Source organism: Dysidea avara, chromosome 7, assembly GCF_963678975.1.
Source record: "Dysidea avara chromosome 7, odDysAvar1.4, whole genome shotgun sequence".
Lineage (NCBI taxonomy): Eukaryota > Metazoa > Porifera > Demospongiae > Dictyoceratida > Dysideidae > Dysidea > Dysidea avara.
This window is the reverse complement of record NC_089278.1, coordinates 33,872,364-33,990,062: the sequence shown is the minus strand read 5'-3', so window position 1 is coordinate 33,990,062 and position 117,699 is coordinate 33,872,364. Positions and strand designations below refer to the sequence as shown.

General features: G+C 37.7%; 6 protein-coding genes across 8 annotated transcripts; 4 read left to right on the top strand and 2 right to left on the bottom strand.

Annotated features, from left to right (window-relative positions):
* Positions 1-6,044: 6,044 nt before the first annotated feature.
* On the bottom strand, positions 6,045-15,556 carry LOC136259539 (kinesin-1 heavy chain-like). Its single transcript, XM_066053003.1, has 10 exons — positions 14,760-15,556; positions 14,209-14,423; positions 13,193-13,578; positions 12,535-12,652; positions 9,759-9,870; positions 9,566-9,668; positions 8,008-8,728; positions 7,649-7,781; positions 7,438-7,569; positions 6,045-7,012 (listed from the first exon to the last, which is right to left on the bottom strand). The coding sequence occupies exons 1-10, from the start codon at positions 15,258-15,260 to the stop codon at positions 6,203-6,205; spliced, it is 3,231 nt and encodes a 1,076-aa protein (XP_065909075.1). The 5' UTR covers positions 15,261-15,556; the 3' UTR covers positions 6,045-6,202.
* LOC136259538 (tetratricopeptide repeat protein 17-like) lies at positions 15,521-35,559 on the top strand. The gene is made up of 20 exons (XM_066053002.1): positions 15,521-15,670; positions 15,778-16,025; positions 16,922-17,144; positions 17,234-17,343; positions 17,682-17,829; positions 22,891-23,128; positions 23,303-24,056; positions 25,780-25,969; positions 26,180-26,263; positions 26,464-26,685; positions 27,451-27,630; positions 30,954-31,260; positions 31,321-31,621; positions 31,791-31,899; positions 32,647-32,700; positions 32,915-32,992; positions 33,390-33,509; positions 33,605-33,691; positions 34,343-34,399; positions 35,213-35,559. Exons 1-20 carry the CDS (start codon positions 15,572-15,574, stop codon positions 35,360-35,362), a joined length of 3,759 nt encoding a protein of 1,252 aa, XP_065909074.1. The 5' UTR covers positions 15,521-15,571; the 3' UTR covers positions 35,363-35,559.
* Positions 35,560-35,847: 288 nt separating this feature from the next.
* On the top strand, positions 35,848-50,099 carry LOC136259540 (TBC1 domain family member whacked-like). Of its 2 annotated transcripts, none has more exons than XM_066053005.1 (17): positions 35,848-36,035; positions 36,713-36,794; positions 37,364-37,477; positions 37,783-37,876; positions 38,138-38,203; positions 38,250-38,363; positions 39,625-39,671; positions 39,722-39,798; positions 40,505-40,574; positions 41,586-41,700; positions 45,197-45,247; positions 45,508-45,574; positions 45,734-45,921; positions 46,064-46,194; positions 47,245-47,282; positions 48,281-48,344; positions 49,922-50,099. In XM_066053005.1, exons 1-17 carry the CDS (start codon positions 35,890-35,892, stop codon positions 50,045-50,047), a joined length of 1,590 nt encoding a protein of 529 aa, XP_065909077.1. In that variant the 5' UTR covers positions 35,848-35,889; the 3' UTR covers positions 50,048-50,099. The 2 variants fall into 2 exon arrangements, with proteins under 2 accessions (XP_065909077.1, XP_065909076.1); XM_066053004.1 differs by having other exon boundaries at positions 46,064-46,440.
* Positions 50,100-64,884: 14,785 nt separating this feature from the next.
* LOC136260589 (uncharacterized) lies at positions 64,885-73,942 on the bottom strand. Of its 2 annotated transcripts, none has more exons than XM_066054383.1 (3): positions 73,836-73,942; positions 66,435-69,099; positions 64,885-65,020 (listed from the first exon to the last, which is right to left on the bottom strand). In XM_066054383.1, the coding sequence occupies exons 2-3, from the start codon at positions 68,903-68,905 to the stop codon at positions 64,990-64,992; spliced, it is 2,502 nt and encodes an 833-aa protein (XP_065910455.1). In that variant the 5' UTR covers positions 68,906-69,099; positions 73,836-73,942; the 3' UTR covers positions 64,885-64,989. The 2 variants fall into 2 exon arrangements, with proteins under 2 accessions (XP_065910455.1, XP_065910454.1); XM_066054382.1 differs by having other exon boundaries at positions 66,435-69,152; positions 73,836-73,939.
* Positions 73,574-91,500, top strand: LOC136260588 (uncharacterized). The gene is made up of 3 exons (XM_066054381.1): positions 73,574-73,716; positions 79,912-83,273; positions 91,357-91,500. The coding sequence occupies exon 2, from the start codon at positions 79,944-79,946 to the stop codon at positions 83,268-83,270; it is 3,327 nt and encodes a 1,108-aa protein (XP_065910453.1). The 5' UTR covers positions 73,574-73,716; positions 79,912-79,943; the 3' UTR covers positions 83,271-83,273; positions 91,357-91,500.
* Positions 91,501-106,815: 15,315 nt separating this feature from the next.
* Positions 106,816-116,826, top strand: LOC136261558 (uncharacterized). Its single transcript, XM_066055573.1, has 3 exons — positions 106,816-107,016; positions 112,461-116,343; positions 116,460-116,826. The coding sequence occupies exons 1-3, from the start codon at positions 106,980-106,982 to the stop codon at positions 116,530-116,532; spliced, it is 3,993 nt and encodes a 1,330-aa protein (XP_065911645.1). The 5' UTR covers positions 106,816-106,979; the 3' UTR covers positions 116,533-116,826.
* The last annotated feature ends 873 nt before the right edge of the window (positions 116,827-117,699 follow it).

Genomic DNA, 117,699 nt, shown 5'->3' with positions numbered 1-117,699 from the left:
AACCAGTAGGCCAGACATTATTATTTATTTATTTAAAACTTTACAGTGTAAACAACAAACAGGGGAATTTGACATGTTGACGTAGATAACTTAAGAGTTTGTTACACTGATGGAATACTGGCATCCTGTGCCAGTACCCAAACTACAGTACCTATAATTACACTTTAAGTAAAATTATAATTACTTAACTTACAAATTACACCGAACATAAATTATAAATTACATAATTTGCAGTTACAGGTTGAAAATTACTTGACTGTAGTGATCAGGACTAGAGATGTTCAAAGTTCATGAAGGAGTTGTTTATACAGGAGCCACAGGGGCATAGATAATGTAGTTTGTGAGAATCAGTGGGATTGAAGTTGGCAGAGTAGTGTTTCCAAAAGAAACGATTTTATTTGATTTTTGATGGTAAAAGTTGATAAATTCATGTTAACGATTGGTAAAGAGTTCCATAGTCTGCATATACGATTAAAATAAAAGTGACGTTGTTTGTTGTATTGTGCCTAAGTTTTAGACCAGAGGATCTTGTTCCGCTGTTTGAAAATGATACATAGGAATTGATATTAAAACTTGAGGTGGGGTTCTTGATGCTGTTAATAAAAAACATGATGTCGGATATTTCTAATATATACATTAAAGGAAGTAGTTGGAGTTTTGTTAAACGTGTTTTGTAATCAGAGATGTAGTCTTGCAGGATGTATTTAGTGGCTCTATGTTGTAGTTGTTCGATCTTAGTAATGTCCTTCATAAGGTGAGGATGCCAGACTGGTGAGCAATACATGATTTGAGATCTTACTAGTGAGATGTACAGTTTGACTTTCACTGAGGATGAAATTGATTGGCTAAAAGTTCTTCGGATAAGACCTAGTGTTTTGTAGGCTTTAGTGAGGACAAAGTCTTGATGGAACCTCCATTCTAGATTATTGCTAATTAAAACTCCAAGATCCTTGTGCGTTGGAAGTGAATTGATAGTGGTTCCATTTATTGTGTAAGATGTTGGAAATTTTTCTGGTTGAATGACAGGTGGCAACTTTTGGAAGGATGAAATGACAGGTGGGTTGTTGAGCTCCAATTGAACAGAGAGTTGATATCACTTTGCAAGAGATCCGTACTATTATACGTTTGAAACATTTGGTGTCATCAGCAAACAAATAGATATTATTGTAGAACACTGAATCTGGAATGATATTCATGTATATGATAAATAAAAGGGAGCCCAATATACTGCCTTGCGGTACTCCAGATTCCACTGGAAGTAAACAGGAATTACTGTTGTTAATAGATACATATTGTCTTCTATTGGTAATGTAAGCTTGAAACCACAGCCAAACTTCACCTCCTATGTTAAAGGACGAACATTTGGTGAGAAGATGTGGGTGGGAGACTGTGTCAAAGGCCTTGCTAATGTCTAAGTAAATGACATCAAGCTGATTGCGATCATTAAAAGCATTTGATAGAAAAGATAAAAGTTGCTGAGCTGTTGATCTGTTTTGTAAGAAACCAAACTGAGCTGGATTAATCTGACATACAATATGATTAGTAATTTTGTTATAGATTATTCTTTCTAGTACTTTTGATGTGTTGCTCAGTAAACAGATTGGACGGTAGTTCTAGACTTGAGTGCAATCTCCAGATTTAAAAACAGGAATTATCTTATGGAGTTTCCATTCACAAGGTAGATATCTATACTTCAGAGTCAAGCAAAAAAGATGATGAAGTGGTTTACATAGTACTGAGGCACATTTGGACAATACAATTTTTGGGGGTATCCCATCTGGACCCATTGCCTTAGATGTGTCAAGATTGATTAAAGTATCGTAGACGTCTTCTTCAGAAATGATAATATTTGAGAGAACTGTGGGATAGACACTGTATTATGCATGGCCTTTGTAAAAATGGAGTAAATATAGTTTAAAATATTAGCTTTCTCATTGTCACAGGTTACAGGGGAAGAGTCATGAAACATAGATGGAATAGATGCTGACTTTGTGACGTTCCTAATGCATTGTAGATTTTGGAATTGTTGTTATTAGCAAATTCGGATACAAGATTACATTCATATACATTTTTGGGTACTTATTTTGAACTGAAGTTAAAAATGGTTTTCGCAAATGTGGCGTAAAAAGTGAATGATGAATTGAACATAATTGTACATTGTATTACTGTCGCAGCAAAGTATTATTATGCAGAATCAAATTACATTGTGTGTGTACTCAGTACGTGATCTGGCTGCAGTTCTCTAGCTGTAAATGGTGCTAAGTAACTGTTGCTCAAAGCATCGTAGTAAATGTGAACGCATGTTGCTTTGCACAAACTGTATGTTGATGGGTTATGATTATGCACTAGGGCTGTGGCGAAAGCAATACTGAACACACCACAGCCATCTCCACCTTCCTGCTTTTGGATTGGTTCATAAGTCAACTTTGCAATTGGCTTTTTAGAAATGTCATACAAAGAGATTCAATCAAACTGTTCTCATCTCACAGTCTGGGGAAGAAAACACAGAATTATACACTTTCACCTCATTCTTGGCACAAGAGACGGTAGATGCAACACACCAATGGAGCCAATTGTTTAAGTAGACAATCTGTATGCCACTTTTAATTTTGATTTGCTGTTTCTTGCCTTGTAACAGTGTTAGCAGCAATCCTGAAATGGTTACAAATTGTTTTCTCAGCAAACACTGTGCAAAATTTATATGGTGGTCATTAAGCCATTTTCCTGATACAAGTAAACTCTGGTCTAATGGGGGTAAGAATGCACTTCTATATCTGTAGCCACCGCCCTTCCAAAAATCTAGAACTTGTTCACCATCTACATGAGCTTTCTTTTTAGGATTACTGGTACCTTCTTCTTCTTCATCGCCAGATTCGTCACTACTTGATGAACCAGTATCATCAATTTCGATGGTGGGAGTGCTAAACACATGGGCACTTGATACCTTAGAAATTGGTACATTCACTTGTGCTGCACTACTACTACAGCTTGTACCTTCATTTGTGCTGCACTACTACTACTTGTACCTTTGGTGTCATTCTGCTCTGATTTCTGCTCACTTGGTGTGGTAACTGTAATTGCAAGGCTAGCAAACGTTCAAGTTTGGGCGCCTTCTGCAATAAGCTTTGCACTTTCCGTTTGAAATCTTCTTTCACAGGGCCACTGAATACCAGCTTGCAAGGGACATCTAGCCCACCTTGATCCAGATCTCTTGAATATTGACAAGGACCAGTTACAATACATGATATTGTGCCTCCTTTCTTTAAAAACAAATCGCAAGATACTGAAATAGTTCAAGGCACGTGCCCAATGATAGTTATTATAGCCACAGCATAACTATCATAATCATTGTCAGTTTCCCTTCAGCTCTGAAGTGTCTTTCCAATTGTAGGCACAAAAATATCTTTGTAAATGTGATGCCCTCAGATCACCGACGAGTACTCAAACAAAGCACACATCTCGAAAATGTCGTCACCACGTGCTACGTGTGTTAAATTTTTGCTGATTGCTTTTAACTTCGAAATTTTTTCCACAAAAAATTTTCTTTACAGCAAAATTTTGAGAATCTACGAAATTTATATCCTCGAAAATAAATAGCCCTACGGTAGCAGAAATGTCAATTTTGTGATGTCATGACAACAAGTTACCACACAAAAACATGTGTATACAACTATATTTTACACAAAAACTGTAGTCTCAGGAGAAATCAAACCATCAATACTGGAATAATGAGAACGTTGTACGAATATAATCGTCCTCGGACACATGCGACTACAAGCATGACCTAAAAAGTGTAGCAGCATACACAGAGGCCACTATGTAGCTGCACAAACATGTTAACTCATCATGCATGTACACATTTTATCATATATGTAGCTATTTTTAGTAGTTCACCTTTTTCGTTTTGTAAAAGGTATTCATGCTCTTGTAATTGCTGTGTAACCTTTTTTAAAGTGTCTTTGTCCTATTGTATTCTCTTGTGTATTTGTATGCTGTACTTCACTAACATGGTTACTTATCAACTTGTGAAGTGGAGGGAACTCTCTTGGCTTTAGCTTTGCAACCTACACCGGTTTGTGTAGCTAATGATTTTAAAATTATCCTGGGGGGAATGCCATCAGACCCCCTAGAACATACGTGCTTTGCATGCATGTCAACCTTATGGCTACACTTGAAACTTCATTTACCTACGAGATCAATGATCTGCCACTGAGGTGACTATGGAAGAATGCCCGGCGTTTCCGAGTGACATTCGGCAGTTTATACACACATTTTTTGGTCTGCCATATTATTGTTGTGCAGATTGTACACACCATGCCTATGGGAACTATATCGAGTCAGAGACTAAACGTAGCTAGCCACAGTAGTACGTGAGGCTCCGAGTCAGTACGAGTGTTCCACACACATTAAATTGTGACAAATAGACACGAAAACCATAATGCATCATGCAACAGAGATTATATTACATATGTAATAGACAGGCTGACCTGTAGTGTAAAGCGGTTTAGAAATATCGCTGTAGCTACAAAGCTCCTTAGAATATAGCCATACGAAATAATAATCGAGATATTACGGTGTCGATTTATGGATTCCGGCAGTCACGTGAATAAAATATGCTTAGTGTTGTTCTTTGGATGGCTAAATATAGAGCTTGAACAAAAAGGGTAAAACGCAAAAGTCTCATGAATCCCATGATCGAAGTGTACATTGTAAACTAGTTTGCGCCCGCCCAAATGTATTCATAGTAAACCCGCTTTACAAAGAACTTCAAGTTAGAACCGAGACCAAAGCTTAACCTGACCCAAGAGATTTGCCTGCATATTGAGCATTTAATTCACTGTCTGTATGAAGGTAACTAAGTTTGACTCCCTGCAGAACGGTTATGAAATTGAGTTTAGCATGTGTGGCCGGTGTTTCTCATTTCATATTAAAGGGGTAGATCCTATTGTAATGTGCATGGACCTACCACACGGTGCACTCCATCAACCACAATCCAACATGTAGTGGTTAGATGAGTTCTGGAAACAATCCAGATATGGGAACACTCAAAGGCCTGCGGCCTAGTCCTGGCAAATAGATTTTGTTGTAGGGCATTCCAGCCCATCCAATATATAATAATAATGCAGGCATGCAGGACCTTGTAGATCCATTTTGAGCAAATTAAAGCTGCTCAAAACGTAATCAAATCCTCTCAATGCATGATCTCTAACATGAGCTATAATAATAATAATATATCTTGCTCAGAGCAAGAGCTGGGGCAAGCTTCCCTCTTACTCTTTTTACAAAGTCATCTTCCCACAAACTTGTAATACAGCCGGCTGCACAAACTTTACATGTAGAAGTCACATGCAAAATTTTTTGATCAACCAAATCATTCCTTTTTGAATTTCAACTTCCACTTCAATTTTATGCGCAAGAACTGTTAGAAACTCTGTATTTTTTAAACTGAATCATGTCACGTGATCAACTATAATATTCCTGGTATGATAGTAAATTTCATCCCTCAGCATCTCAACAAAGACAAGACAACCGACAACCAGGAGGATTGTTGACAGTAAACTACATGTGGAAACTTTCAATCCAAACAGCAAAACAATTGTTGCTTACTTAGAGCAAGTGGAACTATTTCTTCAAGCCAATATTGTCTGTCATGGATGATGAGAAGAAAGTGGTCATATTCCTAAGTGTGATCAAACTCATTCACTTTTACCTAAGTTAATGTCTCCTACTTTGCATAAGGATAGTACTTTCAAAACATTGACTGAGAAGCTTTTGAAACACTTTAAACCCATTCCAAGAGATTCTATCATTGGAATTAAGACCCTATAGTGAAACCTGTGGCATAGCTCCTGTGCAGTTTCAATAATTTTGTACCTGCTGTCTTGGGAGATGTGGTTTGCAAAGTAAGTCAATTATTATCACCAAGAAGGAATTAGATTTCAACAAGGCTGCTAACTCAGCAGTTGTAATATTAAGTGCATGGGAATTGTACTAAATTGACACTGTCACCCTAGTTTGTTTCTACTGACAACAATTAAGCGACTTGAGATTAATCTGATATAAAAGTGATAATTATGGTGGTGCTTTCAAAAACCAAGAATAGTTGGGCCAACCTAATCTGTACAATTACAGTGCTGTATAATTATGATTATCACAATAGTGTTACGTACAATATTCTACATTATACACATAATTAATTTTCCTATGAATGAATTTGCTTGTATCTTCTCCAAGCCTTCTGTATTACTTCAGCAGCATGAATTGCTCTTCTAATCTTTGACACTCGAGCTTTTTGTTTATTTAAGGCTGACATATATTCTGTTTCCTTGACCATATCAGGAACAGCAAGTTTGTGTTTCACAACTGGCTTGTCACATGATGTAGCAGTAGCAGTTGTATTTGTGTTAGTAGTAGCAATTACTAGCGTGTCTGCATCATTCTTAATGTTTTCATTACTAGATTTAGGCTTGTCTATTTGTGTAGGAGTTTCATGCTTACAGGGAGAAGTTGCTGGTTTTGTATCATCCAAGAAAATTGCTGGTTTGCGTTCAGTTGTAAATGACTTGTCATCAGCAGAAGTTGGCTTGAAGGTATTGGGCAGCAAAGAACTAAACATAGAAGTTTGGTATTTCAGTCGTTTGTCTTGTTTTATGGTAGTGGTATTTGTGTTATTCTCCTTCATTGTGGTAAGTTGGTGTGGTTTTATTTTCTCATATTTTGTGGTACTAGGCCACTTTCCATCCATTGACATACTCAAATGAACACTGCTATCATCAGTCTTAGTGATTTCACTCTGTGCTGTCTTTGGTGTGACCGGTAAGTTAACAGTCCTATTTCCTGTTGCATCACTTGCACATATATTTTCGCCGGTTAATAGCTGCATGGTCTGCATCCTTGTGTCTGATTTAAGTTGCTGTTTTAGTGCTAGAAGTTTTTGTCTGGTAGCAGCCTCTTTCAATTGTAACTGCTTCTCCATCTGAACTTGCTTGAGTTCTTCAAGTTCTTGCTGCATCTAAAATAGATTAAACACATGTAGTTACAAGTAGGTATACGGACCTGGGCAAGTTGGCATTTACGAGAAAGCACATGCACAACTAACATTACTCATATAGTTGCTGGTTGATAGCTACTCTGTGAATGATTGCATAGTACTGGTGCTATTACATCATATATACTGTAATCATAGCAGACCCTCAGTTATCCAACCCTTGTACCCTCGTTTATCAGAAATTGGAAATGACTGCTTCTATTAGAGTATTTTGAGTACAAGTGTATGTTCTATCTTTTATTTATGATTTAAGATTCTATGGTGTATGTTCTATTAAATTATTTCAACATAGGAATGTATGGGCTTCAGTTATCCAAGCAATTCATACGTTTACCATTTCCTGAGATTATTGGGGTTTGGATAATCAAGGGTCCACTGTAGCCACTAACTTTGTCTTGCTTTTCCGAGTAACTTTGCAGTTCTTCGTTAAACTGTTTTGAGAGCTGTACACTTTTACTTCCTGAGTTTCCTTGTGGGTTTAGTTGCTGGCTGACTTGTAGCAGCTTCTGTTGCCACTTAGCCTAAACACAATCACAATTTAAGAGCAATATTAATTTTAGCATTTAAGTATGTAAAACTTGAATAGCATAGCATATGTACCTCCTTGATTCTCAGATGATATTCTGCCAGCTTTTCTTGATGAATTTCTTCATTGCTAGCATGACTTCGTTCCATCCACAAAATCCTTGCATGTTGGCCTGCAATCTGCTCTCTTAATATAGCAATCTGACCCCTATAAGTAAGATTGTAGAACCAGTGTGCAAACAAATTCTGCAGAATTTAACTGCACTATGTGTAAAGTATACATACAATCGTACAGTATACACTAGAACTCTTTTCCCCAAAAGATGTTTACATTTTGAGACAAACTGTCCTCAGTTTATGACAAGTTTTTCCTAATTCTCAACATTTTGTCCTACTAACTAATCTAGGCATTTTAAGAACTTCACAGTACATACTTTATTTCTTCTTCTTCTACACTGAGTGCTAACTGCTGCACTTCACTTTTAAGTAGACGATGTTCACTCTTTGACTGCTGTATCTTAGCAATATCTCTATCTCCTTGAGTCAACAAGTTACGATCAGAATTAGTCCTTTGGTGTCTACGTCTATGTCTCTTGCTATCATGTGTAGGAGGCAAGGTGGTTTCATGATGATGATTGATGGAGTTGGGCTTCATAGGGAATACAGTAATGCTGTGCTGCATGGTAGGTTTAAAAGAGTGAGCCATCATTGTCTCGTCCTCAGCCAGACTGCCAATTCCACTACTAGCTAAAGAACTGGGGGTGGGTGTGTGTTGCTGAATAATTCTATTTAGTGGTACTTTAGAAGCAGAAATATTGGAATGCTCTCCATTTCTATGGTATTGTTTATGATTACTTTCTTGTATTATATTGGTAGCATTGTGGACTTGAGTGGTTGAAGTTTTGCTGCTACTACATGCTGCAGGCGCTGTTCTGGGATTAGATAATTTCAACTGATTGTGGGTTGATTCTTTGGATGATGTTTTTATTGGTAATGACTGTTGTAAGAGTTGTTCTTGCTGTTGCTGCTGTTGCCGTTTGTTGTCCTCTTCTGGTGATGAAGTTGACTGTCCTTTACTGCCCACTCCCAGCGTATGTAGTACTATTTGTTTGAGCACATTCAAACATTCAGCAAACTTCCTTGAATCATCAATCCCTAATGGTACAAAATACAAAATTTCTGAATGCTCTGTTAGAGAGTTTATTCATCAGTACACCTGTGATTGTTATGTTAGGGTATTCTCAGGTATTATATAACAAAGTAAAGGTATACATATAGGTACATATTTGAAATAGAAATCAAATGAATTAATGAATGAAGTTTTGTTAATAAAATATATTTTTTAATCAAAGTGCTAAGTTATATAGCTTACAAAACAATTTCTGTAAGATACAGTACACCGCACAAAAAAGCACTGTAACGAAGTAGTCGTGATGGTGTAGGGTTCATGAGTTGGTCGCATAGACTTTACAAATATTGTGGAACCTAATCATGTTGTGTTGCATTTACTAATTGAATCAGACTGAAAATTGTAAGCTGTTGACATTAGGTTGTGCCTTGCTCCTAAAGATGTCGTAGCAACAGAAAAACAGCCTGCATTAAATGACCACTAATTGATCCTGCTTCTATTTAGAGGTTTTACATGTGTGGCTTCATGAACCCCACAATCTACATGCAAGCACTTTGTAAGCTTTTCATGATCATTTCATATACCAATTGCAAGCCTTAAAAGATTTGTTGGGGACCTAACAAACTTCACGAACATTCACAAATCTTCAAGACTTTTGAGCCTGAAATCACAACACAGAACATGTCTGCATACCAGAGGAGGCTTTCATCACAAGCTTGTCCAGGCATGCCCATCAGGCTATCAGGTTCCATTTCTAATCTGTTTCCCTGTTTTTGTGCACTGTATCATACACGAAGGCAGTATTCTAATATTTTTGTGCTTTTAACTACATTTGACATCTCAGCACTGACTATTATACATACCTGCTTCAACAGGATTATGTAGTTTCCCATGTAAGAAGTCATATAGTACACGATGACAATCCTTTGTTTCAGTTTCAGTGAGAGTAGCATCTTTAACAGTATCCTATATAATACACATGTGTGCTGTTAAACAATAGTTTTCTGTACCATGTGCTGTGTATGCAGTAGATATCATTGACTCTGAATTACATACATTTTGTTCCAAAGAGTATCTTCTCTTTAGTATTGCAATTTCATTCTCTAACTGAGCAACTCTACACTTCAGTTGTCTAATAACAGCTTTGTCATCCAGCTCCTCATTACGCCTATGAGATAAATATTAATACAGCACCATACACTTAAAATTACACTCTACAGTGTAGTACTATTTTTTGAGGATACAACACTCTAATAAAAGAAACCATATTGCAACAGTTAAAGTTTATTGAAGAATTTTTGTTTGGATTCACAATACAGTACATACATCAGCAATGCTGTCTAAAGGTACTGAATTGCTTACCCAGGGCTACAGCAAGGGGGACTGAGGGGTTTGGATGATCAGTTTTGAAGACAAGAGCACACTCATTGGTGGAAAAGAGAAGGACTATGTGACCAGTTCTGCAAAAATCAGTCCTGTAGCCTTTGTAACAAACCATCATAATGAAATTACTCATCAGCTTGATACTAACAGACAAAGTGCTGTTATACATTCAATCTGACTAAATACCTCATTAATAGACCATACAGAAAGGAAAATGTGAATTGTAAAAGTCTGATTTCTGGAAAGTATATATATAAAACTGGTTTTCGTAGAGCCAGTTATAAATGGGTGCTAAACCCCACTATTAAAGGAGCTGGCCAAGTTATAGGCTCGTGCCTATTATGCCGGCATAATTTTGAGAATAAAAGGTCGCCAATTTCGTGAGAATAATTCTGGAATAATAGAGGCAAAGGCATAATTTTAGAATTATCGGATGTCCACGGGAATACTCGGTGGAATTAAGGGGTGTGTCTATTCTTGATTAGCTAGGAGAAAGAGTTAATCTAATAAGAGTGATGTATGGCTGACATTATTGTATGAGTGCTAGCTGAAAAGGAACTGAAAACCTTTAGAAGATCGATATACTCTAATAGAACGCTCAAATACTTTAATAGAGCAGTCAGATTGTTTCATGTCAAAAATCTGTACCCAACATCAGGGATTCAACTGCATTATTATCTACAATTCTGAAACTTGTACATCTAATACCAGTGTATCTTCTTAAAGTCTTTGATCATTGTCTTTGTATGTAGCTACAACCATAGCTTTAATATACCAATAATTTAAAAATACTTGAATCAATACTGCAGTCTTCAAATAGCTATTCCAAGTCTGTTGTAACTACTTACGGCTAGAAAAATTAAAGATGCAAAAGGAGGAGCACTTCATTTGTGGCCATTAATTAATTCTGGCAAAACTACGTACACCAGTATCTTGAAACCAACTACAGAAACTAAATGAGAATTAGTTGGGAATAATAGGCTAGACACAAGAATAAAAAAAAGAATGGGTGAAAATTTTGGGAAATTCTGGAAGGAATAATAGGTAAAACTTTGACCACAATAGGCTCAAGCCTACTAAGTTAAGTGGAACTAAGTCTCATGTGTATGTCTAAGATCTGAGTAGAGCTGAAAATGTCTGAAAGATCAATATACATGTACAGTACTCTAACAGTAAGATCACTGAAATTCCATTTTGGATTAAATCCTTTCAACTGTTTAGTTTATAAGGTGTTTAGTTTATAAGATGTTTATAAACACACTTCGCTGCCTCTTCCATTTTGCTTCACAGTTACTATTCTAGATTTTTTGTGATCTTGTCTGAAAACTATTAGAGTATTGCATACGTAGGGATAGCCCTTATGAAACATAACATCTAAAGTGTCTAGTTACAGATTCTAGGAGAAACTCCTGCATGAGTATCCACAGAATCTTCTTCCTTGTGACCTATGCATGCACAATTAGTTACTGGCATGGGCATCAGCATTGAAACTGGGTTGGGTCAATCGGGTCACATTTTGTCCGGGAAGGATCACGTGTGAAGCAAACTAATTAATTGAATGATACGGAAGTGTATAAATGCATCATAGTCAAGTCCCGGTGCAATCTGTGAGCCACACCCACTTATCGAGATGACTGTCTACAACAATACGTGTAGCCCTACCCATTTATTGGTGTATTGCAATCTGTAAGTATGCATGAATCCAGCTTTGCAGAGTCATGCCCACCAATTGATTGTACAGGACATGGTCAGGTGAGATTTTCATGAGCCATGCCCACTTTACTTGCAGGAAATGTATCTTGTTTTCTGTAAATTTACGTAGAATATTTAGCTATCCTTATATTCAACGCGCTAGTTTGAGCACTCAAAACGTAGCTCTTGGCACGCCTCAGTTTTAACTAATCCTGGTCAGCAGTAGTGACCTGGTTTCAATGCTGATGGGCATTGTGTATATACAAGACTTAATTAGTTCCTAGCCTAAGAAACTGCTATACCATATTTAAGATCACAACCACAACTTTATATATCAGTATGGCCACTATCACCTGACCAAATAGCTGGAAGTCACATGTGACCTAACTATAGTCTAACTTAATAGCATGTCAGTGAAGTGTGACAATGAGTTATAATAGCTTTTTATTGGGCACCAGAGCTGAGCAGCATATTGCCAAGCATATAATATAAACTGCTGTCAGTGTCAGAGGGCTGCAAACCCAGACTTTCTCTGTAGTGATCACCTATCATACAAAAAAGTTGAACCCCCTTAGGACCTGGCTTTGGGTCTGTTACCTAACTATTGGACTTTCAAGCAAGTATTATATTCATACATGATCTAACAATCTTCTAATGAAGATGGGCCATTCTCTGTAGCTTTGCCTTCAGCCATAATTTATTTTTTTATAAACTTTGTTGCCACATACAGGACAATGATTAACATATGTTACCATACCTAACAGTGTTAGCAATACAGGCAACTCGTTGGGAAAACCTGCAAGTGGAGATAGACTCCCCAAGATTGGACTCTTCCACTGATAGTGTAGCTATCATTGCAGTCAAGCAGTTACCACCTGTATATAAGTATGGGACTATTATTATACAGTACAGAATACTGCAATATGCAAATCACAATTACATTGTCTATTGTATTGCATTAACATGTACACATAATACACATGTTTGTTTATAATTATACAGGTAGACAGGTATGAATGCATACGTGCACATACATATGTACATACCCAACAAGACACACACTTGAGATACTCTAATAGAACGACCAATATATTGTTATTATAGCTTTGCACTGAAGGGCACTACAGTCTGCTGTATTTTGATAAACAATAGGGCTTTGTGTTTCCAATAACAATTCGGTTGCTAGCCCATATGACAAGAGTGACTAAGGAAAAGCAAGGCTCGGGTGAATACAAAATACAATGGTGTAGCCAAACCAGAGGTAACCAAAGGATTAGCTCTGGTAATCACAGCCTAAGCAACTAGAGCTCAATCCATCAGTCTATAGCACAGATAGCCCTGGCACCATGAAAGGAAGGCAATGCCATCGATGAGAAGAGACTATACATTACACATCTGTTGGGATATAAACTTACCTAAGCTATCCTTGAGTACCATAGTTAGCAGTGAATTCCTATAAGGGATAAATCCATCATGGTGCAGTGATTGAGAGCTATGCAATCTCTTCCTGTTACTACCACTGTATGTCCGTCTACCACTAACATTAGGACTACTAGCAGTGTGGTGTACTGGACTACCACTGGTGTGGAGTTTTGATCTGTCATAAGAAGAGTGAGATCTCCTGGTGGAGCCACCAACAGAATTTGGTCTCCCTGCTGCTTGCCGTTGGAGTAGTACAATAACATGTTCCAGATAGTGTAGGGACAGGTTGATGTACTTTGCTTCCAGTAGCACCTTACCATCTGCGCCAGTCTTTGACACTCTCTCAGAGCCAGCAAGATCTACCAAGTGTAGTTTTGACCTGCAGTACATTAAGGACACAGTAAACTATTGAAGCCACACATAAAAGTCGTCTGTCTTATACATTTACTGTTAGATAACACAGCAGCCAGATGCTATTAATTTCATATTGGTAACTTTCAATTCATCATAGTGTTCAACTATCCATGCAATGATGTAAATTTAATAATGTACGCAACTGGATTTTTTATAGCACAGAATTCTGCCTTTTTTTATAATTTACATACCCCAAAGCCAGCCATAAACTGGCTTTGTGGTTTGTCTTACTAACGTATCTACAGTACATTGGAAGGCAGAAGTTATAATTGCATTGTATTTGCAGATTTTATTTGACTTTTTGTGATACTCTAATAAAGCGCACATTTTTTGAGAACACACAGAGAAGATGTTCCATTGCCAGATATGTAGAATACATGGTGTGGTGTGCCAACTTACTTGGCCACACAACACACTATCATGTGTCCAACAGTTTGGTTCATATATTCAATACGAGAAAATTTTCTAACACTGCACAACATGCAAGTGCATAAAATTTGGTTAAACCACTGCTTTGTAGTTGTGTACAACATTCACAATTAACACAATATAACTGCCTCATACACAGCTAGTATAATACACTGACTGACAAGACCTTGTAATTATATCTGATCCAGGATTGGTGGCAGTTAACATTATGGTGAAGATGGCATGTGATCTAGAGGACTTCAGGTTCATGCTGGTCTCTGCAACTTTCCGGTTCATCCTTCCCTGAAACAGCAAGTTCTGGGCTACCTCTTCGTTGGCTGCCAAATGTAGCGACAAGTTCTTCACCTTAATGTTACCATCACCTCCCTCCACAACACTGATCTGTTGTGAATGATAAAAACATAGACACGTGATCATGTGCATAGCTTACTACTCTACAACGTGTCATGGACAGTTTATTGTTTACATAGGAATGACTTTTATGCATCTGTAAACTCACTAAACCAACAAAGTGAATTATCACAAAGTACAGTAAATTTTCACAAGGTACTGTTAGCACAAGGACTAATGCCAGCAGCTACAGTATACAATAATTTTCACCCAATAAAAGACTGACAAGGTTATATTAATGCTTAGTGAATTAGCATGTCAAGCAATTTAGTGGAGAAGTTTCAGTACCAAACTTTTTGCTGTTCATAGCAAAATATATTCCAATACCTTGGGTAACTTGGTCATCATGGAATCACTCATATTGCCTGGATTAAGCAGGTCATATCCGGTATCCTGATAAATTTCCATGTACGATACGTGCACAGTAATTTCTTCATTGTCACTTCTTCTTTCCAGTTCACTGTAGACAAATGATAGCAGTCTAGGAATGAGACCTCGTTCAGAAAATCTTCTAGCGCTTCCTTCCATCGTGTAAGTCTTTCCAGACCCAGTCTGTCCATAAGCAAATATGGTACCATTATAGCCATCAAGAAAGTTGACTGCAATTTCTTTGCCCGCTGTCTCAAATACGTCCTCTTGATTAGTGTTGGCGTTAAACACGTGAGTGAATATGAATTCGTGTTGGAGCTTCGGAGTTGTGGAGTGCTTCGGTGTGGCTTCCCCTGTTTGCGTTCCCGTCACAGCTGTAATCTGTCCTTCAGAGACGTTAACCCGGTCAGTTGGCCTCTTGCATGGTCTAACTCTTGCGTAGACCTTAATAGCCGCCATGACATTCTGTAAACAACTCGGTAAACAAAGCAAAAATCCTCGCAAAAATCAAACCCACATCGTGATGTCTGCACTATGACAACATGTAAACAAATGCGTAGCTACGGAAATAGATTACCACGCCCATAGTCAATTCATACTCAAATGCCCGACTAAAGCTAACTTTACACAAACCCAACCTGCAAAATAAATACTGAAAGGCTAAGGTCACTATTCAGAAGACCTTTGTGATCGCTCGTTTAGTTCTCAACAACGCCCACATTTCTTTAATGAATGCTAGGGAGGCGGGTCAGCAGTGAGCTTTAATTGGGATGGGATCAAGATGCGCATTTCTGCTGCTGCTCCTTTACGGCCACTGTCACTGCTACATCCACTGGATGGTCACTGAAAATGGGAAAATCGAATATCAGGTGATTTGTCACCATTTGTCCGTATGGTGTAAAACAGTTTGTTTTGTCCTTGTTTTGTGAAAATTCCAAATTTTTTTTTGTTCTGCAAAAAATCATGTGTTTTTTAGGATGACACGCCGTATGATCTCCGCAAGCCGTTTGACCTGGTGGGTTTCATGCAGCAAGAAGCGCGTTACAACAAGCTGAAAGATCTGGAGCCTTTCATGGCCGACTATGGTCAGTTGCTGAAGCAATATGACAATGGAAGCCCGGAGAAAACGATCCGCAACACGGACCGGAATTGTCTTTCCTCAATGCCAATAGCTGGCTATGATTTTTACATCAGCTCTCACATACCCACTGGAATACAACAAATGTAAGTGTCAAACAGCATGTCTAGAGTAATAATTACCAAATGCACCATATTATCATGCAAGGAAAAACTCGTGTTGTCACAAACGTGGATCACCACCTCATTATTAGTGACATTGTCAAGCAAGTACAGTAGGTCTCATGTGTTGCTATGGTGCACTTCATGACCTTATTAATATGGCCGTCTCGTTATGAGACCATAAGTTTTGGGCCCATAATAGGTGGCCGTATTAATGAAGTAGTATTGTTCAACTTTTTTACTAGATAGGTGCAGATAGTCCGTACGAAACACTGCATAAGAGTTTGTGTTGGCTAGAGACTACTTATGCAGTCAAGTGATCTTTGTTATGTAATTATGTTGTTTTGTAACAGTAGATTAATAATGTTAAGTCTTTATGTATACAGTTGTAGTAACACAATGTAATTTTATTCAGATATTTGCACCTGTGAAAATGTAGTTTGTATACCTGTTACCATGAAACCTGTCTTAACAGCCACAAATGCCACCTCTCATAAGTGCTTAAAGTTATGTAGTAATCTGCTGTGTAACACACGACTATCTGATCTGTTTTGTAATACTTTACTAGTCAATGATGACGTGTAGGCAGTGCAAGACCTCAAATATATGTACCAAGTTTCCCGTAGCAACGTACCCACATTCATGGATTCTAAGCCAGTCACCTAATGCTTAAATTCATAATTTACGTAGGTTTTGGTATTTAAATACTGGAGCCTATATTTGTTACTCTATAATTTTCTCAAACCAATTCTACCCATGCAAAGAACAGCAATTACTAAAGGATAGTTTGATTCACAATTGTTATGTATAAAAGTATTTACTAGTCTTGATAATACGTGTGGCTTACACAATAGTATTGCTGCTATTTTCCTTTACTACAGATATGAGAGTTATCTTTCACATTATATCAACTTCTCACCGGGCAAGCTGCAGCCATACTGTGACTCCTTCCCACTTCCCTTCAGTATGTTGACCATGGAACACTTGGATGGTATACAGAGGAGCAAGGAGTTGGGTATGTACAAGGCTGAGGTGAATATAGAGGATGACGTATATCACTCCATGGAGAACTATGGTCACTTTGTTAACCAAGCTATGAAAAAGGTTTGTGTGTGTGTGTGTGTGTGTGTGTGTGTGTGCATGCGTGCGTGTAGTGTACTAAATATGTTTGTATATATGTCATGTCCTTATAGAACTCCACATCATGGGTGCTGTTCAACTTTGCTGCAATCTACTGGCGGTACAAAGGGAATGCCAACAATGTCCTGGAGTGTGCTAAGAGGGCAGTGTACTACTCCCCAATGTGAGTGATTAGTATAGGTCATGTAAATATAATGTATACCCTTGTTTGTAAGTTTATGCATGCCCAAACACTGGCACTGCACACTCACTCTCACACACACACACACACCCGCGCGCGCACGCACACACACACATACAAACACGCACACACATGTCTGGTGTGAACACACTACACATACTACTGCAACTTAAGCACTGTGGGATATTCTTATTGTGGTTTCTTACTTAATTTGTTTACTTACTCCCATAGCATTCACACAGTTTGCCTTGTGTGTAGCATGTGTGTATGTAACACAATGATTGTCATTAGACACTATTCACTGTGGTATACTTGTTTAGTGATCAAATGGATGTAGCACTGTTACACATGGCTAGTGTATTGCAGAGGTCCAAGTTGTTGTCTGATGCAGCCACCATATTAGAAGTAGCTGTCTCTCTGAATAGCAGTAACTTGTTGTACCGTTATGTGTTGGCTGGCATATATGTGGTGAGTGTGTGTGTGTGTGTGTGTGTGTGTGTGTGTGTGTGTGTGTGTGTGTGTGTGTGTGTGTGTGTGTGTGTGTGTGTGTGTGTGTGTGTGTGTGTGTGTGTGTTCATGCGTGAGGCAGCATAGCTAGAACATCAGTCTGGTAATCGAATGGTTCCAGGTTTGATGCTTGGTTATGTCCATTAGGTGTTGTTGTTTCCTTGAGCAAGACACTTTACTCACATTACTCCAGTCTACTTAGCTGTACATTGGGGACCTGATGGCACAGTGTCAATAGATACCTAGTGTTTAATGGGGAAGCAAATGCCCAACTGTTCTTATCTCATTTAGTGGTGTTGAGGTTGTTATGGAATTTCTGGTTCCATGGCCTCTTTCCATGAGACCTGGACAGTCCTCCTGCGGTCTTCCCCAGGAGCATTTCCCTACACAAGGCTCAAAGCGCCTGAGAGGTGCACAGGCATCTCAGTGCTGGTCCACTGGATGGAAATAGTTGTATGTCGTACAGCTACCATAGGCTTTTGGGCTTTTAGGCTTTGTGTGTTCGTACTGTAGTGTGTTAAAGATAAAATTACACTATTTGGATACACACTCCTATATAATATGGGAGTGGCAGCATTTATATTGCGTACCCCTACGCTATGGCGTTCTCCCATAATATATAGGAGTAATTTTGCGTACCCTGACACAAAATCACTCCTATATATTATGGGAGTAATTTTGCGTACCCCACGCAAAATCACTCCTATATAATATAGGAGTAATTTTGCGTACCCAACGCAAAAATTACACATATCATACACTAAAGTACTGTATATTGGGGATCATGGAGGTTTGCACCAATTCACAATACATACCTCCAAATGCTATTCTTCACTGTAACTAATGCTGTGTGATGGGCTGAACATGAACACAAGAATATGATCTATTGACTTTTCACAAGTGGATAAAGCCACTCACCCATGCAATTAATTATATCCCAAAAACCAGCCTTAATTTTCCATCACGAAGACTTGGCACTATTGGTTGCGTAAAATGAAACTCAATCATGCCCTGAAAACAACCCGAAACGCTTCCGACAAATTGCTACGGAATTTTATATATTTTTTTATTTAAGCGAATTTTCTACTGCCTGCCTGCCTGATTTCCACTTTGACAGTTGCAGCCAGGAGCTGTGATATTCTGCCTGCTGGTGCAATCCAAATCATACATATCCGATCAAATCACTGGGTGTGCATTAACGTGAATGAAGATAAGTCATCTGTTTGCCTATACGATAGCAAATGCTCAACCATATCATCCCCAGTTGTAGATCTAATTCTCAAAATCATTCAGTTTAAAGGAGATGTAGCTACCATCAAAAGTATGTTTATGCAAGAGCAAAAGGGAGACGATTCCTGTGGGCTGTTTCCTTTAGCAGTGGCTACTGCATTATGCAATAAGCAAAATCCGTCAACAATTCATTGGAATCAGGCTTGGATGTGGCAACACTTGGTACATTGTTTTGAAGAAGAAAAGATGATATTATTTCCAGTCGCTAATCATCTTCCAAACAAGAAGGAAGCAGTTAAAACAATCATCATTGAGAATTTGCACTGTATCTGGCGACGATACAAGAACAAGGAGAAAATGAAGCAGTGTAGTAAATGTGTAGTACATGTGTAGTAAATGCTGCAGATGGTATCATGTTGACTGTTTGTGCATTCCAACTAATGTTTTAGTAAAAGGAAGAAGCTGGACTTGTTCAATTTGTACTTAGCCAAGTAGCTTAATGTCCCTGCAGTTTAGTATGCAGTTATAAGTGCTAATGATACAAGTGTAAGAGAGGAATTTCCATATGAGTAGGGACTGCAGCAATAAAAAGCACTGAAACAAGCCGCAGAGACAAAACGCAACTGAAATATTCCCTACTTTAACCATACATGAATGAAGATAAGTCATTAACATGAATGAAGATAAAGAGGGGATTAAAATGCAATCATTCAGTGGTGTTTTGTCTCAGCAGCTTGTTTCAGTGCTTTTTATTGCTGCAGTCCCTACTCATTTGGAAAATTCCTAATTTTTCTTGCACTTGTTTGTGTACTTTTTTGTTGAATAACCGTATTTAGTAATTCACCCTCTGCAATTCTCAAAATACACAACTAAACGTTCCTAAGGATGCAGATTTTTAACAAACCGCTTTAAACAACACATTACCCACAGAAGTATCTTTTCAACTGTTTTATAGTGTGTCTACAGTATTATTTTCCACTAATTCTCTCAAAAAAAGCCTCAGGGCTGCTCTTACTTTTAGTTCGCGTAAGTACAGGTCACGCCCACTATTTAGATGACAAGATACGCGAACCTTTTTAGTTGTATGCCTGAAAAGTGCTCTGGGAAAGCTACCCATAGAGTCTGTAGAGAGGCGCCATATACAACCGGTTTTTAAACATGGAAAAGAAACCACCTTCAAGCCAAAGCAAACACTCTAATCCTTACGTGTGTAGTGGCGATGTTGAACAGGCACAGCATATCCCTAGGTGTATCCCAACATTAAAATCATGTGCTTGCTACAATTATGCTACATGTTTATTCCAATATGTTAGGGCGCTGTGGTATGCGTGCTTTGATGGAAGCCGTAACCATGAGAGATGGCCACGATAAAGAAGGATCAAAGATAAAACAGTAAGACAGTAGCGCACACATTATAGATATTTAATATTGTGAAAGGTTTTTTCTCCACAAAATTCGAAGCGTTTCTGCCAAAGAAGCAAGGCTGTAGCTGTAGCCAGTTTTCTGCTACGCTTGACTGAACGCATCGGTGAGGCAGGCAGTGAAGCAGTAGAAAATTCGCTAAAATAATATTTTTTTTAAATTTCGTAGCACCTCGTCAGAAACATTTCGGGTCGTTCTGAAGACACATTTGGGCTTGTTTATACCTGACCAATACTGTGAAATGACCGTGAAGGATTTCTGAAGATGATTTTGGGTAGATTTTTCTTTGTGGACCACACCCACACCTTCATCGTCCCTACTATACAGTACTATTGTACTGTATGATACTAGTATATTAAAAATTATAAATTTAAGAATGAAGTAGGTTTCAAGCTTCCCTACTTTTTATAGCTTGAAACCTGTTTAGTTTTTTTGTTAAAGCATACAGCTAGCTATAAACATGTGACTGTTTTATTAGGGTGACTGCTGTATTAGAGTATCTCTAGTCAGCCTGCAAAGATGTGCTTGCCCCAAAAAGGGGTGTGGTCATAGTGGTTTCGAACGATTATTAGACTAGAGTATCTCGAATCAGCCTACCAACTTAAGAGTGTGTGGTCACAAATACAGCTAGCATAAAAGGGGCGTGGTCTCGATCGATAATACGTAGAATAAAGAATGGGCGTGACCTTGTTACCTATCGTGGAGTACTGGTACCTCCGTACAGTCTGGGGCCGTACAGTAGCATAGTCTAAGCGTCTTAAATAATTTTGTGGTGTCTATTATGCTGCTTAAAAAGAAAGTGTTGATATGGAAAATTAAAGCCTCGGTATGGTTTCGTTGGATGAAGAAGACAAGCAGAATGATTGAAGATTAAAAAAAGACAAGGTGCATAGGACGCACACTTGTCGGAACCCCAAAAGGCACATTCCACCAGTGAGTTTGTTGTTGTGGCGTAAAATGGTGACCGTGCACTGCTTCGTTTGGGCTCTAGGCTTGCGACTGTGGTCAGTGAGTGAGTGAAACGAAATTTCAAGTTTTGACGATTTTAAAAAAATTCTATATCCGGCCGCCAGTAAGTGTTTTCTTGCTTTTAACGCTACATTTGATGTTAGATGGACTAATATTATTCCGTAAAGGTAATTTTCGTCGCGTAAGAAGTTTCTAAGCTGGTTTTTAAGGGCGGTATTTTTGGCGGCGTGCGTCACTTTTGATGCAAACCCTACTTAAACAGTACTACCGTACTGTTTGATATTCTAAATGTTATGTATGTGCAGGTATTTAAATTTAATGATAGAATCACCACCAAACATCACGCATGGGTACAATTTTTTTCCTTACACTCATTTATTTATTTAATTAAGTGGTATTGCATAAAAAGTATGATTATGATTTTTTTGTGTAAAAACATGCCACAAGCATTAAATAGTAGAAATTCAGAAGTCAGTATGCAGCTATGCTCAGTCCATTACACAGCATTATAAATGAAGCAGCACGAATAGCTAACCAGTATGGAAAGATTCGCTTGTAAAAGCGTGGACCCCAACCATTGGTAAAATGCATGATATTTCAGCTACTATGTTAAGTATGCTGTATACATAACACATCAAGTAAAGAAAACTGTGAGAACAATTAATGCAGGTACTAAGTCTCACACTGAAGCCATGACACACATGAATGGATCACAATACAAGGAGGACAAGCTACCATCAGCATTGTAGCTGTCCGGTGCCTATGACTTCAGTTTAGTGCTACTGACAGTGTATAATCTGTCTCCAATTTTGTTGTATATGTGGGATACACAAATTCACTCCGATGATTTAGCATGGGGTATGCAAAATTACTCCCATAAATATTATAGGGATGTTTATGCGCACGCAAAATTTTGCGTGGGGTATGCAAAATTACTCCAGTACTATATAGGAGTGATTTTACGTGGGGTACGCAAAGTTACTCCTAGGAGTGATTTTAAAAATTACTCCACTCCTATATTATATAGGAGTGATTTTGCGTGGGGTACGCAAAATTACTCCAGTGATTTTGCGTGGGGTACGCAAAATTACTCCCATAATATATAGGAGTGATTTTGTGTCAGGGTATGCAAAATTACTCCTATATATTATGGGAGAACGCCAATGTGTAGGGAGGGGTACACTATATAAATGCTGCCACTCCCATATTATATAGGGGTAATTTTGCGTACCCCTATTATATAGGAGATTTTGCGTACCCCTACGCAAAAGCACTCCTATATAATATGGGACTGTGTATCCAAATAGTGTAATTTTGTATATATCCTACTGTAGTGTGTTAAATATCAGTGATCAACATGTGTGTGTATTAACTGTGTACCATTCGTTTTACCTGTTTCAGACAAAACGGATGTACAACAAGTCATTGGAGCACATAGAGAAAGTACTGGCTGTAGAACCGAACTTTAAAGATGGTCGCTCCCTCTGGCACGCTATTCACTGTGAGAAGAGACTTCATGAGACTGTTAACAGCTATTCTGTGAAGTTTGAGGAGGCCAGGAATGGTATTGACAAGTACAGCACCGCCTACTCTGACTTACAAAGACATCAAGTTATCCCTTCCAAATTTGATATACCAGGTGTGTATGTACTGAGTATCAATATGTGAGTATGTATCATTGCCGTGTGTGCGTGCGTGTTTGTGTTTGTACGTTTAATGCATGGATGGTACAATCACAGCATTATGCACATATGCATGTACAGTAGGTATATGATAATTATGTCTGTTTGAAATCATTTTTGCTTTAATACAGGGTTAGATAAGTTGAGCATGCCACCAATTGATATAGACTTAAGTGGACCCTCAATACAGCATCATAAGCAACAACACCATAAAAAGCACAAGCAGCATGAGACATCCTCAGGGTCAGTCAGAAAGGACAAAACTGGTGACAGCAAGTCTGTGCACAACAATAAGACAACATTTTCTGATGGAAGGGATAGCACAGCATTGCCTCAGGCAACCAATGCCACTGCTAAGCAAGGAAAACAACCTCCTGGTAATGAGAACACTGTTCAAGACAGTGTAAAGGACCAGCCAGAGAAAGATTCAAAAAATGCTGAGGGATCTTCAACCAAAACAAAGAAAAAGCGAAGGCAGAAACCTCGTGTCATTTTCAACCCTGAAGATGACTGTAAAAAGTCATCCAAACTTTCTTATGTTGATGAAGATGATGAAACAGACTCCGGAGATGACAGCACAGGAGAAAGCAACAATAAAATCTTAGAGCAATCCGACTCTGAAAAGTCTTCTGCTGCTAAAACACCATCAGATGTTGGGGCACAGCAACAGTTTGCAGACTCTTACCAAACCTCCGAGTTTCGTCCTTACAATCCTCTACCTCATGCGCTGGAGGAGAGACTGTTTCCACGACCTGTTGGTCCAGCTAATTTCTTTGACTATCCAAGTTGGCCAGACAAAACAGAGTGCTTGGATGTTGTGGAGAATTTGTCATCATGGGTGAAGTCTTCTCGGATGGATATTGATATCACACAGCGAGGCCATAAGTAAGTCAATAATTGCGTAGGTACATAAACTAATCTGGAAACCAGGACAGTCCCTATAGTTACACCTAGAGTTCACTCTTGGTTACACAGAATCCACTGTATGTATTTTATGTGTGTTTATCAAACAGTACGGTAGTACAGTTTAGTAGGGTTCCCCCTAAAGTGATGTACGCTGCTACATCTAAAAGTATCATAGAACATCATATGAGATGAAATCACCTTTATGGAAGAGTCTTACTCTTTTCAACATCACATACAGTGTGAAAAACAAGAACGTTTACAGACAGCCAGATAAATCGCCAAAGCCTGTATTTTGGTCTGTCTGCCTCGTTGCCCACAGTTGTAAAACTAGAAACCAGAAACACAGTGCATAGCCACGATTTTCTGTCACAACAACAAACTCACTGGTGGGATGTGGTTCAAATGAATGTCTGCCTTTCTGCACTTTGCCATTCCTTTTATCTTTAATTATATGGTTGTCATCTTCATGCCAGGATGGCTGGCATAGTCATTAATTTTCACTTTCTTTGTGTATTTAGATGTCACGAAACTATTTGACTCACTTAACAGGCTGTAGTATCCTCAGTAGTATCAGGTAACAGCTAAGCTGGGCTTACAAAACAATTGCAATGGGCCAAAATTTAAATGCTGCAGCATTTATTACTTTACTTATTGATGTGGTGACTATTTGTTAACTGGCTCGTTCATCGTCTTTATTCTTCAATTTCTTTATTCTGATCATTTCTTCTGTTTTAAATTACATCTTTTTGCTTTGTACACCCTCCCCTCAAGGTCAACTCCCTCTACCACATCTCTAATAATCAGTGCTGAGTCCACGTCAGTCATCACCACACATGTATTTTTATAGCTATGCTCTTGCAAGTGTAATAAAATTTAAAATGAAGTAGAGTTCCAGTGATAAAAGTAGTGAAACAAGAGATGAGGGTAACTATGAGCGAAAATCCCTGAACATACCGATTCTGGCTTTTCCCACATTGCTACAACGCCAAGTAGGGATTTTCCCTTATAGCTACCATCATCTCTAGTTTCACTAGAGTAAACTGAGAAAACACAAGAGTAAACTGCACAATTATATTTATTTATTGGACAACTATTCCTCTAGGGACCTGCAAGGAGGCTAACAGTAAGCCTGTGAAGCAGGGAGTCAGAAACCTGTAACTTAAAACTATGCTGAATGCAGAAAACAATCTCTAATAAGAAAAAGAAGCTATCTTCCATCTCCTTGAGAGCACTGACACAAAACTAACTCCTCTTGTTTTGGGGATACCAAGCTTTTGCCATTAGCACCTTTAGTGCTGTGAAACCTTTCTGTATAAACTGATTATCCAGCCAGTTGTTTCAGTTTTTATAACCGATCTCACTCAAAATGTTCATTTTACTTTTCTTGTGTATATAGTTTACATACTAGGTGCAGTCTAAAATGACCGGAAGTGTCATTCAATTCAGTTAACCGGATAACCGACAGTTACAATCTGCTCATCAACCAGTTATGATATTCTGTCCAGTTTCACAGCTCTATGCACCTTCCTTCATTGCAAAATGTGTGCTCAAAAACTTTATAGGATTTTTTTTTTATAATTTGTATGTAGATTACCCCATTATGTTCAGTGCATTCTACTGTAAAAATATTATTTTTTACAGATCCAATTACATGTACGTATATTTGTGCATTGCATATCAAACATGTTTATCCTTCATATAGTTATGAGCAAATGTTTGCTGCAATAACACCTAACACTCCAACTCGTATGATGAAGACTCCTCACTGCTACAACATTGTTGAGTTGTCCTACACTATACATGCTATGGACCACCTACCAGCCATAGCTAAGAGGAAACTGTTTGATTATACTGATGAGTCCATTGCTGCTCAATACAAGGACTTCATTCAAGTTAGTGGACTAGATTATGTAACTATGTTGTGTGTATGTATGCATGTATGTATGTATGTATGTATGTATGTATGTATGTATGTATGTATGCATGTATGTATGTATGTACGTACAAACATGACCATCCAAGGGTTGGGTGGTTACACTCTGTGTACAATGTTTATGTATACTGTACTAAAATTGTTATATAATTTATGCTTCCCCACACAGGATGGATTTCTGAAATACTTTGCTGTCAAGGGTGCTACTGAAGTAGATGAAGCTGGAAAGTTAATTTATGCAGGACTACTACGAGTAAGTACTGTACATTCATGCAGTTGAAAACGTGACAGCTCTATTAGAGTTTTTGTAAATGGAAGAATGTGTGTACTGTTTTATTTTATGAGATTATCTGAACACTCTTGTGATAGTACTAGTACACAGGTGTTGGGATAATGGTGGTTCCACTGTATACAGCTTTGTATTTGTATGTGTGTGAATTTCTTTGTCTGTAGCACGGTCCCAACCATGCTCTATTCTCATTGGCTGGATTCTACTGGAGGCTAAAGGGGAACACATATCAAGCTATAGAATGTTACCGTCGAGCGGCTCACTTTGCTCCTCTACTCTACAAAGATGTTGCTTATATTGCTTTTGCTAATGTGATGCTTGATATTGAGGCTTTAGAAGAGGCTGCCATCTTTGCCAGAGCTGCTGTTGACATAAGACCACATGAGGTAAGTATGTTTGTATGCTGTACCGTACGTGGTATTCAAATATTGTAAGAAATTCCCTGCTAGTATGACATGTGTTGAATTCAGTACATACCATTAGTGAACAAGATAGCTAAACTCTTAGTACACTTAATAATTACTTACAGCACATAGCTGTACACTTGGCCTGTATTGTAGTGGGTCATAAGGTCACTCTTTACCATACAGGTGATGGTGTTGGCTATCTACTACAAATGCTTAGATTCCATATATATGCAAATGTTTATGTTCATGGGGTCATTGCCATATCATTTGCAAGTACAGGTTTCAAAATCATTCTTTCTATAGTAACATATTTTGTAGTGTATTGTAATTAATTTTTGTGTTACTTGATGTAAATCCTTACTAGAAATATGAAGTCCCAACATGTTAGATTAATAGCATTTTTGTGTAAGTATTGTTAGCGTTGTAAAGCCATATATGGATGTTAGTACTTAGTACCCAGTAATGTTTGTACTCATCCTAATGTATTGTAACCAGTGAGCCCTTGTCACCAATAATAAATGAGGTAGTCTGTCATGAAGTACGTAAAACTTAACTATATAACTTGTTAGATCTACTTGACATGATCACTTTAACAAACTGATGATCTTAGCCACAAGCACCACAAGGTGCAGACTTGTAATGCAAATGGGCTCCTGACAGTACACACTTCAATTTTAAAAATGCCATTGAAGTATAGGTTATTAGGAGTAATGTTGCTTGCTTGGATGTACAATTTCTTTCTAGTTGATATCACACTACACTTATGCATTGACGTTGTCTTCCATTGGAGAGTTGGATGGTTGTTCCCTTCATCTTCGTTATGTGCTCACACGTGATGCCAAGTTCCCTGGTGCACTGGAGTACCTCAGGACCGTAAGGTGTTATGTGAAGTTTGAACGAGAGAGAGTGGAACTAGAGAAACAGGTAAATTATGTACATGTTAGTTGAGTAAATGCATGTGTGTGTAAGTATGAAACACTTTCACACTGCACCTCAGATCAAAGGAGCCACCTGGGCTACATAATGTAGCCTAGCTAGCCGAGCTGCTTACAAAATGTAGCCCGGGCTGCATCTGGGCAGCAATTATATAGGCGTAAAGGCTGAAATCAATTGTGGGGATCGATTAATGCTCATGCACAACTTGGATTTTGTATTGAAAACCACTCAGGTTGAGAGCATTTTGCTATCCTGGCTTTCCTACATGTACGAGTTGAAAAATGTTAGGCTAAGGTGGGAACTAGTGCTATAGCTTATCCGCCAATTAATTTGTTTCCGCCAATTAAATTAGTTTCCGCCAATATCCGCCAATTAAATTGTTTCCATTTCCAAATACGGACCATACTCCCATCACAAAGTTACCACTCTGCATGAAGTAGCTACTCTACAAGCAAGCTTACCTATCTAGGCCTTTAGTAAAGTACGTAGTTATTCCATAAATTATTCAATAGTGCTGAATAAAACATTAACCAAAATTCTCCGTGATTTATCTCTAGGATTTGTCCGTTCGTCATAACTAAACATGACCAGAAACTTGCTAGCTGCTGTCCCATAATTAAATTTTTTAGGCATACATATATCATATACGTATCCAGTGGTTACACTCATATTGGCTTGGGTGATTGATCACCCTGTACAGACCATCAGCCTAGGAAGTGTTGTATATTAGCTGTAACACAAGGCATTCAGGCGAAGCCCTTATGCCCGTGTTACGACTATTAAATGTATGTATGTATGTACGTACATGCACTTGTATTTGTATTGCCTTCTTGAAATTTTATACAAAGTGTAGTGTGGTTGTAAAATGTCCACTTTTTCAGTTGACTGTGAAGCTGTACATATAAGTATGTAGCTCTCCTGTGTACTTGTCAACTACAGTCATACTTATGTACATCATCCCTAGGTGGCATTAGTGTTGCACCGATAACCAAATTAGCCAATTATTCCGATAACCGATATTAAGCAGCCGATACCGATAACTGATCCGATATACACTAATAACACTATCTCTCAACCTCATCATTAAATGACTCACATTAGTGACATAAGCATTGATATACAGCTCATTCTAGACTAAAATATAAAGTTAGATGTATATCACAAGCAAAAGCTACTAATGTTGACAAGGTTTTAAGTACATTTAACTACGGGAGTGTATAAACAGTGGAATGGACTACTGGAATGGTGGAATACTGGAATGGTGGAATACTGGAATGGTGGAATGGAATTTTTTAAAGTTCAATATCATTTTTTACATCCAAATAAGTACAACCCCTTATGTAAGCAAATAAATAGGATTCACCTTGAAGTCAGCTCTTTTAGCATACTTTTCCTCACCATAACACTTGTATGACTTATAACTCAATACTTTATTACTTGTCTGAAACTAACTGTGGTTCAGTTCAGTGTGCAATGTGGCACTGCTACAATGAAGTTTGGCTTAAATTTTATTTTCTGACATAATTGTGGGAAAGGCTCAATGTAAATGCTTACAAGATAGTCGCATTTCACTTTTCCCAAAGATTTCGCTTAGGTTCCTAGGTTAATGGTAAACACCTCGTATAGGCTCTGCCTTCTGTGTTCACCCTCCAGTGCTTAACTGATAAAGTTGATAATAAATAAATGAATACTTCATTATACAGTGAATGCACTTTTACAATGCATTCATGTAATCAGCTAGCTAGCTAACTTTTTATCATTTGGGAACAAGGGTTGAGTCAGGAGTCTTCTTGGTATTCCCAATAAACTGCTATTGTGCATGTTCATAACTGACTTTACACTACATTGGTAAACTTTGTATATGGTGAGGTGAATTATGCTAAATAAACTGACTTCAAGGGAGATCCTATTTATTTACTTACATAAGGGGAGGAGTTGTACTTATTTGGATGTAAAAAATGATATTGAACTTTAAAAAATTCCATTCCACCATTCCAGTATTCCATTCCACTGTTTATACACTCCCTTTTTGCTACTGCTATATGGTTGAGACAAATGGCTGGTACTACATAGAAACCTAAACCTCAGTTTACTGTTGGGCATGGCCTAAAACCTGACAGTTTATTATGGGCATGGCTTGTAGTCACCACTAAACCATCAACACATAACTTAATTAAAATGCCAAATAACTTATGTCTAGCCTCCCCCACATCATTATACTACACAGCACAGTGGAGATTAGCATCGGCTTTAATTTAATCAAAACCGATTAATCGGCTAGTAGCCAATATCAGCCGGATACTGATTATTAAACCGATTATCGGTGCAACACTAGGTGGCATCATAATTTAGACTGGACATCTTATAGTGTCAATATACCATGTGTACATACATGCTTAACCATCGTTTTGCAGGAATTAAGTACTACATCATAAGTGTTTACATACTGTAAGTACATACAGTGTAGGTACATGTATACACATGTGTACTGTAATATTATAGTCTTTTCATGGAAACCAGCATATGTTTAATAAAGCTGTACCGATTCCACCTTTTACCAATACTTCAACTACTCACCTTGGAAGTATCTACAAGTACCAATACCAAGTATCTTAGCTACTTCACTGCACACGTTACTTGCAATGTGCACCATACGTAACACACCATATATCTATTTATTTTGTGTAGCTCATGGTATTTCTGTACAAGTTTTACAATTCATTGTAATGCGCACATGATGAAGTGACAAGATTCACTGGAAGTACAAACCAGTTCTTGAGAAGAAGTCTAGATAATGGTTGTCACAGCAACTATGTAAATACTCTAATAAAACAGTCATGTTAAACTAATTGCTCTATTAGAATTACTGACTGTTCTATTAGAGTATATCAATCGTTTTCTTGGATTGCATTTTCACAGAGAAAGTTCAGCAGAGAAGAATTGACTTTGTTAGTTATCACCAGCATTATGCTGCTTGATGTTTTCAAGCATTTATTATGCCTGTGATTCTGTCAAATAGGCTAGTACAAACTGATATCATTTCTATCTGGCACATGTAATAACCGGTACCTGTAGCAATGTATTGGCCGATTCCGATACCTCAAAACAGCAGTATTGGCCCAATACTTATAGTAGAATCAGTGCAGCCTTAGTATGTTATCCTGTATAGTACAATATGTATAAATACAGGTTGTGTATGCACAGTATGCGTTTATATTCAGTTAGTGTTCTGTTGTTATGTTTATCAGTGTAATTGTACTGTATTATTACTGCATACAACTTGTATATCAGCTTCACTTGTTATTATTCAGCACAAACAGTTACTGGCAAGGCAGGCAGCACTAGATAAGAAGCGTGAAGACCTCCAGAGAGAGTTTGAGCTCATCCTGGAAAGGGCAGACCTGTTGTTAGACCAAGAGAACGTCCTACACTACATCGAGACACTGGAGGAGAAGCGTAAAGAGATTAGTGCCTTATCTGATATTGATAACTATGACAAGATAATGGAACTGACCCAAGATGTGTATGAAGTAGGAGATGAAGGTTCTCAGCCATCTGACGGTAATGGTAGGAAGTGTAAAGATTGTGATACTGTTACTACAGTTAATACTGTCACAGGTTTGTGACCATGTGTGTTGTGCTGTCGCAAATGTTTCATTTCCCTTGTTTCCTGTGTAGGTGAATATATAGAACACTACACTGGCCAAACTGCCATTGAATACTTCAGTAACATAGTGTTATTCTTGAGGAAGAAGGAGTTGACTGCTGATGATGTTAGGAATAATCGTAAACAAGCATCCATTGTCCACCGGAAGAAGTTGTTTATCACATCAGATGAAATAGATGCACTACAACCAGCCACTGATGAACAAAAGAAGTTACTGTCCTTCCCCAATGATGAAGATTGTGAGGAGAGGTTGAATGTTAAACGATTACCATACACTAACACTTGGCTGTCTCTGGCTTCTAAGGGTATCAAGTAAGTTATGTTACTGTAATGAGTTCATACTGTAAGGCAGGAATGAATATGTATGTACCTGTAAATGTAGTGTTTTCATTAGTATATGATTCATATTACAGTGTATATATACATTGTTCACATATATAATACCAACATGTTATTGTTTGTGTTCCATTTCCTGTTATAGCATCACGGACTATGTCAATTTCAGTGCCACTTTGCCTGTGTCACCACAACTACCTCGTTGTACTGGTGAGGTACAAGGAGTTGGACCTTTCACTCTTGACACCCTTGATGTGAGTGTGCGTGCGTGAGTTTTAGAATAAGTGTTGTGTTTCATAATATGATAATGATCAATTAAGCGAAACAGTTTAAATAGGGCTTTGTTTGAGACCAAATATGTAGTATGGATTTTATTTTACACCTGTAGTAAGTCTCTAACACACTTATTTAAAGACAATAATATGTACATGTATGATGCTGCAAGCAACTTTTCTGCTAGCCTGGTGCTGCCCGCCCCTTCACAGAAAACAAGGATCTGGTGAAACACAGATACTAAATCATTTCTACTACCCAGATTCGGCGGTAGCCAATTAATGCATGCCAATGACGCTCACACAGATATCACCTCGGCAGTGCAATGTTTTTTTTTTCAAATTGAAGGGCAATCATCTGATGTAACAAGCAGTTGCATGCGTTGTCTAATTGAATTCCTTTTGAAATGATTTGGTATTTGTATTTCAGCAGACCCTTACTTTTTGTAAAGGGTGGGCGCTACTAACTACTTTCTGGTTTTATCGGTTTTACCCATTAATGACTAAAACCCAAGTTTTCACATGCCATAAATTAAACATTTTGTAGTAGCCAAACTATTCAAATATTTGCTCACCTTTAATATCACTAACATTAATGTGATATTCATTTCAGTCACCCATGGGTATGTACGTAGCTGTATGTACTATGTACAACAACTTGTTGTTCATGCATGTGTTGTTTTGTGTGAGTTAACAGTAGTAATATAATTGTCTTGTTTATTTTGTTAGGGTGTTGGTAGTAGGCACAAGTTGAGTTGTACAGCAGAGAAACATCTAAAGCCGGTAAGCACACAGATATGTTGGCAATTAATGAAGAATAACTACAAATTACATATTCCCTGTATCCGAGTGCTATAGTAATACAACAGGTAATCTCACTCACTTTTGTTTCCACCATACATGTTCAATTAGAGTATTTTGTCAGCATTTTATATCAATGTTTCACTGACAGGGGAAAATTGAAATTATATGCTTATATCACTTTGTCTGTTATTAGGTCTTAGTCTCGTTGGACACTAAAGCTAACCATTCTTTGGAGGAGATGGGCAGCTACCTTGCACTAGCGTTGGAGAAGGTAAAAATGACTCATTTTAGCGAGTATATCATGTGAAGTAAACTGTGTACAACATGTTGGGGAGGTTGATGTAGGTATAAAAAATTAGCTAGAAATGTGTTGTATAAGATCTGTGAAGTACTGTAGTAGTAGTATTTGCCTACACCATAACTACATGTCTGTTGTATTACTTGTATGTTATCGTATGTTGTATTAGAGTAATTGACTATCTGAGTATTTCTAGTAACAATGGTGTTTATCATAACTGAGCCAGTCTTGTACTGCATGTACAGGAGTTTACTATACATGCTGTGCACAGAGCATGTTCTGAGGGTATATGTACAATGTACATCTTTTGTGTGTTACTTTAACTCACAAACATATTACACAAGAAGTGCATTATTATGTTTTCTCCTAGGATCCTGGTTCATGGCAGGTGACTAATGCAGCAGCACTCTATTGGAGGGTTGTGGGTAGACCTGACCTTGCAATGGACTGTTTGAGGATAGCCATGCAACATGCTCCTGAAGATTACAAGGTAGTATAGTGTGTGGTGTCTGTAGTGTATAGGACATGTCATGTATTAACTGTTGTGTATAGTTGTACTTAATACTAATGTATTTCACTCTATAGGATATTGCTCTTATCAGTGCTGGTAATGTCCTCTACAAATCAGGCTACGTCTCAGATGCTGTTGTCTGCTTCACCTTATCCATGGAAGTATGTTATACAGTGCACTTGTGTACTTCATGTACTTGAATGTGGAGTTTGTAATAATGACCTCTTGATGGCATGTTAGTAATATTATTTAGTATGTATGTCATTTTGTGTAACTGTGTATATCTTGCATAACAACTGAGGTTCAAATAGGTCTATACCTTTATCTGTACATATACAGCCTCCTGTGGGTACTAGTCTTAATCCCAGGAGGATTTGCCAGCACTAACATGTAACACCTACGTAGGTGGATCAGTGTTTCACTGGTTAGGTATGACTCTGTATATAACAGCCAAAATATTTTGCTTTGTTCGTCCATCTTTGGCAGGGGCATACTGAGGGGGGTTTGGATATTACACACCACTTGAAACATTAAGAAATTGAAACTTCAGGTTTCCAGAATCTGGAATCTATCATGGAACAGGACACATTTTAAACGTTAAATAATAGTTTGAACATGATAGCAACACTTATAGTATTGTTCTGAATTATGATTTTGGTGAAAAGATCGAGATACTCTAATAAAGCAGTCAGGTAAAATAAACTACTCTAATATAACAGTCACTTAGCTGTAGTGGAAACCCCTTTTCCAAATTCCTGCGTATGCCACTGTTTGGTAGTGTTTTATGTACACAAATTCTTGTTATTGTTTAGTTCACACCTGGTCTGGTCATTGCTCATGTTGCACTGGCAGATATACTGGCTATAAAGGTACGTAATGTGTATTCATTATGTTCATTTTTTAATGTGTACTGTGAATCATTTGAAACACTACAAGTGGCATGATATGATAGTTCAGGTATCTCTTAACTAGTCATTCTAAGAGTTTTTTTTTTCATACGTTTTGTACAAGCACATTACTGTACATGTTTTGAGATTTTTATTGTGTACTATGTGTGTGGTATGTGTGTGGTTTAGTGGGTGTGTCAGTGCAATGTCAGAAACGGTTGGTCATCAGCTGTTTTCTGAGTAAAATCAGGCTTGATCAATTGTTTGATGGCTTGTTCAGTCAAATGTCTGACCAGCAGCAAAAGACACAATAAGCTCCACACAATTAATGCTATGTTAGCATTATGTCAAGTACCTCACAGCTATTCAGCGTTCCAGTGAGCAATTTCACCCAGGGCTTCTCTCATTTGATCACTCGTGAGTAAGCTTTGTAGCAGGGAACTTATTCTAATACTTTGGTCCACATTTTTGCTTGTAACAGTTGTATATCACCATCATGTGGTAGTTGCTATTTATTGGAGCACATTTTGCTACTCCCCTTACAGCTTTTCATTGTATCAAGTGCTTATCAAAGTGTGGTGTTTAACATGCTTGTAGCCCACATGCTTAGGATGGCCAATCAAATGACCTAGCAAATTTAATCTTGAGCATATAATGATTACTCAATAGAGTCAATACTGAATGCTCATTTCTGGGGGTGTGTGTGTTCGTGGTTCATGAGTGTATGGATGTATACATATATAAGTGCTACCACACATGATTGTAGTAATCACCATATTGTATTGCTCCATATAGGGTGAGTACTACCCATCACTGAGGCACTACAAGTCAGCCTTGGAGCACAAGCCGGATTACCTGCTGGTGCTTGATCGTATCAGAACAATACAGTGTATCCTAGGAGAGCACAGGCACAAGCCACATAAGCCAGACAAGCTAAGAGTCTAGAGGATGTCAACTTTTCACTTATTAGAATGTCTTGTTTGTAATGTGCGTGTGTGTACGTACAGTAAGTACGGATTTTTTTTTTATAGTTGGAAAAGTTTTTTTTACAAAATAATATATTATTATATCTATTTATTATTATTACTGGGCAGGCATGTGCCCAGGAAAAAAAATTTACAAGTATTAGCTAGCTACAATGATTTAAGAGTCTATAGTACCGTTAGTAAGTTATTAGTAAATAAGTTCAGATCAACGTGATCAATTATTGCAGTGGGTAAGTTGTTCCATTCATTAATTGTTTTTGAATAGAAGCTCTGGATATGTTACAGTAGATGAATTTGGAATAATAAAGTGTTGGGAGTGATACTGTCTGGTGTGTCGTATTTGGTGGAGATAGTGATGTGGAATACATAGTCATTGTGTAATATTTTAAATGGTGATACATCATTGCATGCCGGAAAATGCCTAAAAAATCACGTGAACTATTATAATTTTTGTTCACGTGCACGCACTGTTTCAAAAATCACAGAATGGAGCCTAGGGAGAATAGTAGTCAGCCACCCAATGACACTACGAATCATCCAGAGTCGCTTACAAGATCTATATCATACGACCCTCATGGTTTTATCATCAATAACGACCAAGCCGAGGAAAATCTGACGTCCCCTCGACAAGCGTAAGTCCTATTTTTTGTACAAACAAATAAAAGAAAGTCTTTACGTACCTTGTTCTAACTGTGGGCAAAGCAATGTCCCAGAGCGTAAGTTGATCCAGCACGTCTGTAGCTCCCCACCATTCACCCGGTACTCCATGGTCTGGTTGTCTGCTAACATTAAAATTCTTTCTTTGTGTGAATAGGGTCCCGTAAGAGCACTTGTAACTCAATACTGGGCTACTTTAATTTACTGTGATATCGAGTGTGATAAAATGCACTTATGCAGCTGGGCCGTAGCCAGACTTTTAACTGGGTAGGTTATTTGGATGAAAACTGGACTTGTGGTGCAAATTTATATCAGACATGTGAAGTATGGGTATGTGTAATACAACTTGGCTGAATTATGTGACATGCTGCTTAGTAATTTATAAAAGAATATGGTATGATTTTGTGTTATGCCTTCCAGTGTATCAGTGACAGTATAGGGGGTGTCATGTAGGAACACGTTGTAGGTACATTTGCAAATCTTGACCAGCCAAAAATTCACTTTGGCCTATAACTTAGAGATTTAGTGTTTGACCTATGACTGTACCATGTAGTATTAACTTGATACTTATTCATTATGGGTTTTAAATGACTACTATATGCTACTATACCATGGATGTGAGATGTGCGCTATATAATTACACTGTATCTAGGGATAGTGATAGCCATCTCTCTGATAACTGGATTGCTGTGTGTGATCGATGGAACCATGTACAAGATAAATCTCCTCTAAAGGTGTGTGTGTGTGTGTGTGTATACATATGTGTGTGTGTGTGTGTGTGTACATATGTGTGTGTGTGTGTGTACATATGTGTGTGTGTGTGTGTGTGTGTACATGTGTGTGTGTGTGTGTGTGTACATATGTGTGTGTGTGTACATATGTGAGCATATATACTATATGTGGTGCATGTGTATACGTAAGTTCTCTATTTGAGTCAGTGTATCCAGATAGTGCTTCTGTTTGCTTCACATCCTGGGGTTTCCCATTAGGTGTATACATAAGTTATGTAGGGAAACAATATGCTGAGTTTGCATTGTACTTGTATATCTGGCAATTTGACTATATGGCTGTTGCATGGTCATTTTTTCATACTAACGAATTATGGTACCTGTACATGTTATTATTGTTTTTTTGTGTGTTTGCATGTAGATGTGTGTGTGTGTGTGTGTGTGTGTGTGTGTGTGTGTGTGTGTGTGTGTGTGTGTGTGTGTGTGTGCGCGTACGTGCGTGTGTGTGTATGCGTGTGCGTGTGTGTGATATTTTACATAGTAGTTTGGTTTTGTTTTGTTCTTGTTTCCCCAAGGTAAGGCACCTCTTGAGGAGGGGTATGCCAAATGAGATGAGACCAAAAATTTGGAAAATGTTTCTGAACTCTGATGCACCCAAGCAGCAACAACAAGGCTCCTTTAATTACCAAGTGTGTTTACCAGCATATAGAACTACAGTTTGTATGTGCGCATCGCACTTTATAAATGCATGTCATGTGTGTGTGTCTGTGCAATGTATGACATGTACACTGTACTACAGGCAGTACACAGTGCTACACACGCACACACACTCACACACACACACACACACACACACACACACACACACACACACACACACACACACACACACACACACACACACACACACACACACACACACACACACTGACACGTAAGCATTCTATACACATGCTTACAACAGTAATCTGCGTTCTGTATACCCACACCACAGAACAATGTGTTTTCTATCATGTCATTGCTGGAGGATCATGGCATTAAGGGTGAAGACAGCTACACCAACTTGAAGGGACTAAATAGATCCATCTGTACGTGATTGTATAATAGTGATTCTATCTGTATGTCATGATAGCATGCAGTTGTATGTACTTATAATCTACGTATAGCCTTGCCATCTTTAATACAATGACCTGTGTATGACCCTTAATGAGTTATGACTCAACTCTCCACTATATTGATAGATTGTTGGATGACCCCTGTATGTGATCATGTTGTGTCTATATATCATTCTGTACCAATGTGTTCTATGGGAAAAGTGTTGTGCCTTCATTGATATTGTACATTTACAGCTTTGAGTGAGGAAGTGCATTGTGAGGCATCACTGATCCATCTAAGACAGATCTTAATGGACATTGGTAATGTGTTCTGTATTGATAATGATGCGATATATATCTCCATTAGATCGTACATTTCCTGATCATAAATTGTTCACTAGTGGTGGTCCAGGCCGGTCCAGTCTACTAAAAGTGTTAGCTGTATACTCTCAATACAACCCAACAGTGGGCTATTGCCAAGGTTTGTTCTTACTGTATTGTAGTACTGTATCGTATACCCAAAAATTTTCATGGTACGTAATTTTCACGGTTTTCGCGGTTAGTAAAAAACTACGTGAAATTTTTGATGTAAAAATTTATGTGTGTCCTACAAACTTCAACTCACTGTACAGGTGTATGTTCTGATAAATCTCCTGGTGTGTGATACTGTTTGTAGGCATATGTGGACTCCACATATGCTTACCAATGGTATCACACATTCCAGATATTAAAAGGGCATGGCTCACGAAATAATACTGGCATACTGCAAAACTACAGTGTAGACCATGCTTCACACTAGTCTAGCATTTGCTCTGACTAGAGATTGTTGCTACTGTGCTACTTGATTCAGATGCACTTTTAGAAATCTGTATGATGCTTGAAGTAAAAATCAATCCAGAGCCTTTGTAGCTGTGAGGTCGAGAACAAGTCTTCAAATCAAGTATCAGTGATCTGTGAAATTTAAAACATGAAAGTGGGTTATTTTTGAAGCAGAAAATTTCGCACCAGAAGCAAAATCTGAATTTTGAAGGATTTTAATTTTGAAGAGTGCGTATTTTGAAGTCCGGGTGGATTTCAAATGAACAGAAATTTGTGGCACAAATTATGAAGATACGTGAATATAAAATGTTTGACAAAAACTGACTTACAGATGGAACAATCCCCATCCCTGTGCACTGGAGAGAAGACTGGAATGTCTTGAGTAGAGTAAATTCACTGGCTTGATCGCGTTCAATCGTAGCTATCTAGCTACCAGTCAGACATAAATTCTAGAGTAGATGGCATCAACTCCCATTCTGGATCACCTGTATTCTGGTTATTGGTACAGTAACGATACAGTTTACCTGAGCTAAAAAAAAGTTTGAAGAATACACAAGCAAATTGCTGAAAGTTGGATCGTTACTTTCACTTAATTGTGAGAATTTATTTTCGAAGAACAACCAGGCGTGGGAATTTATTTTCTAATAGAAGGGCCTCTTCGAAATATCAAAAAATAAAAACCCTTCAAAAATCACCAGCTATATATGGTAACCGTGAAATATGCATACTGTGAAAATTTCCAGGTGTACAGTACAGTATATCAGAAAGGAACTCATATTGGGTGTGGTATAATAGAGCTAAGTTTTAATATATGCACCTACATCTGAATAGCACAGCTCCCAGGAGTTTAGATACCTGAGAGTACTATTTTACACATGTACTTAAGCATCTGTATCTAGCTTATATATCTCTATTGCCTGTAGGAATGTCTTATGTGGCAGCAATGCTATTGATGTACTTGGATGAAGAGGTAAGGATGTCATGCACACATGTAGCCATTACTGGTCCATGTCTCTTCAGGATGCATTCTGGGCACTTGTGTCACTGTTTGAGGGACCAAAGTACCTAGCTAACTTCTACGATAAAAAATTTACAAAGTAGGTGTGCATATGTGTTACTATTTACATGTGTGTATACAGCAACTATGTATGTACAAATATGTGTGTCTTTATGCATGCACATCTTGTGTATATGGAGAAGCAACCATATTTGTCAGCTCAACTGCAGTATTTGGAACCAAATAAGGCATTACAACTTACAAAGCAGTTAACTTATAAATTCTATGAACTATTCCACAGTACATGTAGTTGCTGTAACAGTAACACAGTAAATTGTAGCATTCTAATTGTTTCAAGCATGATATATAGTACCAAGTGCAAGACACTGGTAGACCTGACTGCTACTTACGTAATTCTTACTATAATATTTTTAATTGTATTCTTATGCTGTCCTGATTATAATACGTATAGTGGTCGATTTTCCTTAGTGGTGCATCCCTGTTGCACGTAAGAATAAGGAACTGATATACAGTACATTATACGTAGCACAAGATGCCATGTTTGAATTTTGTTAGTAGTGTGTAGAGTTGCATGCTCCCTTGTCCATAGGACTTGATACGCTCCTGGTAATAATACATCTATATATGGTAATAATACATCTATATACATGTACCAGTGATGGTAAATACTCTAAGAGAGTAAACATTTTGTGCTATCCATGATAACTAAATACTGTACTTGTCTTGGGATACGTTCATGTAAATCAAAAGTAATGTTTTGTTGCATGCTGTATTGATTCCTATAGGCTGCAAGCATTTGCTGAAGTGTTTTCATACTTGCTGAAAGACAGGCAGTGTCAGTTGGCCTCTCATTTGGTAAGTAGTACATGTTAGTTTGTAAAAGCACTTGGTAGTTGACTGTGCATACAGTGAGTCCTCTATTGGGATCCTTACTTTTTGTCAAAAGTGTTAGTTTGTTGAGATAGAAGAAGCCCATTCAGAGTACAATCATTTAGTAAAGCAAATAATATCTTATCGATACAAAACTAGGGTCTACTTAATGAGTACAATAACCAGAAGTCAAATGTATGTACAGTGTACTTACTGACTGAGTTTAACCCTTAAACCCGCAGATAACCTTCCAGAAATGCGTGTTTACACAATATGGGCATGCATGGTGACACTAGGTGGGGTAACTTAATTCTTATGGCCTACAAATACACATAGATTAAAAGTGTATTTACTGGGCTAAGGTTAAATGAACACTGTAACTACAGTGGCTTACTTGTTATGAATCGGTGAACAGTGACGAATCGTGTCTCCGTGTTTCCAAATTCTTGCCACGTGTTTAACTTTGATTGTGGGCTTACTCACGTGAGTCATATATGGCCTGATACAAAATTTCGCGACAAATTGAACGGAAGTTGTTGTAAGGCGATAGGATCGACTACCATCGAGCTATCAACCATTTTATAAAGGTATGTAAAGGGTTTGCGTGTTTCCATACCAAAAAGTTGTTTTCATGGCTAGTTTTGGCCTCACCATTTAGCGTTAGGGTTAAACCCTAGGTATCATTTTAATCCTTGCCACATCACAAGTACAATGACGTAAATTACATAGCCATAGGATGGACACTTTGAAAGTTACAGCATTTTGTGCAAAGCATGCGCATTTATTAAGTTTAAATCCAGTTTTCTGGATTATATGGGTTTAAGGGGTGGGCCCCTTTTACCATGACTACATACTATCCATCCACTACTTGGCATTTCTTTGTGTTGCACTGATACACACACATGCAATGTGAAGACTGCCATGAAATTCATGGCATATAATCTTTTTATCTGCATTATGTATCAATTGTGTTTATGTTGGTGTTGTTCTGTGTAGGATGAGTTGGGCCTTCATCCATTAATGTACACTGTTCAGTGGTTCTTGTGTCTGTTCACATTCCTACCTTGTTGGGACACTGTACTGTTGATATGTGACCTGCTGTTCTTAGAGGGTGAGTGTGTACTTAGTGGATCCTTTGCCACCGCACACACAAGAGTTTTGGCAAAACATTTAACTTAAGTGAATTTGTTCAGTTGTGGTATAGACTGCATAGTACCAGTAAGTTGATCCAAAAATCAATTAACCAAAACAATCAATTATCTTAATGTCAAAATGGCTGTTCAAAAATTATAGTCTTTTTCAACAGTTGTGTGCTTTGTTAGAGTAATTGAGCAAAGTTCTATACAGTGTATATAAATTTAGAGGTGTACTGATACTGGTATCGGTATTAGTGCCTATACCAGTGGTATTGATATCAGATTGGCATCGTTGCAGATATGCTCACCATGTTACTGTATCTTAAACCATCACTAGTTAAATTTCCAATAGTAAATAAGTTATTTGGATTAGCAAAGTTGCGAATGCAAAGCCTTTGTTGTTTGAAATAATAATAATATTATAGCCTGTATATTTTTTTAATACTCTAAGGAGTGCACATTTTTTTCTGAGCACTTCTAAAACAATGTACACACTTCCATTAATAGATCTAAAACTTTTACCATTCTGATGTAGTAATCCATTTATAAGGTGGAAATTAAGTGAAGTAAACAACTGACAATAGTGGCAGACTGGTAAAGGACTTGAGCATACTGTATACTGTAAGTGTGGAGGCCTCTGGTTTGAACCCTGATCAAATTTCTTTTGACATTTTCGTGCATTTTTATTTTCATACAGGTATTTAAATTTCTTAGTGACTGTACTTAGACTATCTCAATTGTGCTCATTTCACATGTTTGGTTTTTTTACTTAATATCTCCTTAGCTAACACTCCCAGTACTTTCAAATCATAAAAAGTCTGGTTATCCTATCTGCACACCAATTGTTAAGTTGTTTCTAGTTTACCTACAGGCATGACAAAAATGCACTTTCATTTTCAGTGCCCAAGCTGTTACGGATTGTGCAATCCAGACAATTAGGCACCCACAAACATTTTATGTATATGTACTCCCATGAAGCCCGAAACGGATATTTCTGCATTACTCCGCATTTTAAGGGCTTGTGAGAATGGTTATCCTGTGACTCTTCTTTTTATTACAAAGGTACTATATAACTGCTTCATTTGTAAAGATTGCAATATTTCCAGCAACAAACACTAGAATCGTGTGCATTTATATGGCTTCTTGTAGTGTTGTGCTAGTTGTAGAGTGAACAATAAGCCACTGGCACTAAACAGCCACACGGATAATGTAGAAAACCAATATATACAGTGTTGGGAGTAACGTGTTACATAAGTAATGCGTTACGTAATATTATTACTTTTGTGGTAACTAAGTAATATAACGAAATACACTATAAAACAGGTAATATAACTCAAGTTACTTTACTTACAAATGTAATGCATTACCTAAGTAATATAGTTACTGTAACGAGTCTAATATTACGTAATATTATTACTACAAGTAACAGAGTTACTAATCTCGTTAGTTATCTTCTGAATAACGCCTAGCCACAATGAAGTAATGAAGCCTACTGAATGAAGCTTATTCACCAGCTTCTTATTTATAACCAAGATTTGCACATTGTCCAACAACGCAATCATGTCACGTGAGAAAGTGGAAGTTTCACATGTGACAGCTTAGGGCTGTGGACACAAAGTAATATAATATGTAATATTATTATAGTTACTTTATTTTATGGGTACTATGTAACTGTAACTAAATAGTTCAGTTGCAAGTAATATGTAATATGTAACTAGTTACTTTTACAAAGTAACTTGCCCAACACTGAATATATAATCCGTTTATATACTAATGCTACTCAGGACTCAACCCAGAATAATTATTAAGTTGGGGGGGGGGGGGGCAAAGTAAGCTGCTTTGGATTCTACAACTTTGGGATCAATTAAACCTTTCAAGGCTTTAGGTATAAACCTAGGGAGGTCAATACCTAACCCAGAGGGGAGGCCCGTGCCCTCCCTAGCTTAATCCCTGCTATTGTATAAATATCAGTAGCAATATCAGTCCTCCTATTGTTCTGTACCGATACCAATATTGGTAAAAAATACCATATCTGTGGCCAATATTTTAGCTAATCCAGTTATCTAAAAGTACAGTACTAATCAGGAGGATTTTTCTGCACTGACTTCTAGATTTTGAGTAGTGTATACACTATACAGTACAGCTCAAAGGTAACGTCGCGAGTATACACATGCAAGTAATGCTCGCAGCTTCTCGCGGGATCATTCTTTTGCAGTGTACTGTACAACACCTGTGGAATATCGCGTGGATATGCACTAGCCACGTGAGAAGCTCGCCACTCATGAGAACACTCGCTACTGAGTTTAGTAACTTCATACAACACTTAAATCACATAAACATTTGTGATCGGTCCCATAATTATGTTCATGCAAGCCTAGCTAGCTAATTATACAGTAGAATGCAATAAACACACACAGAACGCAATGGGTGGAATATTTACGAAAAAGAAAAAAAATCCGTAAATTCTAAAGTGCTTGTTTCACAATGAAAGAAAGTGATAACACCAAAAACCTTGGCAGCATCGTGGTCCCAAAAGCAAGAGGAGTTCCAAAATCTTTGTTTCGTGTCAGTACTCTCAAGGAGACAGAAGATATCGAGTGAGATTCAGCGTTAGTCTGCCTTGCATTAGACGAGCAGTTCACTATCGCTTTTTCTCACATTCATTTGCCTTCGCCGGTCCCCCGTGGACGTAGGAAGGCCTGGAAGACAAAACTTACCCAGCAATGGATTTGCTTGTTCATGGAGAATCCGATGGTGCAAGTTGCATCTTGGTAGAGGACTGCATCCGTATGTTATGATCGTTTTATTAAATGCCTGTAGTTTATTGTCACTATACAAATCGATTTTTTGCTGTTAGCACTTCGTAGGCCCTTCGTAGCACTGTAACTTCAAAATTTCTTGGCTTCTAGAGTTTAAACTTCGGTTGACCATTCCTTTAACTATCTAGATAAAGAAAATACGAATTAGAAAAATGCTTTAACTGGGGTTCTGTGGCATTACTTGGTGACCAATCCATCTAGGTTTACGGTAGCTATACTGCTAGCTACAGCACTGACTGTAGTCCGTGACAGAGTCAAGGTCAAGTCAGTAGCTAAGGTACTAAATATTCGGTAGCTACAACACAGGCATTGCAATAGGAGACTTCACAGTGGCGAACTGAGCCAGTGCCGCCTCCCAAGACCATAGGTGAGGCCTGTTATCTGGTCTTGCGTGACGCTCTCGAGTAAAGTTAGCTATCGTGGAGCATTACTGTAGCCTTGCTGCATCCACACGGGTCACTCGAGCGCACGTCATGCGTGTACATGCGACATTACCCGTGAGCTGTACTGTAGGTGATCCATTTCCACTGGATAAGCATGAATGAGGTATGTAAATACTGTACTATGCTACGCGTGTACACTGTAAATATGCACGTACCATCAGTATATAAAAGAGTACACGATGTTGTTTTAACACTTTCCATCTTTACAGGTGTTACAGCTCTGTTGAGGGCTGGGCTAGCTCTGATGGAACAGCTATCAAGTGAGTGTGTCTGTGTGTACCCATACTATGTGCAGGGATTGTATTGCTATTATATATCTCTGTGAGCTAAACTTTGATACACACATATAACATGTTTAAAATACTTATATGTGAACAGCAAAAAAGTTCATATTAGTAATTGGTATTCGTATAGTGTATTTATTAGCCTATAGAAATTACAATGTTGCTAGAATTCTAACTACATACTTACTGAACTCAACAGTCTATTGTGTATACATGTATGCTATGTCCTTGTTTAGATGAGTTAAAAGCAATAAGCAGTTTAGGGGAGGCAATCCACTTCATACAAAATCCTCCAAAACGTTTGTAAGTCACACACATGTATACAGGTCATTGCGAGTATATGTACTATGCAAACACACTAAATTGCCATGCCACGCTCTTTAATTAGTGAGTTTTTTAATTGTTTGCACTCATGTGAGACGATGTTGCATTTGAGCAGTACCATACATATCCAACTTACAGGGTGTCCAGGTCACAAATGGTGCAGGCATTATGGCACACCAGGGTGGATAAACAACAGATGGATGCCTACATGGATGTGGCTGTGATTCACAAAGACACTGAAGAGACAGCACCACGCATTACCAGAAGCTCTCGTAAACGTCCAAGAGAGGATGACACAAATAATTGTAAAGACAAATCATCTCAAGGTACAAATTATGTGTATGTGTACACACATGAGTGCCCTGTGTGCGTGCGTACGTCAAATGCATGACTGTACGACTAAACACTATAATCATACACACATACAGTATGTATGGCATATAATTACGGTGTTCAATATTTGTGTAGGTAGTATCTTCAGCCGTCTGATGGAGACACCCGCCAAGAAACTACGAGAACTTGCTAGTGCATCTGTAGTCAAAAGCTCTTCACTGTTAAGATCAAGAAAAATAGCAAGTAGAACACCATCCAGAACAAAGGTAGCAACAAACGGGATGTCCCCAAGTGCAATAGAATTGGTACCAATAAAAAGAGCTAGTCCCACGCCTTTGCTGGAGTGTTCTGTGGAAAATCCGTACTTGCTGCCGGGAATGTTTAATCTAAGTCCTCCTGCTGTATTAAAGCCACAGTATAGTCATTCCTCCGATATTGAGGACAGTGTTCCTGTGAGAAGAAGCCCACGTCTTAGAGCTATGATGCAATCAAAGATTAAATCATCTCCTAATGTAGGTGCATGTATGCCAAGGTTTATTTGTGGGTGATTGATTATAATGTTATACTGTGTGTCTGTGTATATTTAACTAAAGTACAGTATTGTATCAAACAGTATGGTAGTACTGTATGATAGGGATCACAAAAGATTCATTTTTCTATATACCAAAAAAAATGCAGTAGCTGTTACCTTGGCAGCAATGGTTGGGTACAGTCAAGCCAATACATGTCTTCAAGATGTCCCTAAAAAGTTTCTACAAACTTAAATTCAATAGAATTTTCCACTGAATGACTGGCTGAATAGCACTACTTAATTAATGCTTTCGGGTAATCATAACTCAATAGTGGCTAATGCTACGAGCTGGATTTCTTCGGTGGTACGTAGATGTCACTTTGACTAGCCACGTACCATTTGTAGTAAGCAAGACACGGCATTGAATCTATTGCATATAGGTCAGTAGCAAGATACTCTAATAGAGCAGTCACAGTCACATGTGTATATCATAGCAGTAAGGTTCCAGTGATAAAAAAAGAATGATCCCTACTTTGGCATTGAACGGATGATGTGTAACATGCCGCTGTACCAGATTGACTAGCTACGATCATTTATATTTCGCTACTTTTTGTTGTTGGGCCCTACTGTACTTCACTTTTAAATTAATAGTTTTAATTGCACTAGTCGTGACTATCATGGCATCACTAGTTTGTTGTTTGTGATAGGCATGCATCTTTTGTACATGCAATGATATATGTATACTTTATAGATTAGGTCATGCTGTACATTCTTTAACTGAAAGCATGATATGTGTATCCTGCAGATGTTCAATATCCCTAGGATCAAGGGTCCTGTAACCAAGTAAGTATATGTACATTTTCTGTAGTGATATCCTATGTAGAGTTATAAACTAGCATATTTGTTCGTGATGTATCGATTTGCTGTATATACGTACACTTGTACATCATGCACATGTCTCTACATGTGTTAGTATTGAAAGTGCATACATTAAGCATCAGAAAAATTTCCTGTTACACATGGTGTTCTGGTGCCGTTTGAGTGGCATTCTGTGTACTGCCGTTTCAATGCCATTCCACTGCAATTCAATATTTTACTGTTCTAGTAACTGTTTAAGTAATAAACCTGAAATTGGACAGCTGCGTAAACAAAGAAGTAAGATGCCTTCCCTCTTTATATGAAACTACGAGAATACATGTTAATTAGTAAGGAATTACACTAAAAAAGGTGAAGTCCATACGTAGGTAGAGATCAACATTATTAAAGTACACTGTAGTTGTACTAGTTGCTTGAGTGTGGCTATAAACTAAAACCTTGAGGCTTATACAGTGCACCACGTGCAGTAGTGATCCCTGCTGCTCTTCTGCTAGTTTTTCTGCTGCAATAAGTCTTAATAGCTCGTAGTGTGTTCGTAAAGCAATCACTAATATCTCCTTACACTTACATAAGGCAACTGTCTTGTGAAGACATCTTTCTTGAGTAGACCTGTGAAATGGTAAAAAAAAACTGAAATTAATGCACATTTACAAATATAATGAGGTGAATACTGCTGCACACGTGTACAGCATAGATAGCTGTTATGATAATGAACAGGCACAGCATTTCACTGCTGTTTCAATGACATTCAGGCACCATTCTGTCACCATTCAACTGTCATTTCGATGCCTTTGCAATGGAGCAAAATGCCAGCAAAACAGGAACTTTTATGCCTGTTGTATTGTGAATGTCATCCAGTGATTTAACATACAAAATATGGTATGGATAGTACCTGTATGCCAGCCATACTACTGTACACACTTCTATACATATTAATTTACTGTAGAACGTGTGTACATATGCAGGTATCCTGAAGAAAATTTGGCATTCAGGACTTTTAATACTCCAGCACCTCTGAAATCCCACCAAGTAAGATGCTACTTTACTGCAAGTAAATGTGCACCGAGAAAATCAAATATCTATACACACTCACCGGAATGAAATGTACAGGCATACTCATTCACAACACTTGGTCATCATGAAAGTAATGAGTATGTTCAATGTGTTCATACATCACTAGCTAGTAAACGGTGTTGCAGTGGCTTTATAAAAATAACAACAGATCACCTGTAGAGTGGTGTATTTAACAAAGGCAAAAATCAAAACTTTGCATGATCACAATTATTAGTGTTTGTATTTGAACTACAAGTCATCTTAACTATTGTGCGTACACGTACTGTACTACTGTACATATGTGATCTACTGCTCTGTTGGTTTTAAAAATTAGTGTACTATATATATATATATAATATAAGAATAGTAACTTCTTTCAGGCACCCAGTTTCTGTGTGATATTGGAAAGTGCATGTGCAAGTGTGTGTATGTAATGTGTGCATATTATATGTGCGCATGCATGTACATGTATACATACATACATGCATGCATGCATACATACATACATGCATACATGCATACATGCATACATACATACATACATACATACATGCATACATACATACATACATACATACATACATACATACATATGTACATTTGTACCGTATTTCCTCGTATAAAAGCTGCATTGATTAAACACCTGTCTTGATTATAAGCCAGGGGGTTTCCAGCACCTTTGGAAAATAAACACCTGGTCTCAAATAGAGGCCTGGGATATTACTTGGGTCTACTATTAATGGTTTTAATTGTTTTCCTTGTTGCTTCTACTGCTTCTTCATACTTGAGTTTAGGGTCTTCTGAGCGATGAAGGCACTACGAGTAATCATGTGAGTAGTCCAGATGAGTCTGAGTGCATGCAGATATGTATGATGCATCCAATCATTTTAAGCTTTGCCTTATTACACACTATATTACTGTTTTCTATGCTTACCATTACAGTTGGTGTCTATTATCTATGTTACCACCACCCGAATTCAATTAAATTCCGGGCGTCAGTCGGACCAATTGAAAATAAAAGTCCAGTCTCAAACAAAGGCCCTATTCATTTATGGGCCGGATCATAAATGCTGGGAAGGAAATAAAAGCCCAGGCTTTTATGCGAGGAAATACAGTATGTGCATGTGTGCATGCTTACATTTGTGGTCCATGCTATTGAAGAAAGTTGTCTCTATTAATGTAATGGACGTGGACTCAGTGGCCATCTAGACCTGACCTACAGGGGGGCCAAGTAGGGCACACCATGAATATTGTTGTGTAGCTGTAATATAAAATAGGGAGATCTTGGGGTACAACCCCCAGAACCTGCAGGGATTTTTTGTGGCTTGAAAACAGCCTAAATTATTTTATGGTAAAAACATGAAAAACAACAATGCCAATCTATACTGCAACTTCCCCCTCAAGATTTTTTTAAAACTTGTTTTTTTTTAGCGGGGGGGGATGCGCCTTGCCCATAGATGGACTTTGTTACGCAATGATTCATATGTACATGTCAAATGTACTATGTGGCTATTTTGGAAACTGTAGCTGTTCATAAAGAATTCTTATTTTAGGTACAAGATGCAGGCATCCCTAGTTGTAGTAAAGATGGTAATGTTTCTCCAGAAGTTGAAATGAAGGACATGAATGCAAACAGTAACCAGTCACCACTACAAAGAACTTTATTCCCAGATGAATAACTCTATGTGACTTTCTATTTTTGATGTCTGTATAACTTATATGGTTACATTACAGGATGAGTTGGGGTTTCGCATCAGGACGTTCGGTTGTGCAACTGAAATTAGTAACCGGCATCTGGTTGCATAACTGGGCAAAGTTCTGTATCCATGTGTAACATACACATTATATCAACTGTACTCAGATACATTATCTGCCTTAATTGCTGGATTGTCCTATAAAGAGGCTGATTCATTATCAGTTATTTATCTCCATGTTAGCGTGTGCATCTTGTCACAAACCTTCTACAAATTTCTTACAGGCAAACTTTTTGCTTGTTATATTCTCAGCTCTGCATGCAATGTTCCCCTCACTATATTGCATGCACGTGCAGTATTCGTGGTATCATTTTTACACGTCTATAATGCAAGTCTATGGAACACACCAGCAAAAGACATACTTTTTAGTGTTACAGTACAAATATTGTTGCGATATTCATGCCAGTGCAATATATGTAATTTTAGCTTTGCATAAGTATAAGCTGCACAAAATTATTGTACAATCTACTCTAATAAAATTACATGTTGTGGTAATTACTTTTTAAGAATGTGTAACATCAGCACAATATTAATTGTATTGTACACCATGGTCATGTGATGTGTTTATAATGTGACCAATAAAATTCCCCTATGCTGCCTACTACATGGCTATGTATTCCCCTAACTCCATAGTGACTGCACAATGAGGTATTGTCTGATTATAACAATGCCATTTCGGTGACAGTGATATAGGGGAATATTGTAACGTATTAAATCACTCAGCCGGATCATCTATAAATAGGGATGCATTGCTGCTGCTACAAGTATTTCCTTTGCCGGTGGAGCTATATGCTGTAGTTTGCTGTTTGTACCATATAGTTGGCTAGCTATACTTTTGTTGAGCTCGAGTGTAAGTTCACCTTGTCAGTTACAGCTACGTTTTATGTAAGCTTATAGCTATCAGCTACCGCGGTAGTAAACGTTTCTCATTCACCCAGGCTGATATAGCGGTGCCAGTGAGGCCGGAGATTGATGAAAAACGTTTTATTTGTTGGACTCGGCATTCATTTCATCGCTAAATATTAGTTTAATTTCCAGCCGGTTACTTTTATAGACAAGCCCCTATAAAGTCTACGTACTTTTGCGCTGCATGCTGTATTTTACTGCTGCTTGCTGTTCTCTCTTTCTATAGCTCTCTCTCTCTCTCTCTCTCTTGTTTTACTACAGGCTGCTGTTAGCTCTAGCTGTAGCTTGCTGTTGTTAGAATGCTTGCTGATATAGCTACTGTTTGTTACTGATGCTGTTATACTAGCTCTGCTTGTTGTTTGCTGCTGCTGCTGCTGCTGCATGCTGACGAATTTCAGAATTTCGCGGTTTTATTTTCGTGGATCACTCATTTTCACTCAACCATATCATGTGCTTGCTGCTATTTCTTGCTGGTGCTCCTGCTATTTGCTGTCATTGCTTGCTGCTTTTGGCTTACTGCTGCTGTTGCTTGCTATTGTTGCTACTGTGGCTTACTGCTGCTTGCTGTTGTTAACTGCTGCCACCAGCGGCGGAGGAAGTAGTTGATATGAGGGGGGCTCCGCTGAGCTGACCCAGACTTATTTCTATAGTTTGGTAAGGTGAGACCAAAAAAAAAAAAAAAAGTCACAACCAACTCACAAGAGCTTTCCACCTCACCAGCTACCATTTCTAGCTGATAAACTACATAAAACTCCTTACATAGCTCGCTACAAACTGACTATTTTATTAGAGTGACTGCTCTAATAGAGTATCTCGATCTTTATCACGGTTTTCAGCCCCACTCCAAGAAAGATAAATATCATTCTGAGGGGGGGCTAAGCCCCCCTTCAGCAGACCTAGGGGGGGCTTTAGCCCCCTAGCCCCCCCCTTTCCGCCGCCTATGGCTGCCACTGCATGCTGCTAGATGTGCTAGCTACTTTTGACCGTTGCCAGCTAGCTGCTGGTTGTTGCAATTGCTGTTGCTGCTGTTATAAATTTTCTGCTGCTGTGGGCTGTTGCCACTTGCTGCTGCTTGTTTTTCTAGCTGCATGCTGTACATTGTTGCTATACATGCTGCTGCTTACTGTTACTGCTTGCATGTAGCTGTGACTGCTGCTTGCTATTCTAGCTGCTGCATGTTTGCTGTGTGCTGCATGTTTTTTTTTCTTTTGCTGTTGCTTGTTGTTGCTATTTGCAGCTGTAGCCTGCTCGCTCTTCTATAGCTGCTGTTTGTTGTTTCTTTTGCATGCTACTTGTTGTTGCTTGCTTTTCTAGCTGTTGTTTGCAGTTGCTGCTGTCTACTGTTGCTGCTGCTTGCATGCATTTCTTAGCTGCATGCTTGTTGATATTATTTGCATTTGTGGTTTGTTTGCTCTTTGTGCTGCTGTTGCTGCTATTGTTTACTTTTGCTGCTGCTGGCTGTTCTTTTTACTCTAGCTACTTGTTGCTGTCTCATGTTGTTTCTATCACTATAGTGTAGTTATATGTATGATTGATGGGGATTAATAAAATATAATTGCTATTATTAAAGCTGTTAAATTGCTGCACTGCACTGAGTATAGTTTGAGTTACTAAAAGTTATGTATTCCTAGCTATTGTGCATTGTTGTACATTTAAGCATAAATTTTAGTCCATTTTTAAATGCTTGTATATATATATATATACAAATATATTTCATTATTAATGGACCACTGACAGTGTATTATAGTTTTCATGATAAGCGGTCACATGCATTGTTTTGTTATCCAGGATGTTTAGTGCACAAAGATTTCCGAGAAGCTTAAGCAATGTTTGGTTTTGTTTGGTTAATCCTACTCAGTTGGAAGTTGATACAAACATCAGCTAACCAAAGGGATGAGGCCATCATTACTGTTGATCACTTGGGTTTTGATACTTTGGAATGTTGCGCTTATGGAAGATGTTCCTGTTCTAGTCTTGCTCTAGCCCTTGAGCGTGCTGTTAATAATACTGAGATAAGGATGATGTCTAGCATATCACTACATCATGATGTAGAGTTTGTAAATGTCTCATCTATCATCATCACAGGCTACAATAATCCCACTATTATGTGTGATCATCAAGGTGGTTTGGTAGGTAATTATATCAAACAAATTACAATTCAGAATATCACATGGGACAAGTGTAATGGAATTGTGATTAGCAATTTCAAACACACCAATATATTCAACTGTATTTTTCAATATTGTACCAATGTTACTCTTACATCACAGTTAGGATCTCTCAATATTTATACCAATACCTTTTCCCATAATAGTGGTAGTGTTTATGTTGAAGCGGTATCAATAAACATTGCTAACTCATATTTCTATGACAATAAAGCTAATGCTTTAATAATCTTAGGCAAACCAGACCAACTCATTGAAGCCTCCATTATTGGTTGTAATTTCAGTAAAAATTCTGGTTACAGTGTTAAGTTTGCTGGCGGTATTGGCCGTAACAATTTGTTTCAAAAAGGATTAAAAATAACGTCTTGCAACTTTAATGGAAATAGTAATACTGGACTACATGTTGAATTTTGCAATGCAACTTATGTCAAAGATTCTACATTTTATAACAACTTTGTAGCTATTTCTGGTGGTGCAGCTATAAGAGCCATAAATAGTATGATAAATATAACTGGGGTCAATTTGTTTAAAAATAATGTGGCTGTTGATAACGGAGGAGCAGTTTATTTAGAAAATTCACATATGTCATGTCAAGGGTCAGTATTGTTCCACCACAACACTGCCAAATATGGGGGTGCTGTTTACATTAGTATTAACTCAGACATCACCATGAATACTAACCAAACAAGTTTAACATTGACGGACAATGTTGCTGTGTCATATGGAGGAGCTGTATACATTAATGTTGATCCTTCAGGTTCTGATGATTATACGTATCTTATTGATCACATCCAACATCACTATGACTTGTTACTGAAATCACTTTGCTCTGAAAATAACACTGCGAACATGATACCCAATTGTGCTTATTTCAATATTAGTTCAGCATCATGTAATGATATTTCGCTACCATCAGTACATAATAATCTTCTAATGTCACCACTGTGTAGAATGGATTTTAGCAATGTTACTCTTGAGAATGCCAATTACAGCTATGATAATCAATTTACACTTGTTTATGAGTTTCCATTGCACAAATTACACTTTGATGTTGTTATTAGTGACTACTTTGGTAATTTGGTTGGTCCAGTTAATGTTTCTGCAAATTGTGGGGAAGAAAATGATATTACTTACAATTACTTTGTTGATAGTTTTAACCACAACATCACCTTAACCAATGATTCAATTTACCATTGCTACATAGACATTACTATTGATCAAAATTTGTTTCTAAACTTCTATGCATTTGATAATGGCTTTTGGACATCTGTTGAGGTACCTATACCATGGGTGGTTGATCCTTGCAATACTAATATTGCATATATTGAAACATATGAAGTAGGTTGTGTACCTCTGAACTGTACTTACCTAACTAATACTCACTATGATATGAACATAATGGAGTATGTAGATAGTACTCTAGGAATTCAATGTAATAAATATAGTGGTTATGCTGATGGGTACTATCTGACAACACAGCCAGGATACTGGTACAGTAATGGTTATCAAAAATATGCAGTGGTCTGTCCAACAGGGCATTGCTGGCCATCATATTGGTTTGTTATTAGTGATGCCTATCCATTTACAGAACCATATCCAGATAGTAATATACAGTGCTCATCTAACTGGAAAGGTTTAGTATGTGGCGAATGCAACAGTACTAGTTATGCTATTCAATATGATGCAATAAATTGTATTTATATACATCACTGCTTTGGAAAAACTGATTCAGTAAGATCTAACTTGTTACTATTGTTGTCTGCTTCATTTGTGTACTGGTGTCTGGTGATATCCTTCATATTTGTCTTGCTGCACTTTCAGTTTAATGTCACAGCCGGATATGTTTATGGAGTAATTTTCTATTATAGTGTAATAGAAGTGTTTATTAATACACTCATCAAAAATCATAACCTAGATCCTGATTCTATAGCTAGTTTGGTGCTTCCATTCCTTACAAATGTTGGATATTTAAGAGTACCCTTTATCAAATATTTAAGATTATGCTTGCATAGAAGTCACACAATAGATCATGTGTTCTTGGGGTATATTCATCCTCTGATTGTTACATGTCTAGTAGTGATAATTTTCATAACATCCAGGAGATTTGTAGTAGTAGCTCGATATATAGGTAGATACATTAATAGTAAATCCATCTGTTTATTACTACTCCTATCATATAGTTCTGTATGTTACACCTCTATGCAATTGCTAAAGCCATTAGCAGTGTTTGACACCGCTATGCGTGGAGGCATGAAATGGCACACTTACTTGTCTCCAACTATACAATATTTTCATGGTCGTCACATATTGTATGGTATCATAGCAATATTGTGTGAACTGATTATTGGAATTGGTCTACCTCTTGTTATACTAACACAACGTTATTTGATTCGTTATTTTAACCTCAAGTTAATAAGCATCAAGCCAGTAATAGATCAACTACAAGGATGTTACAAAGAAGAGTATCGCTGGTTTGCTGCATATTATTTGATCTGTCGGCAAGTGATTTATGCTACTGATATTATTTGTGACTTGTTATCCATAAGAAGTATAGAAAATGATGGTTCACAGTTAAGCAGTGCAGCAATTACTCCTATGTTTTGTGCTTGTATTCTTATGCTAGTGATTCATGTTTGGCTTCAACCATATAAAAGGAAAGGATTGAATATCTTGGATGGTTGTATATTGTTGGCATTAGTTTTTGTGATGGTGACGGGAACAAGCCCTGATCAAGATGACGATGATATAACTGCATTGTTGTTGATCTTACCACTATTACTTCTTGTCAACTATTTGGCACTAAATAGCAAACTAAAGCATATCTTTATACCTGGAAGCTGTATTGCAATAATTAGTATCGAACTCCTTAACCCAGAATTTCTTTGGTGGTCAACAAGTGTCATTCATATTTTCACTGTCTTGATTCCACTTGTTTGCTTGATAGTATATATCATTTTAGTTGTGAAGTACTGTTACACAAGACATCACAACAAGGGATACTTACCCATTAACAGACAGAATGATATTGATGATCTTGATGAAGACACTGACAGTTCATAATTAAATAAATCATTGCACAACATAATTATGATATCAGGAGCCTTGTGATTCTGATAACAGTTGCTTGCAATTTAACACTTATTTATTGTTTATTAAAGTTTGGCTGTATGAAGATACTATATGTATAGCATGACCACTGTTCTGTAATTTAGTGCTTGTCTTTAAAGTGTGCATGTATATATGTATGATTTGGTGCTCTATATAAAATCCTATTTGATGCTATTGTATAGGTAGATGTACTCATAACAGGTGTAGAAGACATGTGCAGGGTATGGATAACTGATTTAGGGTCTAGTTACTATAATAAAGAGAATACTCAGGTCTAGCTGTAGGTACAATCTAGGGCAACAGATCCTTTCCTTCACAAGTGTTAAAATTATATATGTGAGTGAGCAATCACGTATGTACATTAGATTGCATAATGATGCAATCTGATCAAGTAGTTTTTATCAAAAAATGTGATTCCAAATATTTACGCAAATGGAAACACTATGCTAGATAATGGATTGCTGTGAAGTCTAGTTGAAGTCATCTTATAATATCATGTAGTTAGTTTGTTACCATCATTTTTTTCTGTTTATAGATGTTCAATGCAGTTCTATATTAAAAGAAGCTTAAGCTGGATGTTTGGGGATTGTCATCAACTCTATAAACTTAACTTCAACATACATAGCTATAGAGACTCAGTATCAAAAAAATACTTATATATACATGAAATAAAATCCATTACCAGCTATCCTGGTCAGTTATGTTCACCCAATTTTAGAATATGCTGTTTGTTCCTGGGCTCTCATGCATTGGGAATCTGTAGAGCAATGAGCAGCAAGACTTACAATCGGTAATTACTGTTATATACATCAGTACATAGTGTTACTGAGATGAGTAAAGTACTGATAATTATGGAACGGTCTTCACAACCATAGAAACCCTCTTAGGTTACAATTAATGTATGAGATTATCCACCATACATGCAATAGACTTCAAACTACTCCATTTCAATTGTGAAAGGTCATCATTATAAACTTACTGTCCCTTATATTTATGTACACAGATTAATTCATACAAGTTTTTTTCCTGGCTACCATTAAATTATGGAATAATTTACTAAATGAAATAGCCAACATTACTTTATAATTAATTAACATTTTTGTTGACCTACTTGAGTACCCATGAGGCCATGACACCTTTGTTACCTTCCTTTTTCTTTCACTACTCTGGATCCCCAACTCATCCCACAGGACAATTATGACCTTTTTGTCCATTCTCACTCTTCATGCTGGTGTCTGCCAGTTTGCGTACTTCTCCCCGATAACTTTGTCACCTTCAAACCCACAGGCCCCTATCTTTTTTCACCCTGTTGAGTTAAAGATGAGTAAAATAGAGCAAAGTTAACTTCTACTTGTACATAAGGCCACCTCTTTATAGCAACTTTAGCTATTTTATGTTAACATGACTCAGAATACAACTTTGTTAGAGATTTTTTGTCTGGAGTTATAAGCAATGAAAGCATCCAATAAAGTGGTTCCCTTTTCCATTCTACATTTCTATTGCTATATGTTACTGATTCATGTTTTATACAAACTATAAGGTTTAAACATTTTAGATGGCACAGCTTTGTTGGCATTATTGTTTCTTGTAATTAGTGGAGCATGAAGACATATGTGATGATGGCATTACTACTAATTTACTAGCTACAGTCTTATTTATTCTTCCATTTAGATATATATCTTGAATCATTTAGTCGGCTAAAGCACAACCTTATTCCTAGAAGTTGTGTTGGAATAATTGCTACAGAAATTTTTGTCTAATGGCAAACATATACAGGTGATTTTACATTATATTAGTATTTGAACCTCTGTGGTTAATGGGAATCTTTCACATTTCAATTGTAATTGCCTCATTTACTTGTTTAATGATATAAAGATATCATTTGGGCAATGCACAACAGTGAAGGATACTTTCTTATCAACACACAGGACAACCATGATGTAGAGGACGGTGATAGTACCTAATATTGACATTTTCAGGTATAGTGATGTGATGAACACCTGAAAGTGTACTAGGTTGTGTCATTTATAGGTTATAGCTTTGAGTGTAAAATGCACAGAGCAAGAAGACACGTTTTGTAATTCATTTCTTGTAAAATTTACATAAATAAATTTTGACAAAATTCGTTTGTGAAGTGCGTATAAATAGTTTTATGCACTTAATTGTACAGTGCATCCATTAAAGCATCTCAGCTGTTTTATGTACATGTTATATACATTAACAATTGGTATTAATGATGTACATTATTTGCATACATGAGAGCAACATATTTTTGCACTAACCACAAAAGCATGTCGCTAAAGAATGAACATAAAGAATCTGTGCCAACCACATAGGAGTATATCTCAGTACTTCTCATTTGGCTACAGTCGTCTACTCAAAATTAGGGATGCTGCGATATAATGCCAGCTAGGATAATTTTGGGAATAACGTAGGCATGTGTATGATTCAGCGGATTTTGAAGAAATTGTTTAAAACTTTGATTCCGCTAAAGAGATACTCTATCTCAGTAATTCTAATAGAACAATCATGCTACCTACTAAAGTTGAAACATCACTTGAAATGGTCTTAGGCCTGCTAGCACACTCCAAATGAGAATGTATTTTCTTCTCCAACTATTTTGAAGATTAGGCGAGGAAAGGAGGCTTATTATCATCATTTCAGCAACAGTCCAACTATTGAAAGTTTTATCCTCATTTCTTTGTGCATTAGCACTTATACACCCCTAGTTGGCACTGCTAATTATTATGGTAATAAATACAGTAATTATTTTTAAGCCACAAAATGAAATGAGTAATATGCACAAACATGTAACTTAAAAGTCAAAACACCTACTGCAACTCAACATGCACAGTGCTGTTTTCAATCTTATTTTTATACTCTTGCACTAGGCATTGAGGACAATGCAGTCAGTGTCTATCCTATATATATATATAAACCAGAGCAGCTACACACTTCTTCAAACTTAGCCACTGAATATATAGTGTGCATCTGGAGCTGGATATCAGATATCAGAAAATGTTCAGTTTCCTAAAGAATCTGCAGATAGTTGCAGTAATGACATTGCACACTTTTTATTACAAGGGGTGTGTATTCCTTTTGATTGTGCTGTTGTTTATAAATTGGATGTGCAGCATTATCTTTCAAAGTTGGGAATGCAGTGTAATAAATACGATGATGGTATTAACCATAACATCAGTTACTATCTTACAGTACATTCAGGTTACTGGTTCAGTAATGGGTTTCAGTTTTATACAGTACCATGTCCCACTGGTCATTGCAATACTTCTTTTACTATTAGTGACTATTATCCATCTAAAGATCACCGATACCCAGACAGTAATGTTCAATGTATACTTCACTGGACAGGCGTGGCATGTGGTGACTGTAACAGTACAGCTAATTATTCCATCCAGTATGATACAACAGACTGTATTCCCAAACATCAATGCTTTGAAAATACTGATTCAGTAGTACCTAACTTGTTACTATTGCTGTCTGTTTCATTCTTGTATTGGTGTCTGGTAATACCCTTTATATTTGTTTTACTACATTTTCAGTTTGATGTCACTGCAGGATATGCCTATGGTCTTATTTTCTATTATAGTGTGCTAGAATTGGTAATAAATATGCTCATTAAAGTTCAGTATATAGACAGTGATACTGTGGATATAAGTCTACTGACACTTCCATTTCTTTCAAACCTTGGATACTTAAGAGTACCATTTCTCTCATATCTAAATGTGTGTTTGCATGGAACAGAGACAATAGATCATGTCTTTATAAGTTACATTCACCCTCTGATTGTTTCTTGTCTAGTTGGCTTGATATTCATAACAGCCAAGAGATTTGTTGTAGTGGCTCGATATATTGGCAGATACGTTAACAGCAGATCCATATGCATATTTTTGCTCTTGTCTTATAGTTCTGTATGCTAGACCTCTGTGCAGCTATTGAAACCTTTAGCAGTATTTGAGAGAAATTATAGTCCTCAAATATGGAAATGGCACATGTACTTATCTCCAACTGTACAATATTTTCATGGTCGTCACATATTGTATGGTATCATAGCAATATTGTGTGAACTGATTATTGGAATTGGTCTACCTCTTGTTATACTAACACAACGTTATTTGATTCGTTATTTTAACCTCAAGTTAATAAGCATCAAGCCAGTAATAGATCAACTACAAGGATGTTACAAAGAAGAGTATCGCTGGTTTGCTGCATACTATTTGATATGTTGACAAGTAGTTTATGCTACTGATCTTTTCTCAGACTTTGTGTCGGACGCTGTGAACAAAGACTATCATGATATTAACTACAATTTCCAGTTAAGTGATGCAACAATCATTACAGTATTCTGTATTTGTATTGCAATACTATTGATTCATGTTTGGCTCCGGCCATACAAATTAAAAGGTTTAAATATTTTGGATGGTATTATGCTGTTGACATTATTGCTTCTGATGATTGGTGGAGCAAATACTGGTGGATGTGATGATGGTATTACTATAGTCTTTTTCATCCTGCCACTTCTACTTCTCGTTAACTACTTGGCACTGAATACTAAATTGAAGTACATACTTATACCTGGAAGTTGTATTGGAGTTATCACTACAGTTATCTTTGTGACTTGGTGGACATGGAAGCATACTTTCAGGGATTTTAGCATCAGAGCAGCATTTAAACTACTTTGGTCTATGGGAATCTTCCATATTTACATCATAATTGCATCATTAATTAATGTAATAGCATACATTATTTGGGTGGTGAAATATCTGTATACACAGCACAACAGAGAAGGATACTTGCGCATCAATGTGCAGGATGACAATGGAGATGACGACAATGATAGTCCATAATGCATTACTACAGGTATAGTGATATGCATGCAGTTTTGCAGTGTATATTATTGTGCTTAGGCCATCATTATTTTATTCCTTGTTTCCTGTCACCATCCACATCAACTTTATAGCCGCACCAATTTTAATTATTTTATTATGGATCATGTGAATGCACAGAGGGATGTAGAAAAGCCGAAAGGGAGGTACTAAATGGCCCAGTATTAAGGTAAATGCATTAGCTGAGTATTATAAACATAGCAGAAAAAGGTGACTAAGGGTTTGAAGTCCCTGTCTTTGCACTTTTCAAGATCAAGATACCCTAATAGAACAGTCGCATACTCAAATAATACAGTCATAATCACTTCCCTCCAGTTTTTGCTGCACTACATGATGGGAAATAAGCAATATAATAATGATGGCCTTATCAGGTTGGACTTGGATTTAATTACTGTATAAGACAGCCATATGGCTGATACAACACAGGCCAGTGCAACTGCACAATCCCAAATAAACACAATATATTGAAAAATTATATGATTATATCTTTTATATAGGATAGTTTTGCATATAATCCACCAATCAAGAAGACATATATTTTGGAGTTTGCTTTTTGAAGAAACAATGCAGTGACACATAAAGTATTGTAGAGTAGATAGATCTTCTTATACACTCATATAGTAGTTGTATGCACATTGCTTACACTCATAATAATATATAGTAGTTGTATGTTATGAAACTAGTTTATGCCCTATAGTCAATCAATAAATTAATATAAGGTGCTTCATGTGACTTACAATTTGATTAAAGTTTTAGAGGAGGGCTTCCTAGGGCTTCAGAAAGCCCTTCTAAAATTTAAACTTGTAAACTTTAGCACCTAATATCAAAGCTATACACAAAATGCAGTGCAATAAAGCAATTTCTCCAGATGGTTTCAAACAGAGAACATATCAAGGGAAAATTTGCAGATTATGATATTCTAATGGAGCAGTCATAAAAACAGCATGGAAACCTGATTTTCTGAAAGCAAAAGCTCATATGTGTATAATTTTTAAGGATAAACTAGGGAAAGCCTGTGGATCCAATCATTACAATAAACAAAAATAAACTGAAAACTACTAATTAATAGTGCACCGATAGTCTTGTCTTGACAACTGGGATAAAGATGCATCAATCTACATCATGCCAGACAAGAAATGTGGAGTTTAAACAGTTTCGTAGGGTGGTCGCAGCTAGTGCAAAAGCTAAGAGTAATCAATATCAATTTGACCGTTTAGCAACTGATGCAAGATCGTGTCTCTTCTGCTCCGAGCTTCCATAGCATAGTTTTAAATGCTCGATTTACTCAATTTTAAAGACTACTGGTTGGCAGTAGAGCTCCAGGGACAGGGAACTCTAGTCGTTATTCTCCAGCTGTCTATACCCCAACTAACAATACATACAACTGATTATTGATCAACTGTTAGTCTATATGACACGTGTACGCAAAACAGTAACAGAGCACTTTTTATAAAGGCTCAAAACCAATTAACTATTTTAAAAAATGAATTGCCAAATTTGGGGTAAACAGGATGTAAATAAGCATATTCCTAAGCTAGTCCAAGCACAAGGTTATGATGCAATGCTATTTTTGGGTGACTTGAGATGACAATCCCCTCAGTAAACCATCACTGGGGATTTTCATCAGTGATGGTTTACATCAGCCAGTCTTGCTCAAGTCCACACAGAGCACTGCCATGCCTGCATACCACAATCAAGGGGGTACAATACCTTCTTCTAGTCAGGGAGTTGTAGATAAGTGACAGTTTCTCTGATGAAATGCTCTCCAACCATTAAAAATATTTTCACTTCAATGACAAAAATATGAGTATAACTTTTCCTTCATTGAATTCTGCATGTCTATTTGTATCATGTCCTTAACTTAATAAGGCTCCTATAAGATCACTATTTATATTCAATAACTGGCAGAACTAATGACTTTAAAAACAATATCAGTATATTAATATATTTGAAGTCAAGCTGGCAAAAAGATTTACTAATAATGGAGAAAGTTTTGTAACTATACAGCTTGAATGGAGATGAAATTTCAGATCAATACCAATGTACCATACACCAGCTTTGTTCTCCACAGTCCTGATTGCAGTAAGACAATACGCAAGTATGTTTGTCTGCACTCACCTATGTGAGCAAAACCATTAAATGGTAAAAACAGCCAGCATGTGAGAAACAATATCTATGCAATTAAGATTCAGGGTAGAGGATGAATAGCCTGTATACCTGTTCATTTACATGCATGCAACAAACAAAGCAAAAAATCATTTGCTATGTTAAGCACATTAACCAAATTAACCATGAAGCGTAAATCTAAAGGCGTAAAATAATTATCTGCAGCTGATTAAAAATCATTATTTTTTGCAATATTAGCACTTGCAAGATTGTTCCAGTCATTTATTACCCTATAGTACCACAATGTTGATTTGACAACAATGGGCAGGAGACTTGGGTAATGACCTCTAGTTTGTGTGTTGACTGTTGTGAGAGATAATGAAAAAGTTGGAATAATCTAGTTCAAAGTAACCACATGCATAAATCAGTTAGAATAGAAACATTTGGTTACCATGTTTGTACCCATATAACAAGCTTAAGGATGGTGGATTCCAAATGTTATCAGTTGATCAATGTGTCATGACTTATGGTGCAACCAATGTACACTCTCATGCAAGTTTACATTGATCCAGTACATATTGAGGTCCCCAAATTCTGCTTCCAATTTCTAATATAGGCCGGACCATTGATTTGTATCATGTCATGTGGACCAAGCAGCTGGCAAGCCACACCATGAGTAAATTGACAGGAAGAAAATGCATTTGTAGCTCCGTGCTTCCTTTACAAAATGAGACAAATTTTGCTGTGGAAATGCCCTCCACCTTCAGCAGTCAACATACCCTTCAAGTATTATGAAATTTTAAAAATTGGCTTCCCTTTTTGCAAACGGAGCTACAAAACCTGCTGGAGTTTAGCTACAAACAAGTCACCTGTAGAGAGTTCAGCTACATTAGAAATCACCATGTCGAGAATTCAATCACAAAGAAATCACCCTGTAGAGAATTCAATTACAAAGAAGTCACCCTGTAGATGTGATATCTTATTAGTAGCTAATTTACTAAAGCTAACTTCACATCAATAAGCTCATAATTCACTCTAATTCACACTCTGAAAGTATTACAAACAGCACACACTTATATAGTCACACTAAGAGAATATTCTAGAACTACAAAGAAAGTTACTAAAATAAGTATCAAGTACAAGAAACTAAAATAGCTAATTTTATTCATGAACATTAGTATACTTAAAGATTATTGTCTCTATATATTTCTAGTATACAATACCACAGTAGAGAGTTCAGCTACAACACGTCACCATAGATACTATGCTATGTAGAATATGATATCTATGATATCCCCCAGTAGATAGCTCAGCTACAAAAGCTCACCCTGTAGAGAGCCCTGTAGAGCTCAATCTTGTCAAATCATCAAACCCTTTTCCAACCCTGTTAATATGACATACTACAGACTCTTGGTTAATTATTATGCATGCAACTGTCACAACATTTTTCCAGTATGAAGATAGTGTGCATGTGCAGCTATAGTTCTGTGCATATATTATACGGATATGCATCTGAATTATAGGTGAACAGACAAAGAAGCAAGCATATTTCTTATTATACGCAATTGCAACATTAAGTTGAATATGCATAACATGCAAGGTCAACCAAAATGCATAATAATTATTATCAACAAAGCACGCAAAAAACTATAAATGGTCCATATCTTCCATGCAACTGTCACACTGATGCAGGATTTGAATCCTCCAACCTAAAGCACGCACAGAAATTAAATAAAACAATACACATATGCACTACAAACCAGCACACATTGTGGAGACCAACTACTGTACCAATAACAGGTGGTCAATTTAAGAAGTTGCACATGCATCATTATGAATTTACGACCAAATTTGTAACAATATTCAGGGGCAGATCCAGGACCTGGCAAGGGGAGGGGAACAAACAGGCCAAGTTGTAGGTGGTTGGGGAGACCCAGATTCTCTTGTCAGTTAGCTGCATTTTGAAACAGCAAATAATACACCTCTTAGTAGCTTTGCAGATGCATGGTTATCAAGTCTTAAAAGCTGTTTTAAAGGCTCTGGATGTCTTAAACAACAGCAACACGGTAATTGTTTTTAGAGGTGCTTAGTATGCACAAAGGTGCTGGCATGCTGGGTGACAATTTCATAGTTAGTTTGACTTTGGTTCACTTTGGTTTCAGGTGAATTTGTAATAAATGCTAGTAAAATGTGCATATATTTTCGTGAATTTTATAAGCTGATCTTGGCCTGACATAAGGCCGCTCCAAATGAGACTGTAGTTTCCCGTCCTCTGCCCGCATCATGTCTGGGCACCCGCCAGGGGCGGATCCAGATTTATGGAAAGGGGGGGTCAAAAATGAACTGAGGTACTACATTCTCTCTGGTTTGATAAGGTGAGATCAAAAAAAAAAAAAAAGGTCACAGCCAGCTGGCAATAGCTGCCCACCTCACCAACCACACATTTATAGCTGATAAAGTACATAAAAATCCTTAAACAGCTCACTACACACTGTTCTAATACTGTGAATGCTTTATTAGAGTGACTGCTCTATTAGAGTATCTCGATCTTGGTATACTAAAAATTTTTGGAGGGGGTCAAGAGCCCCCTTTGATCCCCCCCCCCCCCCCCCCCCCCCTGTATCCGCCACTGGCACCCGCATTGCATGTACTTATATTGTCATTATTTTTAATTTATTTATTTCCAAAACTACTTCCTGTGCTGCTTCCTGGAAGCTTCTCATGAAGCCTTTTATTTTGCATTGCTAAAAAGCACAATGAAACGTAAAACTGAACAGTTCTGGTGGTTGCTAGCTTGCAAAAAAGCCATTTCCACGACCTTGAAGTCCTCTCATAATTGAGGTACTCTAGTAGAACAGTCACATCTGTAATAATGAATAATGAAAACATCAGGACGGGAAACTACAGTCTCATTTGGAGTGGCCTAAAGGTTTAGTATTTTAATCAGAAGTATGGCTCCTCCATAAGGTGAGGGGGGACATTTTCCCCAAATGTCCCATCCTGGATCCGCCATTGATATTTAACAGTAGCTATTACCAAGAGTTCATAATATTAAATAGCAAAAATTATGTACTATTAATTGTTAGCATTCACAACCTCATTGTAATTCCTCTCTACAATTACCTTAATAAAGGGACACCTCGACCATCAACCATATCAAATTCCCCAGCTGCGTGCTCTTGATGTTTACTCACAAGACATGACTTCAGCTTATCCATATTAATAATCAGCATTGTTGCAGCAAAACAGATCAGTGGGAATATCACAACTCCATATACCCAACCACTACTGGTTGATTGAAATGATGTGAAGGTAAATGTCACATTGAATGTAACAATAAAACTAGCAATGAGTAATATGATCAGGTCCAGCACATTCAGAGCTTTGTTTTTGTATGGTAATGCCAGTGCATGTATGATAACTATAACAATAGACAAAGTTTGTATTATGAAGAATCTGTCATAGTAGTTGCTGACTCCACTATAAGCCACTATCAGCATTGCTTGACGACAAAACAAATAATAGGCAGCAAAATAATGATATCTGTCTTTGTAACATGCTTGATATTGATCTAACATTGGTTTTAGCCTAAAAAAGCTGATTCTGCGTCTTAAAAATGGCTCAAGCAGCAGCACTAGTGGTAATCCAATGACAATGACTAGCTCAAAAAGTATAGCAATAGTAGCATAAAATGCATGTCGACCATGAAAGAAGCGAATATCAGGAGAAGAGTATGTGTAACGTACATCAATGTCTTCAAAAACTACTGCTTGTAATAACTCTAGAGATGATGATGCCACTGAGGTATAAGTTAATAATAAGATGAGGCAAATGGCACGAATAATACTACGACTGATATAACGAGACAATCTAACTGAATATCTTGCTGCTATAGTAAGAGTTAACAGGATTATAGCAACAGCTACTGGGTGAACAAAATGAAAAAACTGTTGATCTATTCCACTCCATTCTTTGTTGTCAGTTAGACACAGTGTTCCTAAAAACTTGGGAATGAGTTTTGCAAATCCAGACAGAATAGAAAGAAACTTGAATAGTGTGTCATTTGATACAGGTTTATACAACAAGTCAATTACACTGTAGAAATAAATTATTCCATATGCATACCCAACTAGAAAAGAGTAGTTCATTAAAACAATTAAGATGGTGATCAATATGAACCAGTAGAGTACTACCGAGATCATTAACAATGTAGTCATTCCTATAGAACATCTGCTGTTTGGAATGCAGTCAGTTGAATCAAATGGCAACACATAGCCAGGTTTGCAGTTACCACAAGCAGGTCCAGTTCTGTGGGCCCTACACTGGTCATGTTCAGCACGGGACAAATTACAGAATCCAATGCATAGATTACAAGATGTGAAGTTGCAGTAGTTGTTTGGACAAATTGTTACTGTAGCTCGTTCTTTTACAGTTCCAAACCAATAACCTTGTTTAATTGAAGCATCAACAACGTTGCACCTCACAATGCCATCTCTACGATCATAACATACACATTTCTTCTGCTTAACACTGTATTCAAAACCAGAAAAGCATGTTGTTAGATTTACCACCAAGTTTAGACTGAGTAAATCATTATCAATTAGTACGCTATTACGAATCAGAGTAAATTTCAGTGTCACACTGCTAGTTGTTGATGTACTTAAAAGTGGCTTTCCAATTATGCTGATACCTCTTAAATAATTATCACCAATCAATATAACATCATCACCAGAGAGGGAATGTTCTACACAGTTTTGTATACAACTTACAAAATATTGAGAAGGTTCAGCAATATTACCAAAAAATCCTTCAACTTGGGCAGGAATTATGATTTCTTGACCAAGCATAAAATCACCAACAGTACAATTATTGCTGGTTAGGTGATTATTAATGCAAACCGCAGGAGAAAACAGTTGTAGTTGATAAACAGTGGTACCAATTTCTTCACTGAGATTTCCTGGGTAGTGAAATTGTGATGGGTACATCAGAAGTGCAGGGTAAACATAGCAGCCCACAGCTAATCCAAAATAAAAAGAGTTTCCTGTGTTTGCTTGATTACCAATAAAGCTTACTACAGTGTTGGTAACGTCTCTAAAAAATCCCACCTGAAAGTAGCACGGGAAGTTTAAATCAACAAATACTGCTCCTCCATAAAGTTCAGCATCATTATTCGTGAAATTAATGAAAGCATTAATCCAATACATATATGTGTGGTTACCAGCTAGGATAGCACCTCCTCTTACAGCAGAATTACCTTTGAATGTAATGTTTCCAGTGAATGTACAGGGATCACAAAATGATACATGCAGAGCACCAGCATAATTGTCCACAAATGCGGAAGATTCAATGCTTGCAGTTGCAACATTGATATAAAGTGCACGTGACTTTGCATTTTGGAAAACACAATTTTTTACTGTCAGTGTTGCCCTATTGACAAACACACCTCCAGGTGCTACAGATGATTTTACAGGGTTACCACATCTGTCCCATATAACATTTAGTAGTGTCACATTATTAATTGCATAAAATCGTATTGCACCAATATCATTGCACATAACAACAGTTCCATTACCCACAGTACTACCAATTATCATGAAAGCATTTAGACTACTAACTGATGGAATGCTAGTCAAAAGCACAGATTCTGAGGTGATATTGATTATCACTTGATCACTGTTGCAGCAGTAGAGTAGGGCCAAGTCAAGTGAAGAGCATGAACATTCTCCAAGTTCACAACAACTGCTGGTATCATTACCACTACTATCAATGGTTATTGTCAGGGTGGACACTGCAGTGATAACATATCCAAAAGAGAAAACCCAAAGCAGAATAAATGGCATCCTAAACCAACACCCACATGTACTCTAACATGTAAATATACGTATATTTTTACATTTATAGCCTGTTCTATCTGTGTGTGCACTGATACTCTAGTACTTTTATAGTAGTGTGTTACCATTGTTGTCCACATGATTATAAACATTGATGTTTATATAACCTTTCAAAGCACAGGATATATGTAATAGTTGTAACATGGGCATGACGGCTTTGCCTGATATGTATGCCCAACTGCCCAAGGGCAGAGGGCATACATATCAGGCAAAGCCCAAATGCCCCAAGTTACAACTAATATGTAATACTTATCAGACTGATAGCCTGTACAGGGCGATCACTCACCCAAGCCAATGCAAGTGCGCTGTATTATACATGCATACCTAAAATTTTTGATTATAGGTCAGCAGCTAGTACGTTCTGGTTATGTTTGGTTATGATGAACAGACATATCCTAGAGACATCACAGAGAATTTCGGTTACACAAGTTTAATGTTTTAATCAGTGCTATTGAATCATTTATTGAAAAAGTACAGAGTTCACTGAAAGCCTAGATAGGTAAGCTTGCTTGTAGAGTGGTTACTCCGTGCAGAGTGGCAGCTTCATGATGGGAGTGTGTCCGTATTCGAAAACGTGCGGAAACGATTGATGAATAAGCTATAGCACTAGTTCTCATCTTAGCCCACGTTTTTCAACTCATAGGATGACGAGGATAACAAAACACTCTCCATCTGAGTGGTTTTCATGGCAAAATCCTGAAGTCATGCATCTTAAATACGTGAGTATTAATCGATCCCCACAATCGATTTCGGCCTCAATGTCTATATAATCACTGTCCATTTGTAGCCCGGTCTGTATGTAGCCCAGCTAGACATACAAAAAAATAGCCCAGGCAGCTCCTTTGATCTGAGGTGTGAAAGTGTTATATATATATATATATATATATATGTATGTAACACTTTCACACCTCAGATCTTGAGGTGTGAAAGTATTACATATATATATATATAGAATTATAGATGTAACACTTTCACACCTCAGATCAAAGGAGCCGCCCAGACTACATTTAACTGATATACCATGGCAAACTGTGGTATATAAGTGCTATACCACGCTTTATGGCTATACTTACCTATATGGTACATTCCGCAAAATCCTTATCTAAATGGTAAAAAATTCTCTAATAACAAGCGCCTAAAGAATTAATCACTTGAGCACTGTGAACAGGAGAAGGATTTTCAATGAACTCTTGTCCTCCTTCACTAACTCTTGTCTCCTTTACTGAGTCGTGAGTAGATGGGCATAGCACTGCTAAAGAGTCTAAAATGTCTAGGATTTCTATTGATTTCGATCTTCAACAGGTGCTGTTTCACTATAAATTGCTATCTATAATTGTTTCATCTACTGGGGTGTAGAATATATTCAATATAACAGTTATAACACGATTACTCTGGATATGACAAAAATATACTCACGAGCGCCCGCATTGTCATATCTCTCGTAACCATGTTATAACTATAATATATATCAAACGTACCATTTAAGTAGGTATCGACCAGAAAAATTCATGCACCCCCCAAATTTCTGCTTTTAAAAGTCATCCTAGAGATGTTTTACGCGGCAAAAATCACCTTTACGGAATAGTACTAGTCCATATAATATATAAACAGCATTAAATATAACAAAATACTTACAGGTGGCTGGATATACAATTTTTTTTAAAATGCCAAAACTCGAATTTTAGTCTCACTGCTTCACTGACCACAGTCGCAAGGCTATAGAGGCCAAATGAAGCAGCGCATGGCCACCGTTTTATGTCACAATAACAAACTCACCAGTGGGATGTGCCTTTCAGGGCTCCGACAAGTGTAGGCCCTCTGTGCCTTATCTCTTCTTTTATCTTCTATCAGGCTGCTTGTCTTCTTCATCCAACAAAACCATATCGAGGCATTAATTTTCCGTATCAACACTTTCTTTCAACAACATATATAGACGCCACGGAATTATTTCAGGCTGAATTTCAGAAGCGCTTCAGTCCTGGCACTATAAGAGATATACTAGCTAGATATCTGCAAGTTCGTGATGGGATCCTGTTCACCATAGGTTCGTGACCACACCCATCAATCAAACATCTACATGCATGGACTAATAGTAATAGAGTATGAGGACCACACCTCTTAACAATTTAACGGTTTACTTATAACACTAAACAAGATGACCTCGCCCCTTATTGGTCTAGCTAGTTGCACACCTCTTGACTGACTCGAGATATACTCTAATACAACAGTCACTTTAATACAACAGTCATAATATGATATTCTAATATGAAGTAGGGATCTATGCAATACAAGTAGTGAAACAAGAGATGAATGATGGTATTACAGCATAGCTCAATAGGAAAGTCCCTACTTTGGTATTGAGCAAAATAATTGTTATAGCTAATGTACCAAAATAGGGACTTTCCCACCGAGCTATGCTGTAATACCATCATTTATCTCTTGTTTCACTACTTGTATTGCATAGATCCCTACTTCATTTTTAAATTAACATTTTTAAAATACTAGTTTGTTTAGATTTTTGTTGTAGCACAGCTAGCTACAGTGTAACTTGTGATGGTTCTATTAGAATATCACACATGACTGTTGTATTAGTATATCACGAGTCAGCCAAGGGGTGTCAGCTAGCTAGACCAATAAGGGGTGAGGTCATCTTGTGTACTGTTAAGTAAATAGCTAGATTGTTAAGAAGTGTACATGGTCTCCATACTCTATAGATCACTATTAGTCCACCTAGATCTTTATTTGATGGGTGTGGTCACGAGCCTATCACGAATGGGATCCTAATTACGAAACCATATCTAGCTAGTATTCCTCTTATATAGTGTCGGGACTGAAGCGCTTCTAAAATCCAGCTCTGAAATAATTCTGTGACATCTAAATGTGCTGCTGAAAGAAAGTGGTGATACGGAATATTAATGCCTCAACATGGCTTTGTTGGATGAAGAAGACAATCAGCCTGACTGAAGATAAAAGAAAAGACAAGACGCAGAGGGCCTATACTCGTCAGAACCACATCCCACTGGTAGGTTTGTTATTGTGGCATAAAATGGTGGCCATGTGCTACTTCGTTTAGCCTCTAGCCTTACGACTGTGGTCAGTCAGTCAGGCAGTCAGACTAAAATTCAAGATTTGGTGATATTTTAAAAAATCTATATCCGGCCACCTGTAATTGTTTTGTTATATTTAATGCTATATTATACATTATATGGACTAGTACTATTCCATAAAGGTGATTTTCGTTGTGCAAGATGTCTCTAGGATGAGTCTCAAAAGTGGAATCTTGGGCAGTACACAAACTTTTTTGGGCAGTCCCTACTTAAACAGTACTACCATACCGTTTGATATAAGAATTGTTAGAATGCTACATAGGAAATGTATTGCAGGTGACTGGGTCCTTGTATCGTCGAAATGACGAGCGGATTTTTAACATATCAACCTTCATTGGTACTGTCCTGTTTTCCAAGAGCTGCTCTTTCTCAAGGTAATTACAAATCTGTAATACGTATGTATATTGAGTGAAATGATATGTATAAAGTGTCAATGCAAAGGAACTATTCAATTTTATAGTGAACAAATCAGTGCACCTGGAGAAAATCTCCACAAACTTCTCCATATGTATGAATAAACTGAAGATGTAAAACACACACACAATTACATATACCTTGGACACATGTGACTATACTGACGTCTCTTCCTGTAAATATACTCATGGTGTGGCACGCTGGCTTCTTGGCCGCACGACAATTTTTTAGCGTCTACAGTGATGCAAAGACAAGGGGGTGACACGTAGGCACTCACTGGCGACTGCAGTCAAAGTCAAAGGTCCAGGCCACCAAAATCATGCAAGTCAACGGTCAAGGATAAAAATTTCCAACCCACAACCAAAAAGTACTGAAAAATCGTCGCTAAGTCACCAGACAAAGATTGAAAAAGGCTCTTAAGTCACAGGTCAAAGCGAAATTCAGTCGGTCAAGACTTTGACCGTGGTCACAGATCTACCTACAGCGAGTACCTACATGACACTCATTCAAGGGGGTGTCACGTAGGTACGAGCTGTAGGTAGATCTGCGACTGCAGTCAAAGCCTTGACCCGACGAAATTTGGCTTTGTCCTGTGACTAAGAGCCTTTTTCAACCTTTTACCAGCGATTTAACAACGATATTTCAACACTTTTTGATTGTGGGTTGGAAATTTTTACCCTTGACCACTGACTTGGCACAGATTTAGTGGCCTTGACCTTTGAGTTAGACTTGGACCGCAGTTGCAGATCTAGTACTTGTTCACTTTTGCATAGTACGTTATAGTTTTGCATGATGCAATTAATTATCGGAATTCAATTAAATTACGCAAAACCATAGGCGTTATGACATCATGTCCTACCCCACGGACATGTTTATTACAGACAACGCGAGATTAACAACACAACACTCGAACTTTTGATTCGTGCAAAACTTCAGGATTATTGTACAGTACAAGACTCCCAGAGCGTACAGCTAAGTAAGATCCAGCGTCAGGTAAGATTGCCTGGTCATACTATATGCATGTTCATCGAGATGTTCATTAAATATTTCAACATGATGTGAGACATGATGTGTGTCGAAATAACTAAATGAAATAGTGTATTAATACGTACCTTGTCAATTAAAAGCCAGAACATAAAGTAAGTCCTTTGGCCTCGTCTTATCCTCGTTTTCGTCCCGTGATCGACTATCTTTGTTGTTTATTGGTGTGTCAGCGGTATGGCCTCTCTATTATATTTTATTTGTTTATTTATTTATTGATTAGCAAACACCCAACAGGGTTTTTACGCTAATGTACAAGGTACGTACACATAAGTGCCTAGTTTAAGTTACAATAATGATTAGTACTAAGTTACAATAAGTGCTAAGTTACAATAGGTGTTAGGTTACAATCTGCTAAATTACATGAATAGGCATATAAGCACGCTTGGATTGTCATGCGTTTGGTGATTACCACATCTATAGGTTACAGTGTGGTATCCTACCAAATAGCCAGCTACAAAGCCAGCCACAGTATAGCTCAGTAATATTGAATTTAAGGGGGTGGCACTCCAGTCGATCTTCATCCTTGGTCAAAGCAACAGTCAAGTTAGAAATTTGTAGTTGGTCAAATGACAACCACAGTGTGTACCACGATTGATACACAATGTGAATGTAATTTTGGCACTAAGCTGGATTTTGAGTCTTTCACTGTCTTGGTAGCTATTCCCATTGTTGCGTGTTTATGTGTAGTCGAGTCAGTATTTTGATATTCACAGTTTGTCTTGCACACACACACGCACATATATATATAGTAGTAGTGGTGGCCGTATTCCACGGCATGCTGCAGTGAATGGATCTGTCGTGTATCACTATAAGCTAATAATTATCGCTTGCACGCGAACGACTACAGTTAATATAGTTAATAACTCAATAGATATCAGGAATAACATAGACAACTACAACTAACTGAATACAAGGTGAAACAAAGTATATATAGATACAGGTACCATTAATGACGTCATAAAACATTACACACGGTTATAGCTATATTAGTCGGTCTATCACATCTCCCCCTCTCTAGCTTAAGTGTCATCAGTTGAAGAATGTTCTTGACCATATCTCTTAGGAGGTCGACGGATACGGGTTGATCTGCGTAGTCCTAATGAAAGTTTAGCTGATCCATCAGTAGCCAATCCCACAGAAGTAGGAGCTGACGAAACAAGTTCAGATGAGGTCACATCTTGATCTTCCTGAGTAGATTCAGATATAGTTCCCTCTAACTCATCATCAGACGATGTCTCTGTCAAAGTTTCAGTTGCACTAGCATCAGTGATCCTTGGCTTAATACTGTCAACATGTCTACGCACTAGATTTCCATCCTTCAGCTTGATGTTGTATGATAGTGGACCATTAACTTTAGCAACTATTCCTTCCATCCACTTCTGGCTAGATGAAGTAAAGTCTTTTGTGTATACGCTGTCCCCCTCTCTAAATTCACGAAAAGGCTTTTGATTGTCATGAGCTCTCTTCTGGTAATGTTGTCTGTCACCTACCTTCTTAGATAAGGTGTATTCTGGGTGTAGTAGATCAAATCTGGATCGTAACCGACGGCCCATCAATAACTCGGAAGGTGCCACACCTGTGGAAGTACGTGGGGTTATACGATACATGAATAAAAACCTAGAAAGTTTGTCGAATATTGTTCCAGAACCTTGCATCTGGCGGAGAGCTTGCTTCATAGTTTGGACTGCTCTCTCAGCTAGACCATTTGAGGATGGTTGATACGGTGCTGAAAATATGTGCCTGATGCCATTCTCTTTAGTGAATGCCTGGAACTGTTCACTGCGAAATGTCGGCCCATTGTCTGTGACTATCTTCTGTGGAACACCATGGGTAGAGAAAACAGATCTCAACTTCTGGATTGTCTTCTCTGCTGTGATCTGTTGCATAACTTCTACATTCATCCACTTTGAGTGGGCATCCACGATCACTAAGTACATGTGTCCCATGAAGGGGCCTGCAAAATCAAGGTGTAAATGACCCCATGGTTGAGTAGGCCATTCCCATGGATGAAGTGGTGCCTTTGGTGGTGATGCACCAGTTAACTGACAATTAGGACACTCCCTAGCTATTTTTTCTATATCATTGTCCAGTTTGGGCCACCAAAAATAGGAGCGAGCAAGCATCTTCATTTTGCATGCTCCTGTGTGGCATGAATGCAGTTCTGCCAGGACCTTAGCTCGTCCTTGTGGGGGAACCACAACTCGGGAGCCCCACAAAATGCATCCATTCAGGACACTTAGTTCATTCTTCCTAGCTATGTAAGGCTTAAAATCATCACCAAGTGTAGCTTGTGGCCAACCTTGTAGGATGCAGCGATGCACTCGGGACAGCACTGGATTTGTATCAGTCCACTGCTTAATGTGTGCTGCATTTACTGTGGTTGATGAGAGGTGATCTAGCAAATGGACCCAATCCCCAGGTATGCAATCAGATGAAGTTGTGACTGGTCTCGGTAGGCGACTTAAAGCATCAGCATTGCTCAGGTGTCGGCCTGCTTTGTGACGAATAGTGTACTGGTAAGCACTGAGTGTAAGTGCCCAGCGTTGGATTCTTGCAGATGCAGTAGGGGAAATTGCTTTTGCTTGATTGAACAAATAGGATAGTGGCTGGTGATCGGAATCTATGTGAAATTGTCGCCCATAAATGTAATTATGAAATTTCTTTACCCCAAATACAATAGCAAGGCCTTCTTTTTCTAGTTGACTGTACCCTTGTTCAGCTGGTGTTAGAGTTCTCGAGGCATAAGCTATTGGACGTTCCTGTCCATCGTCCATTACGTGGGACAAAACAGCACCCAAGCCCTTAGGCGAAGCATCACAAGCAAGAAGTAATTGCTTGGAAGAATCAAAGTGTACTAACAATGAGTCTGCTTGAAGGGCCTGTTTAGCTTCCTGGAATGCCTCATCTTGTGTGGTTTTCCAACACCAACGTGAACCTTTCTTTAACAAGGCATACAGAGGGGCTAAGCGAGTAGACAAGTTGGGTAAGAAGCGACTGTAGTAGTTAACTATCCCAAGGAATGATCTTAACTCAGCTAGGTTCTTTGGAGCAGGTGCATCTTGAATAGCCTTCACCTTCTCCTGCGTTGGATGGAGACCAGACTCATCAATGATGTGTCCAAGGTACTCAACCTTTGGAAGCAGGAACACACATTTAGATTTGTTCAACTTAAAGCCTGAATTTTCTAAAATTTTGCAGCACTTTATCAAGGCGTTCTAAGTGTTCCTCCATAGTGCTTCCCTGTATGAGAAGATCATCGAGGTATACTGAAACACCCTGACAACCTTGCAATAAAGTCTCCATGCAACGCTGGAAAATTGCAGGTGCAGCTGATACACCAAAGGGAAGTCTATTGTACTTAAACAGCGCCTTGTGGGTGTTTACTGTGACATATTGTTTGGAGGCTTCATCTAATGGCAATTGGAGGTAAGCTTGGGAAATGTCTAACTTAGAGAAATATTTGCCTCCTGCTAAAGCTGAAAATAAATCCTCCACTCTGGGTAGTGGGTATGAATCTACCTCGATTGCCTGATTTACCGTTACACGATAGTCACCACAGATACGAATACGACCATTTTGCTTCATTACTGGAACTATGGGTGCAGCCCAGTCTGAGTGACTAACTGGAGAAATAATTCCAGCAGCTTCTAGGGATTCCAGCTCAGCCTCAACTTTGCCTTTTAAAGCAAAAGGAATGCTTCTGGCTTTGAAAAACTTAGGTGGGACACTTTGGTCAACTTGTAATTTGACTTTCACATCTGTTAGCATACCAAGCCCATCTTTAAATAGTAAGGCATGTTTGTCTAACACTTTATCTAATTTGCTTGGTGCCACTATGGTGTGAATGTCTAATTGGTTAATATTAAGCTTACTTAGCCAGTCTCTACCTAACAAGTTTGGTCCCTTCCCTTCCACTACATGAACAGTCAGGTGTATGCATTTCTCACCATACTTCACTTCTACAGTGGTGCTCCCCAACATCTTCACAGCTTCACCAGTGTAGGTTCTCAAATTCACTACAGGTTGCTTAAGGGCAGCTTTCCCATTCTGTGCAATGAGATCATAGGAAGCCTTATTGATCAAAGTCAGTGATGCTCCAGTATCTAGTTCCATCCTGACAGGAACATTGTTTAGCTCAAGCTGTATCAGTATTGGGTCATGGGTTTCACTTTGTAGAGTGAACAATCCATATGAAGAGTCCTCTGTGTCTGGGAGGTCTGGGATTTCCTCCAAGTAGTGGTGAGATTTCTTGCCACTGTGGTGAGACTTTTCTTCTGGTTTGGACTTACACACCTTTGCAATGTGTCCAGTCTTGTGGCATCGGTGGCATTCTGCAGTCCGGAACTTGCACTGGGATGCTAAGTGTCTGTCTCCACAACGGTAGCAAGTTTTGATCTGGGGCCCATCTGGTAGCTTGGCCCGTGATGAGTTGGTTGTCTTTCCTGATCTTTGCTTAAAATTGACACCTTTCGTGTAATTTACAAATGGCTCTATTTGCTGAGTGGCGGTGGTGCTGATGTCTTTGCTGCCTTTAGCTGCAGCTTCCAAAGTCACTGCTAGTTCGTGGGCCTTCTTGTACGTGAGATCCTTTTCAGCCAGGAGTCGGCGTTGAATTCCTTCGTGATTTACGCCACAAACTAAGCAATCTCGTAGCATAGTAGATAAGGAATCTCCAAAGTCGCAGTACTCAGCTAACGCGCGTAGCGCAGCGATGGTCTCTCCCTTCGCCCTGGCGCGATTGTAGAACTTGAACCTCTGCACTATAGGTGACGGTTTAGGGTCGAAGTGAGCTGTTAGGATAGCAATTAAATCTTTATACTTGATTCCCTTCCTTGCTTCAGCGTCTACCAAACTTCGAATAGTTCCATACACTGTAGGTCCACTGTTAGACATCAATATCGCGACCTTCTTGGCATCATCCTCAACGCCGTTTGCCACTAGGTAATAGTCGAGACGCTCAACATAGGCGTTCCACTCTTCTTTCTCTGGGTCGAAAGGTGAAACAGAACCATGAGTAGCCATTCTTCCAGTTTATCTCGTCGCCAATATGTCGTGTATCACTATCTGATAAGCTAATAGCTATCGCTTGCACACGAACGACCACAGTTAATATAGTTAATAACTCAATAGATATCAGGAATAACATAGACAACTACAACTAACTGAATACAAGGTGAAACGCAGTATATATAGATACAGGTACCATTAATGACGTCATAAAACATTACACACGGTTATAGCTATATTAGTCAGTCTATCACAGGATCAATTTGTCATGCTCTGGTGTCTGGAGGTGTACCTGCTGTTTTGGAGCCTGTCATGTTTGCCATGATGATGGTAAGAGTCTGGGTGGCATGTCCTTGATTCTTTGGTAATGGAGCTTACCACTACTTTGTGACTTTACCTGTTCGACACCCTTGCCCAATCTAATGTGTCTATTTCCTCAAGCAATGCCAGCCGGCTGGTAAACTCTGCACAGTCTGCAAAGGTCAGGAAGTATTTTTAACTACGTAGTTTTAATCTGTGTTGATACCCTTGGTACTTGAGAATCTTGTGCATGTTCATTGGTGTAGTGCGGCAGGTAGGTTTACAGGTCATGGAACATGTACTTATTTAAAGTTTAGTTTATTGGTCATCAATTGTAGATACACTTCACCTAGCATTCTGTGGGAAACCCTGCAACATGCCATCTCACAGATGTAGTATTCCTGCATTGAACATCAATAGCAATTTTCAAAATTGTGTAGCCTTCTTGTCTCCAGTCTCAGTAAAAGGCAAGGGTCAAGGCTTATTTTTCCAGTTTGGCCCCTTTGACTGAGGATGAAGATCAGAGTGCAGAGTATATTGGAGTACCACTCCATTGTAATTGTAGAACCTCATAGATTACAATATCTATGTGTTTTCACAACCAGAAATTTGTGTCATGTGCATGTGTGTTAATACAGTATGTGACTTTGTGTGCGTGTGTATGTACGTGTGTCTGTGTGTCGGATTCTTCACTATGTATGCATTTTATTGGTGGGAAGCTCTCTAAAGTAAAGAAGGTGATTTTATACAGTGTGTGAATTATGAAACTGACCTGTATTGTATTTGTGCCTTTTAATGCTATATTAAATACATATAATATTTTGTTACATACAATAGGCTTTGTTAGATTACTTTGCTGTATCTTCAAGATGATAGTTGCTTTAGTCTATCTGATTACTCTGTTTCAATATTCAACCCAAACACCACCCATCCAGAAATCATATGAAAGGGTAATCACTGTTGACAAGATAGGGTCTGGCAAATTGGAGTGTTGTGTTGATGGAAAATGTGCTTGTTCAAATTTATCACTTGCAATTGAACAGGTACAAGACAACACTGAGATCAGAGTGATCTCAGATATAAAATTACATCATAATGTAAACTGTGGGAATGTTTCAAATATCACCATCATGGGTTACAATAATCCCACCATTATGTGTGACTATCAAGGTGGCTTAGTTGGTGACCACTTTGACAACATCATCATACAGAATGTCATATGGGACAAGTGTATCACAATTTACATGAAATGCTTAAGAAATACGTTCATAACTGATTGCACCTTTCAGGACTTCACCAATGCCTCCCTTGTACTAGATGGTTGTGGTTCAGTGCACATTGATAATAGTAGCTTTTCCCATAACCATGGTGTTAGTGTTTATGGTACATCAAGGTTAGGTGAAATTATCCTGACTGTAAATGGCAGCTTATTTCATTATAATGAAGAAAAGAGTATTGCAATATTTGGATCATATTTGATCACAGTACATATAACTACCTGTGACTTTTTTAACAATACGGACACTGCTATATCACTTGAGACTGCTAGACTGTTTTTACAAGGTAATGTCACTTTTTACAACAACAGTTGTGTGAACATGGGAACTGGTAGTGCAGCCATTCATTTTAACAATAATTCAGCAAATATGGTGGCTAGAAATGGAAGTGCCATTTGTCTCACATCAGCACGGGTACACATGTATGAAGGTTCAGTTGTATTTCACAATAACGTTGCTGACAATGGAGGAGCTGTTTATTTAGGCTATTATTCTTCAATGTATGTGAACCAAACAATCTTAGAATTTATAGGTAATACTGCAACATCATTTGGGGGAGCTGTGTACTTTGAGTTGTCTGACTCACCTGCACATCTGATATTTCCTTGTAGTGATTTAATCCGTGATTATTACAACATTTTGATTAATGCAGCTATTTTTCAGAACAATTTTGCTATCAAGGGTGGGGACTATGGGTATTTCAATATACCCACTACTTATCAATGTAGAGAAAATGAGCCATTTGATCAAAAACGTTTATTTGCTTCTCCAGTTGACAAGGTAGTGTTTAGTGATGAAGTGACAGTTTGGGTGAACAAGTCAGACTATGAAAGTGGTACAGTTTTGTTTTGGTCTCACGATTTACATTTTCACATCTTGGCTCTAGATTACTTTTCGAATTTGGTTGCTCCAGTTAATGGCACATTATCCTGCGAACGCATGCATCATGATACTTGTAATGATAGCTATTCTTCAAGTTTTAACTACACCATTGATTATGAACCAACCCTGATTTCAAAGGATGCAATGGCTTGTTGCCAAAGTGTTATTGATCCTGCTAATCCTTTTTCTGTGCGACTAAAAGTAGAGGTTGCAGGAGTAGCATCAAATTTAACAACTGCTACTGTGAGGTGGAGGGGCTATGCAGATTATTGCAATGATTTTATGCACCACTATCTGGACCTCCATGATCAAACACTTCATTGTGTGCGCTTGTCATGTAGTGTTGTTTCTCAAGGAGTTATAAACATTCCTGCTCCTGGATTAACATGTCCCAATGGATTTCTTGTTGCTGCACCAGGTTACTGGTATGATGATGGCTTTCGTACCTACGTGGTCTCTTGTCCATTGCAATATTGTGATTACAATAGTTGGATTAGCCAAATACCTTATGAACCGTTTCCTGATGGTAACTTGCAGTGCTATCCTCACTGGACAGGGTTTTCATGTGGAGAATGTAGCTATCATAGTGGATATGCTATCAACTACGGTACAACTGATTGTGTTCCTATACAACAGTGTTTGACTACGTCAGTTGCATCCAGTCTAGCACTACTATTCTCAGTTTCTTTCCTGTATTGGTTTCTAGTTATATCAGTGATATTTTTCTTGCTCAATTTAAGACTTTCTTTAAGCATAGAATACACACTTGGGATCATTCTGTATTACAGTGTTATAGACCAAGTTTTTTCTGTGTATAAAGAAGTAATTCAAACCAAGACATGCCATGTTCCTGTAAAACTCCAGAACCATTATCATCCCAATTACTATGATTGTCTTGATGCACCTTTTGATGTTTCTAGTGCACTGCCATTTTTCTCAAGCATTGGTATCCTGAAGCCCCCGTTTCTGCAATACATGAAGTTGTGCTTTCCTGGATCCAACCTGTTAGATCATTTGTTTATAGGATATATCCACCCCATAGTTGTAACGATTGTAGTTATTATTGCTTTAATAGTAAGCCGGAGTTCTAGGAGAGTAACTCTGTTTGTTGGCAGGTACTTGAACAGTAGATACATCTGCCTGCTATTACTACTGTCTTATAGCTCCATTTCCTATACATCAATACAATTGTTGCGGCTTACTGCAGTTTTAGGATCTGATATTTCAGGTACACAATTTGGAATTGTACTGACATGGACTGCATACTGGTCTCCCAATTTAACATATTTTGCTGGACGTCATGGGCTTTATGGTGCAGTGGCATTGCTATGTGTGTTTGTAATAGGGCTAGGCCTTCCTCTTTTGATACTACTGCCACGGCATTTAGCCCGATACTGGAACATCAACTTTATTCGCCTTAAGCCTATTCTCGATCAGTTACAAGGATGCTACAAGACTGAGTGTTACTGGTTTGCTGCTTTTTATCTCTTATGTCGGCAAATGATATTTGTTGTTGATATTACATTTGATATATTTCGTGGAGTTTTGGTTGAGATGATTGTAGTAAAGTTGATTTTATTGCTGTTCATTCTTGGTTTTATTCTGGTAATTCACATGTGGTATCAACCATACAGAAAAAAGGGCTTAAACATGTTGGATACTGCTATCTTGATTTCACTAATAGTGATGACATTTTCCAGTTTGGATGGTAAAAGTTACAACATTGTAGTTGTGTTCTGGATACTCCCAATATTATTCCTTTTGAACTATTTCACATTTTATACTAAGTTGAGACATGTAGTAGCACTACTTAGCATTTGTCTGGTTATTCTTTTATTGAATGTGTTGAGCTTTTCTCGGTTTTACTATTATGACATCCTTTACATAGTGTGGATGGTGACTGCTTGCCTTTTGTTTGTGGTATATGTACTTTTTTTATGCAAGCGTTTTTATTTTGGAGTATGCAAACCTGATTTAGAAATAAATGATGCTGCAAATTGTGTGAGTGACAGAGATGAATCTGATGATAGTGATTGACAGGTAGGTATATTTTGTATTCTTTTGTAACTTATTGAATGCTATAAGTAATAGCAAGGTAATAGTTAATAACAATGCATAAGTAATTTGCCTGATATATACACACAAGTATGTGGGCTGCAGGACCAAGAGCATATATACTTTGCATGAGAGGATCAAACAAAAAGTGTTCTATATTAGCCATACAAGCTCAAGTGTTCTATATTAGGCAGTTATAGAACACTTCATAGACCTACAGTTCTATATTAGGTAGTTATAGAACTGCGGCCTATTCTTTGAGTGAGTGATCACTCTCTTGGCCAGTACAACTAATCAACCAAGCCAGTCTAGGCTGATAGCCTGTACTGTGCTAGCTGACCAGTCAGCCCAACCAGTAAGAGGAGAACCACTGGATTTAATTTATAGACACACTTGAAGATTTTGATGATGGTTGCTTGTGGTTAGCAGCAGAGAACATTCTTACTACGCTTTATTCACATAAGTGGATGCGGAGTCCTATGAATATCATGGAAATATGCTTACTAAAGTACTACAATCAAAAACTCTTAGTTGTTGGGAAGACAGACTAGACTCACAAAACAACTAATGCAGTTGCAGTACAGTTCAACACAGGCAAAAACACAGGCGCAATGCCTATTCTACCAATGCTAACACTACTCCATGAGTTTCTAATTGTTTCCATATGTCTTGTGTGTATATCAAGTTGACAATTCTCTATACCAGATAAAGCACTGCCTTTTGCTCATGCTGTACAGGAAATATAGCACTCAAAGAGTGGTCTCAAGATGAAATATAGCACTCGACTTCGCCCTGTGCTATATTTGTCTCTCACCCACTCTTTGTCATGCTATAATATTTCCCATACAGCACTTGCAGCAGTGCTTTATCTATTACATATATATCAGGCAAATCACTAGTGCCCATGTTATAACTGATATATTCCACTTGGGTGACATACAAGTGTATTTGTATTGGAATTTTGATTGTGGATAACCTACGTAAAATTTAATGAAGACTATGTATTGTTACTGAGGTCTAATATAAGTATTATAATATCAACACGAGTATGCAGAAAGCTTCAGTTGAGGGTGCATGTACAGGTAAGCACAGAGAGCCAAAATGCAAGCTCATAATATGATGTTTTCAGTGTACCAAAGTACTTGCTTTACTAGACATGCATTACAATGAAATCCATGCAAAACAGTTATTACAATGAAATCCATGCAAAACAGCTAGCTGCTAAAAAGGGTGTGTACTTCAAAACCCGAGTGGAAAAGTTGTGAAATTACAGATGGTGGTTAAGAAATGGCTGCAATGATGTTAATACCATTCAGTTGTAATAATAGCCAGGGATGCATTATTACAACATCATTGCAGCTATTTCTTGGCCACCACCTTTGATTTCACAACTTTTTCATGCAGGGTTTTGAAGGCCGCACCCTTTTTTACTGCTTAGCTGTTTTGCATGGATTTCCTTTCATTTTATCCAGTTATCTTTTATGGCCCATTAGTTGGTCTAATTCATGCTACACTTACCTCTTTCATTCTGAAACAGCAGTTCTTGATATTTATAAGTAGGTTTATGTGAGAAGATAAAGTCAAGTTGACCATATCTCTGGGTCATGGGTTTACTCAAAAACATGGTAGTGGACTATTGTATCTGGAAGCAACTCAACTGTAAATATTGCTATATTCTAGAGTTTTAGTTTTGTGAATAATGTGAAGTCAAGCCAGAGTTAAGGTGTGGACTTGGAAATGAAGATAGTTTATTGTTTTATTAATGTATATGGTCACCGCTGCAGGTTAATTTATACTATTGCTTTGATTGATAATAGACACCTGACACGATGTTGCATATTAAATACAGGGCACAGTGCTTGATGGATTTAGCCTTTAGGGCTGTGAACATAGTCTTTAGCTTATTTAATGGCAATTAAGCATAGTTATTTTAACTAGCATGTCAATAAGAATAAGGCTTGCACTTTAATACGGATAATGCATGTGCAACAACATACTTGGCCAGATGCCATGAGATATCAAAGCAAGCAACTTAAAAAGAGCATCGCCAGATTTGAACAAGAAACCACTGCCACATCACAGGATTAGAGCATGCATAGAGACACTGATAGGACCATGGACTTATCAACCAGCAACACAACAAATTCTCATCTGCTGATTGTTGGGAGTATGGGGTGACATCCTGAATGATTTCCCACCATGAAGAGAAGATGGGACACCCACCACGAACAATCTCCTACCATCGGAGATTGTGGGGAGAATGCCCACTAAATGGGAAGTGCCTACTACAGACAAGAAGTGATGGAGACCACCTACCATAGATGGGAAGAGAAAAAAACCACCTACCATGGACAAGAAAGGGATGGGCAATGCCAGCACAGACAAAAGGAGCTGCTGAACAACATAAGTACACAGTGCATATTATGCATGTAGCACACGCACACATTTTAAATTAGCTCATAATTTAATGAAGAGGATGCCCCTATAAGCCCTACTCCTTAGGTTGCTATGTTTATGCAAACCACCTTGCCATTGTACATTCAGCTGTACATGCGTTTCTTATACAGCTATTTCTATGCATTGTGTTACTAACTGATTGAAGAAAAAGCACCTTGCAGCCAAGTCTTGAGGCATTTCCAATCTGCACATTTTTTTCACAAACCAGACAACGTTATTCCAATGATCACCATGTATCTGTGGTGTTATGACATATATACCAATCCCTGACAGTTAGACAACCATGAAAACTAAGGGAGAAAACCTAGCTAATTTTCCTTAGTCAGCCAATTAGCATACATAACCAGTCCTACAGTGTCTATATTGCAATTAACATTGATAGTCCATGGATAACTGTAGCAACCTGCTGTCTGGTTTAGGTGCATTTGACCAACTATAGCAAAACAACTAACCCGCCAGTGAAGTGAAACCACCTCCTGACTACACCATTCCAAACAAACCTCATTGGCTTCCAAAGCACATAATGAAAGCCACACAGTGTCAAAGTTTACACAGGAAGTGTCCACAAAGCGAACTCACCATATGCATCTACAATGGTGAATGGGTTGACTGCAAATAATAATAATCCTAATAGAGCAGTCAACAATGAAGTACTCAATTAACAAGACGCTCAACCATATAGGAGAATGCTGTATACTCAGAAAAGTGAGCAGAATGTTGCTAGTTTGTGCCATTTATAACTGTGAATAACTATTTATAGCATATCAAAATTCTATTTCACAGTAAGTAGCTAAGTAGCTATACTGTTTTGACTTTTGAAAAAAGCTTACAAGCTTATAGATAACTTACCAAAACACAAGTATTGCTGACGCTGTGTTAGCTTACTAAGTCTAGTTTTCTCCATGCTTTAGCTTGCAAAGCCATAGTCTTAGGTGTAAAAAATCTACCCATTGCCCCTTGCACCAACTTAGTGAATTCTCATAATTATATAGTTAGTAAGGTGTACAGATGTCAATGGTACTACTCCAAGTGTAGATGTGAAAAAATTCCTCAACCCCACTGATATATCAGATTTTTTATTAAACACAAATACCTACTTGAAAATTTACACACTAAAAAAAGCACTGTTCAGAGATTACAGGAGAGCCTTTTGTTCCTCCCTTGCAAGTTTTTTTTTTCTTCTCAATATGCACACCCAGCAAGCAGCTGTGATTTCAGTTTGCATAGGACCCCTACAAGATATAAAGGGACAGGCTTACTGACAAACACAAGATACCAGTGCACACTATCACTTAATAGAACAGTCATCGATACATGCTGCATACTTACAGGCAAAGTGCATGTTTACACACACTTTAGTTTGTCTAATATATACCTTTGGACTATTTGATAAAACTTCCTTGGCAAAGTGCAATACATATGGTAGTTCACTGATACACATACCTTAATTCACCTCAGTATTAGCTGCACAAGGAACCCCACTGCACTTTAAAGGTACTCATCTCAGTCGACAATCTTTATCGTCAACTTCTTAAAGTCAGCAACTACTTCAATCTCATCCCGCCTCAACACTACTCAGCTATCATCTTTAAATAAAGACAGCTGTAGTCTTACTTGAAGGACAAGACATTGCTTAAACAGTATACAATTCAAAGCTCATGCATTTAGACAGCCATTGCTGCAACATGTAGTTAGACATGCTTTTGAAATGCTCACATTTACCAGCAGTGGCATAGCCAGCAGACACCCACAAAATGTTCAACATTGTCACAATGATTACACAAAGGCCAATGACCCAAACATGGGCTAGCCAACATAATTATGGTGTGGTATTGTTACAGCGTAACTACAGCTGTAAGTAGATACTTTATTGTGAATTACTATCTATGTCATCACTGCAGGTAATGTTCATCAAGCCTTCCCATCTCATGTGCCTCCACTTTACTCCAATACATTCGCCCCACAATCAAGATAAATTTTATAAACACTGGTAGTAGAATTACTTATTGTGATTTTTTTTATATAGACTTTACAGTACAAGTGCTGAAGGTCTGTAGAACACCTGCCTGTTTAAAGGTGTTAGTGTGTTTGAAAAGATGTTATATGTGATACAGCTACTTACGTCAATAGACACAGCCTCTGCTACACTTCTAGCAACACTGATTTTGATTTCATTGATTGTACTCCACACTTAGCTCTAACCCCTATCTCCCTCTAGTGAGCCAAAACTTGCTTTCTTCAGTTTTAAACACTGGTACTACTATAGTCAAACTGTAAAAAGTAGATGTAGATAAACGTCTGGTTCCTTTGGTGCCATGACAAGCACACCTCAGCACATGCACTTCCACTAAAAAAATGAAACTAAGCACAGCTCTTGCATTAAATTCTTAACATTGACACTTTGTCACCTTGTAGTGCAGTTTTCAGCATCATTGAATGATAGTCTCAGAAGGTCACTTGTCTTAGACAAAACTTTGAAAATGCACGATCAATTGAGTGGAATAATAATTAGTGTGCATGACTATGTTTTCATAACGTGACATGAATGAGCCAATGTTGTGTTGCAGTTACCTTTGGTGCTAGTGATACTACATGGCCTGGGCAATGAAGTTCAAAAATTGATATTATTATTATTAATTAAGCATATGGGCAAGATAGTTACATGGTGAGTTTGTGATGGAAGGGCAAACAGTGATTGAATTGGTGATGGACAATAAGGTGATGGGCCATGCTACTGCTTACCAGGTAGCTTGTTCAATTTTTTTCAAATGCTTCAAGTTATGTTACCACCTATTTGACCTTCCCCATCCACATGCAGGCCACTCAACACCTTCATCACTTGAAGTGTAACTACTTTGTGTCTATACCTCTATGCATATGGGTACATATACAGGCTACTGCTAGTATGACAACAGCAGCAGGTGGTAGGTGTACAGAACTCTTGCAATGAAGACTGCTTGGATGAAAAGGTTACGTACCTCGATATGTATCCTTTCTGTGGAATCTGGAAAGTGTGGATGAGAAACTTCCCTTATCTTCAATTTCTTTCTCACACTCAAACAAAGCAACAAAGTTTGTACTTGGTCACAATATTGTAAGGTGGACTGAAGCTTCCTGTTCATGATACTGGCAAGTACAGGGGTCACCAAAGTAATAGAGATGAGTGTTATAACTTTAAATTTAACAAAAAGCATAGTTAATGCTGCATTCAAACGACCATGCTATGTGTAATGGATATGAATTAACTAGCACATTATTAAGAGTAAGGCATGCACTTTAATGAGGGTACAACAGCATGGCTTGGCAAGATGCCACATGGTATCAAAGCAAACAACTTATACCCCTATCATTCCCTCCCCAATGTTTTATAGGTTACAAAATCATTGCCAATCAAGCTGTCACTTATTGTTTTACACTAACCAACCCTTGTAAATACAAAAATAATATGTGTTACTGAATGTTACTCTTCTTCTTGTGCATCTGGTTATTGCCAAAAATGCTAATATATGCAGGAACTATGATCACCCCAATCATTCTTACTATTAACCATATATGTGTGTGCATTGCAAGCGTTCTCTCTAGTTCTTCCAATGCAGATGCTGCTAGCAGCTCTCAGAGATGAGATGACCACTAGTTGTTAATGATGTATGCATGTCTACTAATTTTCTCCTTGCCTACCACCTGACAGTTGTGTGATGACTGCAATAAATGACCGGTGCAGCCAATGTGGGTACCACCAGTGAAATCTAGTATGCCTGCAAATCATCACCAACCAGCTGTGCTTGGACTAGTCAGGATGTTTTTTCTTTCTTTTACATTTTCTCGCTGTTTCAGTAACATACACATACAGTTATTACGGAGTTATAATAAACCTTTGCATGGATGTCTTTTAAAATAGTCCTCCATTTATTACTGTTGCCTTATAATAAATTGATAGAATTAAATCTCATAGGTTGATAACTAGTGCTTGCCAGCTATGAAAATGATCTATTGTACGGAAATTGCAAGGGTTCTGAAGACATAGGTGACTAGCTGGATCAAAGCCATGTAGTCTTTGTAATGAGCTAAGTGAGGACTTAAACTTAGAGCAGAAAGATTGCAAATGCAGATCAAAATATTTGTTCATCCTTGCCCCTGCACATCAAGGTCCTAATATTGCTGCCATAACATGGTGATTCTTTTTCTGCCACCGCTATATACTAGCACTGGCAGTGCATCATGCAGTGGTGCAATGGTTTTACTATTGCACACCATTGCTGCTTATTGCAGCACCTCCATTCCCGTCTAGAAGGGAATGTGACAATGCAGGGCTTCACTTAGGATGATCATTGCATTCAATTAGGTTAGGCATCTAGGAATAAGGAAATGTGGGTGAAAAACTTACCTCATCTCCAATTTCTTTTTTGCATCCCAAGTATAGCAACGAAGTTGTACTTTTGCTACAACATTTTCAATTTTACTATGCTTCCAGTGCAGCTGTCAAGCCCTGAACCACTTTTAATCACCAGATTTTAAGTGGGACTGAATCTTTCTGCTCACGATACTGGCAAGTACAGGGATCACCACAGTAATAGAGATGATTGCTAAACATAAATATCCCAAAGCCAGCTAAAAACTGGTTTTGGGACTTGTTTGTATCCTATCTACAGACACAATGGTGATTATGCATGACAAGTTACAATAGCATTACATTATATTGCCGATTTTTACATTAATAATTTAAGTATCCCAAACCTAACCATGAACTGATTTTGGGGCTTGCTTTTACCAAGCTTTTTGTTATAATTATACCAGCACAGGTGATGATTTTAAAAGACAGAAATTACAATTTGACTCTATCTATTTATTTATTTTTTGTAATATCTTCTATAACAGAATGTTCTAGAGTTTCCATTGGTAGATAGAAATTAAGTGAGCTGAGCAGCTGACAGCAACAGTTTAATGTTTAAGGGTTTAGTCATTAGGTATAGAAGTCCCTGGTTCTAGACACATTTTTGTGTACTTTTTTTGCTATACTCGGTGACTGTTCTATTGAAGTATTTTACCCCAGCAATTTTGCTTTTTTTTCTTGTAATTCTGTAACTCTTACTTTGATTTCTTTAAAGCCACAAAAGGTTTGAGCTATATGATTGCTAACCTATACACAGACAAATTTTCAAGCTATTCCTATAAGCATTTACCCTGTAGGCATGACATAAATTCAGTTATTTTAAACACAAAGTAATAGTCATTCATAACTCCATGATTATTTATCACATTCACACCAGACTTGGTCGTGAATTCACCTCAAAGACAATGCGTCCTTAAGTGACTTCTAAAGGGTAAATTTTCTACTTAAAGGAATAAATTGAAAATCAGCTTGTAGTAGAGTAACCATCATAGAAGTGTTTTGTGAAAGATATAGGAGTAATGGCATGAGTTACGGTGTGGTGAAAATCTAACACATTGAGTGATGTGGTACATAACTCAGCTCAGTGGTTACAAGACTTGTAGCAACCTTATTCTGTATAGCTTTTTACTTACTAAAATTGTTCACATATTGTGGTATTTGTAACTATGATGTAAACTAATTACTCTGATCAATAAAATGTATAGAAGTTTTGTTTTTTAGACATATGATACACAACTGGAGGACTGATACTACTACATACTGCTGTAAATGCACACACACTTAGCATTGTTATGTAGCTGGAGCATATTTTTGTACATGTATATGCTAATAATTATAACGTAATATGTGGTGTGATTTCTGAAAGCCAACCACACAAAGCAACCGTCTTAATTGTCTTAAATTAAATACTGCATGTAGATGTTTCACTTACGAAATTATAACACTAAGTAGGACTGAAATCAAAATTGGTGAACATCAAACCCCAGACCAACTAAGTAAAAATGGTGACAGTACTTTCACAGTAAAAAAAAGCAGCCCTCACAATGAGACAAATAGCATTAGCAACTAGTTAGGTATTACTCAATCAGTCTTTCCAAAGCAATGATGTATAACTAACACTTTTACACTCAAATTAACCATTCTTGTATTAGACCCTTTGTGTTGGATTTTGGATGTGTCTAAGTTACTTAGAGCCTTTTCATGTTCACTTATATAGACCTGCCCTTAATTTTCATGTTTAATAACACTGGTAGCACACACCACACTGGTAGCACACACCACACTGGTAGCACTGCCAATTCATCACCACCTGAAAATTGATTTAAACCTGTGACAACAGTTATGGGTAGAGTAATGGTTTGTTTATACTAATTAATGTACTAACTGCCTGCCTGCCTGATGCCTTCAGGCAAGTGTAACTTGATTGTGGCTCAGTTTCAAGTATGTTTTTAAACTTTCTGAAGTGTTATTAAGGCTGAACAATATTATTATTATACTCCTGGAAAGTAGTTTTAAGCATTTTCCCAAACTTTCCAAAATAGCTCAAAAAAAAATCTCCACCTTCTTGTTTTGTGTGCATGTATGTCTCAGACTACAGTTCACAGGAAGCAGAATTCACCAGTAAAAATTAATTGCGTATTTTTAAAATAGGTCTGTGTTGTATTGAGGTCTTGTTTTCTGAAGTGTTTTTGAGTTATAAACCAAGAATTGCAGTTTCGTCAAATGGAAATGCCATAAGCTTGCTGTTGTATCTGCCCATGGCCAGTAATAGCACATGTTTATAAGGATAATAACACTCTTACCTCAAAACTACACAACAATAAAATACATGGTACAATACACTATGTACCTACAAAAAATCCCTGTATAGCATGTTTACAAGATACAAGCTGCAATAACAAGTCTTTTATATAAAAAGTGTGTTTACCTATTAACATATAATTTACACTACCATAAGAAAATCTGCTAATTCATGTGTTAATTGTTAGATTACTTAGCTAAGTACAATAAACTGATCATAATGACTTCTAAATACTACACATGCAAAGCCATAAAAGTGACACTTTGAAATTCCTCTTGCAGCATGCAAGCAATGCATGGAACTACAAAATGCACTGACACGTTAGTCAAAATGTTGCTCACTGCCATCCAATTCTCAAGACATGTTTAAGATTTTATAAAGTTCTTTACTTTCCACATCGTTGCAAAATGAAATGTTGCATATATACCCTAAGTGATTTAATTGGAATCGCTTGTGGCATGCTATTTCACTCATGTGTTTTTCACAACTCTTCTTTTACCAGTAAACTGGCAAAGTGGATTTATTTATATATCTCCTAAAACGAAAGTGGTATTGTTTACAGTGTAGTGAGTTTTGTCGAGGGGGTAGGACAGCCCACGTAAACTGTTTAAATTATACTATAGTTTATGTGGTCCAATGCTTACTGTAGAAAATAACTGATAGAAAGTTTGACAGGGTCCTAATGTAACAACATATCTAACTGTAGGGACCTACATTGTCCATGTACACGAACATGAAAAAATTTAAGGAAACAAAAAAAAACTGTAAACTACACAAGAAGAATAGGTTTTAAACATGAAACTGCATAAACAAGAAGCAATAGGGATGGCCCTGAGGTGGCAAGCACTGAAGGTCTGAGTGACAGCAACATGTGCTGCAGCCTTTGGATTAACCTAACAAACTGGAACTGGAGACTTAAAAAGATTACTTTACTTAGCTAACAATAAGGTGTAACAGAAAAGGGCCAATGAAAAGAAAAAATCCCTCCTACCCCAGGACAGGAAACATAAGGATGTGGTTTACACATTACCACTTCAACAATCCCTTCTCTATCCCTATATTTTATTTCCCATTTATGCAGGTTTTTTTCATGATCACAACTAACGATTCCTATATAATTACAATCTTGTTAATTTTCTCCTTGATGTGGGTGGAGAAAACAAAGACACTAACCCATGATCTATTTTGAAGCTGATGACCAAATTAATTGCATTGCATAAGACTGATATCTCCTCAATAGAGCAGTCCCCCCATAGCATGTTCTACTGAAATGTTCAAATTCTGAGAAACTTTCTGCACAGCTTTAAGCCACTCGCTCCTACTGTGATGAAATTATTATATCAGGCCCATGTTTTACCAATAATTGACTATTGTGATGTTGTATGGGTGCCTACTAATGCTGGCCATCTTAAGAGACTGGAAAGACTTCATTCACAGCTTTCATCATATGACTCTGCCAGATCTTCTGCATTTAATCCTTTAGTTGAACGTTGCAGATTTCATACTGCCATACAAGTATACAAGATCTTAAAAAGGCTATCACCCTCCTACTTACTTTCCACATTCAGGTCTGCTTTATCCGTCACAGGTCATGCAGGGCGCAATGTCCATCGCTTGTATGTACCTGCTGTGCGATTAAACTATGGCAAACGAAGTCTATATTATCGTGGCACAACTATATGGAACAGCCTGCCTACCTCAATCACCGAGATGAACTCATTAAATAGCTTTAAGCTAGCTTATTAAAGTCAAATTTAGTTAATTGTATGTATATATGTACCTATATTGTTTTGTATGCTTGTTCAGGGCACAGCTGAAAAACAGCTTTTGCTGATGCTGTCTCCCTGTTTAAATAACATTTTTAATATATATTTTTTAAAAAAAAGCTTTTTGATTGGTTCAATAATGATCGTGGGTTAGTATTTTTGTTTTCTCCACCCATATCAAGCTACACTATAGGAATTTTAGTAAGAAGAATAGGAGTTGTTAGTTGTAGGGATCATTGTTATGGATCATCATTATGCACATGCACAGAATTTATAAATAAAATTAAGACTATAGAAATCTGCTCACTTACAATATCCTGACTGGAAAGCATTTCAAATATGGTACCTTTTACTTAACCATCCTATGCTACACATAATTATAATATATGGTATATGGTTTGCGTACTTAAAATTACCTCCTGTGTGTACATTGGCTTGCTCACCCATGCCATGGTATATATTTTCTCCCATAGTTTACATCAGTAGCTATGCGCTATCTGTGTGACCAGACAGCACTCAGCTTCTCCGCTTCAGCTTCTCCATTTGCACTCAGCTTCTCTGCTTCAGCTTCTCCATTTGCACTTGACCAGACTGCACTCAGCTTCTCCATTTGTTCTGCATGGAGATGCTTGCTTTAAAAGGTATAAATTTAGCTGTAGTCATTAAGTAGTCAAAAACCTTATATAGCTACAATACAGTAGCTAGAAATAATTATGTATAATATGTATGATGGACTTTACAATGATGACTGTGTAGGATTATTATAGTAGCAAAGGAGTTGTATTGTTATAAATGGCTGGTTAGAAATGCTAAATCTCTTCCATAAATTAAAGGTAATTTTATTTGTACAGAATGGTTCTAGTGCACGTGGTGATTCTTGGGTGCATATAAATAGTACTACCATGCTGCTTTCCCGGACTTGCAAAGCCACATTATATGAAGTGCACCATTGCTATATGTTTGAAACATAATCAAGTGGTATGGTCTTTGTACAGTGATGACCACTAGCAGAGTATTGCAGGATTTGGTTTCAGCTTTCCATTTTCAGTTTCCAATTTCCTGTGTGGTCATGCATGTGTGTTGCACTAGAATAGGTAAACTTTCTTTGAAGTGTCTAGGCATCAGAAAATAGAGACTGTGATCTGTGCTAGCATATGTGTGATTTATACACACACTGTTCCCAAAGTCTATACTATTTTATCAGACCTTACATATTACAGCCTGCATGTCTTGTAGACAGTGAGTTTGCATTTATTGAAGGTGCTAGTCATAGCTACTTCGATTCACTACAGGAATGGATAGCTTTTGACTGGCTGTCTACAAATATATATGGTATATATGACATTTTATCTTGAAAAGGGAGGCCATAAATACCTAGCTAGCTATAGACATCATAAAGGTGTTCAATGCATGTTGGGTGCATACGTGTGTATAGTGCATGTGCATATGAGTAAGTGTGTGTGCATCAATGTGCGTGAAATTCCCAAACTCCAGGATGAGGTTAATGCACCATTGACCATGATTACATCTTGTACAAGAATTTATAGTGAAAACCTCATATTGTCATACATGTATACCACAAACTGAACCTCATCCTGGATTTATATGGTAGCACTTCTGTTGATCTAAAACCAGAAAACATTGAAACTAAAACACTTTTATTTGATGTATATATGGCTGGTACTAATTGGTAATTAATTAATTATGTAAGTGATGTGTAATCATCAAGCATGTAGACTGTAAGCAGTACATACTTTTACAACACTACCAGTACACTCAAAGAAGTGTCTTCTAGGCTGTGACTGTTTTATAAAATATGTATTCAAATTAACTTTTACCAAAGGCCAATTCCTCTCTTTACTCTTATCTAGATAACCAATCATCCAGCTGAGAAGCTGTTAATTGATATCTAATCCAAAACAGCCAAGCTGTAAAAAATGTGTGCGGCCCTCAAAAAGGCTATGGTGAAAAAAGATGTGAAATCCAAGGTGGCGGCCAAGAAATGGCTGTGATGGTAGGTTAATGGTAAAAATTTTAATAACGACAATTCAGGTGAATTTTTGTGCCGCTTCACAAAATTTACCTAAATTGTCATTATTAAAATTTTTACCATTAACCTACCATCACAGCCATTTCTTGGCCGCCACCTTGGATTTCACATCTTTTTTCACCATAGCCTTTCTGAGGGCCGCACACATTTTTTACAGCTTGGCTGTTTTGGATTAGATTTCATTTCTTTTTGTATTTGTATACCCCAAAGCCGGCCTATGGCCAGCTTTGGGACTTTTTTAACCTATGTTTTTTTTCTTTACTACAGGAAGAAGAAAAGATGAAGTAGATGTACTTTAAATATTTTATCAGTAAATGTACAAATTATATATATGATACATATGTGACCGGATTTGCGAAAAGGGGTCTTCCACACACATCCAATTTGCCAACTTTGACAATTGATAACGTCAGATTGGAAAGAGCTATTTCCTTGAAATTTGGGCAGTGGTGAGCACCTCTATAGCTGAATACATGGTGAAATTTTCAGGTTAATATGTTACTTGAACACTGAGTTATGATCTCCAACGTTTACGGAATTGGATGTGTGTGGAAGACCCCTTTTCGCAAATTCGGTCACATATATTGATTACAGAAATCTCCATGGTGGTTTCTTTGTAACTGAACACTCTACAAGGTGACTTCTTCTAATTGCTCTCTCTACAGGGTGAATTGTTTGTAGCTGAACGATCTACAAGGTAACTTCTTCTAGCTGATCTCTCTACAGGGTGATGTGTTTGTAGCTGAATTCTGTATAGGTGATTTGTTTGCAGCTGAGCTCTTTACAGAATGGTTTCTTTGTAGCTGAACTCTCTAAAAGGTAACTTCTTCTAACTGATCTTTCTACAGGGCAATTTGTTTCTGGCAGAATTTTCTACAGGGTGATTTCTTTGCAGCTGAACTCTCTACATGGTGGTTTCTTTGTAGCTGAACTCTCTACAAGGTAATTTCTTCTAGCTGATCTCTCTACAGGGAGATTTGTTTGTAGCTGAACTATCTACAAGGTAACTTCTTATAGCTGATCTCTCTACAGGGTGATTTGTTCGTAGTTGAATTCTGTACAGGTGATTTGTTTGCAGCTGAGCTCTTTACAAAATAGTTTTTTTGTAGCTGAACTTTCTCCAAGGTAACTTCTTCTAACTGATCTTTCTACAGGGTGATTTGTTTGTAGCTGAACTATCTACAAGGTAATTTCTTCTAGCTGATCTCTCTACAGGGCGATTTGTTTGTAGCTGAATTCTGTACAGGTGATTTGTTTGCAGCTGAGCTCTTTACAGAATGGTTTCTTTGTAGCTGAACTCTCTACAGGGTGATTTGTTTGTAGCTGAAATCCCTACAAGGTAACTTCTTCTAGCTGATCTTTCTACAGGGCGATTTGTTTGTAGCTGAGTTCTGTACAGGGTGTTTGTTTGCAGCTGAATTCTCTACATGGTGGTTTCTTTATAGCTGAACTCTCTACAAGGTGACTTCTTCTAGCTGATCTCTCTACAGGGTGATTTGTTTGTAGCTGAACTCTCTACAGGTGATTTGTTTGTAGCTGAACTCTCTACAAGGCGATACTTCTAGGTGATCTCTCTACAGGATTCCTAGTTTCTAACTGAACTCTCAACAGGGTGATCTGTTCATAGCTGAACTTTCTACTGGGTGATTTGTTTGCAGCTGAACTCTCTAAATGGTGGTTTCTTTGTAACTGAACTCTCTACAAGGTAATTTCTTCTAGCTGAACTCTCTACAGGGTGACGTGTTTCTAGCTGATCTCTCTACAGCGTGATCTGTTCATAGCTGAACTTTCTACAGGGTGATTTGTTTGCAGCTGAACTCTCTACATGGTAGTTTCTTTGTAGCTGTACTCTCTACAATGTGACTTCTTCTAGCTGAACTCTCTACAAGGTGACTTGTTTCTAGCTGATCTCTCTACAGGGTGACTTGTTTCTAGCTGAACTCTCTACAGGTGATTTGTTTGTAGCTGAACTCTCTACATGGTGGTTTCGTAGTAGCTGAACTCTCTACAAGGTAACGTCTCCTAGCTGATCTTTTTACACTGCATATTTGTTTGTAGCTGAGTTCTTTACAGGGTGATTTGTTTGCAGCTGAACTCTCTACATGGGAGTTTCATTGTAGCTGAACTCTCTACAATGTGACTTCTTCTAGCTGAACTCTCTACAGGGTGACTTGTGTCTAGCTGAACTCTCTACAGGTGATTTGTTTGCAGCTGAACTCTCTACAAGGTAACTTCTTCTAGCCGATCTTTCTACAGGGTGATTGAGTTTTTTGCAGCTGAACTCTTTACATGGTGGTTGCTTTGTAGCTGAACTCTCTAAAAGGTGACTTCTTCTAGCTGAACTCTCTACAGGATGATTTGTTTGCAGCTGAACTCTCTACATGGTGGTTTCGTTGTAGCTGAACTCTCTACAATGTGACTTCTTCTAGCTGAACTCTCTACAGGGTGACTTGTGTCTAGCTGAACTCTATCCAGGTGATTTGTTTGCAGCTGAACTCTGTGGTTTCTTTGTAGCTGAACTCTCTACAAGGTAACTTCTTCTAGCCGATCTTTCCACAGGGTGATTGAGTTTTTTGCAGCTGAACTCTTTACATGATGGTTGCTTTGTAGCTGAACTCTCTACAAGGTAATTTCTTCTAGCTGATCTTTCTACAGGGTGATTTGTTTGTAGCTGAATTCTCTACAGGGTGATTTATTTGCAGCTGAACTCTCTACATGGTGGTTTCTTTGCAGCTGAACTCTCTACAAGGTAACTTCTTCTAGCTGATCTTTCTACACGGTGATTGATTTTTTTGTAGCTGAACTCTTTACATGGTGGTTGCTTTGTAGCTGAACTCTCTAAAAGGTGACTTCTTCTAACTGAACTCTCTACAGGATGATTTGTTTGCAGCTGAACTCTCTACATGATGATTTCTTTGTAGCTGAACTCTCTACAGGGTGATTTGTTTGTAGCTGAAATCCCTACAAGGTAACTTCTTCTAGCTGATCTTTCTACAGGGTGATTTGTTTGTAGCTGAGTTCTCTACAGGGTGATTTGTTTGCAGCTGAACTCTCTACGTGGTAGTTTCTTTGTAGCTGAACTCTCTACAATGTGACTTCTTCTAGCTGAACTCTCTACAGGGTGACTTGTTTTTAGCTGATCTCTCTACAGGGTGACTTGTTTCTAGCTGAACTCTCTACAGGTGATTTGTTTGCAGCTGAGCTCTCTGCATGGTGTTTTCTTTGTAGCTGAACTCTCTACAAGGTAACTTCTTCTAGCTGATCTTTCTACAGGGTGATTTGTTTGTAGCTGAATTCTCTACAGGGTGATTTATTTGCAGCTTAACTCTCTACAAGGTGACTTCTTCTAGCTGAACTCTCTACAGAGTGATTGATTTTTTTTGCAGCTGAACTCTCTACATGGTGGTTTCTTTGTAACTGAACTCTCTACATGGTAGTTTCTTTGTAGCTGAACTCTCTACAATGTGACTTCTTCTAGCTGAACTCTCTACAAGGTGACTTGTTTCTAGTTGATCTCTCTACAGGGTGACTTGTTTCTAGCTGAACTCTCTACAGGTGATTTGTTTGCAGCTGAACTCTCTACAAGGTAACTTCTTCTAGCTGATCTTTCTACACGGTGATTGATTTTTTTGTAGCTGAACTCTTTACATGGTGGTTGCTTTGTAGCTGAACTCTCTAAAAGGTGACTTCTTCTAGCTGAACTCTCTACAGGATGATTTGTTTGCAGCTGAACTCTCTACATGATGATTTCTTTGTAGCTGAACTCTCTACAGGGTGATTTGTTTGTAGCTGAAATCCCTACAAGGTAACTTCTTCTAGCTGATCTTTCTACAGGGTGATTTGTTTGTAGCTGAGTTCTCTACAGGGTGATTTGTTTGCAGCTGAACTCTCTACGTGGTAGTTTCTTTGTAGCTGAACTCTTTACAATGTGACTTCTTCTAGCTGAACTCTCTACAGGGTGACTTGTTTTTAGCTGATCTCTCTACAGTGTGACTTGTTTCTAGCTGAACTCTCTACAGGTGATTTGTTTGCAGCTGAGCTCTCTACATCGTGTTTTCTTTGTAGCTGAACTCTCTACAAGGTAACTTCTTCTAGCTGATCTTTCTACAGAGTGATTTGTTTGTAGCTGAATTCTCTACGGGTAACTTGTTTTTAGCTGATCTCTCTACAGGGTGACTTGTTTCTAGCTGAACTCTCTACAGGTGAATTGTTTGTAGCTGAACTCTCTACATGGTTTATTTCTTTGTAACTGAACTCCCTGCAAGGTGACTTCTTCTAGCTGATCTCTCTACAGGGAGATTTGTTTGTAGATTAACTCTCTACAGGGTGATTTGTTTGCAGCTGAACTCTCTACGTGGTAGTTTCTTTGTAGCTGAACTCTCTACAATGTGACTTCTTCTATCTGAACTCTCTACAGGGTGACTTGTTTTTAGCTGATCTCTCTACAGGATGACTTGTTTCTAGCTGAACTCTCTACAGGTGATTTGTTTGCAGCTGAGCTCTCTACATGGTGTTTTCTTTGTAGCTGAACTCTCTACAGGGTGATTTATTTGTAGCTGAACTCTCTACAAGGTGATTTCTTCTATAGCTGATCTTTCTACAGGGTGATTTGTTTGTAGTTGAACTCTCTACATGATAGTTTCTTTGTAGCTGAACTCTCTACAAGGTGATTTCTTCTATAGCTGATCTTTCTACAGGGTGATTTGTTTGTACCTGAACTATCTACATGATGGTTTCTTTGTAGCTTAACTCTCTACAAGGTAACTTCTTCTAGCTGATCTCTCTACAGGACAATTTGTTTGTACCTGAACTTTCACATGATTGTTTCTTTGAAGCTGAACTCTCTACAAGGTGATTTCTTCTAGCTGATCTTTCTACAGGGTGATTTGTTTGTAGCAGAACTCTCTACAAGGAAACTTCTTCTAGCTGATCTCTCTACAGGGAGATTTGTTTGTAGCTGAACTCTCTACACGTGATTTGTTTGCGGCTGAATTCTCTACATGATGGTTTCTTTGTAGCTGAACTCTCTACAAGGCAACTTCTTCTAGCTGATCTCTTTACAGGGTGAATTGTTTGTAGCTGAACGATCTACAAGGTAACTTCTTCTAACTGATCTCTCTACAGGGTGATTTGTCTGTAGCTGAACTCTCTACAAGGAAACCTCTTTTAACTGAGCTCTGTACAGGGTGAATTGTTTGTAGCTGAACTATCTACAAGGTAACTTCTTCTAGCTGATCTCTCTACAGGATGATTTGTTTGTAGCTGAACTATCTACAAGGTAACTTCTTCTAGCTGATCTCTCTACAGGGTGATTTGTTTGTAGCTGAATTCTGTACAGGTGATTTGTTTGCAGCTGAGCTCTTTACAGAATGGTTTCTTTGTAGCTGAACTCTCTACAAGGTAACTTCTTCTAGCTGATGTATCTACAGGGTCACTAGTTTGTAGCTGAATTCTCTACATGGTGGTTTCTTTGTAACTGAACTATCTACAAGGTGACATCTTCTAGCTGATCTTTCAACAGGGTGATTTGTTTGTAACTGAACTCTCTACAAGAAAACTTCTTCTAACTGATGTCTGAACAGGGTGAATTGTTTGTAGCTGAACTCTCTACAGGGTGATTTGTTTGTAGCTGATCTCTATACAGGTTACTTATTTCTAACTGATCTCTTGAATTCTGTTCAGGGTGACTGCTCTATTAGGATGACTGCTCTATTAGAGTATCTCGATCTCGCACTTGCTACACCAAGTTGGATTTCGTGTTATAACTCCGTGGTTTTAAGTCTGATTCTTCTACACCATTGAAGAGCCTTTCTAAGATGATAACTCCATCTGTACAGCGATTTTCAAAGCATTACCCCAAGCGGTTTATCTGGTAGGCGTGGCAAGCAGTCGTTTTTTGTTAGCTAATCTCGATTGCATAATTGTTACACACTGTTGATGTTTTCGTTGTATCTTCCTGGTTTTTAGCTCGATTTCTTTCAAACCACAAAAGGTTTGAGGTTCAATAGTTAACCTATTCACCCACCGATTTTCAGCTTCTTCCCATACGCGGTTTACCCTGTAGGCGTGACAACATATTGGTGTTATTGTTCGTGCATAATCGCTCATAACTCTTTGCCTGTTTATGGTATTCCAGCCAAAGTTGGTACCGAGATGCGCCTTTATACCCCCCTTCTGTGTGCAAAATTTCAAGGCAATCGGATAACGCGTTCGCGTATTATAGCAGTTTTTGTAAGTGTGCGAAAAGAGGAAGAAAAATAAGAAGGAAAAAAAAACGAAGAAACTAAGCCAATTTTTGAACTCGCATATCTCAGGAATGCCTGAAGCGATTTCGCTCAAATTTGGAATGTGGAGTACTGAAGTTGGAGGGAATGTACACAGCAAAATTTGTCTTGTTTCATCAAGGCAGTACAGAGCTACGGAGGAGCGAAAATTGCGTTTTCTTTCTTCCTGTCAATATACTCACGGGGTTGCGCGCTGGCTTCTTGGGCCGCACGACACACTACTGTGTGTCTTGATACACTTTAATTAAATGAAGCAAGATTGTATTGTATCATCAATTCACATGATCAAGTACTGAAATTTCAGCAGTCTCTACTGGTGACTCATGTGGCTATTATGCATGCCCTATTGTAGTAGTAACAAGTGTTTTGATATGCTACAGATGGTTGCTATAATCTATTGGGCTCACTATCCTCATTAATTAGTCTTCTTGGCACTATATACTGATGCACCTACGTATGTTCACTATTTAGCTAGCTGCCTATCTCAGAAATTTTTCTACAGAATAACTACCACAATATGCATGTGCATATGTTGTTTTTTTCACCCAACTGTGCAATAATTATGTAAGGAAGCACAGCTATCCACTAGAAAGAAACTTCAACATAATATTCAGTACTGCAAATGGTTGCTACTCTAGTAGTTATATTTCAAAGTGTAGCTAATTATAAGCATTTACGTTTTGAATGAACCCTATTCCTGGCTTTCTGACAGTGTTTTAAACATCTTAGAATTGTATTTGGTGATTAACATAAGTTTGTGTTCAGTACTGATCACACTAATGTATAAGCCACTGTTAAAGCTAACCATCTACACACCTACTGAGTATTACCGAAAGATCCTTTGAGTGCCTTGATCATGACTCTATGTGATATGCTGGTTGAATTATTTGCGCAATTAGCACATCCTATGCAATGGTTGGAAGAAAGTTGAAAGAGTTCAATTTATAGCTAGGTCTATAATTAATTACATACTCAGTGGAAAGCACTATCTATGCTGTGTAACCAACAGGATCTCATATCGTCAAGATAATTATATGACAGCACAGGATTTTGGTCCGAAAAGGCATCTGTCCTAGCCTTGCATACATGACAGCTTGTGTGGGGGCAGCAAATATTTGCTGCTCCTTGCCTCCCCCACATAAACCGTCTGGCATGAAAGACTGCACTTATGCGTGACAGTGTGTGCAATTAATGGTCTACAGCATGGTAGCTGTTAATGGCTTCCTGTGCATATAGGCACCTTTGGGTGATTTCATCCAATTGTACAAATTATTCAGCTCATAATTCACTACTCCATCACCAATACCATCACAAGGGTCATCAATACCATCTCCAGGGATCATCAACACCATAACAAGGATCAATACCACCACAAGGGGTCATGATCATCATAGGACTCCAGTGATAAAATGTGGTGAAACAAGAGATATGCATGATGGTAACTATAGCTATATGTGGGAAATTCCTTATGTTGGCCCATTACCCACCATCTGTTTAATGCCAAAGTAAGAATTTCCTCATATAATATATTGTTTTACTACTTTTTATTGCTGGATTCAGGAATCTATACTCCATTATTAATTGCACTACTTTTTGTTATAGTATAGCTATGATATACTAGAGTAGACTATCTTGATCTTGTTACTTATCCTATGCAGTGGTTGCCATGTCTTGTTTTCTACAGCAAAACTGCAGGTGATTGCAGCTAGGTCATTAAGGGGCATGGTCATACAGTGCTTTTATTGCAAGTTAAAGGCGCACTATCATTTAAGGATGAGGTTGCGATTGTGCCATGCAATTGTTTAACAAGTGCAGCTACACACAGTGTAAACACTGTATAAGTTTTGTGTTCACAGGTGCCTAAATACATTCCTCCAAGGAGAGCGTCAATCTGAAAAATTAATACCTTTGTAGCAGCACCATCTGGAAGCTTAGCAACTGCTTAACAATGGAAGCCTGCTATGTGTCAAGAAGCCATCATTGTAATAATGGAAGCCATCCAAGCAGGAAGTCAACTAACATCATTACATGAACTCAGTGTACACATCACTTAGGTCATTTTGGTATTGTGTTGCTTAGTAACCTGTTCTGTATAAATATTTTGTACCTTTGTGCTTTTATCAGTTGTACTCAAGACATACTTAAGTGGTTCAGTGTCCAGTCATCGAACATGCTCCTTCAACAGCGAGCAACCGCTCGCCCATGTGGCCTGCTTGCCACATCTTGAAGAAAGATAACCATTTAATTGAGAATTAAGGCAGATACTAGGTACATGCCATGTCCATGTGTAAGTTTATTATTGTGGCATGATTAATGTAGCGATTTGATTTGATATATTGTTTAAACTCTATGCGATGGGCTTAAGCCGTTCTTCCTTGCAGGAGTATACACAGTTATATAGTACAAAAACAAGACATGCATTAACACATCAGAGTACAAAGACCAACACAACTACAAAATCAGAAAACAAACTGACAAAAGTGGAAAAGTACAAAAAACAAATAATTCTTACAATCCAGGTCACATATTATTTAGTAAATACAAATGATAATCCTGACGAAACTTCTGATAATGGAGGTCCTTGATCAGATAATGGAAAGATAATGGTATATTATTCCACCATTGAGAAGCTCTAGAATGGAAGAAATACTTGGCAAAAGTATGGTGAAATCTCTCAGAGTTAGCAAAAATATAGTCTTTCACTCTGGTGTTGTACTGAGAGTGACAACAACCAAATCGAATTGGAGGTGATAATAAGATACATTTGGACTGGTGATACTGGCGATACATCAAACAGCAAGCCTGAAATTGAATGAGTTTCCTAAATGGCAGCCAATTGAGTTCAGAGTAATAATATATGATACAGGATCAAACTTATATAGAACAACTGTTTGTATATACATACTGCTCTGTTCTGCATATGTCCCAGCCTCTGTAAGGATTGATGAGTTAGTGGAGGGCCCGGGAATAATACAGATGAGAAAGAACTAAGGTGTCTAGCAGTAACTTCAACAGATCTGAGTTTAGGCAATGCTTATGACTATTGACTAGAAAAAGATAATAATTCATTTTCTTACACACCTGAGATACATGATGAGTCCATGATATTATTTATGCTCAAAGGTAACACCTAAATACTTCTGTTTATCCACAGACTTCAGTGTGGTACCATTTACTGAGATACTTGGATGTTTTGACAACTTTTAGAACCACCTTTAAACCACATTATACTAGATTTAATTTCATCTTACTGTTAGTAATCCAGTTGTGTATCAGGTGCAACTGTGTATTCATAGATGTAGCTGCAACAGAAGGGTCAGAACCACTACATATCAATGTTGTGTCATCAGCATATTGTACTAACACCCCATCTGTGATCTGTAAAGGTAAATAATTCATGTAAATCAAGAATAATAATGGTCCCAATGTGTTTCCTTGTGGAATACCACCTTTCATTCCTTTCCACTCTGAGTACTCATAATCACACTTGATCCGGTGAACTCTATCACTTAAGTAATTTTGAAACCACTCAAACCAGCATAGTACTGAGCTTTTTATTTGTTTTAATATATTTTTAATTTTTTTTCCTGCCTACCACCCCCAGCACAAAAGGCATGTGTGCTGGACACAACTGATACAACAATAATGGGGACAAATAAAAGTCCCTAGGTCCACTTATAAGGCCCAGTTCCGGGGGAAGCATCAGATGATGGAACGGCTTCCCCGGATGCACATAGTAGTAGATCTTAAAAGAGAAAATGACAACAAACAATGAAGCCATGCAAGAGTGCTGTTGTAGGTCATGGTGTTATGTTTGGAAAGCAATTCAGCTAAACGGCAATAAAAAGTGACTACTTCCTTGCCCATACCCCCAGTTGTTGAAAAAACTAAAGTAGTGAAAAATGCCAACTCCACCTCATGGACATGGTCACCATACTCCATCTTCTTCTGTTGCTCATGGCATCTATATACAGATGGAATAGAAGCATTGCGGTAGCTCTGTGCATTTGGATGAAACACCCTGAGCTTGACACACCTATAAGGAAGACCAAATATTATCAGGTTCAGTTTGGCAGTATCTTTAAATCCAACATTCAGATTTCTGTAAATGTTTTCAACGCTGGATATGAATTAAGAACTACTCCGATATTTTCATGATGGTTTTCTTTTGTCAACATTTTGGCGCGCGCCGTTTATTTTAGAGGCCGAATTACATACACTGGAGGTAGTGTAGCGGTTTCGTGACGTAGATATACACATCATTATGTATAGCTGGAGTCTGCTGGACTTGCTTTCATCCAGGCTTTCATTTCGGACCTCGTTTCGGACTGAAGCACTAGCTAGGCGCAGCCGACGGGATCAGTATTGCGCGGCATTTCTTCAGTCCCAATTCAAAACTGAGCTACATCGTTTGTTGGTGTGATTTAAGGTGTCTATCGTGAATGCGTCCACTGAGCCGAAACGTCAAGTTCAACATGGGTGAGTATCGATATGCGTATCAATATTGAGCTGAGCCCTATTATAGTTATAGCTATACTGATGATAGGCCGCTCCTGCTGTAGGCCTGGGGGAAATACATAAGGCCACATAAACTTGAAACTTAAGGAACTGAACCGAAACGTTTTTATTTTCGCGTCTGGTAGCGCGTTCGACTTTAGGGGCCGCGAAATCGTTAGGAATAGGGTCGGATTCAGCTTTGGTTTCTTCTCCTTTATTATTATTATACTGAGCAGACAGCTCCAGCTGGTTGTGCCTGTAGGTAACAGGCATCGTGGCCTTGAAGGATTGGCTGCAGGTGAAGGTAGCGTTCTAATACAGTGATGACTGGACAACCACTGATGATAATGTGAGCATGTAAAACATTTATACAAAAACGAAGACAATGAGCAGATGTTGTTTATCTATGGCATGAAAAGGTGTGTGAAATTAATAGTCTATTGTCACTTGTAGCATGGCTTCTTCACACAGCTGGTGATGGCTTCTCTGTAGCTAAAGTCAGCTGCTACATGCCCAGGGGACAAGGTCTGTCTCAAACAATTACAGAAAAAAATCAATAATTACAATAAAGCTGTGGCAGTAGCTGTTAAGTTCCTGAAATGAATCTAGTGAGTTAGAATCAATAACATGTTGAGGGAGATCATTCTATTCTCTTATTGTTCTAAGGAAGAAACTGTTCATGTAAGCATCTGTTCTGATGTGTGTAAAAATGGTAGGATTGATGATGATGAATTCTTGTAGCTATTTGTTTCTTCTTAACAGGGGCAGTTTTAGGGGGGTTTCTGGGGTTTCCAGAAACCTTCTCTGAATATAGCACATGCCCCTACGATTCGTGTGGGTGATAAAATTCACCAAGAGTTATACATACTGTATTATATAGAACTTTTTCTACTGGTGAAACTGCCTTTGAAATCACAATTATGATGTTCAACAGCATGCAGTGACCTTTTTCTTTTTTTTTGGTTTTCAACTTACAGCTAGGCTGAAGTTTTGCAATTCCAGAGTGGAAAACCCCTCTGAAAATTTCTAGATCAGCCCCTCAATATTAAATGCTAGTGAGCATCAGTGAGCATCAGTAGATCAAAAACTTTGTAAAATAGTAGGTTTAAAACAGTAAGCTTCATTAAATTTCAAGCATTGCAAAATTAAAACCTTGTCAGCATCTGGGGGCTGCATCCCCAGACCTCCAAATCTCAGTCCTACTGCCACTGGAAACCCCCTTCTAAAAATCCTAGATCCGAACCTGCCTTTAGGTTACATTCTTCTTCTGAGACTACTACTTGAGTACCATTTGTAAGATAGAAAAGTGAGGGGATGGGTAGCTAGCAGTGGTTAACACACTTGCCTAAAGCTGCAGTAGTCCAGGGTTCGAGCCCCAACTGAGTTTTGTGGTATTTTTTAAATACCTCATCAAGGATTTTTTGCACCACTGGTGGCTCAAGGGAGGCCATTTAGCACCTTTTATAGTTTGGTAGATACCTTGCTAGAGCAGTCTAAGAAAATTGAGTCATTTTAGCTAGCTAATTCAGCTATCTAGCTAAATAAAATAAAAATCCACCTTCCTGCACTGCTATATATAGTACAGGAGGATGATAACTGAGTTAATAATAACTTTTTAAGATGCTTTTTAATGCAGGTCATTAGCCTGCATTAATGGCCTGTGGGCATATGTATCATATAGTACAATAGTACTGTATAATAGGGACATCAAAGGTGTGGGGGCAATCCGTGATATAATATAACCCAAAATCCTGCCACATTTTTTCCTCACAATGACACAACAGTATTGTTTGGGTAAGACCAAGCCCAAAAGTGTCTTCAGATCAACCTGAAACGTTTCTGTCAAGTTGCTACAGAATTTTTAAAATTATTCAATGGAATTTTCTACTGCCTACCTGCTTGATGCCTTCAGTCAAACGCAGCGGAAAACTGGCTACAGCTACAGCCCTAATTCTTTCGCAGAAACATTTCTAGTTCGTTTAAGAAAAAACCTTTGGTATATTGATAAACATATAATGCTTGCGCTATTGTCTTACCTTTTATCCTTCTTTACCGCCATGGCTATCAGTCAAGGTTCTACCGCTGAGTGTTAATAGACTACAGTACGGCTTCCATCTACCAGCGTATATTGCATCAAACTATTCGAATACACGTGGTCGCCGGTTGCACCAAACTATTTGAACACACACGTATGTGACTCGCTGTTGATATCGATCAGTGAGAGCAATTTGTGGCGAACTATATACAATGTGTAAGTCAATAAATATAGTTTATTTAGTAACAATGTTAAACCGAGTCGGGTCATCCAGGTCCCGCTTTACAGATTATTCGGGTCTGGCCCCATGTGCTAAATTAAATGTGGACGTGTTACTACACATCATAGTGTAGCCCTGTTTCTTTTGTGGGCCACGCCCACCTATGCAAATTACTGTCTGTAGAAATATGGTAGCCACGTCCATTCATCAGTCTGTAGGTATGCATGAATCCATGTCCATTATTGTCTGCAGGCTTATGTAGAGCCACGCCCACTGATTAGTTGTTATTGCATGAGTCATATAGTGCTGTGATTAACTCTTTTAAATATTGCGACTGGTTTTGTGAAAAGCAGGCTACTTAGTGGTCATGAGCTTGCAAAATAAACTTCACAAACAAGTATAAGAAAAAATTAAGAATTTTAAAATAGAGTAGGGACAGTGTATAGTGCTGCAATAAAAAAGTACTGAAACAAGCTGGATCGGAGTAGTACGTAATGTCCAAATATTGTATATAAAACAATAAGAAGTGAATATATATCCCTACCGTGCATTATTTATTGCAGCACTATACACTGTCCCTATATACTCCAATTTAAAATTCTTAATTTTTTCATATACTTGTGGATTTATGGTTAATTATGAATGGGACTGGACAACTAGGAATGGCCGACTACTGACTATCTGTGGGCAAGCATGTGCATCGCTGGTTTAGCTATGGACTTTTCAGCATCAGTGGTCACATTTTTTGTGCCCAGTATGGAAAAAATTGTCACATTTTTGATTGATCATATTTCAGCCAGGGAAGGAGATATCAAGTTCTGGCTAAGCAATAGACAATAGATACGGTTTGTTTCAAGACAATAAACAATTTGCATCACATGCTGGATAATTTTTGAGATAACACTTGTTTGCAATGATTTTTGTTACTTTACTTGTTAGTTACTCAGTTGTCAGTTGGTATCTTGATTCATGAGTGAAATAGCTATGATCGATGAAACAATTTCTCCATAGGTGCCTGACATTAGTTCCCCATCTACTGCAAAGATATTACTCAGACATTTAGCTGCACCTACTAGTACAATGAAGCCTTAGCTATAGCTTTATAACCATGGTACAAATGTAATGGTAGCTCTGACTTGATTGCTTTTCAGCCGCACTATAGGGATAATTTTCTTTAGCAGTTTTACATAAATTATGTGAAGTAGCATACATATTGTGGTTCAACTGTATAGATGCATGATTTTTTGCTGCACAACTCAGCCATGCCTGACTGTTTTAGTAGAGTATAGCTACAACTACTCTATAAGTCTTTAGATATAGATTTCATAAGCTATGCACAGTTCTCCTTTTTCTGGTGTGTTATATATAGGTCCTTTATACACATGCACATGGCTTGAAATTTAAAGGCTTATTGTTCCTAAGCCAGCTGGTTCTGTTCATACAGTGTAGACACAGTTTAGTCCAAATAGCTACTCTTATAGGGCAGTCAACAACTCCTATATTATAAATTTTCATTATTTTGGAGTTGTCAAAGCATATGATAAGCTTCCATCAGTATATACTGGGCAGTATGGGAGAATTTCTACACAAAATTATTAACTTTCATGCAAACTTACATCTACTGTGTGAGTTTCATTGCAAACATTTAGATATGTATCTAGATTAATTTTCATTATAGCCTTAAACATCCTTGAAGTACTTTCCATAATGCATATTTGCATCCATGAAATGAGTGTAACCAACTTCTACGTATACTACACTGTACAAGAGCACACATTTTGTGGAATCTCAATGGTCACTGTAATCAGAGTTTAATATCATTTCCAATAGAGATGATATCATAGTATAGCGGCGTAGTCCCCAAAATTGGCAATATTTTGCACTTTTTCATAAAGCCACGAAACTTTCCAAATAAATAGTACTCCTCATGACATGCATTTTAAGATATAGTGCCATCGCTGATTTGACGTTTGGTGACCTTTACGGCCATTTTTGTACAGAAAATTGATTATTTGTGTCTTTAACTCCCTGAGGCAATAATTAACTTGTTAAAACATGGTACCAATCAAAAGATCTTGCTGATAGAAACATGTTGGTTTTTATTTGAAGTCAATAGGTGATTTCATTACAACGTTATGGTCATTTTTACTAGCTGCAAAATTTGATAAATTTACCTGCCCTTGAGGTGTGAATTACCTGTGGGCAGATAAAAATAAGTTACGGCATACATTTATCAACTTTTTCAACTAATAAAAATACTCATAACTTAAGAATGAATTCACCTATTGACTTTAAATAAAAACCAAGTTGTTTCTATCAACAAGATCTTTATTTTGGTACCATGTTTTAACCAGTTAATTACTGCCTCAAGGAGTTAAAGACAAAAATGATCAATTTTCTGTACAAAAATGGCCGTAAAGGTCACCAAAGGTCAAATCAGCGATGGCACTATATCTAAAAATACATGTATTGAGGAGTACTATTTATGTAGAAAGTTTCATGGCTTTATGAAAAAGTGCACGATTTTTTGGTTGCGCCGCTATATACTATCAAGCTACTGTATACTTTAAACACTGAGAGTATAGTACAGTAAGTACACAGTATAATGTGTCCTGATTTTGAAAAACCTGCCTTTTGGGTACATAAACTTGCTATAAAATATCACTGTGGTGTCTAATTAACAATAATAATAATTATTTTCTCACTAACTTTTTCATAAACTGTGCCAAACATATTTTTCTAGATATGGACCTCTAGAGGCCTTGCAAAGGTATGTTGTCTTAGTATGCATGACTATTGGTTTGGATTGGCTTATAATAAGCAAATGTGATATGTGCTTGTGTATCTGGCATCTATTTTGAACAGATCTGGTGCCTACCCCACCATCCCTCACCCTTCAATTCTTTGTAAAGACTGGTATATACAGTAATACAGCAATGCTTGTAAACAAACCTGTCTAAAATGACAGAACTTGTAAAGCCTGCTCCTTGTACTTTAGATTCACTGAAAGGCCATAAGTTCTTTATTTACCACTAAAAGGTTATAATGAGTTACTATACCTTGTTTACCTATAAATGTACATTGTGCCCAAAGGTTTTCCATAATCAGACCACACATATACCACATATCATTGTTTGAGAGCCATAGTTATGTATTAACTTTGTGTAATAGCCATGGCAGGAAGAATCACCATAGCCTTTCTGCTGTTGTCATATATGACCAACATTTCTGGGGGGGATATTGTTGTAGAGAGTGTAAACGGTGATCAACTACTTCACAAATACTCTGCAGCAAATGTGACAAATCCTAATAAAGATGGTTGTAATTGTTCCAGTAATAATACAATACTGAGGTGCTTATGTTCATCGTTTCAATCTGCACTTAACCATGTGGAAAACAACAGTGTAGTTTACATATTGACCAACTCTGTAACACTACAATCAAAGGTCGTCGTGGATTGTCTTCACAACTTTTCAATAGTAGGAGCTGACAGTTCTACTGTAGAATGTGATAATACAGGGTGTTTGCAGTTTGAATCATGTAGTAATCTATCAATAGAAAATGTTGTCTGGAATAATTGCAGTTGTAGAAATGACGCTCTACCTGCTGGAATTTCTATTCAGAAGTCTGAAAATTTGCATTTACAAAATTGCAAACATCAAAACTCTTTGTCGACTGCAGTGTATTTGGAGAATGTTTGTGGAACAATAAACTTTGATCATGTGAGTTTTCAGTCAAACAGAAAGGATGCACTTTCTAACACTACTTCTACAGCCGGACTTGAAATAAACAACGTTGGGGATAACTGCCATTATAATACACTGAGCATTTCTATTAGTAATAGTTTATTTTCTAACAATCGCAACATCAAAGGTCTCAACTGTGCATATGCAGGGGCACTGCAAATACATGTACATGGCTTGAACCACTTAAACATTACAATAGGTAATACAAGTTTTACTGATAATCAAGTGGAAAGTGGTTTAAGTGCTCCAATACAGTTGTTTAATGGTGAATCCAGTGGAGCTAGAATATGGCTATTTGATGTGGCAAAGTTTATTGTTGATCTAACAAATGTACATTTTTCTTCAAACAACCAAGACGTTTGGAGTCTTAACAAAGTTAATGTTTTGTGTGTGTATGCTGATTATGTATCCAGTGAAAAAATGAAAAATAAAGATCAAGGCTGTATTAAAATGTCATCCTGTACCTTTATCAATAACACTGCTAATGTTGTAGCATACTTGGGAGGGTTTGTGAATATATCAGTACATGATTGCAGTTTTATGAAAAACACAATATTACTATCACATTTACCATATTCAGTTCTCAATGTAGAAACTGGAAAGTATTCACCTGTCAGAATTAATATAAGTCAAAGTAATTTAACAGATAATGAAGGTGGTCCAGTTTTAGAAATAAACCCCAACATCTATTTAAATGAATTTTATTTCTATGTTGACATTTTATGCTTCAATCTCTTGATTAGTAACAACACACTTTATTCAAAACATTACTTTCCAGTTGGTCTTCTGATATTTGATGTGGTTTACTTCTATACTGTTGTCATTCAAGATGTAAAGTTGATTTACAATCATGTTGTCGGTGTTGGTGGTGGACTGTACTTTAGGAAAAATATTCAAGATGCATTTATTTATGATAACGTTATCATAACAGGTTTTGTCTTTGAAAACAATGTTGTGAGCAATAGCCATGGTGCAGCTATTTCAATATCAGATTCTATGTCAAAACTATTTACTTACTCAACTAAATATTTTTACAACTTATACAAAATTTCCAATAGCACTTTTAAGAATACTATCGGTGGTAGAAGCATAGTTTATAGTTCCAATCCAATTTTATTAGGTGGGAATTGTGCATTCATGCACAATGCTGGAACAGCAGTTTATATTATTGAGCAACCTTTACACATTACCGGAAATGTAACATTTGATGATAATATATCTGAAGATGGTGGAGCTATTTATCTGAGCAAAAGTTCAGTTGTCACTTTCACAAATCAGTCAACAGTGAAATTTGCAAACAATGTTGCTACACGATATGGTGGAGCTATCTTTTCTGATATTACTAACTGCTCTAAAATTAGCATAATTGATGGTGCACTAGTACAAGCCATTGAGTTTAACAGGAACACTGCAATTTTAGCTGGTGATTCAATATATTACAGCTTACCTCAGTCCTGCAATCACGTCCTTCCCAACTTTCCATTCAGTAAGAATTTGCTAACTACCTCACCTGATAAATTAGTACTGCAGCTACCAGCAATGCTAAACAATTCAATATATACTGTTCAAGATGTGATGTTGGGACAGCAAGTTAGTATACCAGTATGTCTTCAGGACTTCAATGGTAATGCTACAGGAACAGCATCGTTTAGAGTTAGTATTCTAGGTAGTGAATTCTCTATTAACAGAAGAGATCTTATTACAGTTGGGTGCCATGATTCACATGGTATGATCAATTTGCAGATTTCTGGTGACAATGAGCCTAAAGAGAATACAGTTGCTAGAATTAAGCTAACTTCTTTCTATAGTGATGCATTTGACTGGAAATCAATAAACGTAAACCTCTCAATTAATCTTACCCAATGTCACTTAGGATTCAAGTTTGATCCAAAGCAGAAAAAATGTGTATGTTTTACCACAGACAATATTGTCACTTGCTCTGGTAGTATTTCAGGAGTCAAGAGAGGATACTGGTTTGGTACAGTCAATAATAAATCTACTGCTACAATTTGTCCGCTAAATTATTGCCATTTTACTGGGTGTAGATTAGAGACTGGCATTTGTCAACTGTCATCAAACATCCATCCTTGTAGGGCGCATAGACATGGTGCTGCTTGTGGTACATGTGACAATGGGTACACTCTATCCTATGATTCTGCTAAATGCATTGACACCAAACACTGTTCTATTGGACAAACTATATTCGTGGCCTCAGCATCATCTTTATTCTGGATAGCCGCTTTTGTCACTATATTTGCCGTCATGTATTTTAAGTTAATTATTGGATATTTCTATGCCATCACATTCTATTACAGTATCATAGATATCTTGCTAGGAGAAATTATGCAGTTTTCCAGTGGTTTTTGCAACATGGTTATGGCTATTTCTGGCATTGCTAAACTAACCCCACAGTTTTTAGGGAAACTGTGCTTTGTACAAGGCATGAGTGGTATTGACCAGCAGTTCATTCATTACATACATCCCTTGGCAGTTTTGTCAAGTTTATTTGCACTCAGCATAGCAGCAAGATACTCTGGAAAGCTAACATCATTTGTCAGTAGAGGAGGAGTGATTAATGTCATCTGTTTCATCCTGTTATTATCATACACTTCAATAACATCTACATCACTGTTGCTAATGAGACCATTAAAATTTACTGGCATTGATCAAGTTTATACTTACTTATCTCCTGATATTGAATATTTTCATGGACGTCATGCAGTTTATGCTGCTGTAGCCATTGTATGTGAACTTATTATTGTAATAGGATTACCACTACTACTGCTATTACAACCATTTCTTAACCACAGAATTAACTTCATAAGAATCATGCCACTACTGGACCAATTTCAGAGTTGCTACAAGAACAGGTTCCGTTGGTTTGCATCTTACTATATGATATGTCGGCAGATAATAATTGCTATTATAATATCAGATGTGGCAGGTGATCTCAGTTCATTGTACATGTTATTCACTGCTTGTCTAATAATGGCCTTGGTACATGTCACCATAAAACCATACAAAAGTAATAAACTGAACATCTTTGATGGTTTTGTTCTTCACATCATTTTGTTGGTGGTTGCACTGAAAATCATTGACTACTCCAATGGATTTTCTTCTCATACATCAACAACAATAGCATTTATCTTGGTACTATTACCATTGAGTGTTTATTTAATGGCAGTTGTGGTACATGTGTTTCCATTGAAAAAGTTTAAAGGTTTATTATTCAACACAAGACAAGGTATCAAGAGTGATCAAAGTCGATTGCTAGGTGAAGTGACTAAATATTATGGAACACAACCCAAGTAAGTTTCTAAGATTGGCGAATGTTAATAATAGTGTATGAATATGATAGGAAATTGGTATCAATGTTTAGCTAAGAGAATAGAGTCTATAATTTGATTTCCTTTTTCAATAACAGTTCTACAAGTACATGTCCTCGTGATTCTATGGAGTCTTTAATCTTTGATGACAGTTATTTGGAAGAAGTATAGTCTACTTTAGTCCCGGACAACATGCACACATCTGATTTTCACTTACATGAACACAAGAAATTTGGTAATAATCTTACATTGTTACTGTTACACTCATTTTGATATACATATATTTAGCTATACATCAAATATATTCTGGTTTTATACTATACTTAGTACATTATTTGCTGATTTTCCTTTAAAACTCAGTGTATAGACAATTGTAACAATAGGAGTCCATTAACACTACAAGGCGGCACTAATACAAACACAAGAATGTCAATGAATTATCATGTTATAGCAGTGTTTATCATGATCAGTTTCTTGTGAGAATAAACTGCTGATCATATCATGTAATAAACGTTGATGTATAAAAGTAATTAAGAATTCTTGATGTCACTGATACAAACTCTTAAATACATATTATGCACAGAAAACTTTCTATGGAACCTTAATTTTTGCACTACAAGTCACACACACACACGCACGCACCCACCACACACACACACACACACACACACACACACACACACACACACACACACACACACACACACACACACACACACACACACACACACACACACAAATACACATGCACATACACAAAGCAAAGCCTACAACAGCTGTGTAAAACAGCTAATGCTGCTCAGTGAACCAGCGTTGGGATGCCTGTGCACCACTTAGGCACATGAGCCTTGTGTAGGAAAATCCTCCTGGTGCAAGGCTAACAACCCGCAGCCACAGAAAGGTCTCACAGATGGAGGCCATGGAACCGAAGTTCCACTACAACCCTAACACCACTAAACAAGACAAAGACAGTTGAGCATTTGCTTCCCCCAGGTACCCATTGATGTTACAGCTGGGTGGGATGCTTCCCCAGTTGACACCAGGCCACCAGGTCACCAACATACAGCTGGGTAGACTAGAGCAATGTGAGTAAAGTTTCTTGCTCAAGGAAACAGTAACACCAAATCGGCGAAACTGGGCGTCAAACCTGGAACCTGTCAATTACACTCTAGCCACTTGGCAGGCAGCAATGGCTGTGTTTTTCATGACTGTTGTAGGCTTTGTTTTATGTGTGTGTGTGTGTGTGTGTGTACTGTACATGTGTGTGTGTGTGTACGTGTGTGTAGTGTGGTTGTGTGTGTGTGTGTGTGCGTACACATACAAGCAAAACACAAAGCA

Excerpts from the sequence above, each read along its gene's own strand:
- LOC136259539 (XM_066053003.1), bottom strand. The coding sequence starts at position 15,260 with ATGGCGGCTATTAAGGTCTACGCAAGAGTTAGACCATGCAAGAGGCCA. Across the intron at positions 12,653-13,192 it reads GGTACTCAAGGATAGCTTAG|GTGGTAACTGCTTGACTGCA; the intron begins GTAAGTTTATAT and ends ACTTATATACAG. Across the intron at positions 8,729-9,565 it reads ACATAATCCTGTTGAAGCAG|GGATTGATGATTCAAGGAAG; the intron begins GTATGTATAATA and ends TTGTACCATTAG.
- LOC136259538 (XM_066053002.1), top strand. The coding sequence starts at position 15,572 with ATGGGATCAAGATGCGCATTTCTGCTGCTGCTCCTTTACGGCCACTGT. Across the intron at positions 25,970-26,179 it reads AATACAAGGACTTCATTCAA|GATGGATTTCTGAAATACTT; the intron begins GTTAGTGGACTA and ends TTCCCCACACAG. Across the intron at positions 33,510-33,604 it reads ATGCTCCTGAAGATTACAAG|GATATTGCTCTTATCAGTGC; the intron begins GTAGTATAGTGT and ends TTCACTCTATAG.
- LOC136259540 (XM_066053004.1), top strand. The coding sequence starts at position 35,890 with ATGGAGCCTAGGGAGAATAGTAGTCAGCCACCCAATGACACTACGAAT. Across the intron at positions 37,877-38,137 it reads GGGACTAAATAGATCCATCT|CTTTGAGTGAGGAAGTGCAT; the intron begins GTACGTGATTGT and ends GTACATTTACAG. Across the intron at positions 46,441-47,244 it reads AGATTAAATCATCTCCTAAT|ATGTTCAATATCCCTAGGAT; the intron begins GTAGGTGCATGT and ends TGTATCCTGCAG.
- LOC136260589 (XM_066054382.1), bottom strand. The coding sequence starts at position 69,151 with ATGCCATTTATTCTGCTTTGGGTTTTCTCTTTTGGATATGTTATCACT. Across the intron at positions 65,021-66,434 it reads CGAGGTGTCCCTTTATTAAG|GTTGGAGGATTCAAATCCTG; the intron begins GTAATTGTAGAG and ends TGCGTGCTTTAG.
- LOC136260588 (XM_066054381.1), top strand. The coding sequence starts at position 79,944 with ATGATAGTTGCTTTAGTCTATCTGATTACTCTGTTTCAATATTCAACC.
- LOC136261558 (XM_066055573.1), top strand. The coding sequence starts at position 106,980 with ATGCGTCCACTGAGCCGAAACGTCAAGTTCAACATGG. Across the intron at positions 107,017-112,460 it reads AAACGTCAAGTTCAACATGG|CCATGGCAGGAAGAATCACC; the intron begins GTGAGTATCGAT and ends TTTGTGTAATAG. Across the intron at positions 116,344-116,459 it reads TATTATGGAACACAACCCAA|TTCTACAAGTACATGTCCTC; the intron begins GTAAGTTTCTAA and ends TTTCAATAACAG.